A 136,488-nucleotide genomic window follows, 5' to 3' on the forward strand; every position below is an offset into this window, starting at 1 on the left:
GAGGGTGTGAAGAACACTCATTGTGTCAGTAATATCTTCTTCTGGCCACTGCTTTTTATGAGTGAGATAAATTGTATAAACATATAAACACTGCTCCCTGTCTTAACTACTTCTCCAGACATGAACCAAGCAGTCAATGTACTGCCTTCAACAGGATAAGGCTAGAGATAAAAATGAAGCAGACCCCAAAATTGCTTTCATTAGCCCAGAAACCCCAAATCCTCAAAAAACTTCTGTTAGAAAAGTCAGTATTAACTAGGTTGCAAGTTTTTCTCCTCAGCTGAACTCACTGTTCACCTTAATTTTTTTTCATTGGCATTTATATTAAAAATAGCAATAAATAAAGAAATAATGCAGTTCCTTTGAATCCTGTTTCTGACATGAGACAGACAACATTATGCTTGCCAAATGAGCAGGTTTCTGATGTTTTTTTTCTTTGTTCAGGGCTCTGAAACACTCTTGATCCCTGGAGCAGTGATAAGAGACTCCACATTCTTACTTTTTGTTGTGTAGACTTTTGACAGCTTGCAGAGAAGGCAGTTACAATGAAAAGCATGTGTCAGTGCACTGAGCATCTCTCTCCATTGTACTGTCTTGAACGAGTCATTTCAGTTCTTCATGCTGTGGTGTACCGATTTGTACAAAGGACAGAATCATACTGTGTTGTTATACAGGCACAAATATTTCTGGCTTCAAGCCTTCCCTTATGTCACAAATTTCACTCAACAACAGCCAAGTACTTCAATAAAGGCCAGCTTAAGTATTGAAAAGGAAAAACACATTCACTCTGTGTTTGAGATGTAAATACAGAGAAGTGTTAAATTCTCTTCAGGTGGAGAGGAAGATTATCTCCCTCTGCTCTGTCTAGATGCTTAGCATTTTTCAAGGTTTTGTCCAGTAGTAGCATGAAAACTGTAAATACAATTCAGCATCATGCACACATTTTCTCTGCTTTGCAGCTGAATATTACATACAGTGGAATCGGTGTCCTCCATAATGGCAGACTGTAACAGAATGAACCATGGTTTCATGTATATTCATTCTTCTCTCTTCCTTGGTATTCGAATCAGCATGCTGAAAGTACAGGTTCTCCCTGCACTGTGGGACTTTTGCTAATATATTAGCACTTACAGAGTCACAACAGTAATTCTTTTCCCTCCATACCTCTTTTACAGGTAACCATCTCCAGCCAAACATATTCAAAACAAAAACAAATTCTGCCCTAAAATTCTCTAAAGCCATTCTGCATGGCTTTGGCAGTATGGCCATAAGGTGGGCTTGGCAGTATGCCAGGTATGGAGGCTAAAACTCTAGGATACTTTGGACCAAGTAGATTTTCTGTTCACAAGAAGCTAACATATCTGGCAGTGCAAGGACCTGAATGTTGATATGGCCAGACTCTCACCACATACGTAAACTATTCTCACTGTTGTCAGAGGAAATTGTTACTAAACACTTGTTATTAAAAGCCCTAGCAAAGTGTTTGCAACATGATTGTCCATTGAGCTTGCAAGTACATGGAATGGCCATCATTTGCACATTCTGTAGAATGGCCAATGTGAAGGGCAAAGTTTCAAAGTAATAAGCATTGAGGCTCACTTATATACTCCCTATTTCTTAAAATAAAAAACAGAATTGGCAGATGGATGGATATGATGGCAAGCTGCAATCTTGCCCACACACAAATTAGATCCCTTACCCTGTTCAGTGCAGGCTCCAGGCTCAGTCAGAAAGGGGAATACTGAGATGCTTTGCAGTGCCCTCAGCTTAACTGTGGCCACACTCAGCCTCCTGCTGCATATATAAACCAAATACAGCCACACACTGTACTCTATGGGCAAAGGTATAGTCAGCAGGTCAAGGGAAGTGGTTTTTCTGCTGTAGTCAGCAATTGTGCAGCTGCATCTGAAATACTGCGGTTTCACTTTTGACCCCCAGCACAACAGTGACAAGGACAAATCAGCAAGCTCAGCAGCAGGTTACTGCAATGGTTAAAGATCTGGAGCACCTGATGTACAAAATGATGCTGAAGGAACTGTTTAGCTTGGAGAAGGCTGCAGGGTGGACCTAGTAAGTCTTCTGTTTCTGAAAAGGAGTTTACAGAGAAGATGGAACTAGACTCTCCTCTGAGTTGCACAGTGAAAGGGCAAGAGAGGATGCAAGCTGCAAAAAGGGAAACTCCTATCACATAGGAGGAAAAAAACCCAGTGAGAGTAACTTGAACAGGCTGTCCAGAGAAATTGTGTAATCTCCATCCTTGGAGATACTTGGAACAGTTAAACACAGCCCTGAACAAACTCCATCTACCTTCAAAGCTAGCTCTGCTTTGAGGAGGAATCTGAACTAGATAACCTTTGAATGGCTCTTCCAAACTGTGTTTTTCGATAAGTCTCTAAGTGTTTACCATGAAACACATGTCTAACAGTCATTTGTCTATTTACTTGCAAAGCAACTTTGTGGTACAGTATGAATGTCAATGCACAGAGACTGAGCAGAACCTCAAGGGCAAGATCCTTCATGTGACTCAAGAAAAAAGTGTTAGTCCTTGACAGATACTAAACCTCTACGAGTCAGCCATAATTATAACCTAATGTTACCTGAGCTACTATGCAAAATGTCTGAAGTAACAGCAGGAGTCCTTAAAATTAACTAGGACAGGACTGAAGACAAAAAGAAAAGCTTTTCAGAACACTCAGGTTTTACAGGCAGACAAATTTACAGGCAGGGAGCAGCAAGACATGGGGCCATTCCCTAAGGGAAGGCCAGCTGGGAGCTGAGGGTGACTGCCTGTCCAGCAGTACCCTTACTAACCAGGGCCCCACAGTGCTGGTAACAGGGTACAAGGGCAGTCCAGACATAGTGAGGACGTGAATCAGGTCCATGGTCCATCCAGGGACCATCAGGACATTAAGGACAGAGAGCGTACTCGAGACAAGGCTGTAGCAAAGGTCCAAGATCCATCCAGAAGGCAGGAACAGAGACATGGCTGGGCACAGGCCCATCCACAGTACAGCTGGGACCAGGACTGGATGCCCAGACCTGAGCTGAAATGGAGCCCCAGGCAGTGGTGGGGGTGGAGGCTCCAGGTAAGGCTGGTCAGGGCCATTAAAGCCTATTAGTGTTCCCAGAGCCCTCACAAATTCATGCTTTGAAGGTACATCTTGTCTAAAGCTATGTAGCCCCAGTCTGTAATTACCAAATCATGTTAAGGGAAGAAAAAATGCTTGGTGACTGAAGACCATTTTCCACAATGCAGCAAAAGGTGAAATATATTTCTTATCAACAGAAAAGTAACAACAAAGTGTGATCCCATTAAATAAACTTTCCTACCACTTAGTAATAAATCAAACCATTTCAGATAAATTTGACAAGATTCCTAAATTTCTTAGTATCATGCCTTCTACATTTATAATGGTATCTTACAGCTCAGACATATTCACTATACTATTAGAAACTGATTGACATCTCGACTTTTTTCTCCATTCCAGCTTGTGCATTGTGGTCACACTTCCAAGAGAAATTGAAAATGCTATCTGGGCCAGATTCATTTCAGCAAAGTACACATATGATAAATTTGACCAGCTGTCACAGATTTCTCACTTTATTTTAGAATAACTTCAACAATGTTAAATAAGTTTTCCCAGAAATTGGAAATGCTCCATCAATTGCTATACTTAATACAAATAGATTAAATGTGGAGTACCAGCTCTGGCACTAGTTAGAAATGTGACTCTTACTGTATCCCTTATGTCAAAAGAACATTTCACATAGTGTAGCAGCATCATTCCTTGTGGTAGGAAGTTCCTCCTGCCCTCCATACTATATATAGATTTTCATAATCATATGGTACCTAAATCTGGTCTTCCAACATGCAAAGCACCTTCACTTTTTATTGACATCCCCGAAATTTGTGCATTCTATGAATTTCCATGAAACAGCCCCAAACCACTATCTTTAGGGATGGTTCCTAGATGTTACAAAATCAGTGATAGCGTCCTCCCAAGACATCCTGAAAAATGAAAATTTGTTAGTTTGAGTCTATGCAGAACTTTTGCTATGAAAATAAAGCAATGCTCCCCACCATGAGACAAAGATATCGTCAGTAAGAGTGAGCATATGAGTAATGAGCCAGGAACTGCTTGAATTCTCTGCTGGCATTTTAGCAGCAGCGTTTGTATCATGTCCTTTTAGCAAAGCTCACAAACTGAACCAATTCTTCTATGCTCTAGCAAATAGGAAAACTAGCTTGTAATTTCCTAGCTACTTAGAGCTCCACTCTGCTGATTACTGTTATTATTGTTGTTACTGTCCCACAGAGCTGTATGGCATACCACCATTTTTCATCTTGAAGGTAGGTATGCTACTGATCAGGGGAGGGGAGAAGTCTGAGTTCACAGTGGGCACCAGTGGTCCCACTGAGTTTCTTCAGGTACCAGAAAGCACACTGGTTCCAGAGTGTCTGCCTGTCACAACTGCACAAGACTGTTCATCAGCTGTCTGAGGTATCTTGCCTCTGTGTCAGGCAGGAGCATGTTGATAACAAGCCAGTGTAGCAGAGTTTCCAGTCCCACTATGGATCCCAGCAGTCAGCTGAAACTGCACCAGAAGCCCTCGCTCCACTGGGAACATTGCTGCAGCTGCTGCTGCTTTTCCTTCTGGGTTTCCAATACATAAACATGACACTCATTCACTAAAAGAAAGTTCACAGCAGTTCAATTAAAAGTTAGCTTTTAATTGTGAAGTTTCTTAACAACTGAAATCAACATCTTTTGTACAAAAGATATACAACATCTTTTGTACAAAGCATGTTTCACTCATGCTTCCTTTGGGCCCCTGTTTTTTCTCAGTGTTAGCACATTATCATTCTGTTGTACTGATATGCTGGAATCCTGATATCTGCATTTATTTGAAAGAATTTTGCAGTTTCCTAAGATCAGAACCCAAAGCAAATGGCCAGTACCTAGGGAATGACTCACCCTCCACTCTAACCTCCTTTCAACAAGTCCCTGAAAAGTGACATTTGCCCTTCTCTATGGGGATAGCTGCCTTTCCAGTATCCAGCCACTTTCCCCTGCAGCCAAAGCTTGGAGTTATTCTTTGAATCCTTCCCTACAAAAGAAACACAATTATCTCAATGCCCATGTCACTTCTGAGTTTCTCTCCTGGTTCCTTAGCAATCACTCTATCAAATTTAAGTTTTTGCCAGTACCATAAAAATCTCTGCTTATCCGTTGGAGAATTTTGTGCTCTTAGCATCAGGGACTGTCTGGAAAGCACAGGTCTACAAAAATGAGGCAAATGCATTATTATTCCTAAGAGTTTCATAGAATCACAGCAACTACAAAAGACCTTAAGTTCCTCCACAGTACACCAAAGCAGGATCATCTGTACCTGGATTATTCCCCGTAGACATTTCTCTAACTTGTTCTTAAAGTTCTTCAAAGACAGAGATGCCATGACCTTCCCCAGGCAGCTTTTTCATCCCTTTACTATTCGTACTGTTAGAAAACTTCCATGGTATCTAACCTGAATTTTCTGAATTTAAGCCCTTGCGTCTCATTGCATACATATTTCACAGACATAGAGAAATTATTTCCTTGATCTTCACTGAAGACCTTTACTTATTTGAAGTTTGACACTCCTTTCCCTGTCTTTTTTCCCTGATAATCCCCTCTTCTTTCATCAAAACAACCCTTGCTTATTCAGTCTTTCCTTGTAGGTCATGTTTTCCAGACCTCTGGTCCTTTTTTGTGGATCTCCTTCTGAAATTCTCCTTTTCTTCTTCCACAAACTGGAAGCCTCTACTTCTGCAAAAACCTCACTAACGCTGTGTAAAGACAGGATTACTTCATATGTCTTACAAGCTGTATTTCTCTACATCTGAGCATCTTCATCTCAGTGAGGTGTATTAAGTATGTAGGTATCATCTGTGTGTACAAGGAAGCAGTAGAATAAAAATAACACAGAGGAATAACACTTCCATTGGTTCTCCATTATTAGCTCTTTCTTAGCGTCAGGTTTGTCTAGCATTTCATTCCATCATTTGAATTATGAAAGAAAAACACAGAGTGAAGCCTTGGACAAATTCCAGTAATGATGACACAAATTTTAGCACTCAATATTAATACAATTGTCAGAGGCTATTCTAAAGTCAATACTGAGGAGTCACAGAGAGCACTGAGTTTCAAAGACGCATCCATAACTGGAATTTTTAGCTAAAAAACATATGGAACTTGAGTTTTAAAGGTGCCTGTTCTCTTCTGGCTATGTGAGAACTACATGCTAGAAGTTCTGCTGGGAAAGTACTAAGTCATAGAATCACAGAATGGTTTGGGTTGGAAGGGACCTTAAAGATCATCTAGTTCCAACTCCCCTGCCATGGGCAGGGACACCTTCCCCTAGACCAGGTTGCTCAAAGCCACTCCAACCTGGCCTTGAACACTTCCAGGGAGGGGGCATTCACAACTTCTCTGGGCAACCTGTTCCAGTGTCTCACCGTCCTCATCATAAAAATTTCTTCCTTACATCCAATCTAAATCTACTCTCAGTTGAAAACCTTTGCCCCTTGTCCTGTCACTACAGTCCCCTTGAAGTATTGAAAGGCCACAATAAGATCTCCCTGAAGCCTTCCCTCCTCCAGGTTGAACAGCCCCAACTCTCTCAGCCTTTCTTCCCAGCAGAGGTGTTCCGGCCCTCTGATCAATTTTGTGGCCCTCCTCTGGACCTGTTCAAGCAAGTCCATGTCTTTCTCATACCAGAGGCCCCAGAACTGGACACAGCACTGCAGGTGGGGTCTCAGGAAGGTGGAGTAGAGGGGGAAAATCACCTCCCTTGACCTGCTGGCCACAATCTCTAGAGCTCCAAATGAAATTTAGTGGAATCCACACCTGGCTTAGGCCCTTTGTGCCAGTTCATAAGAAAGGGAGTTACCTGAACACATTATTTCTATGTGACTAGAAAAATAAGCCCTAAGGATCTGGTAGACCAAAAGAAATACTGCTAATGGGACTAAATAACCAACAGTAACAAAAGAAATTTTGGCAGCAGTTGAATACAATTTGCAAAACGAATGCTACAAAAAGACATGTCCTCTATTATTTTTGCCAACCTTTTAATTAAAAAAAGTGAGTCATACTTCATGTAACTGTGCTTCCTAATATTACTGACTCACTGGATTTAGTGAGCAGGCAAAGAAACCCATTATCTGAAAAGTTCACAGGCTTTCACACTTTGGTTTAAGGCCCATGGGCTAGACCTCTTAAAGGAGACTGGAACATAAATATCATTTGATAGCAGCTTCTGAAAATGGGAACCCACTTTTTAAATTCATAATCTGTATGCAGAGAGATAAATATTTATAAAGGGTATTTAAATACAATTGCCTATAACTCATCAGCAGGACTCCATCAGGGTAGACATTTATGAAAATCTCCCTTTTTCTGGAGACGGATCCTTGATTGAGGGCCACAGGGATGTAGTACCAGGGATCCACAGCACAGTACCATCTCCTAAGCATAAGCATAACTATTTTTTAAATACTTGGCAGGAGTCACTCTTTTCTTTAAAAACAAGGCCAAAGTAGGAAGGGTCCAGGAAGCAGGAAACCTAAATTAAATTCCTTCCTGGTAGAGTGCTGTAGGAAGGAGGCTGCACTGCCTACTATTCCCTGTTAAAGTTGTGCCATTATTCAGCAAAGAGGACACTGATGAAATCACAGGATGAAAAACCAAGACAGCAGGAACATAGCTCATGCATATTTATATACATGAGTAGGCAGAAATGTAAGCCAGAAGATATATAACGCATATGATACATAATGTAATATTTCTAGCAAGGTGTACAGCCTAGTGATTAAAGTACTTAGATCTAAAAACGTCCTCAGAGTCCAACTTCCAAGCAACCAAGCAGAGTTCACTCAGTGACATTCCTACATGCAGTGGAGAACTAGTGCTAGCAGGAAGGACTTAAACCCAGGACTCACACTTGCTTATTCCAAGAGCCTTAATCACTGACTAAAGAACATGTCCATGATTATGTGGCTAAGAAAACCATTTCCAATTCTTGGGAGCAAGCTACTCTCCATGGACAAAAATTTTAAAAATAGGTATTTTTAGTTAGTTTCACACAGAAGCATTAATGTAGCTTGAGCCTATGTTTCTCAACAATAAACCATCCCAAAAGCTAATTCAAGAGATTTCCATGTCATATTGACTTTTCATCAAAGGTGGAGGACATGTCTTTTTGTATGCTGGAATCACGGGAGAGTTATCATGTTGTATATAGCTACACGGTATCTTTCTGTTCTTTTGCGGACCTTGCAGCTAACTGTCATCCACAAATGTAAGTCCATCCCTCAAGTTATTCATGAAAACATTCAAAATACCAAACCTAAAACAGAATTTGTGGAACTTTGATTTAGACTTAAAGCTGAGCATTGGGGAAAGTCCTATATTCTGCTGTGCAGGGAAAAGTAAGTGCTTTTTTTCTCACTGAGTGAAAGGTGGCTTTGACAGAAACCATTGCATGCCCTTCACAAAGAGACCTCTTTCACTGATCAACTAATGTGGGGGTTTTTTGCAGGATATTGAAGTTTGATGATCATTTGATGATATAGTATCTGTCTCTCGATGTGAAAATAACAGTACTGGATATACTTTTTTTTAGAATTATAAGACAGTCAGTTTCTCTTAAACTATTATATTCATAACTGGAATGCAAAACATGTTCTGATATACATCTGTCTGCCCCCACATATTTTCAAGAAAAAACTTATGTCAGGTAAAAATAATAGCATATCCATTGCAAAGTTATTTTTCATTTTAATTTTTATTTCCTGTTATAAAATTATTTTTTAAAAATTTTCTGATTGAAAATTGAATTTTTGATTGAAAATTGAATTATTGAAAAATAAATTATAAGCTAATGTGCAATCACCAGATATATCAGTTACAACATAAGTAACTCACTAAAATACTGAAATTGCGAGAGTACAGGTTAGAGGAATAAAAATTGATTACAGGAAAGGATATTTATTGTGAAGGAACTGGATTGAGACTCAAGAATTAAGAATTTTGAACTTGTTTCTGTTACTATCTTGATGTAGCTTTCAGCAAGTCACTTCATGTTTTCTAGTTACATTCATTGATGAAATGGGAAGAATAGTATTTCCTTACTTTACAGGAGTGTTAATAACGATATGCATGTTGGTGAAAAAGGCTATTATGGTACTGAGTGATGTGGAAAATTCTTCAACTAATTAAAAGAGAATTTGCATTTATTTTCTTCCTTTCAATTAATGTTTAATAGCTGAGTTGTCAGCAACAGAATATTTGTCAATAAGTGAGATAATGACCTAGCAACCAGAGACTTAGAGAAACAGTTTAAATTCCACATTCTGTCTCTGCATTTGCATACTCAATACTTTATAGTAGCTTGACCAAGAAAAAGTGACTGATATGAACAAAGCAAAAGTTGTTTTAGTGAAGTTCTTTTCTGCTTCTGAAGAAAGCATTACCTCTTCTGAACACTGAATTTGCAGGAAGAGCAGACCTGACATGGAATTTATTTGTCTGAGCTAACTTGACAACGGGCAGGCAGTTAAAGTATGTTTTGCTACCTACAGTGTCTGTGCCGCTGCATGTGAGTCAGGTGTAACGGAGCTCTACTTGTCAAAGGCTGTAATAGAACAAGTTGCAGTGCAGGAAGCAGACACATAAAGCCACCAACAAGAAGCTGGAACTATAACCCCATAACCCCATTGCAAAGGGGTACTCCTCAGCTGGAACTCAGTGACACCCTTTGGGAAGACAAAATACAGAAAAGTGAAGGTAAAGATGAAAGATGGTGTGAAGAACCTTTATCCTTAGCTAGGTCTGAACTACTCTGTAATGAATGAAGTTCTTAACATCCATCAGAGCATCCAAAAGATGCTGAAGCTAATGATTTCCTTATTTCACAGCCTTCAGTAGACAAGATACCACGTAGCTGTATATATTGTGAGACTGCACCTTTTACTCCAGAAATACCCTCTTCCCCTACCCTCTACCAGCATTTATAGAAGGTTCTGCATTGAATATCACTTGCTTTTGTTTCTTTTTTTTTTTTTTTTTTTTTAATTTTTGAAAAAAGGTAGAAGGTATTGACCAGAACTGGGATTTCGCAGTTCCTGAATTTATATACAAGCACATTCGGATGGGATTGTTCCCTTGCACATATGATTTCAGAAATTAAATGAGTGATATTTAATGGCTTAATGGGTAATTGTGAAAAGTTTGGTTGATAATCTGCTCCACAACTATATAAAATCTCCACATGGTGTGAATTTACCTCTCATTTTCATGTACCACTGTCACATAAAGAAACCAAAACAAAACAGCAAAATATGAAATTTGTCACTAATAATGCAGGACTTGCATTATCCTGTGTTCAAATGTCTCAGAACTAGGTAAGAAAAAAATGCAGTTCTCAACCCCCTCACAGATATACTAACAGAAGTAAAAATTTTTGTTAATTTGAGATTTCATTTAAAAGTCAAGAGAAAAACCCAGAGTTTATACAAGGAAATGGAATCAAGATTATGACAGTAGACATTGTAAAATTTAAGACTGGTAATTGATACATTCCACAGTCAATGTTATTTGTGTTATCCTATTTTTTTCTACACTTTTCTCTAAAGTATAAACTGACAGATTTTCACTGTGACCTGTACAAATCAAACTCACCAGAGACTTCACTCCTCAACCATCTCTTATTCTAAGAAATACTGCTTGGTTTTTTGCTTTCCTCATCTTTATTCATAACGGTAGGAAGCCTTTAGCAAACAGGTGGGTCCTGCAGTCCACTCCAAATGAAATTTCACCATGGTTGTGTCTAATCTCTTTGGGCTTCTCTGTTTCAATCAAATCACAAGGAGATTTAGAAAATGCTCTGAAAATACTTTACTACATGCTGACAGTTACAATAAGCAATAGTTCAGCAGTGCAAACAACATGAAAAAAACATGTCCCCATGTTTTTGCGACATACTTGAGGCTGTAAGAGCAAGGAAGGGACTAAAGCTTCTTTTAAAGGAGATTTAAGATTTTTCCTTAATGGGTGCATGAAGATGAAACCATAGATTGAGCATCAGAGCAATCCTGTTTATCAGAGTGTATGATAAAAATCCTGCAATAATCAAGTTACTTTAGTGCTGGGACTCTCATGGAAAAGAGTGCTAGTCATAGCAAGTGTTGCCTACAGCAAGAAAACCAGTACCAACAGAGTGACATATCTGCTTCCACATCGTGTGGATAGCATTATTGAACTCTCTTGTGTATCTGATTTAGTACTATGTTTAATTACATAGCACCTACAGTTCTTCCCGAGCTGTGCTGAGGATCAAATCAAGGCAGAATGCTGAAGGAGACTCTTATCTGTAGCAGTCTTATTTCCTGAGGGAATAAGAAGGTCTCTAGTGAATGAGGCAGGGTACTTGTGGAATAAAAAAGCTGATCTCAAACTTAATGCAACTGAATCTTTTGCTTACCCTTTTTGCTTCCAGCCTCCCAGCAATTGTTTCTGTCTTTGTTTCTTCCACAGAGTTACTGTATGATGTCAGGCTCCCTCTTAGCTAAGTATTTTACAGATTATCACTATGTTCTTGTTTTCTGTCTTTCTTAAGAGCTGGAGGCTTGACAAAAGTGCTAAATGCCCCTTTGTCCCATCCCAAGCCAATCAATTTGGAAGATCTGCCTCAAAGGCATGAGAACTTTATACCTTTTCAGAAAAAAAAAGGCTGTCAGTATGTTTTAACTTGAGAAGACAACTTTATTCCTCTTCTACTTCATTCTTAGCAAAAATTTCCTTTGTTTTCATTGAACATTTCCAAACAAAAATCAGGACGAGGCTGACACTCAACATTTAGGCTATGACTATATTAGTAAACACTCCAGAGACAGTTCTCTAGCACTGAGTAGTCAAGCATTACAATATGGTTTACAGACATACCATTAAATTTTCTTACACCCCGAAACAGAATGGTCACAGCCTGACTGTCTCCTTGGCTTGTACTGACCAAACTATGCCCAGGCATCAAATGGGAAAAAATTTTGCCAGGACCCAGGCTAACAATTAACAGCATAGGCAGTCAAGTGCCCTGGCTGTATTTAGCCTGATGGTGTAAACACAGTTTCCACGTTTCAGCTTGGATGGGTACAAGGAGTAACACTACAAACAACTCAGAATAGCATCTGATTGTGGAAGTATGATACATCTGTCATAACAGGCAGTGATGCAAGTACTGATCATCCTGCCCTAAGGTACTTGTTCTTTGTGGGTCTTTTTCAAATGGCATTTTCATACTTTCTTCATGAAGTTGCCATATAAGTTTTATAGCTTTTAATTGAAGTACTCTAGGATCAGGTAATTAATTTTTTCTATTTCATTCAGGTTTTTTTTAAAAAGGCAACATATGAATTTATATTAGTAAACTAGTTTGAAGTCTGCTTCATGACAATGTCATCTGAAGTGCTGTGGATGATTTACATTGATTCTGCATTTATAGTTCAATACCAGTATAATTAGAAGGATTTATTCCATGAAATTACAGTAAAGCTATGTTTGTATTAAGTACTTGATTAAATCTCTTTCTGAAACATTTGGTGTTTAGACATGGGAATAACAGGATAGCAGACTTAACATTGTTTAAGCATTGTAATTCCTGTGTTGCTGTTCTTAATACACAAACTGTACCAACCTACCATAATAAAAATACCACACACCTAAACAGCGCTTTTCTCTGTGAAGGATACCTAAACATTTTACAGACTATCCATTATTCTTCACTACAGATATAAAGGCTTTCTGGATTGCCTCTGGCATTTGGTTAATAGTAACAGCTGAAGTCAGTCTGAATCGGGAAATAATACCATATTACTCAAAATGGGCAACAGTTTACATATCCAGGATAAAGTTATCTGAATTAGACTCAAAGGCAGTCTCTTGAATTAGTATTTCAGCACTTCCAGAAAGGGGCATGAATTATTTCACAAGGAAAATTATTTAGGACCACACTTTTGATCAGTCATTCCTCTTCACTGGCACAATAGCCTTCCTCTCATTTCAGGGTCTCATTCACTTCTAATTCCAGGGCTACATTATCACTCTGGGCTGGATAATACTCACACCTTAAACCTGAATAAATGGCTACTGGAGCTGCACTGTTGTCTGATTCATCTGAAAGACAGCAGGATCAGACTTGCACAATCACCAGCACTATCTACAAGACTCTGGTTTCTTCTCAATGTGCTGGATGGATGTAAACAACTTTGGGTTGCTGGGAGTTGTTAATAACACAGTCTGAAGTGACTTGTAGCAGCTACAAAACAAGTTACTGAAAAAGACAGCTAATATTGAAGAATTTTTTTTTTAATTTAGAATTTAAAATTTTTAATGACAATTCCTAAAGGGTATAACATGCTTGGCACTTACATGCCCCTATGCTAACATGTTTATGGGCAAATTTCATAATATATATGGGAAGTGACGCTACTAAGAAAGTACACATGAAGGTTATTCCAGAGAAAAGGCAGCTTTAAAGCAGAATACCTATGCTAGACCAAGTCAAGCGATGGTGGTCCGTGGTAGTTTAAGTAACTTAGGACAATCAGAGAGATAACAGCTAAATGACAAAGAAAATATGACATTGTATATATGATAAATGAGAACAGTGATAACTTCAATGAGGCTAGTTATGCAGGTGGCTAAATACAAATAATTGATTAAGGAAAAACAGCATTACATATCTCTCTGTTGTGAAAGCAGACCTGGGATGCAGCATTTAATTTTAATGAAAAATCTGGGACTACGTTTATGATTTTTTTAAAAAATGACAATTAATTAAAAGTTATTTTCTGAGGACATCAAGCTAATGAACTATGGTATTTGTATGTAAACAAGCCTGTGCAGATTTTCTTGCTAAGTATCTGCATGAGCTCATGTCTGCAAGTCAAGTGAAAACCTATTAACAATACAGAAAACTCAGGTTTTTTTCCAGATGAGAGAACATGGTGGGACGTTTGTCTGAGACATCAGACACCACAACAATTAACAGCATCATTTCAGAGCTCACTGAATCTGGATGACATCTTACTTGATCCCTTTTATGCTTGATGCTTATTTGTGAGTGAGTCTGTGTGCAACATGTTATATTGTCTCTCTCTTCAAGTCATTTTAGTGTATTGTCCTCCAAAACCTATAAAGCTTCAGGCCTGATTCTTTGAGGCCTTGCACCTTTATAGCAACAAATCACTTCATGGCTCAGAGAAAATAACAGATGACACCACACTCTTGAAGACTTTTCTGTGCTAGGTCAGACACTGAAACCTCTCCAAGCCCATCTGTGCTATCTGATCTTGTCTTCTGGGAACTATGGATTACTTGAGGATTACCATCATGTCCCATACACATTGGAAATTTGCCTTCTAATCTAGAATTGCCAGGAAGCTTATCATGTTCAGAAGAAGACAGAAGAGCAAGTTATTCAGTAGAATAAGAGATATTATTTTCTGAAACTCAACTAAAATCGACACCTCAGTCAGGCAAGTGAGTTTGATTGACAAGGGAACCTCTCCCATGACATTTCTGGCCTGCTTCCTCCTCACACACCAGTGTAGCACCATTAAGTGGAGTTACTTCTGATTTACTCCAGCAAGCACCTAAAGAAGCGTGCCTTTTGATTCCAAAATCACCTGGTTTAGAAACTATGAAAAAGTAACTGAAGCAAAACGAGTTTCACAGGTGGTCCAGCTGAGGATAACTTCATAGTCAATCCTCACAAGCAATTACAGTGCTAGTAGAGTGTAAGTGAAATCGTTCGGTTTCAACTATACAATGGAAGCAGATGTTCTTCAGCACTTTTTATCCTGCAGGAGGCAATAGGGGCACAGCTCAAGAACAGATGTTGCATTTTGTCCCCACTATGCACACCTGCCCTCTCAACAGCAAACCCTCTATTCCGAATACATTGAATCTGTCCATAAAAACAGCTCTTTGAGGAACACCAGCAAAATTCCACAACATGAATGCTCTTTATCTCCTATATCCTCAGTTTGGAGTTTAACCTCCAGGATTGGTTCCTTGATGCACTGCAATATATTTGGTTCCATGATATATCTAGACAATTTGACATTAAGACAGTGTCTCAATCTTCTTGTGCCTTAACAGTTCAGGCATAAGGTGTTTGGTTTTACTTCTATTATACTTTCAGTTCATCATATTGTAAGCTTTAGTCAGATGTGCAAAAAAACTACCTGTGACACTTGCCAAAATATTTTCTCCATTTCACCGTAAATATTATAGTCCTTAGGTTGCAACACATAGCCTTAGGAAGCCAGTTATATCCTGCAGGGTTTGTAAAACGGAATATTCTCTACAAGTTGTAGAGCAACAATAAAATGCCACACACCACTATGCAACTAAAGGCCTCAAATAAGGCAGGTACATTAGTTAGCATATACTAAAATCCCACTGACTTGAAGCATTTGCATGTGTTTTATGTCAAGCATGTTTTCTGTTGAATCATTGTCCTTTGAGATGTACTAGCCTAATAGTTAATGTACCACCTACACCAAAGAAGAGGGTAGCTCATGTAGACATGTATTCAACAGGTCTGCTTTTGTTCAACAGGTCTGCTTTTGTACAGCCACAGAAAAGTTTCTGGAACATAGCTTTGCAGTGCCCAGGAGAGTTTTCCTGCTATTCTCAGACATACTAGATTCTCTTCCTTCTCCCAGTGAAAGGATTGTTTGAGGTTTACCCTGAGTCTTCTGCTCCTGCTGGCTGTGTCAGGAAAGGCAAATACGCAGAATCTGTCTTATATGCAGATACATTATCCACCAGACAGGGACAATAAAATTGTTCATATCTAAAAGGGACAGAAAATAAGCAGGTATTATCACTCAGAATCAAATGGAGATATGTTCTGAAATACAAAGGCTCACATTAGGATTTTTTTTTCTCTCTCTGTGCACTGTTGCCACCAAGAAGATTACAATATCTTATAAATACCTCCTAAGGATGGAAAAGAAAGGCATTGTCAGGAAGTGTACATAACTGAAAAGTCATTTTTACAGGCTTTGGAAACTACATTTTGAAAAACAATAATAATAGGATTTTTTTAGATAAAAGCAAACCCAAGGACAGTTCTGGGAAGGCAGGGTTGACACACCACTTGTTTTGTTGGATTTAGATTGTGAATGCTTTGAATATGAATAAATGCTTATAAGAGTTAAGAATGATTATTGCTGCACATTGATAAAGAAGTCCCTTCCTTCTCAACAGTACTAATCGCATCTGCAGTGCTGAGACTCATAAAGCATTACTGTTGGCTTTTAGGATGATTCATAGGCCTATTTTAACAGAGAGAGGTATCTTAGCATAGCATTGGGACTCAGCAGTTCCTCCCTTCTGATCTGGGCTCTGATACAAAATCTTCTTTATAGCCTTGAGCAGTTCACTTAATCTTTATGCCTCATACTCCACATCTGTGAAATATGAAGTTGCCATATTCACCTAACAGTAAAGAAAGGTCATTGTTTCTCTCCTCCAAAAATATTTCCCTTAGGACATACCTCACCTCAGAGTCACACGAAAACTGAAAGTTATCCTGTGGATTTTGAACCTTTGAGACTGGGTTAAAAGTTTGTCTGTGCTTGATGTTACAGAATTTCTCTCCACAGAAGCATCTACTGGCAAGCTCAGAACCTGAATCCTGGATACACACACTATCTGACCATAGCACAGACATGAATATAGATAATGTGGATGCTTAGTGAGCTTCTGCTTGCAGGTGGAAGGAAAATGCCACTTAAAAGACAATATAGATGCAGCTCTTGCAGTTGGGAGGATGACTTCAGTGCCGTGTTCCAAATCTCTACTCTACTGTATGATTTTGTACCAAAAAAAAGCAGGTAATTCTCTGACCCCCCGAAAGATCTCTTTGTAGTCTTCTGTTGTGAAGCCATGAGTACTGCTGTGGTTTTAGTCCTGCAGAAAACTCTGCAGCATGCTAGTTCAGTCAATGCCCATGTTGTTTTACAGGAAACTAATCCATAGCACAGAAGAATATTCTACAAAAGAAATAGGATAATTTTTCCTTTCAAAATAGTTGCAGTATTATAAGGATAGCACCACAGTCCAGAAGAATTTTCTACAAAAGAAATGGAGATTTTTTTCTTTCAAAATGGTAGCAATATTAAAAGGATATATTTATGAGTAGTCTAGGGATTTTACTCTGCATTTTGTTAGTCCTTAAGTAGCGCATTCATCTATTCTTTAAAGGTCCAGTGTTCCCATTTACTGTAGAAATTGTATTATGGTATCACAGAACTAATGACTCATCAGCACTCGGTATGTTGACAGTTATGGGATGCTCCGTAAACAACACCATTGGGAACCTGATAAGTTCAAGTGAGAGTGACTGGATATGGCTGGGATGGAGATATTTATCCTAAAAATCACCACAATGAGAAAGAATATTCAGAAAAATTATCGTAAACCAATGAGCAGTGAGGATTAGGGAAGTTTCCCTGAGCAACTGGGAAGCCCTATATGGGTATACCCATGCTGTCTCCCCAACATGGTATCTCAAGTACATCAGGAAAGAAAAAGGAACTGCCAGCATCAAAAATTCACATCCTTCTGTTCCTCTGCACTGGCTAATGACACCAACCAAATCAAAACATTTAGATCGTTGTGAAAGGAGAAGCGCAGCTGCAATCTCTCCACCCAAACTAATGCCACAATTTCATCTCTATGCAGTCTTTCAGTCTTTTTTTTTTTCTTTTAATTAAGTGAGTCATACAGCATAGTGTCCCTACTACTCTGTTGCAGAGCTGGAAATGAAAATTTGATTCGTAGATTCTACAAATGTATTTGATTGTAAAATAAAACTGCTCTCAAGCTCTATGCATACACTGATTTGTTTAGGAAGTTGGGTAGCAAAGGAGTGGAGCCTTTGACCTTCAGACCCTCTGTAATCATCCAGTCAGTAAAAGCTACTTTTAGCCTTTTTTTAGATAGATGAACATCTAATATTCTTCCATGGAAGGGCAGATTCTAACTCAGAGAAACTATAAGCTTTTCTATTAGATTTAGATCAGTTTCTCTAGGTTTTATATCTTGATAGCAGAAACATATGGTACTCTAAACATGCTTTATTTTTTTTCTAATTTCATGCAAAAACTATGCTAAAAATAATCTCTGTGATTCTCCATTCAATTCCTTGAGTAATGTTTATTTTTACTAGTTGAGAATCCACTATTTCTAATGTATACTGTTGCCATCTAGTGTCAAAAACCCAGCGGTGTAAAGTCCTATTTTCCATTTTTATGAGGTTATGCACATATTTGTATGTCTCCACTAATCTTTAAATGAGTTTGATTCTCTTCTGTATCCATTCTTCTCACCTTATCAACCATCTGTGATAAAGGCCATCCAGTTTCTACCATGTCTACTGCATAACTTCTCCAAGGTCAGCCAGAGGGAATCAGTGCTTTGGTTTCAATTCCATTGGGCCACGTAGTCATGATACAGCAGTTGGGAACTATGGTGGGAACTGAAATTGTTCTCCAAAAGCTGGGAGGAATATGGGATGTCCTTCAGGAAAATGAAAGGTCATCACAGAGGGAGTGAATCTCACCTAACTAGAGATATTTACAATGTAGACATTTACCTTCTAGGCTCCCTCTCCAGTCATTGGAAAGACAGAGGCACTCTCAGGGGACAATTCATGTCATCCAAAAGTAGAAGTGTAAAACAGGTCAAATTACTGATGTGCCTTAGAAATGCCTGTATCACCCCGCCTCGAGTATACAGCCAGCATCAGGGAGCAAGCTCAGGTGGAGATATCTAAACTAGAGATGGCTAAATTCAGATGAGATGAATCCTACCTTAACTCACTCTCATGAGGTCTGGAAAGAATTTACTAACTGTCCAAATTTGGACTTGAGCCTGTCATTTAAATAGCCCTGTTCTGAATATTCCTCATGAGTGGTAATGAGATTTTCAAGTTATGTGCTCACTGAGGGCATCTAGTATCCTCTAAATCTTTTCTAATCATTTCAAGAGAGGTCTACAGAACACTGGAGGAGGAAGGACAATTTGATTACATAATTGATTAAAGTGAGGATACAGCAAAGCTGCCAAGACAATCCCTTTAGACTTGGAACCCCAAAGCACAATAAAACCCAATAATTCATCATAATAGCAAGTAACTGGAGAATAGGGATCCAGTTGTGGCATTTTCCTGTAATATTTAGAAAGTCAGCAGAAAGGTTTTGCTTTTTGTTTTTAAGACAACATTTTTCATAGAACTGAATCTATGTTAAAAGAGAAATTTTGGCTTACCCCAGTCCACTGGAGTCTTGCCACTGATTTCAGTGAGATCAGGACTGCATTCTTAGTGCTACTGCTGCCTACTCTATCAAGTAGCTAAAACTTACGGAGCACAGTGATACATGAAGGAGCATATGAGATGAAAGTTAAGCCAAAAGAGAGAGTGCCTTGGAAAGAGTAAGATTCAAGAAATGTGCAACTTTTTCCTCTTTTTCCTATCAAGTGTTCCTGTCTGACTATTAAATGTACACTCACAGGTCTCATAATTCCTGTGACTCTCCCCACATGTTTAAATTTCTGTTAACAGCTAGCTCTGCTTCCATATGGCACAGCAGTGGCACTTACTTGCTGTGATTAACTCTAAGCATTGGCTGAGAAGGTAAATGAAAAGGCATGCTTTCTGCTGAAGCAATTTGTCAGTGAAGTACTGCAAGCCATATGTTTCTCTCTCTTCTTCCAAATATTTGTGCTGATGTTGCTAGAAGGCGATTTCATCCAAGGAAAGGGAGATACATGATAGATTGTGCTGTGATTGATAGACTAGTGAAAGTATATAGCACTTGCTTAATGCATTTTCATCCTCTGAACTCAGTGCTTTATAGCCACTGAACTGCTGCTGCCACTAGAATTCATCAGAATATTCCACCACCAGAATGGCCAGTTTGTGGGGCCCATTACATTATTGCAGTGTTGGAAGCTGTGAAGGTTTTGCTAACATCTATCTCCTGATGGACTTCATGCTCAAAGTGTGTACATACTACATAAAATTGTAAAAAAGAAAAAAAGATCAGATCATTACATTAAATGGACAGCTTCAAGTAAGGGTAACTAGTTTCAAAATGTTTTTAATTCAGTAACTTTTCTGACATGAAAATAAATTCTCCAGATTGGCACAGACTTATTTGAAAAATCCTGTCTTTATCTCTTTTTGCCTGTAATTAACCTGTTCCCTCTCTTTCCACCACACATATCAGCCAGGATACAATAAAAGGTGAGGATAAGGATGTGCTGGTCTTAGGTAAGGGGGATAAAAACCATACAGAGCACTCTGTCACCTGTCTCATTTCTCCTTCTTCACCCACAGGAACCACCAAGTTCTGCCAACTTCTGGATTTGTGTTACCAGCAAATGTGCAGGCAGTTCAACTCCCTTAGCACTGAAGAAGGCTGCTAGACCAGAACATTCCAAGCACAAGGCTTTGAACCAGGTCTCAGGAAAATCACGCCACATTGCTAGCCATGTTGACTCATCAGTTAGGGCATAATTATGGGTGGAAACTGCCTTCAGCATCCTCATGAGAAAGGCACTGGACTTAAGCGTTGTCAGTGCTAATTTACTTTCTGTGATCCCATGAAAAGTACTAAAAGCTGAATGGTCTATAAGTGCAGCTGCTGCAAGAGCCATGGGATGTGACTGAGGCTGCACTGCAAAATAGATGGGAGCTATTTTAAAAGTACATAGCCTAAATCTCATACCCATATCCACAAGCATTGGGCTCTATAACCTGAGGGTTCCATGGATTCTGGGTGCAGATATTTTGGCAAATAGCTTTTCCAGTGTGACACTACCATGATGTTATGGAATAACATAGCCTGTATTCAAGAGATGATGCTGCTGTTGTGTAAGAAGTTAAGTAGAAGCTGCATCTTGGGGCCAGTCTTCACCGTGCCAAACTCTGACTGAAGTTACTGAGCCCAGTTCATCTCACAGATGTAATCTCTGCAGCACCAGTTTATTCCAGTTACTGTCATGGGTTTAACACTCCCTAAGCCAGGTAGTTTCCATAACAAGCATTGGAAGTGACTACCAAATAATGGTAGTTACAACCAGATGAAACTTCATCTGTCACTACAGAAACTCAACCTAGTCCAGCTTTAACAGTTGAAAAATAATTTTCCCCTGACCCTCTACTATGCCAAATACATTTTGTACAGATCCCAACTTTGGAGCTGAAAGATCTAGTATCTAAATTATAAATTACTTCTTCCCTCATATTTTTTATTTAATTAAATGAATAAGATATAACCATGCTATAAAATAGAGACACAAAAATAGTACATGGCATGCATTTACATCTTAGAACTGTCAGCAAATTTAATCAGGAAATTATCTCCTTAATATAAATGAATACAGGAAAGTGATTAACTGTTTTTAATTTAGCAACAAAAAATTGTAATATCTTTCAGACAGGTAAATCAGAGTGATGTGCTAACTCTAATGATCAATAGATAACTGCTGCATCCTCCCAAAGTTGAAGAATTAATATAAAGATAGATGTTAACAGCAACAATCAACTATTAGTACAATCATAAATATGTTCTTTTAAGTGTATTGGTTTAAATGTGATGAAGATCCCATAGAACAGAATTCTATGACCTAGATAAAATTCTATCTATCTATCTAATTTTATCTAGGTAATATTCTATTACCTAGATAAAATTCCTTTCAGTTTCAGTAACTTTCACAAATGGTGACATCACAGAACCAGACCTTTATAACAATCATAGAATATAAAGATCTGACTGGGCCATCCTTAAACAAGTTAGCTAGATCTTTAAACAAACTTGCTACATCTTTACTGTACTTTGCAGAGTGCTCCAAATTCCAGTTCATCCCAAAGACCTACTGCTAGTGATTAGGAGTGACTGCTAACCTCCCCCATTACATGAATTCTTCAGCTTTGGGAAGGTGAAACAATTACATATGGACCATTAGAGATAGCACATATTTCTGATTTACATACTACCCTCACGTGCAGCCTGCATTCTGGTTGTTTTCTATGAAGGATCCTTAGGAGTTCTCCTTCAGGTTGCTTTTTGCGAGAGGAGGTGGAACATCCAGAGCCTCCGTAGTGCCAGTTCCACACAGCAGGTGATGTGTTCTGTGGGATGTTTTAAGCACTGTACACATCCAAAGTTTCCTTTGGGGGATACTAGTGGCATACACCAGAGAGATCAGAGATTCCTGTTATGTCACATCAGATGTAAAAGAACGCCATTTTGCCCTAAAATTAATTTTCCAGATGTTTAATATGACAATGTGAATGCAGTCATTAGGTACCATTCTGTATTCTCAAAGGGCCCGCAGGATGATCTAGATACTAAACACCGTATCTTAAAAAGAGCAGAGAATGACAACAGTCTGGGGAGAAAATACTGATGCAGGGAAGCCTTTTTCTCAGGTCAGAACTGGGAAGAACAAAAACCTCCACAGAACCCAGAAACCAATTGAAAGGAGATGGGCCACCAGCCCACAGCTGTCTGCTCTGTGTGTGCAAGTCCTTTGGTTTTTTAATGAGCAGCGTGCGACATAGACTCTCTGAAACCTAGAAAGTCAAGGTAGGAAGAAAGAAGCAGAAGAAAGGGAAGAAAAAAAATGAGAATCAAGGAAATGTGGTTCCTGTTCCATTCTCAGAGTTTTAAAGACATTTATTTATCCTTTGGGTACAGATAGGCAATCATTGCTGCAGTAAATGTTATGTTCATTTAACTAGGGTGCTTGCAGGAGAAAAATATGTGATTCTTGCCTCTAGATGGTGGGATAACTGTACACCTAGCTATGCAATGTCAGTCTAAATAGCATTCCCAATGCTATCAGCAAGACTATTCACATTGTTTATTGGTATTTGCCAGCATAAATTTCCAACTTGAAAGGCACATTGCTCACTTCCTGCTGTTTCTCTAGTCTAAGATGGGTGTTAATGAGTCAGTTTTATCTTAATAGGTTTTAAAAATGATTTAATTCTTTGCATATTGCTTTTGTTCAAATAATGGATGAAATCTACGTGTCTTCCAGCCCTATGTGCTTCTGAAAATGACTATGTTTAGTTTAATTATAATCCTCCTTTTTCTATCAAAATATGCCAGGAAAAAGAATTTTGCTACACATAAGGCCATTAGCTGTTTCCTAAAAATTCCTATCTATTTCCATAGATTTTCTATTTAAGATATCTACAAAATCATACCCAAAGTTTCCAATAAACATGTGAAGAAATGTACACTCAGATTTAATAGTTCTAAACCTTACTGAGAACTGGATAAATGGACTGCCAAGGAGTCCTGCTCTGCATAGTGGAGTAGTCCCAAGAGCTATGCAGAAATCCATTGGTGACTCTGAATAAAATGCTGCTTTTTTTCTTCCTTCTTACAAGGCAAAAAAAAGCAAAAAAAATAAAACCACCAAGAAAACAAACCTGAAATTTGCACAGATCTTTCATGACTGTTTTTAGTACTAGATTGGCACTGAATTTAACTATAAAGTTTAGAACTGTAGTTGCACATATACAGTTGCTTTTCTTCTGTATGAACAAGTCTGATTCATTTCCTGTGAAATAAAGCTCAAAATCCTCCTTGACTCCCTTGGGGCTTGGATGGCACTTAAGGAAGGCTGTCATACAAAGTGGTGCTCATATTAATACAGTAAGCAAAGAACAAATAACCAAATGCAGGAAGTTCAACCCACAAAGCTTTACCGGACAAACTCACGATAACAATAAAAAGCTAGCATTTCACATTCTTCAGTAGGCAATGTGAATTTAGGGATTGTAATTACATGGTGAGCAAGACTATGAATAAGGATCATAAAAGTATATTGTGCTTCTATTTCACAAAATATATTACTTTTTAAGACCTTTTCTGTTTAGTGCTTCCAAAGGGAACTCTTTACAACCACAGATCACATAGGATTACTAATTATGAGGTCTACTAACGATGAGGTATAGAATTACTGATCATGTACTAATCTCTGGTAGACTTTCAAGTAGTTAAATTAACTATAAATATATAATACAGAGAACATATATTATAGAGCAACCTCTACAATAGTCAACCTTCAGGTTTTGGTATCACTCATTAGAATCACTTATCTCCACATCTTTCCAAGAAAGGATAAAACTATTCTGAACGCCATCACTCTAATACCTTAACAACTAAAGGCTTTGTCAGCTTGCTGGCTGTTTCATCTCTGGGTCAGACTGATAATCCATTGGTGCCACTCTCCTTCAGCAGCACTGCAAATTACTCTATTAAAAACAAACAGCATTATGTTATTTACAACCACAATTTAATTCTCAAAAAAAGCCTAACAGGCAGGCTTACATGTGCACAAAGACTAGATAAAAACACTAATTTCCAGCCGCTGTGAGGAGGTGGTACATTTTAAATACGAGAGTGGCTCCCTCTAGCTGTGAGGAGGTGGTGCATTTATAGATAAGAGTGACTCCCTCTGGCCAAAGTCCTGAACAGCCAGAGCTCAATGAACAATGGCTTTGGAGAGAAAGCCATCATAACTCAAAACCTCCTGAAAAAGGAGAGAGTGAAAATGTGAGGTTTCAAAGTCGTTACAGAACACCTGAAAGGGATGAAAGCATAAACTGCATCTATCCATCTATCTGTCACTATTAATGGCAGCCATAACACACCTCAAAAAAAGTAGCCATTAAAACCCAATCTCATACACAAATGTCTACGATAACTCACTGCCCCAAAGCTGCTAAAACATCACTTCTTGTCAAAAAGTCACACAATTTTGTTCTTGGTTTGAATCTTAGAATGAGGTAATAAACATAACCTATGGTACTAACTACGTTTGTAATAAAAAATGAGCATCAGGGCAAAGCCTGCATCCCGCAGAAGCAGACACACACACCAGCAGAATTTAAAATGTTCCAGTGTTCATCATGTGATTATGCCAAAACCCTAATTCTGCTACTTACCTCTACAGAAATAATTATTTTTATTTCAGCCTCTCCCCTTCTTCCATGTGCCTCTACCTCTTCCATCCTCTTCCCCTCCTTTACACTGTCAAAATTTTAAGAAGACGTGGAAACTGAAAACTACCAAAACCTCAAGACATTAAGCCATTCAGTTCAACATGCAAAATTTACCGGAGAAAAAATTTCCAGTAAGAATGGAAGATTTTCTAGTTCTGAAAAATAATATCGGTATATTATCAAAGTAGTTGAAGTAAAAAATTTACTAGCTTGTTTTAGAAATTACTCTGGAATCTGCTATGTCAGTGGAAAGACACACTGACTTTAAAGGTCTTCAACTGGATTTTTTATTGTACAAGACCCTTTCTCTTTCCTCACTATTCATCTGCAGCTCACTTCCAAAAGCAAACCTGAAACAGGATATATAGAAAGCTAGAACTGCATTTCTTTGACACCACTGAGCTAAAGTGAAGTAACTGAGTGTATGTGTAAACTAAGAACACATTTATTTTTATGTTGAAATAGTGTAAGTTAGGACTCTGCATCTCATGTAGATGAAACACTTAGAATAAAATGTGTTTGTTGGCTTCCATTAAAATTTTTGATAAATCAGAGGGCTTGGTTCTGTTTTCACACTACCATAAACAAGACAACATAAGTTAACTAACACTATTATTTAAGGGTGCTTCACCTGTATAAGAAAAAGGTAAGTAAAGTTCAGTATTGTTTTTCTTCAAATTGCTTTCTTTGTTATTTCCTGAATGGTCAGGTTTATCCGAATAATGTTACTGTTAAATAAGATACAGCTTTTGCTGTTGAGATAAAGACAGTTAGTGATAGCAATAGTAATTTAGTTCGGTTTTATGTAATTCCATTAAGCAGTGGTTATATCACAGGCATAGCTAGATGGAATAGAAGTACACTATTGGCAGACATTTTATTTATGAGTACACATACAAAAGAAGGTCCGTAAGGAATTTAATTCTGTTTTTCAGACCCCATCTCCAAGGTAATTTTTAATTCTTAGCATATCTTTCCACGTTCTTAGAGATCCCACCAGTTTCCTACCATCTACCAATTTACCATGCATGCACTCTATTCCATATTCAAGATCAACAAAGAGATCGTGTTAGTTCCAGATTTTTCCACGAGAAGTTAAATTTTCAAATTATAATTTCTTGTTTCTAGTTTTAATTTTTTTTTTATTTAGACACTGTATTTGCTCTTCTACGGTTCTGCTGTACTTCTCCAATCCTCTGTATGTTTTCTACATAACGGCTAGTATCGTTAAGATTGCTTACAAAGTAACCTGATTTATCAGGTCCAGCCAAACTGATGAGCATCTAGTTTCTCTAAATACTCTCTAGCTGTCTTTCTCTTTCTCTGGAAATCCCTATTTTTGTCTACCTCTGTCTTCCTCTGGAAACCTACCCTTTGCAGCTAGCCATCTACTTTAGCTGAGCATTTTAGTAAACACCAAAGCATATCACTTTGCAGAACAGCAGACTAATAGCTTAATACTTTTCTTAGCCTTCACGGTACCTCTAGGAGTTTTCATTCAGTTCCCTTCAGTCAGATTCAACTACTTCATATAGCCCCCTTCATATACTGATTAAGCTTCTCTTTAAAATTAATTAGATTTCTTTGTTCCAATTCTTCCTATGGGAAAAGCTGAGAGAAAGAAGAGAGGAAAAGGAGAGAGAATCTCTCTCCTGTAACAGTTAGATATCTGCTCATTTATAGATTAATTTTATATCTATTTTAATTATTACAACATTGTCTTCAATTTTGATCCATTTTCTCCTTGAGCTGTATGTCCCTAGCTTTTGCTGCAGTCTTTTTTGCTGTCTCTTATGAACAAATTTGAAACCACTGATCCAAAACAATTTATTGGTTGTATGGATGCATACAAATACAGTGAAAACAGCTGGTAATTTACCAATCCAGGAAGTCTGCTTCTAAAAATTGTTTTTTTCTGATTAAAGGTTTCAAGTAGAAGATTAGAAAATGTCTCACCATCCTTCATTAGCATAAAAACAATGAACCTCACTTTTATGAGTAATTTCTTACTGATTTCTATAGCTTGAACTGCCATGAAATTCCACCCCATACAGCAAATTCCTAAACTGGTTTATTTCCTTTCTTAGTTATCTCTCTCTTATATAGGCAAAGCTCATATTTTTTGAAAAATGAAAATTTCTTTTCCAAAACTTAGTTTTGACCTCACATTTCTCCCACTGCAAATGAGTTAGTTGCAGTATCCAATCTGCCATTGATCAAACAGTGTAATTTCTGTGGTGTCCCAGTGCTTTCAATTAAAGATTTGTCTCAAGATATGGTACATGCTGTTTTTCAGATTGTTTCTCTGGAGTTTAACTAAAATCATGTTTTTCACTGCAACACTGAAACTTCTTTTATTTCTCCCTTAATGTTATTTCCCAGCAAACTGTTACCATTTTTTTTCCTAGAATAATTACTAGTTTTCAAGATTCTTTACCCTACCCTACATAGTGTTTCTTCCAACCAAGATAAATTTGTTTTTACATTCAACAGGGAATTATTATATAATAAAACATCTTTTATATTAAAATTCTACATCCAGCATTGGTTTGTGAATCTGCTGAAAATAATTACATCCCTGAATGTAATTGTTAATGACCTACCATATACCCTTGAATTTATTTTTTCACAAAGATCATATGTTTCTTTTCATAAAGGCTCTTCATTCCCCATGTTCTTTGGGGAGCAATTTTTCTGATTACATTACATCCCTGCGGACTGGGGAGCCGAGAGGGATCCCAGGGCCAGCAAGGCAGGGGCCTCGCCAGCCAGGGCCTGTCTGCATGAGGCAAGCAGATGAGGGCAGGCTCACAGATGGTGGCCAGGTTCAACCAAGAGTCCAGATCATCAGGCAAGTGGTGAGGCAGGTCACAGGTCAAGCTGGGAAGTCAGCCGGCAGGTCTAGGTGGGGGCCCAGCTCAGGAGGTTACATGGTGTCGTGGTTTAACACCAGCCAGCAACGAAGCACCACAGCGCTGTGGGGAGCCTGTCTCCACTGTTCCCAGGAGGAAGGGGGCTGCCCTGGGCTGCACCACCTCTGAGCTGGTCCCGAGCCTCCAGGAAGCACGGTGCTCCCTTATGCATCTATAGTTATCCTAACAGACTTAAATATTTATCTTCTCATAACTTCGGGAGAGTAATAAACATAATGAAGGAAGAGCTGCAGCATTACCTCTTGTTTTGGCAGTGCCGATGATAAAGATTTAGAAAAAAATTACGCCAACCACAAAAGAAACTTCTGAAGAACTGTGTAATACACTGTAAATGACACAATAAGTAATATTTAGGACAATGAGACTTTTGTCCAAGATTTGGTTTTCTTTACAGGTTGGAAGCTGTCCTGAAAAATGAAACTATAAGCAACGGACTCCTTGGAAAAATGACAACTGCTTGGAATATATGTTCTTTTCCAGTTTTGTTTTATCTATAAAATACTATTACTTCTGTCTTCATTAGTGTCATGAGCTCCCTTCTGCTGTCTAATGATTTTATTGCTGCTGCATTACTTTCCTGTTCCTTTTTGTTAGCATTAAATGTTGCTAAGTAACTGAATCAGGCTGCGGTATTATTTGGCATGACTATTCTGTCCTTTGAAATATGTATAGAGATTACTCAGCAAAATGAAAATTATTCTCCCAAGGGAAAGAAGGCCATTTGCATCTACCACAACCCTCATTTACAGATGATTTCTAAGAAAAGTGAAAAGGAATCCTATAAATGTGATGCATATTTCCAAACCAGGTAGTTCAGGAAATACAAATGTTGATGAAAAATTGCTTCACCTTCTCCATGAGGTTATCCTAAGTCACCCTAAATAACACCGTTTATTTTGCTTTTAATCATATCTCTCAGCTCTTACAAAAGTAACTTAAAAGTAAAATAGCTTGGCTTTCCATCAGTGCAAGCTCATTTAGAAAATTCACCTTTGCTGTGGCTCATTAAATAGAAATCATAATTTAAGTAATTTAATAGGAAAGAAATGGGCAAGATGGAATTTGCCAACTTATTTAGGTCTTCTAATTTCGTGTTAACGTGGCAATCATTTTTAGTGTCTCATCTGTACTACTCACATGGACCTGCTATCAACAATAAGGGTAACCATCCCAACTGCAAAGCAGGAGAGTGGGTTTAATACAATCTTCACTTTACATCCCTCCAAAATAATCAAAAGCAGTAACAGTCACACTGCTGACCAGTTTGTTCAATTTCCACTGCGAAGGTTTAAACTGCTTTAGTATTAAATAAAAAATAATAGAGAAGGTCTAGATGAGGACTGTGACAGCAGAATAGAAAAACAGAATTTTATGAATAATGTCTGAAATGGAATAGTGTCAATCATTATTAAATTACTCAAGAATTGTTTGAGCTGCTCAGTGTTGATTAGAATAGTGTTAAAAGTTTCCACATTCCATTATGTTATTTTAATGTTTCAAATCCCCCAAAAGTGAACAACATATTTTCTTTTGTATATTTTTAACAGAGACATGCACTACACATAAAAAATATTCAAAAATAAATTTCTCAGTCTTAGAACCCAACTCCCCCAGATGAATTTTTTATAGGTAGGAGCTTAGACTCTCAAGATAGCAACTATTCTTTCCATGGGAAATATCTCTAAATTTGCTCATTTGAAAATTTATCAGCTTTTGTTAAAAAAAAATAAAGGCAGATGGACAGATATCATAAATACTAAATAGCAAAAAGACTTCTGTTAAGGAGTACAGAGAGCTAAAATTACACTTGTAATAGAGATGATGGCTCAACACTAACTATGGGCAATAATCACTTTACATCTGCTTGTTGAATTAGCACAAGATTTTTAGACATTTGGAATGAAACCACATAGTCTTATAACAAATGGCTCTGTAAGTAAAAAAAAAGAAAAGAAATCCACATTGTTGCAGCTCCCTCTAATGTATAATTAATATAAATATGTTGAAGCCAGCAGGTAAAATACTATAATAGCTGGATATGAGCAGCAGTGAATATTCAGGAAAGAGAGCTGTCATGGAAAACCCAATTACTTATGTACCTCAGCTATTAATGACTTCATAAAATTTGTAGCACAAGTCAAAAACTGAGACTGCCCAAGCTGGGAAGGCGCACTTGTCCTTGCCCTTCTAGATCCTATACCATAAAACAGAAAAAAGTTACAAGAAACCTATCACTTCCTCTGCTTCCTCCTTTCACACTGTATCCTTCCTAAGGTGTGAGGCATTCACCCAGGGTACCAGTCACCCGATGGTCTTGATAATTAAGGGAGTGTGGTGGGTTGACCTTGGCTGGCTGCCCAGTGCCCACCCATCTGCTCTCTCACTCCCCCTCCTCAGCAGGACAGGGGGAGAAAATAAGATGAAAGAGCTCTTGGGTCCAGATAAGGACAGGGTGATAACTCACCAATTACCATCATAGGTAAAACAGACTCAACTTGGGGAAGATTAATTTAATTTACTGTGAATTAAAAATAGGGTATTATTAAAATACTATAGTGAGAAACAAAAACAAAACTAAAACCACCTTCTCCCCAGCCCCCTTTTCTTCCTTGACTCACCTCTACTGTTTTGTTCTCCACTCTTCTGTCACCTCCTCCCCTCCACATGTGCTGCAGGGGGATGGGGAACAGGGGTTGGGGCTAGTTCATAACGCTTTGTCTCTGCCACTCCTTCCTCCCCACACTCTTCCCCTGCTCCAGCAAGGAGTCTCTCTCACAGGATACAGTCCTTCATGAACTGCTCCAATGTGAGTCCTTCCCACAAGGCTGCACTTCTTCAAGAAATAAGCTCCAGCTTACTGTCTCTCAGTGTTTTAGTGCTGCCTAGTCCTCAGGTAAATGCAAAAGTACTACATCATGTTTTCTGGACTGCATCACTTTTGGATTACATGTTTCACTCATGATGCTCTACTAGTTAAATGCCACCTGCCCTCAAAGATCAACCTCACCTGAACTGTGAGGTAACTGTGTAATTGTTGTATATTCACATGCCACAGGATACCTCAAGAGACAGAGAGAAAATATAGAATGAACCTAGAGACAAAAGGATTTTTGCCACATTATGAAGGAACTTTCTAGATCTAGAACCAAAAGAGTAAGAAAGACTCTTTCATGGGCTGGGCAAGGAGCATTACAAGTTCCTGGCAGAGTAGTGTGGTTGAGACATACATTTATGACAGAATCATTCAGTGAATGTGGGGATAACTGCAGGTAGACTCAACTGTCCTGCTAGATGTGTTTGGTTGAAGGCTGCCCACAGCAGCCACTGATGTCAGCAAGAATCTGGACAAGTTGAGGAAATAAGACGGGGGGCTAGCAAGGCTAAAACCATTATGAGAGAGCGTGCTCCCCACAAAAAGTTCCAGACCAGCATAAACCATCAACATCAACTCACATCCTTTGTCAATGTGAGGCTGGGAAACTCTTTTCAATCATGGTGTTCTCCAGTGTGACAATCAGGCTGGCAGACAGTGTGGCCCACAGCCTTCGACCATGCAAAGGCAGCATGTTTGCCATGGCTGTTTTTGTGTCAGGACTAGAGGGTCTTGAAAAAGACTAGGGTATTGTCTTTTTTTCTCTCTTCCTAAAAAAGAGAGGAATCCTACCTCTAAAGACAGTAGTTTAATTACTAAAAGTGACATACTGAGAACATAATCCCAGATCAGAAAGACCTACTCATGTAACTTCTTCAAGCCCAAAGACTGAAAAGAAGCCCTTCTAAGATATCCAAGCCTATGCTGAATTCTGTGCTTTCATAGCACCGGATTTATTTCATAAGATCATAACCTCCAGTCTGATATGGAGAAGAGCTGCAAAAGGATTAGCAAATGCTTCCAGGTAGGAATGAGTTGCAGCAATTGCAGTATTGTCAATCCCAAACATTCAAATAATTGAAAGTTCAACCCCTCGTTCTACAGCACAAAATATTTAGGACTGATTATGATGTTTTAAAACACAATTTTATTTTTAGCTCGACTTTCTCTTTTTGATATCTTTGTCCACATTTATATGGGGGAAAATCAGTGATTTTTAAGTGAAAGCTGAAGTGTTTATACAATCATACATTCATTCATGACTCAAAGCTTTAAGAAATAAGGAGCTCCATAAGGTTGGTTTCCTACAGACTTCTGCTTTCACCCAAATTCTTCTTTTACAAAAATAAGCCTAGTGGAGCTCCGACCCTCCTCATGCACCTCTAAGCCACCAAAAGGAACCTTTCCTGCCTAGGGAGGATGCACACAAGCGGTGCAGCTGGCCAAGGTGGTGGCTGACCCCCACTCGCCAGCCGCCCCCAGGCACCGGCATTCCTCCTGCTCTCCCCAAGGCAGCCCTGAAGCGGCACAGCCCTCCAGCCGCCTGTTTTCATACAACCTACGGGAACTTGATTATCTCCGAGACAGCCGCTTCTGCTTCGAGTCCGGCTGAGACCTGTCAGCAGGTTTAGGAACCGAAGCGAAGGACGGGCAGGCACCAGAACCTGCTCTTCCCCGAGGGCCCTACCGGAGCTAACAACACTCCCTGGCCGACCCCACGACGACTGGCACGCTGCGCACGGACACCTGCGCTTGCGTTAAAAACACCCACCCAGCGCCAGGCCTGAGGCCGCGCAGGGGGCGCGCAGGGGCACACATCGCCTTGCTGGCGGCCGCCGCTCAGCCCCGCTCGCGCCACACGCCCCGCCCCCGGCCGACCAAAACATTGACACGTGCGCCTCGCTCCCGCATCACGTGACGTGCCCGCCCCGCGCCTGCCGGTGACGCCACCGCCCCCTTCCGCCAATGGGGAAGGGCGCTGCCGGGTAGCAACAAGCGCGGCGGCTGCCGGCCAATCAGCGGGGTGGGGGGCGCAGCCCCGTGGTACTTCCGTCAATAGCCCCGCGGCCCGGGCCGAGTGCGCGAGGGGGTGTTGGGCCGGTCGCGCGCGCTCGCGCGCTGTGGGGAGCGGCGCTGCCGTGAGGTGAGGGGGGGGACCCGGCTGGGAGCGGGGTGGCCGGGCCGGGGCGGGTCCGGGTGTACAAGTGAGGCGGGGAGGGGTGCTGGGACTGTGTAGGTGAGCCTCACGGGCCCGGGGGCTTGGGGCTGAGCGTGGGCAGAACGGGCAGGTATGGCTTGAGGGGCTTGGGACTGGGTCTGAGGAGCGTGCGGAGCTGGCGTAGTTCGGGACGAGGTGTTTGGGTCAGGATGGGCAGGTGGGTCTGGAGAAGGGGCTGGAGCTAGGAATGAGGGGTAGCATGGAGGGGGCTGGAGGGGGAGCTGTCCGGAGCCTGTCTGGAGGAGTGGGGTGTTGGGATATCAGTAAGCCCCATAAGGATGGGAGAAGTGCGAGAAGCAAGAGCTGGGACAGTAGCAGGCTGGAGGGAAGAAGCTGGAGTAGGCAGTTCGGTTGGAGAGGAGGAGCATGTGTGCCTGTTGGGAACCGAGAACTGCATGGCTGGTGTGCACTGAAATTGTTATATGGGGAAATAACAATCAGAATGGGGTGGGCAAGAGAAGAGCCGAGGAGTTGATGAATCATGGTCTTGTGGAAGTTTGAGATTTGATTTGAGACAGTCACTTGATATGAAAAAGCATGGGGTGGGATGAAGTCTGTAAGCAGACTCTGACCTCTGAGTCACAGAGGTTGACTGGGCTAACTCCTAGAAGAAGGTAGTCACCTGCCTGTAGTGATAGTGTAAAGGAGCAGTTTCTGTTGAAAGTTCAGCTGCTGAAGAGATATTGTCAGCATGCTAAAGGAAGAGATGGGTGTGCTGTTGGATTGTTAGGAAATGGAACCTTACCTGTTCCCATCATGTTGGCAACTGTCTTGCTACTGAATAATAAGAATGGTTTGGGTCATAATGACAGGTTCTTAAGTACAGGAATACATAGAACAGATCTCCAGTAGAGTGACAGAGTAATAGGATGACTTGCTGCAGTTGTGAATGGCTTTGCAGTGATTTTTGCTCATGTGGTGAGTTACCTACCTCATAAAAAGCAAACTCCCTTACAAGTGCAAGTATGGCTGGAGTAGTTACTGTATTCTCAACCTGTACTAAGATGGCATACGCAGTCCTCCTCTTTTGTGCTTCTCTCCAGTGATTCTTGTTTCCTCAGTCCTTTTTCCCCCCTCTCCTGAGGAAAAGGTGCATGATGCAAAGTGAAGAGCTCTTTTTCTTATTTGCTTTTAAGAAAAAGTTAAATGCAATCAATGGCTTGTCTTAAACTCCTGCTGTCAGCTAATGACCACATTTCTTTCTCAGTCCTTTTTTGCTTTAAAGAACCCTGTCCCACTGTATTTTCCCCAAAATCCATGTCTTAGGAGCTCATACTTTAGAAGTTTTAACAAGTAAACAGCTGCTTGCTATTACTGAAGGTACACTACATAAAGAATCCTGGAACTCCTGAAAGCAAGCTTTGGTCTGGAAGCCACGGGGATGCTTTAGTGCAATACTGTACTGGGAAGCAAAGTCTGAGTGGAGGCAGAGCAAAAGCATGAGTTTTCTTACCTGTGTTGTGGTTTAACCCCAGTCAGCAACACAGCTGCTTGCTCACTCCACCCTAGTGGGATGGGGGAGAGAATTAAGAGTAAAAGTGAGAAAACCTGTGGGTTGAGATAAAGACAGACTGTTCAGTAGGTAAAGCAAAAGCTGCACACAAGCAAAGCAAAACAAGGAATTCATTCGCCACTTCCCATCAGCAGGCAGGTGTTCAGCCATCTCCGGAAAAGCAGGGATCCATTGTGTGTAATGGTGAGTTGGGAGGACAAATGCCATCTCTCTGAACATCCCCCCCTTCCTCCTTCTTTCCCCAGCTTTATATGCTGAGCATATGGTCTGGGACATCTCTTTGGTCAGTTGGGGTCAGCTGTCCTGGCTGTGTCCCCTCCCAACTCCTTGTGCACCCCCAGCCTACTCGCTGGTGGGGTGGGGTGAGAAGCAGAAGAGGCCTCCGTGCTGTGTAAGCACTGCTCCGCAGTAACTAAAACATCCCTGTATTATCAACACTTTTCAGGACAAATCCAAAACAGCCCTGTATTAGATACTATGAAGAAAACAATAGCAGCCAAAGCCAGCACAGCCTGTCCAGGCATTCATACTCTATGATCACTTTTCATATGAAAGACATACATAGGAGAGATGTTTATGATACAGTGTAGCTTCTTAAAATTTGGTCACTTACTGCTGAACAGTGATCAAATCTACACTTCAGTACTACAGGAATTGAGAAGCAATGGGATTTTTTTTTCCTAGTTGCATATTACTATGGTTCATATTACTCCTAGGAAGCAGTAAAAAGATTGGAAAAGCAGATAGGCTTGAATAGAGTTTGTGGCTGGAGGAAAGGATGTGGTAAACTTTGGAAAAGATTCCTGTTAGGTGAGGAGGAAGGCTGAATTATGAGTAGAAAGGGGACTTCAGTCAATGCTGAGGGCTAGACAATGCACTTCATTTTGTGTGGTGTGCAGTTTTTTAATTAAAAAAACCTTGGCTCACTCAACTTGTATGTCTTCAGGCTTTTTATGCGCCTGCCTTCTGTTCTAACTAGTGTATTGGGCAGATGCTGGTCAAGAGTGCAAGTGGATAAATAAATTCATAGTAGTGTTTGACTGATGTGGCCTAATATTTTTTCAAATTGAAAATATAGTAGAAAATGCATACTTGTTGGCAACAAAGCTGTTGGTGTTATGTATTAACATATGTTTCAACTATGGTAATTCTATTTTCCCTGTATGGCTTGCATGTGAAATCTGTAGTTAAAATAGAGAGCAACGTATATGCATGATGAATGGGAAGAAGAGGGCAAAAGATAGCAAGGTCAGAGTCTTCAAAGTGTAGAAGGTGGCTTTGTTCAAATTCTTACTTAATGTGTCAGAAGTGAATCTTCCTTTTGAAAAAGGTTAGCAGAACACTGTTTGAATGATACACTTGTGATGACTTACATCTGTTTGTAGGAATTTCAGGAGACATTTCACAACTATGTTGCAGTCTCCATTTGTCCTGGTATCCAGTTAATAGCCTAGCACAGGAGGTGACCCTCAACAACAACTGAAAAAATATTTGGGAAAATGAAAATTGCTTTACTGAAATATGACTATAAATTGTAGCACAAACTTGGAATTTATAAGCCTTAGGAAAAATAAAAGCCACACTGATTTTGTGACATGTCAAACTCTTTTAACAACCATTTATTAGTCAGGTCTCAAAATCAGTACTCTATTTGATCATGGCAGAGCAGATTACACAGGATACAATTTTGCTCGTTTTGGTATCATCCCTTTCCTGGACTACCATGATTCTTTTCTAAAGAAAATATAGTTCTCTAAAGAACTAGGAAACCCACCTTGATCTAATAAATGTTGAAAGACAAGAAAAATGAAGTTGCAGAATCAAAAATATACTTAAACCACTGATTCAGTTTCTTAAAAGGATGCTCTACAGAGAACTTTCTTTCCACAAAATAATCATTATATTTTTAAGGTTAAAGAGAAAACTGAAATAATTACAAGAAGTTTTGCAACTTTGCTTGATAATTAAATAACACACAAACAATCTTCTTGCTGCTTATAGTGAAATCATGCCATTTTTGGGCCAAGACTGGAGATCCCCTGGATGGAGATGGGTTAAAACAGAAGATGGATGGAAACGATGTGAACTCTTTAGTCCTGCACTTGAGGATGGGAATAATCAGCTGAATGATATCAGTCACGCTGTGTAAGTTTAAAAAAACCCAAAGTGATTCTGCATGAGTTAATAGCAGGTGGGAAGGCAAAGATTGACTTAATTTCCATTCAGACTGAGAGTGTTTGTGGTAGGTGATATGCGTGTGCTAAAGTATGCAAATGCAACCATGTGTTTTGTTCAGTTAGGCAGACAGGAGCCCTCTATGGAAATTGTCTTTTGTCACTGCTTTGTGAGTTGCTTGTTTTAGGCAGACAGATCCCATCTTATGTTGTATGTCTTTATTTTAAAAATAAGCAAACAAAAATGTCAAGTACTAGTTAAAGATAACAGTGATATTTATAAATTGCGAGTGCAACAGGCATATTGAAATGTTATCTGGATGTGAATGAAGCCTTTCTGCGGATTGGGTGTTGGGTCAGGAGTGTTCATGGCAGTCGTGTAATGCCTTTGTTCCAAATACACAATTAATGGTAGTTTTATGGTGATTCTTGAACACAATATATGAATGTATGTGCTCCTGTAGAACAGGTGAGAAAGATATTGGTTAAATAACCTAATACTTGTGGCAGATGCTCACAGACTGATGTGATATAGCTTTGTCAAAACAAATTTCTGCTTGATTTCTCCATGAAAAAGTAATTCTCGGGGATAGCATTCTTGGTCATAAATTCCAGCATAATGTGCTCATAATGAGAAAAGGGAACATTCAGTGTGTTGTTGTTAGTCCAGTAAATGATACAGTAACTGATCTGATTTAGAGGGAATTTACTGGCAAGTCAGGACTTGCTGTAGTCATACACCTGTGTTTTCTAAATTTGAGAAATAAACCTCAAGAGAGTTATCAAGCAGTGAAGAATTATTATTAAGACTATCTTGACCTGCTGTGTTCTTCATGCCTTTTTTCTTTTGGTGTTCCTCTGTCACTGATCTTATTTGGGCTTTTTTTCCACACAGTCTGGCCACTGTGGATACAAAAGACTATGCTTGTCTGGAAGAGTGTTCAGTAAGCCTCCAACATAAAGTTGCCTTAAATACCTTTGAAAAAAAATCTGTTCTTCCCTCTTTCATATATTTTTAATAATACAGTTGATGAAAGGAAATCACATTTAATTTTGATAGCCATTTGCACAGTTACTGAATAATTATATCTTGTAGGTGTCTGTAATGAATATTGTTTGGCAAGTATGACATAAATGATAATTGTCTTTGTGAATATCATTAAGACTTTTGCTCTTCTGATCCTAATTTTATACATATATATGTATGTGTATCTGTGTTTTCTCTGAAGAGCAAGGTGAGGTATTTCTATTGCTTTTTCAAGCAAAAATACTAGATTTTTTTTTCCTTAGTCTTGAAAGAACTTAGTACTGAACTCCTCTGGGGTTGTCTTGCTAGAAACGGATTTAAATCAACTTTTTGGAAAGATATGACTATTACAGTTCAGGACTAAAATAGGCACATTAATTTGAAGGGACTGGCTGTGAAATGTTCTTGGGGGGGAGAAAAGTTTTCATGAAATCTGAGGTGTTTCATGATTTGGGTTTATTGGGCTAGCTTGCCAATTGGTCAGAATCCCAAACTCAGGGACCAACCTAGTCCGTAGCAGATGGCCTCATCTGTAGTGATTCCCCAGTTTCCCATCTTCATCTTACACATCTCCTACTTAGTGAAGCCAAACCACGCCATATTCTGTGCCCCTATTTTTTTTCTTAATTCTGGTTCTGTCTATTCAGTTAAAAATGTATATAGTCCAAACTTAGACTACAGAATTCAAGTTTGTGCTTTTTGGCAAAGTAGCACTACTTGCGAATAACTTCACTACACCTTCAATCTATGGATCTATGAGTTAACCTTTGCTGCAAAAAAGCAATTAATGTCTATTTGCACAATATATGGAACAATTCAAGGTGGAAAGGACCTCTGGGAGTCATCTGGTCCAAACACAGACTCAAAGCAGGGTCAGCTGAGGTGTTGTGTAGGGCCTTGCCCAGTTGGGCTTTGTGCATTTCCAGGAATGGAAATTCCCCTCTGGGTTCCTGTTCTAAGTTCTATTACCCTCAATGTGATTTTTTTTTTTGTTTGTTTGTGTGTCATGTCATGTCCCCCTTTAGCACTTGACTTATTACTGCCCACCTCCTCGAACCTTACAGCCTAGCTCTATCTTATTTGTACCCTCATATTAGATATTAAGAGTAATCAGATTTCCCTCCACTGCCACCTCTTAACAGTGAACAAGCTCAGTTCTCTTGCTGTCATGCATCATGTGCTCCAGTACCTAATCACCTCGGTAATTCCCCACTGGAATGTTTTTATTGAATTGGACAGACCCAAATTAGACAAAGTACTCCAGATGCAGTTTCTCATGCCAAATAAAAGGGGATGATTACTTCTTTCAGTCTGCAGGATACACTTTCGTTAACTGAGACCAGGGTGCACTGCTGACCTGTGTTCACCTTGTTTTCCGCAAGACTCGGGGCTCCTTTTCTGCAAAACTGCTTCCTATCCAATCTGTACCCAGCATACACTCAGGCATGGGGTTCTTTTATTCCATGCGCAGGGCTTCATATTTAAGTACAGCAGTGTATTGTGTCTTGCTGGCTGGTTCTCTGTACCATCTTAAGCTGTTTGGAAGCAATTATCTGTGTATGTTGAATAGACAGCTCAGTTCAGGATATCTGTTAACATGATGTAGCACTGAGTAAGAAGGAGGCTTGATAAAATGCTTGCTTCCTTGTGGAAGAAGCATATAGTAAACAATACATAAATACTTCTCTTTTTAAACTGCTCTGTGAATAGGGACGATGGTGTATGCTAGTCTGGCTGTCCTAATACAGTTTTATTTGTTTTCACCTATTAAATATTTTTCACCAAAAATATTCTGTAGAAATCTATGCTAAAGGTAATACCCGAGTATTGTATTCCAGGGAGCACTTAGAGCAGTTTTCTTTTAAAAAGAAATAAATTCAATCTATGTAGTTGATTGAAACCCACTTGAAGTTTACTTGTATTGTCTTCTGTGAGAGAAAGTATGGATAGAGTTACTTGCAAAAATTTTATCCATCACAAATATTTTCTTTTCAGAAATTAAAAAGATCTAATCACAGACTGTTTCAGAAATAAACCTTCAAGACATGTAAATAACTTAAATTGAAGAATGTTTTTATTAAAATACAACTTTTTACCTTATTCAATTAGTCATCCAGTGCCTTAGTGAATCCAGTTGATGGAAAAAATGATGGACCTAATGATAACCACACTTGAACAAACAATCACTTGTTCAGGAACAATTTAAATGATTTGGCATGATGTTTGAATAGTTGCACTTTATATTAGTTCCATTTATGGAAACTGAGCTAGGAAAAAATGAGACCTTCAGTTCTGTAGCTCTTATTTGGATAACTAATATTAGTATATAAGTGAAGAATGCCTTGTATTCAAGGTGTACAGTAGCAGGAAATGTGGTTGAGGCAGTGCTCATACAAGCTCTGTGGGCTAAATGCTGACCATGACTACCTGCAATTCGCACCTATAAATTCTAGTACAGATGTCCAGGGACATAGCACTGTGTCCTTGAAGCGTGGTGGGGGAGGGAACAGCACTGCCTTACAGTAATTGTATGTAAATAACTCTCAGTAGCCTGCAATTTAGGAGTAAAGCTGTCTTATGCTTGCCTTTTCAGCTAAAAGAAAGAATCAGACTAACCTAATAAGACTTTCATGATGGTGATAGTCCTTTTTTTGTGTTAGGCTCATATGAACTACTTGTGCTGGCAGGGTAGTCATTAAGAGTCTGCAGTGTCTCTTGTCTAATTCTGTAAATGAGATACAGCGTTCACAAAAGTGTTTCTGGCACTGGATAGAAGTCCTCCGATTTGAATCTAGTCTTAGATGGTTTTGGCATTTGACAAATATATTGTAGCATTATTTGGTGCAGGCACTTACCTCAGGATTTTCCATGCATGGTCAACCTGTAAATGGCTTTGAGTCTCTTCTGAAACACTCAAGTGTGTCTCTATAGGTATCTGCATGACTTGAGGGCACTCCTTCCACCATGAGAAAAGGAGCAAGGGGATGAGGAGGAATAGTTGGGAGTTCAGATAGCCCTGTTAAGTTTTCCAGCATTTTAAGTGTCATACCCAAGAGGTTATTTAAATATTGCTGTGAAATTACTTTTTTGGAAAAGCTGAAATTCTTGCATACTTTATGTAGGGTATTGTAGTTCTAGGGACACCAGGTCCTTTGCTTTTAGAAGCTTTAACTTTAGAATAATTTTTTATGAAGTGCATCATCAAGACAAGAAAGTAAGAATAGCTGTAAATTGGCAGCATTATGTGTGTATTTAAATCCTTCCAGGTGCACTCAGGTATCATGTGCAGTATTATAGTAAAAACATAAAGTCTTCTATTATACCATATGGCATGTGCAGCACTTGATTTGGTTTCTTGTATCTTAGCTTGGCGTTGGGGGGTGGGGGTTGATTTTGGAAATGGTAGAATGGCTTTGTGGAGCATCAAGCAGCTTTCCAGATTTCTGGAAGGAAGGCTAACTGGGGAAGTGCCTGTATTTCTGTCCCATTCTTCTGGTGTCTGTGGGCCCTTTTGGTTTTTTTTTCTCAGTAAGAGACTTAAAGTTTCTCAAGAAGAATGGTGATGGTTACAGATAAGTAGGGAGAGACTCTCCACGTGAAGTGAGTCAGAACATGTGGAAATAGAGCCCCATCTGAGAAGATCCTCAGGGCTAACAGTGAAATTCATCTTTTATCTAAAATGACATGAATTCCAGGAATGTCACACATGAATCTGAATGTCAGACAAAGGTGTTTCAAACAGCCCTCTTCATCTTCACAATGCCTTGTATTAATTGACTGTCCCTAAGCTGCCTTGCTTGTTTATCTGATGCTTGAGGAAGTATATATTATTGGGGGGCGGCGGTGGACTTTAAATCACTTCAGGTATGTTTCTGGTCTAAACTGCTTTCGAAGGACACTTCCCTGTCAGGAACAAAAGAAGGAACCTGGCCAGATTGACCTTCCTCTTCTAAAGCAGGCCTTCAGGAATGCCAGCTCCCCTCCTCTCCCCACTGCCCTGCCCAGTGGGAATGGCCGTGTTTCTGGTGTGCCTGAATCGTATTGCAGAGTATCAGGCCATACCTCTCTAGTCTAGTATCTGTTGTTAGGATGATAAAGCTAGGTCTGGGAGCTTTGGGCTCTGCTTCTGATTCTGCAGCAACTTTTCAGATTCAGCAGTAACTTCTCATGTGACATGGTGATGCAGTCAATATGCTAAAAAACATTGAATTAATAATTTTAGTGAGCTTAAAAAGATATTTCCTTTATGATAGCTTTGGGAAAAAAAACCCAACCCCTGATGGATTGGAATGTTACATAATAAAAATAACTTGTCAGTGTTGACGTTACACTTTTGTCAGTTACCAGTTCCTTTTCTCCAAACTCTTTTGCTGTTTGACCAGATATGATATTTGGCAATGTTGCATAGAATATGGAAGTTGTTGAGTCTTTATCCTCTGCTTTAAAAATGGTAAGATGTGAACTAAGGCCCTCACCTTGGATTGAGCTCTATCTGAACGCAGAGGTAGGTTTTTTTCAGTATTTAAACCGAAGATGAAAACAACTTCCTATTTCTGAGTTTTCTCAACTTGTGTATCTTTAAGCTGAGCTAGCACTTACTGATTAGAGCAATTAAAAAACCAAAGCTTTTTTACAGTGTTGTTTAGTCATCCTCCTTAACAGATGTTCAAGCCTGAAAATTTTAACTGTATAAGCTAGTAGCAATAGACTAATATAATTTGATTTTTGCCACTTAATGCCCAAATACAGGTTATTTTTGAATAAACTGGTGTCCTTCAGTTGCTAGTACAATTTGAAGTTCAAACTGACATTGATAGAGTCATCTGGCAAATTTGGATTAACAAATAGTAATGAATAAGGGGAATTTTGTGTACAGCTTTCTTGTCAAAGAATAATAATGGTGAGGAAATAAAATAGTCCTGAAGTTAAACTTCAGTACCACATCTCCTTAGTTACTCTGGTTATCTGTGCAAGACTGTGGCCTTCATATGAAGTATTTTCCTTCTCTGTGCTAGAAAAATGAACACCCATTCTTATCTGTATTGCTGGTCCTTATAATTATCTGCAAAAATGGAAACCAAAACTTTATGAAACTGTAGACCTTATGTAGCACAGTCAGTTTTTAAATGCGTATGAATTTTAGAAAGGTTAGTTTATCCAACAAAACTTTTAAAATAGTTTCTTTTTATGTATATATTTTTTATATATGTATATACACACACATACTCTATCTATATATACCCTATATATATAATTACTCCATGTAGTCCTCAGTGTTAGTTACTGTCAGAAGTGACATAGGTATAGTTGAGTCTCTCTGGAGAGAGAGGGGGGTAGACCACGTGGTTCTTGATGCTGTATAAATCATTGTTAAAACACTGCTGTGACACCTACGTTATGTACAGTGTTGTGATTCAGGCATTTCTTAAAAGAAGGATTTTCTTTGCCCCAAAGTTGACAGTAGTAAGAGAGATGTCTTTATTTGCTGGCTTTCTGCCTATGCAAGCGTGTGTGGTAATTCTGCACTGAGTGTTACCTGTGTGCACAGTTTTTCAAGGCTTGGTCCATTTCAATTGAATTTTTGTACACCAGAGCTTTGCAGACAGGCAGTTGTCCAGCTATAGTACTGTTTCCTTTCCTCTTCCTAAATGTCAGTAATGACTTGCAGGATACCTGTTAGGAAGATACTTTTGCGTGTTTAATCACTTTGACAAAAATTCAGCCCCGCTGGGAAGAAAAGAACAAGACAGCTTCTCTCAAGGTATGTGTTGCTATAGACCATCAGGTAGAGCAACATCATTAAAAATATGATTATTTTTTTCCAGCTGTCAGACTTTAATGCAGAGAATTATAAGCTGTATGCATCTTAAATATTTGTTCACTGCTGCTCTAATTAGATGTGTTTATTTCAGCATCTTAACTGGTGATGAAGAGGATGAAGAAATATACAGTACTGAAGATTGTGAGTTTGCAGCCAAGAAAAGGAAAAAAGATCATTTTAGGAATAACACAGATTCGCAATGTAAGGCTGTTGGGGTTTTTTTTAAATTTATTTTAGAAGACTTATAGGCTTAGCAAAATTTTGTAATAGCCATTCATTTATAATTCGCCTTTAGAGTAGCTTTCTGAGTTATGTATACTTCTGTTGGCTACAAATTCTGGTGTCAGAAGTGATACATCTTAATTGAACTGTGGCATTGATCATCTATTGGATGATTTTTAATTTTTTTTTTCCAAAGATCCAAAGGTAATTCATTTAAGAATAGTAATTCCTGAATAATAAATTTCTTCTGGTACTAACCACTGTTTTGTTTTGTGGACTAGTTTTAGATTAAATTCATCTGATGCTTATAGAAGCTGCTGCTTACTAAAGCAGTTGTTTTATTTTTGCTTAATTCAACTTCTGATCAGTGATAACTCCAGAATCAGTTCATAAATACATTTTGTCATAGTATTTATAGCTCTTGGTAATGACCTTATCAGTATTTAATTTCTTGAAGAAGGTCCATTTTTAAAAAAAAAAAATATGAAAGCCATTTGTCAGTTCTCATTTTTAAAAGATCACCTGTACTTTGGACTGCAAATGTGTATGACAGCAAGTAAGCATACTGAAGTAGAGATTTGGTAGAGTAAGTGAAAAAAGGTAAGTTGATGAGAAACTTTTTGGCATTTCTAATGCTTTGATCTTGAAATGATCTCCATTATTTGTATATTCCCAAAAATGTAACGGAGATGGTCTTGCAAAAAGTAGCAAGCTTCCCCAGGTTTGTCTCAGCTTAAAGTATTTCAAAAGGTTCAAGTGGCTATCTGTAAGAGCATGCTTTCATTTGACAACATACTAGACTGCTGAAAGCTGAAGGTCTGCTGAATTGCCTTTGTTCGTCTTGTATAATTGACTTTCCTGCAGTATTCTGCAACTAGTTGAACCAAGTGGATGTGGAGCAGGCACCTTCACAGCATAAAATAAGTTGGAGGGGTAGAGTGGTCAGGAATGAAAAGGTTGATTATTTCTGTACGTTCCTGTGTTAAGTGCCAAAGAGCCTGCTGGATTAAAAAAGACAAGGGGTTTTGTAGGAGAAATCGACTGTTGTTGGTACACAGTTGACAAAAGTTGTGCTATGTCTGCCAATTGTGTGCCAACCCTTGTGTTTGATTTATAAAATTATTTAACGCTTCCTTTATTTTTTTGAAGTACATAACTGCTGAAAATTTGTAGTCATCCTTTTCACCCTTTTTAAACTTCCTTCATTAAAACTGTTCTACCATCTCTCCTATCTTATGAAGCATTTTATTGAGGATGGTCTGTTTTGTTCAGTTTCTTTCTAGAAGGCATTACCTAAAGTGGAAGCCTAAAAATGCTTATATTTTGATTTTATTTTAGGTTTTTATCGTGAAAAGTGGATTTATGTTCATAAAGAAAGCACCAGGGAAGTAAGTCCTGCATGCTGTGGGTCAATTCCCGCAATCTTTATGCTCCTTAATTGACAAATAGTATATGTAAAAAAAAAAAATGTATTTGTGCCATTGTGGTCTTAGAGGTTATTTTCAACTCTCTCTTCATTGGCAACATAGTACATGTGCACATGGTGAGGCAAAGCCAGCTAGCAAAGTGATGTTTACATGGGTCATTGTGGCAGAGATGTGGGAACTTGTACTGCTTCTCCAAGCCCATCTGTACTTTGTGTCTTTGAACTAAAATTGAAAGTATCTGCAAAACCAGAGTAATGTCCCCAAAGAAGGTGTCTGCAGGCAGCTATCTGATATTTTGGAATCTTGGTGTAAATTTGAATGTAAGTAAAACTTCAGTGTCAAACTTTACAAAGAGGACCTTTGTATTCCACAAAGTCCAGAAGCTTTCAGTTTGGGATACAAACTGTAACATGCAACTGTAAAAGGAACATGAAAGATCTTGGAATGACCACTTGGAAAGCCAAGAGTTAAAATACGTCCATTGTATGTAGAGATAAACTGCCTTGAAGTTCGAGTTTCATTCCTGTATTGATTCCTATGGTTATCTGAGATGAGTGGAACTTGAGCACTTCTAAGGATGTCTGTCATCCACACAGTAACGCCAGCCAGGACAGACAGAAGGAGGTGAGTGTGATGATCCTAGCCATGCAGGCAAGAGTTGGCTTTGCGTTTTAGAGCCAAGAGAGACCATAATGAGCTCTGTACTCCCTGAGCATGGTGTTGTGGAGAGAGCTTACATAGAAGAGACCCTGGAAAACTTCACCTTGCAGGCCAGTGACCTGGAGGCTGCCCTCTACATCTGAAGGGTATTACAAAGCCTTTCACCAGATTCATAGCCCTCTTTCCCAATTTTATCTTCATCTGTGGTAGATGTAGTTACTTACCTTGGTCTGCAAAAGTCTCGAGCATGCTCTTTCCTTCTGTGCTATCTTAAGTTTAGGGTAAGGAGGAAAGGGGGATAACAGACTGTCATCAGTCATTATGGTGTTTTGGATGATAAGGTTGTTAAGCTGAGTTTTCAAACTACATTCTGGCTGAAACAGAAATTGCCTAAAATCACGCATTGCTGTCCTTCATAACCGGTATGTTGGGATTATTTTTTTTCACCCTACTTGTGCAGAAGTTGGTGTACTAGTGATGTGTGATTATTTGCTTGGGTTTCTTGTGCATTCAGAGAGTGGACAAAGCATTCTGGTGTACAAATTAGCTTATACTTGTCACTGCTTGGGTCTTCTAATGATTGACCATTCACCTTTCCTGGGTGGTTTTTTTAACATAAAAAACAAAACCAGGATGGTTACAATTAATCACTAATATTTTTCAAGTAATTCCTTGTATAAATTAAAATGCTTAGAGTAAAAGTTAAGTAGCAGAATGAAAAAGTAGGAAGGAATAAGTATACTTGAAAAAAAAATTCAGAGCAACAATTGCAGATATTCTAAAACATAATTTACAGAGGCTCTAGTTTTTCATACAGGTTATAATCTTACTTGATTTCAAAATGGCTGTCTCGCAACTAGGAAACTTTTCCCAAACTGGATACTGAATTTTAGGGCAAAGTGACAAGAGTAGGAAAGTCTTGATACGAAACATGTGAAACATGCTGTGGGAGAGCACTGAAAATAAAGAAAACCAAACCAAGTGCAGATATATAGCTGAAATGAAGTAGGAGATGCTCTTGAGTAGTTTTGTCATGATGGGAACAGTAGTGCTGAAGTTTCATAAAAATGTGCTTCCAGCTGTTCAAGGAAATGTACCTCTCATCAAAAGGCCATGCTTAAATACATTAATAACTGTTTAGCCAGAGAATAGCCACAAATATTTACATTTCAACAAAAGTTTTGTTGTCTGTAAGGGTTAATTCACTGCTGTTAGCCAACAAGTTGTGCATATTGTGAAGCATTCAGCAGGCTTGGATCTTGGGTATATTAACTGGATGAGCAAGCAAGCAGTACAATCCTGAATTCAGTTATTAAGCAGTAGGCAGTAATTACCACCACTCTGCAGTGAATAGTTAACTGTCTCCTGTCCCACTGGGGTACATCCAAGGTAAGCTTTCTTTGGGTTGCAAAAAGGAACATTAAGTTGTACTGCCATCACATAATTCACCAAAAAAGTCCATCTAGGAATGAACTTCAAATCATTATTTATCCCCCTCCCTCCCTGGGCTGATAAGCTGTACTAGCACACCGCTCTGCAAGTACCTCTTGCACCAGTTGTAAGGTTTTTCTAGCCTCGTTACATTTGCTCCAAGGCTCTTATGTGGCTTTGTGGCTTTGGATTTAGTCAGCTTATGTGATTCTATATTATTTTGGGCTGCTAGTACCATCTTAAGTAGTTCCGCAACAGCCTCTGAAACTTCTATTTTCACCTGAAGACATCTGTGCAAAAGTACCAAAAGATAATGCAATTGCCTTTGCTCTTGGTACCTAACAAAAAATGTACCTAAACTTCTAGCACCCAGAACATAAATTCTAGATGTTGAGACCATTTGATCTTCCAATCCCCGGATCAAGTAGCTGTGTTCTTATCCTCAAATGTGAACATAAACTCAGTCAGTTAATGCTTATGGCTGTAAGCTCAGACTGCTGTACAAACAAGCTCTACCTTGTGCTGAGGCAAATGGGGACTCTGATAGCCATGAGAGAGCGACAGCATTGTGGCCATGCAATAGTGGAGTAGATTCCCGGGACACTCACATACCCATGATGACAGATTGCACAGTTAGTGTGAATTTAAAGGCCTTGGTGTCGAGTAATATTGCCTACGTATCTGTTAGTTCCAAATAGCGTATCTGGTGTCATTTGTTCTACAAGAAATTAAATAAATCTTCAGTCCAGTTATATTTCCAGGGAGCATGGTATACATAAACACCAGTTGCATGGCAGAGTGCTTTTCTGAATATTTTCCTCAATTTTATCTTTGTTTCTTTTCATTTAAAGTGTGTTTACTTTTCTTCTCAGAGACATGGCTATTGCACTTTGGGAGAAGCTTTTAACCGCTTAGACTTTTCGAGTGCAATTCAGGACATCAGAAGGTTCAATTATGTGGTCAAAGTAAGCTCTTTATTTTATATGCATATTTTAAAAATGCATTTGCTGATGTGCCTGTGTGTACAAAAGAAATAATTTTGCACTGAACAGCTGATGATTTGTGACTATAAATATCCTGTTCATATGTAATTTGTACTGCATGAAGCAACTTTAAATTGAGTATTTTTTCTTTGATGAAAACTCATTATATTGCTCTATGAAAGCCTATAACTTGAGGAGGATGGTGGTGGCCAGTATGCTATGTATTTACAGGGAAACACTGATGGTAGTTTCAGTAGTTGTTCATCAGTCTGGGTAGTGAACTCTCTATAAAGGCAAAATAATTCCTATACAACCAAAAATAGCAAAGTGTAATACATCTTAAATGTACTTTACTACATCTTAAATGTGCTTAAAATAGCAATTTCCGGAAGAATAATTGATGTGTAAATGTTCTGCAGTTTCTGTTTCTTCTGTAGCTTAAGAGTCCTGTGATTCATAGCACACTTTTTTAATCTAGAACAAGATACATATATTTACCTTTGTAAACATCCCTTAAAACTTGAGACTCTGGCTTTTTCAGTCTTCCTTTTTTTTGTCTTCTAGAAATGAGTTTTATTGCAAGTCATCTTTTATGAATAATACAGTGACATGATGTTTCTAGAAACAATTATGATATACTAATCTCATGATTCCTTGGAAGGTCCCTTTCTCACTACGTTAGCTTCTTTGGGTCAGGTCTAGTCTTAGGTTGAGACTTAAGTGCATGGAACCTTTAAATTCTGGATAACGGTGCTATCTGCCTGTTTTCCAAAACTATGTCACTTGTACTTTAGGGAGCCACATAGTGTTATGCCTTAATTTCCTCAATGCCTGACCAGCTGCCCACTTGGAAATACCTGTTCTGGGAGATACTGATCTTTCTCTAGCCCCAAGTTTTTTTTTTGTCATCTAACCTGAGGTAGTAAACCACTTGTCCTAACTCCTAGAGAAGCTCAAAATGTGAGACACATCAGGGCTAGAGTTCCGTGCAGTGGTGAGGCTGTTCACAAATGATATAGTGGTTAAAATGCATTCAGAACTTGAAAAGACACAAATCAAAATTCCCATACCTATCTGCTGTATACAAGTTCTCACTTCCCTGAAGTTTCTAATAGTGGAGATGTTCTATGTAGATCTCATTTAATGCAGTGCAGCAGTTCCTATTTCTTCTCCTCTAAGAATTATTCCTAGTTATGCATGAACAAAATGATGATTACTTTTATGTGTTGTTCTGCTTCTTGCATTTAAGATAGCAGGATACAAATCAAGAAGAGATTTTTTTAAATATCAAGCCCTACTGGATGGTTATTTGATCCCAGACCACCAAGATGATCCATTTTTATTCTCCAACTAACTAAAAACCTCCCAATCATTATTAAAAATGAGTATAGATGTCTGCTCAGGACCCTTTTAGGGTGGGCAGTGGTGGGAGGAGGTAGGATCAGCTGTTCTCCTGTACTTGTTTGTGCTGTAGTATAATGATCATTTCTTAGCTGTTAAATGTCTGATACATTGAGTTTGATATAGATGGTCTTTTTTCAGAATGTTTCCTTTTGAATAAACAGTTGATCCATTCAAAGTTATAATCTCTAGTAGACAACATAAGCCATGGCTATGCATGTATTGGTAAGACTGAACTCATGTGCCAGATCCTTGTACTTGTGCACCTGCTAAAATTCTCTTAATCTGTGCACATTAACCGTCACTGAAATTGGAATCTTCATTAAAATCAGCCAGGAGGAAGTTGTTTCTTTGATTTGATCTTTAGTCTGACTGACATAACTGAATTTGTTTAAATTAATCAAGAGAAATGTACATACATTGGCAAACTGCCAGAGACCTCTGAATTACTAATCAAACTAAAAGGCTTTGAAAATGCCAAGAAAGAGATCCTGATATCTAGTCTCAAAAACTGTATAAATAGATTTCTTGTATTTAAATACATCAGTAGAATTATTTCCTCCTTTCATAGTACATAATGTTTTGTCAGGGATCATGCAGAGAAGCCAGAAGGAACATTATCAGGGAGCAAACAGGTGTATTCACTCTTCCTCCAAAGGAAAATTAATGTTGAGTTTAGTATCAAATCAATGTTTTAGAAATAATTTTTGGCAGGTGTAGTCTTTGTTCACCCTCTGTGCCAATAGCTGATGCTGTCCTACAAAGCGTGGCTCGGCAGGTTGGCATTTCAAGCACTCTGTAGTGGATATGGGTTTCGATTCCCTGCTCTTCCTTTCCGATGTATTGAGAACACTTGTTCTGAACTCTGTGTTACAAATCACAATTGTCAGGCTTGGTGCCACACTTCTAAGCATTGCAATACAGTCATAACACCAAAGTCTCTCTTCTTTTTCATACTAAGAGACCATTTCTTGTTGAAGAGGCAATGGTCCTCATCAGCTACAAAACTGAATCTAAAATGTGAAAGCAAAGGTGTTAGAATGGAGCAAGGGCTGCTTCTAGTAGCTATAGCTTGGCATTCGTGCATGGCAAGAACTTAAACTATTCTGGTTACTTTCCCTAGATCACTTCCACTGTTCTTGCCACTCTTCTGTTCACAGTGGTTCCAGTGAGGAATGTGTGGACAGCTAGGAGATCCTTACAATATAGTTAAGGGAAAGTTACTAATACAGTATGTGTACTGTTGATTATTGGATTACTGTGGTTTCTTCTACCAGGGACCTGAATGTGGGAGTAATACAGATTTTTTTTTTTTTCTTCGTCCAGTTTAGGTAAAATATGGCATTTCCTCTCCATGAGCAGAAAGTAGTGCGCTAAGTCCATCACACCTTGGTTTGACCAGTATGATACTTTCACTCAGAAATTGAAAGTCTGATAATTGGTATCAGTTCAGAGTGGTGTTCCTGGCCACCAAATCTGTCAGGGAGTTCAGGACCCAGTCACATCAAAGACCACATTTCTATTTGTAAGCCTCTAAAACAGACTCCCTCCATTGTTTCATTACAGCTTATAAAGACCATACGTCATGTGCTCTATCAGAGATAAACACTAGCGTTTGTACAGTATTTTGAATATACACATCTCAGAGTTGTTCATGGGATGCCAGTGGGAATGGCTAAAGATTTCTGTGTTTGTCTTGTTTGTTTTCTGAACTCTGTAGTGATGTTTTCATGAAATATGGTTAGAGTGCTTTAGGCTATTCTAGGTGAATGTATGTACTGAAAGTGTACATTTGAAACCATCCTTTAATTCTGTCATTCTTCTGAGTTTTAATTCTTTGTCCTAGCTTTTGCAGTTAATTGCAAAATCCCAGTTAACTTCACTGAGTGGTGCAGCACAGAAGAACTACTTCAACATTTTGGACAAAATTGTGCGGAAGGGTAAGACTTAAGGTTTTGTAATCTGCTTGTTTAGATTTAATCACTGTGATTAGGTATCAGTTGGTGGGGTTTTTTGGTTAGCTTTATTACTGTTTTTACATTGTAAGACAAAGAATAGCATATTTAATTAGTGAAAGGTTTCATGCTTCCCATCTCACAGCTGCAATAAGTTGTTTTCTCTTGATTATTGAATCATGTCTGTTGAAACAAATTGGTGAAGTTAAATGACAATCAGAATCTATTCAGAAACTATTGGTTACTATTAAATTACACTTTTTTTTAGATTAGTTACATGTTTGGTTTTCAGTTTCTATGATGTACATAACTGCTTTTCTTTATTGTTTTTTTTTTTAAAAAGCTCTTACATAATATTGGGAAAAAAATTCTGGTAACCACACTAGACACGTAATACTATCAGCTTTGAAGAGAAGAGATTGGATTTATAACTAGTTGTTCAACATTAAGTTTATTAAATGCATAGCATGAAATGTTACATCAAATTTGCCTGTGAAGTTGTTAATTATTGATCTTGCACTTATAGAACAGCACTAATGAATCTCATGGTGGGAATTAGGGCAGCTATTTGAACACAAACAGTCGAGTTGTAATTAGTTGATCTAAAAAAGTGTTGATTAGCTTGAGCTAACTGTATTAGCTTGGTTAACTCGGTTAACAAACCAAATACAACTTTGTTTTTGTTTTTCAGTCATGGAAGACCAATATAATCCACGATTAATCAAAGATCTTCTACAGGATCTGAGTTCTACTCTCCGTATACTGATTAGGGGAGTGGGAAAATCTGTGTTGGTAGGGAACATCAATATTTGGATTTGCCGATTAGAAACTATTCTTCTGTGGCAACAACAACTGAAAAACCTTCAGATGAACAAGGTATATTATTAAATGATGCTAAAAAAGTAATTGGGGGAGGGGAATTATATCGAACGTTGATTTGATTTGTAAGTGAACAAAGTTTCAAATACATCTTAAAACAGTTTTACTTGGAATCAACTTAACTTTCTAATGTTTTAATAGCTCTTTTCTAATGAGGGCTTCTACAGTGCCTGTACTGCTGGTTTGTAGTAGAGATGTCTTAGATGTAGTTGTTTTTCTCACCCAAATAAATTGCAAAATGTTGGTCTCTCGATTGTTAGGTAGAGATGGAAAAAATACCAGTTTTTAATTTCAAAGCAAATGTTCCACTACTGAAGAAATAAAAATCTAAAAGGAATTTTAGAGGTGGATCAAGAAAACAGAAGTAAAATATTCAAGTAGCAATTTTACAGCTTTATTCATTAGCATAGTTGCTTTTTTGTAAGAGAAGGATAATGACTTCAGCATCTGGATTCTGATCATGCGACTTTGTTCAAAGCATGTGGTATGCACTGTTCCAGGCTTTTATAGTGGAAACTTCTGATAAGCAGGCAATTTTTTCAACCTGTCTGGGTTACTCCTGGAAGAAGAGATGCTACAAGACACTGCTCACAGTAAAGTCATACAACTGTTTCATCTGTTTGCTTTCAGCTATGAAATTTTGAAATTGTTCTTGCTGTGTGTGCCAGGTATCTGAATAAAACAGCTTACTTTGGGTTCCCCATTTCTCCTTTCCATTCCAGTCTCAGCAGTTTTCATATGCCAAACAACCACAGCATAGGCAGTTTTGAGGCACTGCAGTTGCTGCGTTTCTTTCCAGTGTGCCACTTCTATTTGAGCAGTTGAAATAACTGATGAGAAATCTTGCATCTCTAATGCTCACATATTCCTGAACAGAATGACAGTCCCAGAGATGTTTATAACAGATGACACTATGGAAAGTCTAGGCTATAAGTGAGATGAATGGTTGTGAAATAAACTGACATAAGCGAGAGCCTGCCTGTGTGCAGCTGCTGTGCTGCCAGTGCCTTGTGACTGGGCAGCTCTGCTGGGTGGGGCCGGCAGCTGCCCACACTCCCTCCCTTGCCAGCAGGGACACTGCTTCCAGCTGTGCCAGGCTTTGTGCCACCAGGCAGTATAGGCTCCAGATTCTGTCATGTATGTACCCTGTTAAAGTTCAGCAGAGGTGTATACTCTCAACAAGAACTTTCTCAGTGCTCTGATCTGTCACCCCCTGCAGAATTGCTTACTTACATATCAGGGGAACTATCTTCAGACTTCAAAAATGGACCTACTCTTTTCTGCCTCTGACTATCATAATGTTTTCATTCTGTGTTTTGGCTCCTCAGTCCTGTATTCTAATTGTCTTAAGGCAGATTGACACATGCTCTGTTTCTTAATAAAAATTGAGAAACTGTAGTTATCGTACAAATTGTAAATAATTGGTTCATACCTTTATTATAGTTAGGGTTTTGGAACAGTTCTCGCACAAGTGAAATTGAATAATATTGTAGTTTTCAAGACTGTACAGTATTATTTTCTAGGACAGAAGTGTTTTAAAATTATTTGAAATAATTTAGGATATGTTTATTTTAACAGTAGGAAAGCTGTAAGTTACAAAGCTACAGTCTGTGGCTCCTTCTGTACCTGTAGTCATTTAAGTTTTCAACAACAGCAGTTAGAGAATAATGGTAGCCAAGAAATCAGTGTCACAGAATTAACCATAGATATTACTCAACGGTTTTGTACAAACTAAACTAAGACCTGAGAAACCTCTAAAGTAAGAATCTTACTTGTACCTTATGCTGTCAAGTTTTTGTAGTTAAAAGTCTTCAACTCTTATTTTCAGCAAGTCAACAATGGTCTTACGCTTAGCGATCTCCCTGTCCATATGCTGAATAACATCTTATACAGATTCTCTGATGGCTGGGACATTATTACTCTGGGTCAAGTGACCCCAACTTTGTACATGCTCAGTGAAGACAGACAGTTGTGGAAAAAACTCTGCCAGTACCATTTTGCAGAAAAGCAGGTAATACTCTATCATTTGCATAACTGTGGCCCTTATCTTTGCAGTTTGGTATACTAGTAATGAAATGTGACTGTACCCTTTTTGAGATAAAAATATGACAGTGTGCAGTAATAGTGAAAATGTTCTCTTTTGGGGGCTTGATTTGTACTAAAAATTGTACTTAGCACTGTCTGTGAGTTTAGGGTAACTATCAGGCCCTTTCTTTGCATTATTTTAAAAAGTCTACTGTAAGATTATTTTTTTTAAACTACACAATCCCCAACAAGTGTGGCAGAGGATACCTCTAAGGTGTTTCTAATTTTAGTACCTAAAGCAGAAGTTGTTTTACTAACCAAGGTAGGCAGACAGATTGCTCAAAACTTTCAGGCTACATGAACAGTTTGGTGAAACCAAAACTGGATTTTTGCAAAAAAAAAGAATAGAACAAATGCTTGATACTTTGCAATTAAGAACAAAAAGAGAACTGGTACTTTTCTGTCAGTTCCTCATAAAAAGCATTAAAGTAATCTAGGAATGCCTCCAGAACTGTCTTCGTTTTCTGACAGCAATATATGCTGTGACAAAATCAGACTAGGTGAAAATAAAGCTATGAAAATAGAAGTTACTTCATCAGAAGTGGAGGAAGAACTTTAAAAACCTAGTACATTCCAGACTGCAGGAAGTGAAAATATGCATTCTTACATCTGATGGGTTGAAGTGGTACCATTTGGTTGATGACTACCAGATTAAGTATTATTATAACAGGAGAGGTAAAAGTGAAGATCGATTAACTCATGTGCAGTTGACCCAAATAAGAATTTTGGTGAGATGAAAGGCTTTAGAATGAACTTCATGGAGAATGTAGACAGATAACAAGGAAACTGAAAAACCATCTTTCAGAAGCAGCATGGAAGAGTGCAAGGTGAAGTTACGATGATAAGAAGTTTAAGCTTAATGTAGCAGTTGGGTGGATTTTGAGGCTAGATGAGGTAAGCTTTACTGAACAGTGACAAAACTGGTTGGAGGAGAAGCTGTTATACCAAGGTAATGCTGGGAAAAAGATAACTTAAGCATTTCATTAGAATTAGCTAGCCCTGTGCCTTATAAAGGACACTTCTACACAGTGTTTCCAATACATTTCTAAATGTTCACGTTCAATTTCTTATTAGATTATTAATAATAGAAATCTAATGATTTTATTTATTTTCCAGTCTCAAATTCTGCTTTTTCTGTTTAAAAGTGTACTACCTTAATAAGCTACAGAATCATGTTGTTCTTCCTATCCTCTGCAGTATATTTGTTGAACCATTGAAACAACCACAAAAACATACTTGATATCTGAAGAGCACTTTTGGAAAAAAACGAGAACTCTGCACAGGGAGACTGTTATGAAATGAAGTGAATTGTAGCCGAAATCAGGAAGGCGGTGCTCTTCTCCCCATCTAGGAGTTGTCTTCTGAACAAAGAAAGCCCTTAATGTATTGGCATTAATCCACACAGAATGGAACACAAGCCTTTTACAAATACATACTTAATAAACCTTGGCTGTGTCTTAAACCAGGGAGAAATAGCCATTGTGTATCAGCTAATCTTTACATGCAGATTACGTCCTAGAGTACATTAGTCACTGATTATTGCTATCCTTCTAGAAAGATCATAAGTAAATGTGATAAATAATCACGTAATACTTTTTAAATGAAAGAAAAAGCATTATTTAAATCCATTGTTACTGTCTTAACAGAAAACACTATTTGTAATGTACAATCATTTTTTTAATCCCATTCCTGAGTGGGTTTTTTAAAAGTGTAAAATTACTTGCTGCTCTAAATATTGTTTTCATTATATGGTTCTTGACTATAACTAGAATCATTTCAAGACAGTAGAGTTAGATCAGCTGTGTATGGTGTATTTGCCAAGGAAAAGTAGACACCCTCCTATTTTTAGTGTTTAACCTTCCATTTTTTTTGTGGCTAGATCTCTCTCTCACTGCTTTGCAGAGGTGTATGATGTCAGTTTATTGACTTCAAAGAATTCCAGTTACAAAACTTAGTTTAACTACCTTTTTTTTTTTCCCCAGTCTTTTACCTGATTTGACTAGTTCTTTAACAATTTTAAAGGAAGACATTAATTTTATGTCCAGTTTTGTAGGCATTTGATTCCATCAGAGAAAGGTCACATTGACTGGAAGCTGATGTACTTTGCACTTCAGAAATATTACCCAATAAAGGAACAGTATGGGGACACCTTGCACTTCTGTCGACACTGTAGTATTCTGTTTTGGAAGGTAAGAGCTTTGAAATAGATAATCAGAAATAAGTTCAAACAGCTATTGGTGATCATCTGAAAGGAAAAATATTAAGATCATCGTGTCAGCTTTCTCATGTGAAATGTGATTGGACAACTAATATCTAACTTTTAAATACTATATAAAACTTCCCTATAAAATCAGTATTAAACTGCAAAGTTGTTTGTTATCTAGTATTCTTATCTCTTGATATATGATAACGTCAATACTTAGAATTTCAAGGAAAAGTGCCATGTTGCACTCTTGTGTTGTCTTGTATCTACTTAATCTTATGCAGAGTTGTTAGGAACTTGTATGAAGTTAGCCATTTTATGGCATGGCAATCAATACATCTCTAATGAGAACTTATTACTATAGTATTCCTACCACTTTGGTGTAAAACTCTGTATTTTTAGTCTTGCTTCTGTCCCCTATGAAGCTTGGAGGAATGTTTGGAACTTCATTCAAAATGCATTTTACATTGATTTTGATGTTTATCATGAAGCATACGCTGTTTTACAGGATTATTTTAATTTCTGTAGGACATTTTCATGTTTAACTTGTGTGTGAACGCATGGTCCTGCTTTTACTTCGTGTTGCACCATAATGTAGCCTTCTAGTTAGTGAGACTTCTTTAATTTTGTAGCTCAAAGACTGGATATGGATAGTGCTAAGTGGACAGCAAAGAGTGGGAAATGTTTTGAGAAATTTTGGAAAATATGAATATTCTAATTCACAGAAATGACTTGCTCTTGTGTAGTTCTGTGACTTTAAGCGGATTTGCATGCCAGTGTGAGGCTTTTTTATTTTCCATAGAAAAAAACCTAGTCTGTTTAACCGAATAAGCTAGCTTTCATACAAGTAGGATGTTGCTGAATGATCTTACCTTGAAGTTGAGTATTCTTGATATCACAGGAGCCCTTCCAGGTACTAATGTTTTGCTAAATTAATAGTAGGAAAGCAGGTAGTCAGAACTGGCTTCTGCTGTGAAAAGCCTGGGCATTTGCTGAAGAACCTTTGTCAAGAATGACTAAGAACGCTTCATTACAGTGGAATAAGTCTTTATCATGTTGCCCAATATGTAGGGTAAAGTTTTCTCTTTTGAAAGTGGAAATTTTAAAGGTAAGCACACAGTGTGCATGCAGATGGGCTTTTTTGGTATCAGATTTGTTTGGATTGTCTGGCTTTACTATCTAAAGGGTTAATGCTTACTACAGTAAATTTTTCTCATTCTGATCTTGGTATAAATGAAAGTATAGCACTTTAATATGAGGAATGACTAAAATGTGTTTGGAATTAAATGTTTAACTTTGGAGACTGTGTGTGACAGAGGCAGTGAACCTGTGCAGGCAGATGTCTTGTTACCTTGACTACTCCAATCTATTACTGGTATAATAGCATTCATTTTGTGGTTTTATGTTTTTAGTGAAACACAACACAGTAAGTTCTAAAGACACTTTGTTTGGATTGATGAGCAGTACCTACTAGGTCACCATTCCAGTGCTGACTGCCTCATCCTGGAGATTAGGGCAGGTCTTAAGAGTGACAGTGTGGTTATAGAGTAATGGTGTGCTTCAGCACTAAAATTCTGGAGCAGTTGTTTGGGCTTAGCAGTTGTAACAAGAGCAGAGGCAGCAGGTTGAGGGAAGTGATTATCCCTTTTCACTTGGCACTCATTAGACTGCATCTGGGGTACTGCATCCAACTGGGGGTCCCCAGTACAAAAAAGATACTGATAAACTGGATGGAGTTCAGGTGAGAGCCAAATAATCAGGGAGGCTTGAGGACTTCTCCTGTGAGGAGAGGCTGGAGAAGGTGGTTTCAGAGGAACCTAAGAACCTGCTGTGCGGACAGCCAAGCAAGGGAATAGTTTGACCATAGAGGTTGTGCAGTTTCCATCCTTGGGTGTTTTCAAGACCTGAGCAGATAAAGCACAGAGCAACCTGGCCTGATCTCAGTTTACTTTGCTTTGAGTGGAAGGCTGGACTAGAGACCTCCTGAGGTGCCTCCCAACCGGATTATTCTGTGAGCCTGCATTGCAGTTTTCCTTCTCTAGGTCTTGGAGTCTAAGCCATGTCCCCATCTTAAAAGAAACGTTTGATCAGGCTGAAACAGATTGTTAAACGAATTGATTTCTGTACTACTGGCACCCTTATTGGCAGGCACGCTAAGAGGTTAATCATTGGTCTCTCAGGGCAATCTGAGTAAAGTAGTGCTAGTCGGCACTAAACTGGAGAGGAAAATAGTTCTGCTTCTTCAGGCACTTGTATCTATATCCTTTCCCAAGTTTTCTAAAGAGAGATGGGAAGCAAAGCAGGGGGCAGCAGGACAGGAGGTCCTTTATTAGTTCTAGAAAAATTCTGTGCTAGGCAAAAATATTTCTTAATCAGAGTTTTTATCAGACTTCGACAATTCAAGCTTCAATATCATACTTGATTAGACAGATTATTACATTTTATACATATATATAGGAGTGGTTGACATGTAATTGTATCTATAATGTACAGATTTTTGTTCTCAGCCAAAGCTTTTACTCTGCCTAATTCCATTGGGCATATAGCAAAAAAAACCCCAAAACAAAATCCAAAAACCAATGTTAAAAGAGAAATCACAGTTACTTTACAGAAGAAAAAGAGCAAGTGTTTGAATCTTGAAACAAATGGAAGCACTGGATTCTTCAGATAGTTTATAATATGTAAAAATTCAGTTTTTTCTTTTAATGGTACAATTCAAAAACCAGGCAGCTTTTGCTTTCAAGGGCATTCAGAAGAACTTCAGGCAGTGAGCTGAACACTTCTTGGTACTGCACTTTTTTTTCCTCCTCTTATCTAAGAACAAAGCAAAACACTTGAATAGTTGCAGAGGAAGAAGTACTTAAATGATCAAGGCATAAAGAAGACTAGCAGAGGTTAATTTCTTTTAATATAGCTGTCTTAAAGCTAGTAAGGAATGTGACTGCTCTCCATAAATTCTTCACGGAGACTGGGAAGGGAAGAATAAAGGTGAGACTGCTTAGGGAAATCATTTAAGCTAAGGGACATCCTTTATGCAAATAAGTTGTGGAAACTAGTTGTTGGTAAACTTATGCTGAGTTAGGAGTTTCTTAAGAACCAAAGCAGTGAGGTTCTGCAATAGCCACAAAGCACAGGCCTAGCTAGTGATGAGGAGAATTTTCATTGGTTTATGAAATTGATAATGTAATTGTTGGCAACATGAGAGGGCTGCCTCATCCCATGAGAGGGAAGTTCTTTCAGTCCTGCATTTTGTGTCCCTTTTAAAGAAGGCCTTGCAAAAGAAGGGGCTGATGGTTACTTTATTGAATTAGCAAACAGCTGAAGTAGGGGATATAACTCTTCACTTTTCAGTATGCTATAATAATCTTAGTGTTACTTTTAACAAGTCTTTAAGAGCTTTTCAGGAAGCAGCATTTGTATTCCTGTGTTCAAAACCTGTGACCATAATAATGTTAAATACAATAAGGAGACTCCTAAATTCATTATAGAAAGTACACTGATATAATAGAACATCTTGTACCCTCCTGTGTTAAAGGAAGGAATGATCATAAGAAACTCTCCATATTGAATTACTATCTTTCAGAAGTGATTTCTTGGTAAAGGATTTGTCCATGATGAAATTGAGAAAAATACGTAATTTCAGTAGTGTATAAGTAATGGCAGACTAATTACTGATGCTTCTGAACGCTTTTTGTGTACACTATTTCTTCTGTTCCACTAGGCAACATTGCAATTGTGGGCAGTTTCTTAGCTCACTCAGTAGCACATTTCAGTTATTCCAGGTATGGCCACAGAAATTGAAATACTTTTTCTTCTTTCAGTATCCAGGGATTTATGTAAAATAGTGTAACTGTTTTGCACAAGTGATATGCTTCACACTTGGTTTTAGTCATTTTGGGGCTTGTGCTGGTTTTGGTTCTCCAGCTGCGTGTGATTTGCCACAAGAATAAAAGACTTTTTTTCTAAATGGCATATGAACCTTAGCTTCAATAAACCTTAACTCTACTTCTTTTACTTTACGGCTCTCCTTCCTGCTTCCTTCTTCATGGTCTCAAAGGACTACCACCTTGCTTTGTTACTCAAGGTATTTCCTATGTGTCTCATGTTTTCATTGCTGACTGTTCTGTAATGTCAAAGTGAATAACATGTTCATTTCTAATTGTTTGGTGTTCTTTTTTTGATTTTCATTTCCCCACATCAGTTTAGCAGCAGGAATACTTTGTTTCTTGGTTCTGTATTAAATAAGGTAGCAATGACTTTCCATCTCAGTTTTTTATTATTGCCATATTCTCTGTTAATGCCATTTAAACTAGGGAGCATAATTCAGCTTCTAATGAACATAGGTGTGTGGTGTCAGTGAGGTCAGCCAGATTTTGCTAAGAAATAGGTTTCTCTGCACTTGGTGTTATAAACTGTTTCTGCACTCCCTGATGTATTCAATTCAGTATTTAACTCTGAGTAACATGAATCTCAGATAACTTTAATGCAAATGTACTAAAATTGATTTTACTCCATTTGAAATGCTGTAGTCATACATACTTTTATGAAAGAGTCTCTCTGAAAAGAAATTCCCAAAACAGGCTGTATATGACTTGGGAGCAGGGGCAGGCAATTATAGTGTTGCTTTCTGAATGAAGAAATGGTAGAAATAATTACACAGAGAAGGACTGTAGCTCCAAAGTTGTTATGGGAGCTTCTTAATGTCCAGTTATGATAAAATTTGAGGAGGAAAACAACTGCATTTGCCAGTAAACACTCCTCCTGGTGAATTCTCTTTTTAATTTAAAAGAATTCTGTTTTAACTTTAAGTAGATACATTGAAAATCAATATGATTTGAACACTCTTTATTAAATGTAATTTCAAGGGAAATACATTTTTCTTGGAAGGAGGAAGACTCATGATTACAGGAAAGTTATGACTCTTTTCAGCCCTCATCACTCTTTTTCCACTGTAAAATTGCTGTTTCTTTTGGTTTTAATAACTAAAAATACCAAGAACTGATCTTATTGAGATTTTTATTGGACCTGTAATTCCTGAGTGAGGAGAGCTTTCAAAAGCATTTTTATGACGTGCAGAGCAAAGCAGATAGCATGTTACAAATTCTGTCCAAAATATTTAGGAGTATAAGTAAGCATTAAAAGGGGATAAACCCTAGCTTCTTTCCCAGAATCCCAATTCTGATGGTGTCTTTTCCTGGAAACTAGGAAAGTAATGACATGACATTGACACAGCAGTGGGTGGAGAAGATGATAGTTCATTAGCAACTACCTTTGAGAGGGTTTTCTGCTGTGCTGTATTTCTTCCTTGCAGATGTCATCTCAAGATGGTGTTAAGTTTAAACACTTCTGGTCTTAATCTTCTGTTCGTTCTCATCTGCAGCTTCCCCAGACAGGCAGTTCTACCTGGGGTCTAATCTATTTGTTTTTTTCTCCTTTTTGTTTGTTTTTCCTTCTGTGTCATGAATGTAACTGGTTCTCAGGTGATGTTAAAAGCATTTATTAAAAAAAGTGGGAAGAGGTGATACCACATGATGTTTTCATGTAGTCATCTATGGACTTCATGAAAAATACAGATAATAAACCAGTAGAGTAACAATTTTAATTGGAAAAGCTGAGTAGTATTTAGAATGTGTTTCACCTAGTGCACTTTGGTGTTGCAAAGACTTTGGATGGGAAGGTAGCATCTTTGACAGCACTTTACTTATGTAAATTTCCAAGTGAGAAAAAAATTCACTTACAGGTTCTTTGCTTTATTAACTGAATTGCATGTAACTTTATTTCCTATGGAAACAAAGGAAATGAAGACTGCAGTGGTCTGTGATCTACTTACCATGTATTTACTCTAGTTTTCTTGCCCCACATGGTGCATTCATCAACACTGGTGGAAAAGGGAGGGAAACCCCTTAAAACCTGGGGAGGACAGTTTCTGAGCCTTACAATGTTGTTGATCAAGGTGTTTAACCTCTCCACTGAACTGTCTGGGACTTTCTTCTCATTACACCTCTAGAATTTTCTTCCTTTAGAGGGTTCTAATAAGGTGGAATGGCGAACTTTTCATTTGAAGAGGAATTTGAATCTTAAATAACCAGACAATTGTGCCGAGTTCAAGTTTCTGTAATAAAGCACTGCAGGCCTAGTGAATTTGTAATGATAAAGCCTTTCCACCCTGTCTGTCTTCTATATTCTTAACTTGCCAGGGTGCTATCTTCTGTTTTAAGGCAATCCTTTCAGGTGGGGAAAATGTAGGAGTGAACAAGCAGAAAAAGATGTTGGGGGGGAAACAAGCAAGGTAGAAAAACTTTTTACTGGGAATTCAAACATGCTGTTCAGGTTTTTCTTGGGAAGTGTCTGCTGCCCTTCACTTTGAAAGCAAGGAGCTCATTTTTCCCCCCCTGAACTAGTAGCTGATTTCAGACTTCATTAAACAGATAACTTAGGTCCAACAAAGCAGTTGCTTTTTTTTTTTTAATTACACTTACCAAAAAATAATGGCTAAGGTATATGAAACTTTTTTCAAGAGTGCTGACTCAAGTTCTGGTTTTGGTAGGAGAAGGGTGGTTGTTTTTCTGAAATCTGAACTACTTGTGCTACCACAGTCAAACTGGAAAGGCCTATTTTCTTAAAAACTTAGTCTAAAAAGTTAAAGAAAAAAATGGTGAATTCTTAAAAAGAGCAAGTTCCTATCATTTTGTTTACAGTGGAAGTAGTTGCATGTGCCTATATGTGAATTTTTGCCTTTTTAAATTGGGGATAGAGGGAGATTGTGGATATGGAAAGAGAACTTACTTTTTTTCCCTTCATTTTGCAGGATACAGGACACCCCTGCACAGCCAGTGATCCAAACACCTGTCTCATGCCAGTATCTCCTCAGCATTTCATTGATCTTTTCAAATTTTGAGATGTTCAGTAGCTGTTCTGCTGTGTTTGTGGCCATTTTTGTGAAGAGTCAGGCAGGATATGTTATGCTTTTTGTGCAATATATTTAAGTGTAATGTTTTCTTGTATTTTTAAAAAAAAGATACAGGGGAGATTATCAGACAGGTTTATTTGGCGTATTGTTCTTGCGCAGAAAAGAGCTGAGGAGAAGGAGACACATTAAGAAAACTTCTTTGTCAGGAAATCTGCAGTGGACTTCTTTTCAAGTCCAAGAAAGACCATTTTCATCTCAACTTCTAATCCATTCTTTTGACGCCTTAATAGTTGGTTAAAATTATGTGGGGGCATTCTGAAAACTTCATGGAAGAGTTAGACTAGTCTTACAGGGACCAAAGAAGGGGTTTTTTGTTAATCCTTCTTCCTTTAAGCCACTGTTTTGAAAACACCTCCATGTAATTTGCACTATTACAAAGAATAGGCTGATATTCTCTTCAACTCTTAATAGAACAGTTACCAAGGTGGCATTAATCATTGTGAGCTAGTGAATAAAATAATAGCTGTGGTTATATCTGTTGAACCGATGAATGAAGGAAATCAACCAATCTTTGTACATAAATTATGCAAAAATATTTATTTTTCTTAAAGACTTTATTAAACACAATAACCTATCTCAGCACATCCTGTATAACTCAAGAGACAGATCTGGGGCTACTGGAAAGTGATTTTTTTGTTGTTGTTTTTTAAATGGTAGCTACAGCCTTCATCTATACTGTTTGGTTTGTCTACAAATGCAACTGCATTAATTCATCTAAGAGGAAGACACTATTGAAATTTAATGACAGTGGAGTTGCTTGTTTCTGGACTGGTACAGTGGCAGGACATTTTACTACCAACTGAGGTTCCAACTTGACAATTCTTTACAAGCTACGGGAAACGCTGAAAGTCAGTGTGAGCTGAAGCACCTTCTGCCAAGTTAATCAGATGATGAATTCTCCAGGAAGCTACTTTCTTCTATCCTGTAGAACACAATTAATTGCTTGGCTTAGGCAGGTAAAGGAAAAATTAGAGAAATTTTGGGTTTGTCAGTGAAATTTAACAAATAATATGTAATGTACAGAAAAAATAAATCATGTACTATATTCTGCACTTGTTCTGAATCTAGTTTTGTATAGTGTAATAAATCATGGTTTTATCTATTATTCCTAGAAGTCTCTTGTGCATAGGGATGAATCAAATTGAATTTTAAGAGATCTTTCTATAACCTGTTCTCTATAGTAATTGGTAATGGTATGAGAAGCATACAAGCAGTCCATGTGACATTGCTTTTCAGTAATTGGTTGTATTACCACTCTTTTTAATAGGATAGCAGGACTGTTAATAGGCTGCACAAGAGGGGGAGAATATTTTTTCAGGAGATAAGTTAAAACAAATAAAGCTAAATTTCAGTGATATACCACCGTTATCCTTTGAATTTGCTGATAGGTGCATTTTTCAATACAGGGTTTTGTGGGTTTTTTTCTTTCAATTAAGGTGTCTGCTACTGGCTATGGTAATGATCAGGTGTGGAGACAGTGACATCCATTCTTATTCCTGTTGCTTCAGAACACTGCTGCAAGCCTCAGTTTCCCAGGCCAAGCACTGCTCTAGCCACTGGATTTGTTAAGGAATCAGAAGCTCTTCTTTAACAATGATTTGCACCCTGTTTACTTAATGTGATAGTTGCAGATCTGTTTTCCTGTCTGTGTGACCCAGGTAACCTTGACAGTGGCTGGTGATGGCTGGCATCCATTCATCACTCCTTTAACATGGTTACAGTTCTGCTACCCTTCATGAAACTGCCTGTGAATACCTACATCGATGGTGCCTGCTTTCTTTTTGGGAGTTTTAAAGAAAGGTTCTGAAGTCAGCATTTGGTTTAATACTGTGCTGAGCTCTTCACCCATCATGAAGGTCTCTGATCAGGGACTGCAAGCTCTTAAGGGACACATCATTACCTAGGAAGCTGCCCAATACTGAAGATGCAAATAATGTGAGAATCGGGGAAAGGTATTAAGAGAGCTGAGAGGGACCTTCCCTAGCCTCTAAATTGAGGAAGGAAAGAAATTACTTAAAATGGCTTGTAAGAAGTTAAAAAGATTTGAGAAATCAGTATATGTAATAACTAATTTTCAGTTCTTAAAAATGTCAGGTGACAGGAGTCAGGATTCATCTTCCTGTCACCACTTTCTTGTTTTTTCTTCTGTAGTAAAAAGCCTCAGACAGGCCCAAGAAGAGATAGGTTCTGGGACATTTTCCTGTGTAGGCCATTCAGAATAACAAAGCTCTCCCCCTGTTCTGAAGTGGCAATAGCTAAGACAAGAAGCAGGACTCTAGCTTGTAGCCCTGTTCTCCAGAGGCTTCATTCTACAATTACAGAAGGTTGAGGGTAGAAGGGACCTCAAGCAGGGTTCTCTCTACTGCCAGAAGTCCAGGACTGTGTCCAGATGGCTTCTGAATATCTGCAAGGATTGAGACTCCACAACCTCTCTGGGTAACTCCTGCCAGCACTTGGTCACACTCACAGTACCAAAGTGGTTCCTGATGTTCAGGGAGAACCTCCTGTGTTTCAGTTTGTGCCCACTGCCGCTGCTTCTGTCACTGGGCACCACTGACAAGAGCCTGGCTCCATCCTCTTTCCACCCTCCCTGCAGGTATTTATAGACATTGATGAGATCCCCCTGAACCCTCTCTTCTCCAGGCTGAACAGTCCCAGCTCTCTCAGCCTTTCCTCACAGGAGAGGTGCTCCAGTCCCTGCATGCTCCCCAGGGCCCTTTGCTGGGCTCCCTCCAGTAAGTCTTATGCCTGTCTCATACCAGGGTGTGGCCTCACTGGTGGAGAGGCAGGATCACCCCCTCCGCCTGCTGCAGCCCAGGACACCATTAACCTTACCTGTGGCAAGGGCACACTGTTTGGCTCATGGTCAGTACCCCCAGATCCAAAAGCCAGTAAGGTAACTTTTAAACCTTTCTTCCAGGTTAAGAAAAAAAAAAAGGGGGTGGGGGTGGGGGGGGAGAGAAGGGACATTTGCATGCATGCCCTGAGAAGCATTTCAGTGCAGGGCTATTATGATTTTTTTTAAATCTTAAAGACTTTGAGTGCAGAATCACACTCTCATGAGCAGTGTTATAAGTGTTTAACACTTGGCAAAACTCAGCTTTGAGAGTAGTTCCACAAGCCAGTTAAATATTTAGTGAATATGTTTCTTTGACTAGGCAAATAACAGAGCTTGATTAGAAGTGACTACCTGGTGTGAAGTCATCAGATGCATAAGATCAATCTTGATTGTGTCATCTAAGCAAAAAGATAAGGCAGTGATTTTGAGAGTAAGGTTTGTGTCATACTGTGGTGGGGTTTTTTTAAATCTCTGCCTGAGATGAAAAGGGGAGAAGATTCCACCTTCAGGATAGCAATCTTGTTAATACCTCACCTTGTAGTGAAGAATGTATTTTGTCAATCTGAATTAATCTCATTGCCCTTTATACCAGCACTTACTCATGTAACGTAAAGTGTTGTAACCCATGGGTAGGGTTATGCCTGAAAGTAAAGCCTCTGCTCTTCAGCCTCCTGGGTGCTGGCCGTCATATGCAAAGGCAGGCAGGTGCTCTCTCCTATAGCAGAAAGCATGCCTTGAACTGTGCACTAAATCTCTTCAGGTTTCTTTTGCTCCCCAGCTTTTATCCCAAGACCTGGATCTGTTTATATATAGATTTTGCAGTGACAATGATAGGAAACAATGTTCCAACTGTAGCCCCTACATGATCACTTACGTGATCACTTCATACACTTACAAGTGTAGACAATCTCAGGTGATTTTCATTTTATTGAATTCTAGTCCTGAAAAATAACACTGATTCAAAGGCATTCAAGACATTCTCTGCCACAGTCCACAAGAAGCTTGAAATTACAGTTTTGAAAAACAGGCTCTTCCTTCCCCCTCCCCAACACCTGCTCCACCCCAGTCATTATCTCCAAAACCTGAGACTCCAGACCTGTTGTATTACACTGTCCCAACAGTTTTGTTCTCCTGTCTCTGGGAAAATACACTCTGACTGTAAAGACAGTAGACATGGACCTGTTCAGAGAGCACTGAGTGAGCCCTTCTCTTTGGATGTCAGCAGGACTGTGGTTCTTATCTGGAAAAAGAGGAGCAGAACCCTGCTCTTTGCCTTTCCCTGGCTTCCCGTCCCTGGAAAATGCATAAACTCGCTTTTGGAGAACAAACTGAAATGCAGGGAAACAACCTAGCTCAAACAAAGAGATATCCACTAGAAATAGGACTGAAAGACTAGTGGCATTTTGTGGTCTAGAATTCAGAAGCAATGCAGGCTCACAGAAAGGAGAGGGTGGGATGGAGAATAGTAGCACAACGTTTTGGATTTGCCTGGTACACGGATTAGCATCTCTACAGCTCCATCATTGGCAAAGAAGTGTATTAGCTAAATTGTCCTATATATGATGTGAGTCAATAATAAGCATGAAAGTAATTCATACACTTGTAGAGAAAGGAGGCAATGAATAAGATGAAAGTTTATTAATTTTGTGTTTATGCTATTGCTGTCAACCTCTTAAGTCTTGCCATGTATATGTACATATAGTGAGACAGAGCATACATATTTAAGCCTTATCATTTGAAGTTTCTCAGAAGCTGATTTCATCAAAAACCTTCAAACTTCACAAAATTGGTTATAGATACTTTAACATCTGATAGTTAGAAGTCCCATAAGCCAAATTTAACAAACCAAGTACTTCACAGCTTCTTAAGAAGACATGGGGAAAGTGCCTAAGAAGTCACCTGCAATGGCCAGAGAGAAGCAGGACACTCAGTCCAGCAGCATAGTGAAAATTCCCTCAGGTGCTTAACTTTTGACCAGAGAGAGAGAATGAGACTTACCTCCAGCAAGGTCAAGGCTGGATGAATCATCTGGGAGCTTGTCACCTGCACTCCTACTTTGAAAAGCTGAGGAGAGCTCACCTCTTGAGAGGTCCCATTTCACTCCAAAACATCACAGTTGCAACACGAATTCTGGGGACTCTCTGTCCTGACAGCTACATTTGAGACTGTGTTGTGTCCCATGTCACATTCACCCTCCTCACCCCTGTGCTGTGGCAGGCATTGATGCAGTTGCAGAGTCAGCCAGTCAGTTCAAGTTGCTGATCCAACCATAATGAGAAATTATTATTTCTAGGGATAATTTTCATGGAACCCTTCTTCCTCAGTCTTTTCAGCTGAACCTACTCCGCTCCCATATAATAATTAATTTTCTCTAGCCCTCAGTCAATATTTAATCATGGGGCTAGATGTTCAGGTACTCACGTAAGAAAAAAGGGTGAAAAGCATCACGGCCAAGCGCAGGCAGCAGCTGCCTAGCTCTGTGGCCTCGCATGACCGAGCGCACACACCCCAGCACCTGTCGCTAGGGGAGGGGAGGACAGTCCGACCTCCTGTTTTCCCAGTAACTGGTCCTGATGAAGAGGAATTTTTTCCTGCCATATGCTGGGTGTCAGAGGAAGGCTAGACCCTTAATATCCAATTAAAGTTGGCAATTCAATACAAAGATACCAACATTAAATAAAGCAAACTATCAAATGTTTGGAAACAAATTACAGTTCAGAATATTGAAGTATCAGCTAATTATGCTATTCATTTGCACTGTTTCTGTGCTTTCAGCTGGAAGGCTGAGGTCCAACCCCTTGAAAGACACTGGAACATAATTCCCAGCTCCCACAAAGTTCACTAGGAGCTTGTAATGTCTGTACCCAAGGTCATGACAGATAAGTGGATTCAGAACATGGCAGAGGTGAGAGTGCCACTAAAGCTGGGTTTCTTTTCTCTTGATTCCCATGGGCTGTACAACACAGACCTGTCCCACTGCCTTTCAGACTTGCCGGTAACACTTACTTCCCACAGGTTGTTTATGTGTACATTCTTCTACAAACATGAATAAAACATGTTCAGCTTTATATCTGTTGCACTTTATGGGTTCTTAGTCATCGTGCCTTCAGCTGAAAGCCTTTCTAACAATTTGCAAGAAATACACAAACACCCGCCACTTAATTCTAAATTTATTTAATTTTTATATGTTCTTTCCACTTGAATACTGTTTTTCTATGGTATTCATAACAAAATAATAATGGAAGAATAATTAATTTGCTGAAGTCAGTTGTCATTCCCACACAATGCTCGGATTATGGAACAAAGTTCTGCATGTTTGGAGCACCTCTCCCCCATGTTTCAGTTCCCTTATTCTCTCAGACACAGCAGTTACTTTTAGACTTTTTCCTACTGAAGACTTTTAAAGCTGTAAACCTGTAGTCCCCTCCCTTTAAAACTTGGCTTATTTATAAAAGGAATACTTTGGCAGTATTTTCATAAGTCACTAAAACTAGATATGCTTGACTATAATGCAACAGCTCTGGCAGTAGCATGCCCCAGCCTGTAACTGTTTTTCCTTATTCAGCTGCACAGTGCATGGCCTGATCCTGTGCCTTCATCTGCAACCCTTCCCCTCTTCTTACACTGAAGCAGGACTGTGTTTAAACAGTCACTGGTCAAAAGTGAGACCACCACTAACCAGGATGGTGTCGCTCCACTCCCTAGTTAGCCACCTTACATTAAATGCAACAACTTTAACAAGTGGGGTGGAGAGCACCCCAACCCAAAACGCCAGCAGCTGGTGCACTCCCAGCAGGCCTGCGAACAAGCCTCTGCCCTGATAGAGGCTGTGTGAGGCCCTCAACCCATTGCAGGTACATGCATCGTAGCCACAGGAAGAGACTCCAGGCACTTCAGTGCCACCTCAGGCACTTCTGCCAAGGCTCGCACACACATACTTTTGAGAATCTGGCCCCACCAGTAAGTCTGTGAGGACCCTTCGTGCAGCTTCTGATTGCTCAAAACAGCGTGTCTGGGGCAGAAGGTGGAAGTCAGGTGCAGAGCACTCAAACCACCGTCTCATGCATTCCAAACAGGCAAATTCCAAGTGATTCTTCATAAATTTCCAGATTCACAGGCTTAGAGGCAACAAAACAGAATAAAAAAGTAAAAATTAACCTCTATCAGATAATTCATCCACTCAGAGGGAAAAAAAAAATACCCTGACACTTAAGGAGAATCATCAGGGATCTCAGGGAAGAGATCAGGAAACTCTCAGAGATCTGAGGAATCTGGTAAGAGAGCAGAGAAGGGGAAGAGGCTGAAAGTACAGTATTTGAAGAAGCAGAATACTGGATGGAGCTGTTTAGTTCAGCAAAAACTTCAGTGCTTTAATCCCACCACCAAAGTTCTTGCTGCAAGATGACCATATGCCTTCTACTAATCCTACATTTAAAGGTACAGTCTTCTGCCACCTGCACTCACCTTCTACATTTTTGATCAATTAAGTCTGATTTACAGGCACGGTAGTATGGAATAGATCTGGAGAGGTGCTTGCCGTGAGTTACGGTGCACCAATGTAAAGGTATCCAAACCCCTCATTTTGTACCAGTGCACAGGGGACGTGCTTTCCAACTGCTCATCACAGACAAAAATCCTGTTCTTGAACAGGATAACCAAGAACACTAGAAAAGGACTAGCCATGTGTTAGTTCTGGTTCTCTAATGCTAACCCCCTGGCCTAATAGTAAATATTAATACTACCACCCGCCCCCAGGAACATTCTCAGATGTTCTGGACTTCTTCTCTTTACACTGTGCTTCACTCCTCAATGCCAGAACATCTGCTCCTTCACTTGTCTCAAAACCCTCCCCCTTGTCCCCAGTGCAGCCAGTTCTCACCGCACAGGTCAGGAGCTCAGATCTTTCACCGTGGGTTAAGCGGCCCGCAGGCCATCCACCCCGGCCACAACGGTTTGCTTCAACACCCGCGTGCTCTCTTGCAGCAGCAGCGTGACACCCACGCTACGCAGACAGGTTAATGCACTTCAGGAGATATGCCAGTTTATAAAATGAAAAAAAGAGCAAGTATATATTTCATTAAGTCTCTAATTTTCAAAATAACCCTATGTGCAGCATTACTGTATCTGTAGTATGACTTCTGGGAATCTTGTGCTCCATCCTATCAAACAATAGTTTACTTCCTAATGGGAAGTGATGCTTGACTTGTTTTCCTTTATTTGTCCTGTTGGTTGCCAAGTTTCTGTCCAAATGCTCAAAAGATAAACTGTTTACAGGCACTAAACTGAAGGCAAGTCTGTCTAAAAGTGGGTGTCTGTCACGAGAGAAACAGCAAAGATTAGGTCTTTATGTAATCAGAGATGATGTCTGCGCATATGTGACCCGAAAAAAAGCTACTAGAGGACAAGTACAAAAATAAAACAAAGCAAAGAATAATTAATATTCATTATCTGTCACATAAGAAAGCTTTAGCAGGAAAACAAACAACCAAATACAGTACTTGGACTCTGGATACATGAGTCTCCCTTCCTTTCTCCAGCACAGACACATGCACCACAGTATTTTCTCCATCCCTCCAATACCAGGAGCATTCAGCAGCGTAATCTTGTGGAGAATCGCAAGACTCCTGGACAAATAAGATGCTCCAGACAACAACATTTGGGGGTTTCAAGGAAAGGGGTACAAGATAAGGCAGGCCAGAAGACATTGCTAACTTAAAGGAATGGTTCTGTATCAAATCTGAGCTGGTTTACTATACAACCTCAAAAAATTAAACCACCCAATTCTCTGAAAAATTATTAAAAAACTCAACTGTTCAGTTATGTCTTCTCAGTACAAGGGGGTTAGAGCAACCAGAAAGCAAAATATCACGATTATTTTCAGTAGTGGACAAACTAGTCTTACAAAATACAACTGTGCATTTTTCTCTCCAGAGAGTAATGCTTTTTCTTTCCCAATAGCAAACTCACAGTTCAAAGTATGTTATTAAGCTTTCACTAGTGTTATTTGGGTCTCAAGAGCACAAAAATTTAAGTGCTAGACAAGCTTTTACCAGATTATTATGGACTTGAAAAGAATATAGTCACTTAATAGAATATAGTTTCTTGCATCTTTTAGTAAATACTGGACACAGAATAGGAAAATTTTCTTCCCAAATACAGAGCAGGTATTTCTTTATTCAGTACCAGTGATAAAATTTGGTAAATATCATATGAAAAAAAATCTTCTCCTTACACTTTGTTTACTATTAGATATTTCATATAATTTTCTATTATTTATATCCCTATTTTTTGTTTGTTTTCATACTCACTTACTTTGTAAGTACAGAAGAAGCATTTTTTTCTGCTATTACGCTGGTTGCACTTAAAATAAATGCAACTTTCTCCTTTCAATTTCTAAACTGGGTTCTTAGCCTATCTTGTCTGATTCCCTGTCTTGTATGGTACAGACATGCTACAAGAAATTTTTGAGAGACAGGCAGACATCTAATGATACACATACTATGACCAGTGACTAAGCCTTTTAGGAAATTGCTTCTTCTTCATATTGCTGGTTTTATTTCCCAGACTCAAACTAGCAGGCACTCAGGAAAAAAAATAAAAATCAGTAAGAACAGTTTTGATATGCAAGAAACAGCTAAACAAGATGAAAATTCATGTTCTTTTCAGAGATAGGACCTACAGTTTTGTCATCTGACATTCATATACATTAACAAGCATTTCAAAAAGTTTTGGAAATTTGAGACAGATGCCAGGCCAAATTCAGCTGGGCTGTGGGAACAGCTATGCTCAAAATCTGGCAGGGTCCTTTGGCAGGGCCCTGCACTCCATCTCACCTGCCCAGATGTGCTCCTGACCCACCTGGGTACAGTCAGATGCATCTCGATATAGGGGCTTTTTTCCCCTAAGAATCTAACTTGTATGAATAACATTTTCTGCTTCAGCTAGTTCACACACACTGATAAACGTTTTGCCTAAATGTTCCCTGCTAAGTCTCTTTAGACAACAACAAAGCCAGCAGTCTGGAGTGGAAGAACGAGAAGCTGACAATGCGCTGCCTTCTATTGCTGATCTACCGGTAACAGCGGCTGCATCCCACTTTTGTCACAGTCCAGGACGTGCAGGTCTCACCTCGTTATGGGGCCAGTGTATGCAAAAGTATTCCTGGTCCTCCAGTTTACATGTAGCTGGTGAAATCTTTAGGGAAAGAATGCTGCTCTGCCCAAGCTTTCGTAACAGCCAATAAATTTTTTTTAAAAAATGTTTAAACCAATAAATACCAGTAAAACAAAATATTTGCAGTTTGTCAAAACCAATGAATTCTTCCCACTATGAAAGCAATGGGTGATGCTTTAAATCTAGGATGCTGCAGCTTCTGAGACGGCATGATTCACTGAGTTTGGACAGACACAGCTATTACTTTCTTGGCTGTATTCTACAATGATGCAAGTAACGTCCACGCAGATGGAAACAAATTCACATGTCAAATAAAACGGGACCAAAAAATATCAAAGAATAAGGCATTTCAGTTCAAACTAAATCTTTATTCATATGGAAAATACTACTTTTCTTTTTGCAAATGATGCTAATAAATAAAAATACTCAGAAGGAACTTTGCTTAGAGTTAAGTGACTAGTTACAGCCACATGAAGCTTTTAATTCCCGTTAAAACCACGCCAACAATCATGCAGATTGGCTACGAGAAAGCAATATAAACTATATTTTATTTTGTGCAATCTTATCATACAATCTTAATGCTACCTTCTTCTAAACCATTTCACATAGACTGAAATGCAATTTCAAAACAAATATTAAGGGACATATTCTACACTTATTCCACATATGGAGCTGTGTATAGCTTAAGCCCATAAATGTATAATGTAGTTAAGCATCTAAAGAAGGTAAAAGAAAAGAAGACCCCATTCTGAAAATTCAGACAAGTTTATAAACATAAGAGAAGAAAAGCTCACACCAGTGAGTTCTCAAAAGACAAATACATTATTAAAGCATAACAATAAATTATATTAAATTTAATAATGTTCATCCTTAGAATGGTTATTTCTGAGGAAATACCACTTTAAAAACACACCAAAACCTTCATCACTAAGAGTTAAACTGTAAGTTTACATATCTCAATTTCCCACTTGGATGCAATTTTGTTTTGTAATAGGCTTCAACTTCATGAACATATTCTTTATCATACATTTAAAAACAAATTGAAAAATGTTGCGGTTAAGCTGTGCATCAAACACATCATCAAGGTGAGAAACAGGCACTTGACAGTATAATGTGCAAGGCAAAACCTTTACTGGTCACAGTATAAATAGTGTCTTCAGGAGAGAAATTAAAAGTTCTCTGCCCATCTTTGAGAGCAAAATATTGAGGGCTACTAGCAGATCTTTTCCTGTTCTTCCAGGTCAGCACCAACAACCAAACTAAATACTAGCTCATGCCTTAGAGGGTATTCCATAAACTATAAAATGCAGCATACTTTACCCAAGAACACTAATTCTTTCCTATAATTAACCTCAGCATACGTACTTGCCAGAGGCAAATACAGAGTTTACTCACAGACTAAATGATGCGATACAAATGCTAACCCTTTCTCCTCTATTAGTATTTTTTTTAATATATAAAATGCCAATTTTACAAATATATTTGCCAGTTACAAGATCCTGTTTTGTAGCACAAAACACTGGTGTTCGTTTATATAAACTTGAGAACAATGTCTTCTAACATCCTATTAATACCAGAAAAAAAACCAAAACCAACACCATTTTGCTACAGTTTCCCTCCAGGCTCATCTCAACAGGAATCTCCAAAAAATAGCTGTGCAAGAACTGTCAGAAAACTATACATGAATTGGAAGAGAGAGGAGAAAGAGTGAGCTAAGAAAGGAGTAATGTGGCAGTAACAGAAACAAAGTACAAGCTTAGAAGAAAATTGCATGCATCCCTTTTCATCAGCATAAGCTTCTTGCAAAAACATGTTTACAAGACATCCATTATCTAAAGGTATAAGCTTTCTTGTAAAAATGCTGATTATCTCTGAAATAACAACTTGATCTTCTGACTGTACTGGCCATATTGCTAGGCAGTCAACAAGTTTTCAGTTCTGCTGTACCAGTTTAACAATCAGGAGAGAAAAGGCCTACTGTTCATTTCTTACGAAACTTTTGGTTTGATTTTTTTCCATGAATGTTAAAGTAGTATTTATATAAACAAAATGGAAACCAACTTTGGATCTGACATCAGCCGCACTGCTAATGAGAGACAATATGCTAGAAAGAGGCACTTTTAGTATATTCTTATATACATCTCAAATCTCAAGATTAAACACTTCACCTTCTTTTACCAAAAAATTAAAATATCAGTAGCTAATAAGACGGAGCTTTATAACAAAAATGCTTCAGAAGTTGTGTGCATGCACATACTTGCAATGGCTCAGTTACTCAGTTACCCTGCAAATGCCAGAGTATAATTCAATCACTACTTATGGGGCAGGGGGGGAGGAACAACACAGTACAAAACAAAAAAAGTTGTTTGTAGAACAAGGATCAGCTATTGTAAAAATGAGAACATATACCCTTCCATAAGAGCCAACTTATCCCTAGATTCAGGACTACAGATACTGAATATCGAGATGTTCTTATACTCTACTCACTGCTGCTTTCCAAATTTTCAATCATTTTTATTTTTGGCATAACATGCATCTTAAAAACTGAACAGCTTAGCTTTGTCAAACAACGTACAATATAAAAAAACCAAGCCTCTGGAAGACCCATTTGACCTGACTATTGGTGAATATATCCTGTGATGGAAGGAATTACATTAGAATAGTATTTTCCCATTTCATACACAGTATAGCACATTGTGACAGGTGAGCATCTTGGGTGCACAAGCTGAAGCATACGCTGAGGCTGAAGATTTGGAAAACAGTCTAAGTATAAGCATTCTCCCTGCAAGCAACAGATGAGTATTCTTAGTTCAAATGGGACAGCATCAAAACTAAAATTTTGAATCGCCCTCAAATACCAGAAAAAAAAACCAACAAATGGACCTCAAGCTAGTGGAAGTTCCTACATAAGGCAGTCAAATTTACAACCAGTGTATACATTCACTAAGGAATTACATTTTTTTGGTAAAACCAACAATCCAACATACTGCAGAGTCTGAATGTGAAATATAGGCACAAAATAGATTCTCTACTTTTTTTTCAGTGTGGAAAACATAGCTATTTAACAATGTAATAAGAAAATTTACTATCAGGTGAGCAAAAATTTGTAACAATCTGAATAAAACAAAGTACTGTATAAAGGTGCAATATTGAGCAGATTTGATTTTGGTTTAAACATACGAGTAAATCATGGAACCCTTCTCTTCTCATATATAAAGTATTTCACCTTACCAATATCATTCTAGTTCTTCCCAGTTGTCAGTAAGGTTACCTTTGCTTTGACGTCTAATACTAACCAGCTTTCCAGCTGATTTGATACTCCACCTGGAACTGTTTCCTGAGCTGGCCAGGTTTGTATATTTTGTGGAGCCTTTGGTTTCATCTTCCCAGCCTGACCAGGCTGTATAGTCACTTAAAGTAGTTGCTGCATCACTGGCAGAGTCAGCAGCGGTAATCTGCGGCGGTTCCCATCCCTCAATCTCATCTGGTTTCCTAGACTGGACATTCTGCTTTATCACCAAACTGTCCCAAAAACCTGTCTTCTTTTCAGACTTCATCTCTTCCTTTAGCTTTAGGTTTGTTCTAGAAAATAACAATGATGAGGTGATTAACATCTTCATTTAACAATGCATGTAATAGTTACTAATAAACATTCATTTAATTTATCATGTTTATTGTAAGGAATGCTAGTTAGTCGTCAGCCTACAACAGCACATCCATTACTATCAACTTCAGGAAAAACACCCTTGTACACATGTAAACCTAAACACAGTAGAATCTTGCAGTGATAAATCAGAAGTGGACTAGGTATGGCCACTGCCTGTTATTAAAGAACTTACACATTTCCCCACACCACCCCCAGTGAATGACTAGAATTGCCTTTGGAAATGTATGTAGTATTTTAGAACAACTTAGGACTTAAACCAAAAAATCACAGAAAACAAACCCAGAGGTAGGATAGTAGAAGAAATATGAAAATGTTTTGTCTACCAACAGCTTTAATGATCACTCACTACGTTTCTCAGTTTCATATACTTGTTATCACCTTTCCAGTTAAAACTTATACCCTAAAGTATACGATGTACACAGTATTAGGACTTCAAAGATACCAGCATTTTTTTCATAAAGATCTGCACAATATTTTGAAAACAGCTGTTCTGTATTTCTGGTAAGAACCCCCAAAATTCCCCTAGCAAAACCAAGACAAGACAACCTCTGTTGTAATTTCTCTCTCAAAGAGACATTTGAAAGGCTACTCTATTATATTTCTTATCCCATTAAGAACATTCAACCTATATTTTTCATATTTGCAGTGTGGAGTATTTAAAATACAGAATGTCAAACGTTTATGGTAAGTTTATATACAGGGTTATGTATGTAATCAAATAACGAACCACCAGAAAAGGCCAAATACCAGTGGTGAAACACACAAGCTTCAGGGTTCACTGAGCTAAGTAGCAAGTTGAAAACATTATCTCCTAGTAGCACACAAACTCCCTAGTCACAAATAAAGCCACCGTTGAAGTTTAAGTATTTCTATTAAAAAAGCTTTTTTCCATTAATGAAAGCTTGACACCATCATATTTAAATAGAAGCAACTGAACCAATACCTTTAAAATTACTTTTCCTTTACTGAATTTTGAATGTATGATTATTTAGAATTTTCATCTTGCTAAAGCCAGTCACAGACTCCGAACACTCTTCTCATATTTCGTGAGTTGCATTTTTCTTTAAAAGTAAAGTACAAATTGTGGTATACAGTTATAGGAAAATACCCCCAAACTTAAAATACAGGCAGTTTTCATAGTAATATTAAAATAGCTTTCCAAAGTTGTGGTAACTCCATTTTCATACTTCTGATCTCTTCACTGGGTTACTTGACTCTTATATTCAGCATCAACTGCAAAGGATCCTTAAAGCAACCTAGCATCTTAATAACACCCACAACATTGTACAGGGACAGTCGCTGGCAACTTCTGGGAAATTTTATTGAACAGGCTCAAATGGAAATGGAAATATATGTATTTATATTCTAAGCTGTTTAAATATATATATACACACACATGCACTCACCCTGCACACATACACATTTGCATACTGAAATACATATATTTCAAAGAAAACTGGACACAAAACATACTACAGCAAGTCTTATCAAAGCTAATATTTGGCTGGAACAGCTGTACTGATACGTGGCACATTTCGTCCTGTTTGTAACCAAGGTAGCTGGATAGCACATGTAGGTAAAGCCTACATATACGTGTAACAGCAAAATAGTCTGTCCTGGGAAGAGACAGAGAAAACAGCAGTTTTCAGAAAACAGCTCTAACAGTCTGGGCAGCAGAACCATTCTGAGTAAACACCTCAGCTCTCAGGGAAGATCTGCAGATCCTGATATAGGTACTCCACTTAACCTCTTTAGGTGTAGACAAGACATCAAAAGAGAAAGTAAAACATGTAAAAAAAGGAATTTGTAAACTGAACCATAATTATCCCCTAAGAGGAAAGGGGGAGGGTGGGAATGACCCTTTTACTGAGAAAACTTTACTCCTTTTCTATAGTAAAAAAATATTATGCAGCTAAAGTCCCTTTTCTTCCAGACAGACCTAAAAAGGTTATCAACAATATCCGTCCTTTCCTAATACAGCATGCCTTATTCATTGTAAGCTTAACATATACATAAGTTTGAAATGCACATAAACCTTTCTCTGTGATTTAACTTCCAGGAGTTGAACACTACTGCTTCTCTGTCTACTATCACTACTTTGCACAGCTATTTTCCATTCCAGTTTTTGTGTACTTTAATAGCAGATAGACCAACTGGTTTTACTTACCCTTTGGATTTTGGAGACTTGCACCCTGCTAGCAATTGCTGTTCATCATCTTTATTGAACATAGACGTCACTTCCTTCCAACCCCGAAAACTTGCACCTTGAACCTATGCAGAGAAGTAAACATCCTCATAAATGTGAATTACAGACTTACAAGCACAGAGTATGACTGCCAGTGCTGACTCTGGGTGGCTGATAGGCAACAAAAGGCCTACCTCTTGTGTGCTGTGCAGCTGGGAGTGCAGCAGCTCCATCAGCCTGCAGAGGATGGACACTTTTTGAAAAAGAGCAGGTTGGGTTCCTGCAGCAAGAGCTCTTTCCTGCTGAGCAAAGAGTACAAAACCTTGCCAGTTAGCAGAGGCTGGCAAGTGACGTCAGTGAGTACAAATGGGCCTGGATGCTCTTCTGCAGGCAGGTGCTGCTGGCTCCATTTTAGTGTATCACAGTAAGAAGGGAGTCCAGTCAGCTTAGGAAACAGTTCAAGGGGCTTCAGTAGTCAGAAATTAAATGAACAGTCATTGCTAGAAGGGGCCACAACAGACAGGACAGCCAGTTGAATTATGAAACTCTTAAGATCTAACCTGCTTTGCATTCACTGTTCCTATTTTTAACTCATCAAAACCTACTTCTGGCCCTGCAAGCAAAAAGGCTAAGAGTATTGGCTCACCAGTGAAATGTAACACATGGCACTGGTGCACTATAGTGTGCTCTTTAAATTTACTGCGACCATTAAACATGTAGAATAAATTATTTTTTCAACATTATTAAAGGTTTGATTTCTTCTCTCCCAAAGCAAAAACAAAAAAAAGGTATTGGCTGGTTTTATTTTGATAGCATGGTAAGGGACTAACAGAAATGCACGTGTGCCAAGCACATAGTAACAAAGTTGCTGTTCTTCCTCGCAGGGTCTAGCAAGAATGGCAAAGTGACAGTCTAACAGTGTTACTCGATTACATTAAAAAATACAATGATACATTACGAAATATAATAAACAATCAAACCAAAATTGTAGTTAACACAAGTGAAGGCTAATTCATCACCTATTATACTGTTTTATCCTTTCTGTAGAACTCATCGTTGCCAATTAGTATCAATTTGACATTTAGATTTTAATTGATTACAGTTTATAATTGCTATGTCCATGTAGGCCTTAAAACATGTTAAACATCACCTAGAAATTGAGCCCAAACACAACATAGGGAAAATACTGGTAATGCCATCTCCTCACCTTTCAGAAACCCACAACTTCTACCATTTACAGGAGTAAAACAGCACCCTTATTATTGCACATTAGCCACGAAGTATTTCCATCTTTTGTTCTCCCATTTCACTACGTCCTACACCTTCACTTCTCATTCACCTTCCCTCAGCTACTCTGACTCAGGTCCATTTTAGGATCCACTTCTGGAGGAAGGTCTAACCTAGACTCACTTTCACTTTGGTTAGATACAAACATGGATCCAGCTTTGGGCAAAGTTCTGGAGAACTCTGAAGAGGGAAGGCTGAGCAAGCCCAGAGCAATTTCCAGATCTCACTCATGGGCCATGGACAGACTGGGTACATGAGAGCCAGGTTCACCACAGCCCAGGCCTCCGCAAATGCTTTGCCCACCTCTTCCTAAACCCATGCCTAATCTTACTATAAACCACAGCATTCCTCATGGCTTCACAAGAAAAGCAACGGTTTCTATATATATTTTTTCCACTATGCGAATAAAGTGAGTATAGATTATAATAAGCAAACCCTCATGTTTAATTTAAACATACGCTTTCTATTTTTAATTATGTTAAAAATATGTAGACAGCTAACTTCCATTTTGTATCCCTGCGACAGACTCACCATACCCATCTCAGAAGACTGGTACTATCAATAGTATAAAACAAAACCAAACAAGCTGCAAATGATACCTTAAAACAGATACCTTGCTATACAAAATCCTTGTGTTTAAACTATCAGCCTCTGCAAGTAGTACTTAATATTTAGTGCTTCTGTGGTGTAAATAATGGTTTAAAACCTCAATTTTAGTCTATAAAGGCCTAATCCTGTTACCCGTTTCTGTTGCTCAGTTAAATTGTGTAACAAGTTTAACATGAGGATTTGTTACTCCAATTTGGCTTCCTCTCACTGCAAAGTACTTCATCCACAATAAACTTTCAAAAAAAGGAAGAATCTCCAAGAAGTTAGCTGCTGAAGGAAGTAGTCTGTTTAAAGAAAGAAAAAAGGAAAAAAAAAAAAGGGCGGGGGGGGAAGGGGAGAAACTCTAGAAAGCACTTAGCTTTTCGTATGTTAAAAAAATCCTTCATCTTCTGTTATCTTACTCAAACTCTAGTATTTCAGGCCTTTTTGGGAAGGAAACTTTGCTACCACAGCCAAACCCACAGCTAAAAGCAACATGTAACAACTCTTACTGCCTTAATGCTATACACCTTTAAACTGGAAAAAGACCCAAAGATACCTCAGTGATCTAATTTTTATATATATATATATATATGCTTGCCTTTCTTCACTAATGATGCTTCATTAAGCCACAGCCACATAATAAATCTGCAGATTGGAAAAAAAACAACAAACCACCTTGTTACTGGTTTTCAGATAACAATACAGAGAACTAGCTTAACTTAAATTATATGTGCCTTTAAAGAACAGCACTGATGAAAGACTATTTGGAGATAAGCATTTATACACACACGTTCAATGTAAAAAAGAATATACCTACCCATACACCTTCTTTTGATCTAGAACATCTCACATACTTCACCGATACAACTACAACCTTTGCTGCATTGGTTTGGATACCCAAGCAATCCTCTAGCCAAAAAAACCCCAACAAACCTCACCACCCCAAAACAATTTCATAATAAAATCCTGTTAATATCTAGCCACAAGTTTTGCATATTTTTAACTTTAGGTATTTTTAAATTTAATTTTATTAAGCCCAGTTCTAATTTACAGATACCTTTGAGAATGATGATTAGCAAAGTCCTATTCAACGTCAAGCAGATAGCGTGTGCAAGTCTCCAGATTAAAATTCTCTGCACTCTTCCTACCTGTATGTAAATCAGTACCTATGTACACATTGTGCCACTCCTTCAATATTTTCATAAACAAGTACTTCCACAATGGATACATGGCATTTGGTAGGTACATACAAGGGTAATAACCATGTAGCAGATTCCGATTTATTCTTCTCTCAACTAGTCCTTAGGGCAAATGTACACTAAACCTTTAAGACATACTTCCACCACTTATTTGCAATTTCCAAAGGAAACACTGCCAGGATAATCTACATAAGAGCACCAACGTCCAAATAGACCATATTTTGCTAATATGTGATAAAGCTTGCTGCACAAAGCCTACTGCTATTAAATGGACTAGGCTGAAAGAAACACCCTAAGTGCAAGAGTAAAACCAGAATCTCCGCCTACCATGCTTAAGCCTCCTCTTCTACACCTGCCTGCACCAGCGCTGATTTTCTGAAGCATCTTTTCACTCAACTGAAAAGGAGTGAACAGCTCACTCTTGACAGTCTTTTCAGTGGTACCATACTTAAGAATATAAACCTTAGCAAAGGAGGAGGTCAAATACTTATTTCGCACTTCCAGAAGCTTTTTTTCTAACTACTGAACTGTTTAAGACACCAATCTTTCTTTCTGACTACAGCTGTCATGTAACTGTCACATATTAACAAAAAAATCCCTCAAAACAGCCTGCTACATTCCTGTATTTCCTTCCAGTGTTATTTAAAGACTTTTAACCTACAGACAAGTACCACCACCAATGCAGCTGGAACAGGTACAGCTCAGGAAGGAGATTCTGAAGTCACCATTCTCTGAAACCATCAGTTTGACATACAGCAGCTGCAAAGCCAAAAAATGCTGGGAACCATCACAAAAAAGATTAGACAAATTCAGACAGCAAATCCATAAATGGATACCCTCTATTTAGAGGGATACACCCTCTAGTATCTCAAACCAGTGATTTTTGATGTTAGGGGAAGAAGCTCTAGACACTGGCCAAGCTATGCTCTCCCTGAACAGCATCTCCTGTTGTTGCAGTCAAAACAGACTGCCAGACTAGACGGGCTTGTCTGAATCAGCTAGGAGTTTTGTACATTCTTACAGAGCATGTGGAGAAAGATCCAGATCCCAGAACAATCAGCTTCTTCCTTGCAATGGATGTCACAGGAAGGCCAATAAGAAGAGATGACACTTTGTTAAGCTGACTCCTCACCACACCAGAGTTGTTTTATGTAAAAAGACTGAAGTATGTGAAGTATGAAAATACAGTACTGACACGGTCATAAAGTATCAGTCCACTTGCAGAAGTTCTGTAATTCATTTTTATGATGTAACTGTCTACACAAAAGCTCAAAAGTACTACTCCTAAAATTTTAAAAAAAGTCACATACACAACTGACTAGTCTGTATCCTCAAACCTTTAAAATATTTTTCCATGTGTCAGTGAAAAAAGAAATAATCCAGCATCCAAAGTTCACAATCACAGAGCTGGAAGGGACCTTTGGAGACCACCTAAATCCAATCACACTGCTCAAAGCAGGGTCAGCTTGAGCAGACTGACAAGGATCATGTACAGCTGGGTTGTGAACACCTCCACACCTGGAGAATCCACAACCTCTCTGGGCAACCTGTTCCAAAAAAAACGTTTCTTCTCATGTTTCTTCTATTTCAATTTGTGCTCACTGCCTCTTGCCCATTCACTGAGCACCACTGAGAAGAGTCAGACCCCATCTTCTTTACACCCTCCCTGCTGCTGGTATACATGCAGAAACCTTTCTTGTTGCTCTTTATTTTCCTCACCAGATTTAACTCTATGTGGGCTTCATCTTTCCTAACCTCATCCCTGCATACTCAGAGAGCATCTCTATATTCCCCCCAGGACACTTGACTCTGCTTTCACCTCCTGTATGCTTCCTTTTTATGTTTGAGGTTTCTCAGGAACATCTTGTTCAGGCAGACAGGCCTCCTGCCACATGTTTCTTTCTCTGCTTGATGGGTCAAGCCATTCTTGAGCTTGGAGGAGGTGATCTTTGACAAATCAAAGCTGACTGATACCACTAGAACAGAGCCAGGTGTACTATCAAAACTCCAGGTTAAAAATAAAAAAAAAAAAAAAAAACAAACAAACCCCTGAACAAGTGAAATGCCTATAAGGGACTGCTAAGAAATGAGAGCACTATAAAGAAGGACTAGAATTGTAACATCGGATGTTAGAAAGTCAAAACCTTTAGAGGACCAGGTTGGATGCTGCAGTTTACTATTTTTCAGAGATTCCAATGAGAAACAAAGCAGAAACTTCTCTAGATGCCATTTCACTATTCTGTGACGTATCACTACAGACTCTCATACCAGTTTGACTATGAGAGCATAGAGTATGCCTATCAGAACAGCCATTAATAAAGTTTCTCCTGTATCTTCCATTTCAGATTGTGAAAATCTGTGCAGCACAATGCTCTGTGAAATCACCTAAAAGGATCAGTAGAAGTGAAATTACACATACGTTCATCAACTGGCAGACTACTGAAAAGCCATCATCGTCTGTCCCAATAGGCATCTAAAAAGCTCAAGCCCAGAGCACAGATTCTTCCCCTTCGGTAGAGGAAAATCCAGCTTATTAAGTACTCTTTCTCCACTATGAGAAAGCTGCCATTTAATTAGTGTATCTTCTGAAACTGGGAGTACCAGCAGTCAATTCTAGAACATCATGTAAAGGATGCAGTCTGTATTGCTAGTCAAACTGTCTGCTGTTTCTCCTCCTCGCTCCCTTCCCCTCTGCTTTGCTGATGCTTCAGTATCAGTGCCCATCTGTCAGACAGGTTCCCCGAGAGAAGTCTCACAAGATGGCAGATCTGGTTTATCAGACACTGCTGCTGAAAAGGGTCAATCCAGTCCATTGCCTGCTCACATTAACACTGCCTGCCTTACACTATGGTTTTGTACCTGTGTGATGCTGTGCAAAACCAATTCAACTCACTAAGCCTGCAGAAATGTAACTCATTCATTTTTTGCATTCTTTTGGGTTAGTGATAAGAATAAGCTCATTCAAAGATGTCAGACAGTCACCAAAGAATGTGGAAGCTAGGGGCAACAGCACATTTTTTGAAGCAGCAACTACTGTATCAGCTCAGGTACCCTCTGAAAGTTGCAGTCATCTGTCCACTTTCTTCCACACATGCAGCTTTGTACATACAGTATGGCTTCCCCAAACTCACCCCCTAAGCTTCACTCTGTAAACTCAACCTTTACAGTAAGAGTTTTCTGCTTTGTTACCTGCATCATTCAAGTGAATCAACTGTATGCAAATTGTGTATGTTGACTACAATTTTTGTTTCTTTCTTTAGATAAAACAGGGAACAAATGTCTACTGACAGTTAACTTTATAAAGTGTCCCAGAAAGGAATAGCTCCTCTTAAATTGGAGTCTCTTACAACATTTAAACGTTTTGTTACCAAAAATGACAAATTCTGATGACTTACATGACTCTCAGCTTCCCATACTGGGTGAACAACTGAAGAGTCTACTGGGAAACAGTAAAGCATCACTAAGAAGACTTTTCAGTTAATTTTACTGTCAGAGGTACATAGTTCATCATCAGAGCTCTGCTAGTGGGCAAGAAGGTTCATGAAAAATAAGACTAAAAGGCAACAAACAAGAAATACTGACAGCTGGGTATAAATTAAATAAGTAGATCAGTCCTAAAAGCAAATTAAAAAACTACATTGCACAAAAAAGTATATAGCTATAGATAAGCATATACTAAAGATGAAGACTACGTATAAATTTACCTGAAAAGTTAAATCCATCCATCAGATGGATGTGGTTAATATACATGAACAACTTATTATGGGAGAAAAAAAAATAAAAATCACAGAATTCAATCAAGTCAAAGTTTAACAGCAAGGATTTGGGACACTATCTTAGAGGTATCAGACAAAGAGTTTACATTTCAAAGCAAGAGATTCAAGATTGTTCAAATATTACTCTGACTCTAAAATGGTACTGCTTTATAAGTGGATACCAGTACTTCCAATATATTCCGGTCAGACTTTTCTACTTCCCGACTGCCCGGCCAGCAGGACTCTGGAGCACAGAAGTCATTCTCTGCGGGCTACAAGAAGCCACATGACAAGAGTCTTAGCAACCAAAAAGAGCAATTACAGGGGATTCTTGCTGTATACCTGCAGTGAGAATCAGCATGTTCAATGTCACTGTGTACTTTAGCAGCTAATCCCTAAAAAGTCACTGCTCAGCATGTATGAAATGAGATTTTCAGAAATTTATATTTTGGCCAAGTTTTAGCAGACCTTCAGAAGTATTTTCACAGAGGATTGACAACTGCTAAATCAAAACTCTCCAGCAAAGTAGAGGCACTCCACAAAACACTTGCAGAAATTTTTTATAAATATAAACAGAACAGCATTTTCCTCTCAACCTTGACTGAGAAGAAACAATTGTTTGTTCTACAGCTTCCCTCCCTCCTCCCCCTGAAAAAAATGAACCTAAAATAAAAAGCTAGAGACGGAATTTTCCATACAAGTACCTTACAGTTCTATAAAGTTACAACTAAGTGTTTTATAATTAAAAAAATGCCAATCAGCTTTAATTAAAGAAGCATTGTACCCACATTATAGGAAACCTATTCATAACATGTAAGTACTCAACAGAAAGTGAAAAAAACAACCCCCTCCAAATTTGTCTTACAGATTTCTCAACTCAACCAACTGCTGTTGTGCAGACCAACAGTTACTCTATTCTGTGATGCACGTGAGCCAAAATGCCAGGATTCGGCCCTACTAGAATGTCCCATCATCTCCAATTTCATTATTAACATGAATTATTTTGTTTCTCAAAACTTTGCATATTTTCAAAGCTGGCCTAGTAACAACTGTAGATGAAGTCTCTGATGTACTTCTAACTCAGAAGCTCAGCATGTAGATGAGACCCCGAAGATCAGCTTTGCAGAGGCCAAAGGGCCAGGTGCAGCATGAACAGATTCCAGATTTCTGCATTTCGCAGAGCACCACTAGAGGGTTCACAGTTCCCCACTTTGAGATGTCACCAGGCTTTTTAACCAGCTACACCTGCCTTTCAGGAACACTGTGAAGAGGGAACTAGAAAAATTCAGCACTGCAGTTAGCCTGTCCTCACTGCTAAGTGGGCAGCTTCCTGCATGAGCAAAAACCAAGACCATTTTCCAACCTCCATCTCCAACCATTAGGACTAGCTCCCACTTCTGCACCTCCAAATGTAGGTCAAAGGCCTTCCTCTGCAAATAGGCATCAGGACTGTCTTAAAACTCAGGCTTTAAGAGAATGTGAAGGCTGTCTCCCTAAAGGGCAGACATATCCTTCATCCACTGCCCCTTTCTTCAAGAACTTCATTGTTCTTCACCAGACGGCTTCAATATGGAAACTGTTTTATTCATGATAAAAAGGCCACACATGTAATTCATCAGCCTTTTATTAGCATATTAAAGATTTTGGAACTTCTGGAATATCACTGTACCGACAGCTTCTCAGACGACAGGACAACCAACTAAAATCACAGAATCATAGAATACCAGGTTGGAAGGGACCTCAAGGTTCAACCTTTCTTGGCAAAAGCACAGTCTAAAGTGCACAGTCTAAAAATACAGAAGTGCTTTCAGAAACAACAATAAAGAAAGAGAAGATGAGAAGGATAAGGTGCTTTTTTGTGAATACATTTTTAAGACAAGAGGGTTTTACTTTAAAACACAAAAATACTGCAGCTCAGTGGTTTGCTGGTGACCTTTTTTTTTTAAGTCAAAACACACACTTAGCAAGCCTTCCTGAATCACTAAGGGGCAAAAGAGTTTCAATATAAAAGAGATTAGTTTTTAAGATTCTTTTCCTAAACATTCATCATCTAGCATAAAATAAACAGAAATTTACATTTTCATAAAAAAGAATAAATTTCTTCTAAAAAGTAGAAAAAAGTATAGTACAATGTGACTTCTATTTTCAGTAAAAATCATGCTGCATCTGAAGTAGAACAAAAAGAAGTAACAGAGACAGATGTTCAGTTTATACATATTAATGTAAAGTATTCTATTGCACTAATGAACCTATTTTTAAATGCTTTCCTCTATACCTATGGAATTTCAAAACAAGCTCTAGCATATCATAACAACTTCCAGTTCTTTCATCTTCTACTAATGTATTTTAAGAACATTAAAAAAGATTCTTGGACACATATCAAGGTAAAAAAATTTAACTTGTATGCCTACTTTTCTTTTCTGAAAGATATGAGATAAAGTCCTTAACCTCTTGTGGTCAGAGAGCCGGTTGAGCTATATATAATGGAATAAATAACCCAAATCCCTTCTACTTTTCATGTTTTCATTGACAGTTACAGCTAGAATTTAGTGCTTCCTTCGAGTTCACTTCAGTTATTCCCGTGGCTTCTTATTTTTATTTTGTATTTTAATATAATGTGGAAAAAAAAAAGATACCTTCCCCTCCCCATTAATGAAAGGAAATAAGGCATCTTTCTAATACTGCACTGCTGATATTAACTCATTGAGAACCCCATGACCAAGGATCATAATTATAAAATCATCAATGAAGTACATAAATATCCTCCTTAATCAGTCTGTACATGAAAAACAGGTAACTTCCTAACATATATTGATTGAAATATATATAAAATATTACACTTCCAAAGAACAGGTATTTACCTTTGTTGCAAGTTGTGACACTGAAGATGAAACTTCATCATGAAGAAACTGGTCTTTATTCTCAAAAAAAGGATAAAGATAAAAAAAGGCCCATAGTCAGTTTTCATTTGACAATTAGCAGTGACACATTTTAGTGTATTCATAAATGCTTTTATTCTATTCAGCCCATCATAAAATTGACAAAATGAAATCACAATGCAAAACTAAGCGAATACCACTAAAATAAGAAATGTGAACAAAACTGCACTTAGAATGAAGAATGCTGCATCAGATATAAACACCAAAATCAAACCCTTACAAAAAAAAAAAAAACCCAAAGAGAGATCAAGAAAATCCTTGCATCATTTTAGTACAATTAAAATTAAAAATTTTATTTGAATCTTAATAATTGTGTCTGTATTTTTTGGGTCTACATTGGTTTTCTGAATACCATACTAGATGTGGTCTATGCACTGTCTGTAGGCTGGGGGGAGAGGAATGTCCCAAGATTATTTCCTCCTTCACATTAAAAAGCATTACATTTCTTATGTCAAGGACAGACTTTTGCCCCATTCCTTTCCCCTCCATTTGTAACTAGAGTTCTGAAGAAAAACAAAGAGTACTGAAGATGTTACTGAAGGTAATTCAGTAGGGTAGCATTTCTGTCCATCTCTTGAAGTAAGCTGGTGTCTTAGTATGCTCAGGCCATCCTGTTGCTATCAACGTTCTCTTCAAGACAGGACAAGATCAGTGCTGGGAGTACCTTAGAGGCCAAAGATAGATATAGAAAGTGGGGCCTAGTGTACAGGAATTCTGTAGTTTTAACTTTCTTCAGTCTGCATTTCAATGAAAAAAATGTTTTTTTTTCCTCTACCTATAACTCCAAATACAAACAGTCTTCAAGTACAAAACAAGAACAGCTACCTGTAACTGAAATTATTTAACTCCAATTCCAAGAAAAAACAAAATTACAACAGAATGGTTTATGGAAAGTGTCTCTGAAGTGGCAGTTTCACATAATCCCCTGTATTCACTTCGGTCCATTTTTTGCTTACGTCAGCCACTTATTGTTCAAAAATTGAATTTATCAACTTCCTTTTCAACTGAAGTAAGTGCTAGGGAGTGGAGATGCTCTTTGCTCCGTAAGTTTTATTTTTGTTTTAGGGTAACTCCATGTGCACATATCCCAAGATACACAAAACACACAGTATCCCAGCTCCTACGCATTACCAAAGACCTCTTTCACTTTGCTAACAGCATCAGAGAGAGGTGAGAAAGCTGGCATGAGATGTTAGGTATTTCTAGTCATATGGGGGCCCAGATGCATCAGCTTCATTTTGAGAGACAAGTTTCAAATCCCATGCATTTTTTTTTTGTTATAGTTGTTTTTTATAAATATTTTTAATATATTTATATTTGCATACTAATGTTTCCATTTACTTTATAGGCAATACTTTATATTATACAAGGGACAAGGATGGAGTTCAGAGCATTTCTAGAACCAGCATGAAGACCATCAGACCACAGTTCAATAGTAACTGTACGTGGAAATACAGTGATTTGTAGATAGATAGCTTTACTTGTTGGGGCAGAACACAAAGTCAGGAACTTCTATTATCATCCCAAATGAGAATATTACTTCCTGTGGATCTTAACAAGTGATTTACCTTCCGGATTTCAGTTAGCCGTCTTTAACACAAGAGGGTATTATTCTAGATGGTGTATGAAAAATGACAAGGTTAAGATTTGTGTAGTACTCTAAAATGAAATTCAATTACTTTTTCCCTTTTTCTTTTTTTCCCTTTCTTCCCTTTTAATAGAATCACTGGCAAGGTTTTAAATGGAAATGCCACACACATACCATTTCAGAAGTTCCCTTGTTTTTCCTCAATACTCTTAACTCTCAAACTTTTGGATGAGGTTTCAAAGCCTTAGACTTGATGGCATCTATGCTTGGACACAGGGTAAGAGCTAGAGAATACTTCATCTGATTTGTCCAAATTTTACCAAAAAGAAAAACAAACAAAAAACAAGAACTAGAAAAGCCTCAAGGGGAAATATGGTAAGAGAAGAGATTATCTCAGACATCCAGAGCTGGCAGAACTACCAGTTTCAACAACCAACAATACTGTCTCCAGAACCAACAAGACACTGTTAGTACCTTCCAAAGAAATAACACTCATTTTATCATTTTAATTCTTCCAGCTCTCCAAATATCTTAAGAAGGATAATAAAAATACGAAAATGCATAAAGAGACTTCATGCTCTACTACAGAGAAAAGATGGAAGCATGAAGGCATACAGCATCTAGCAAGCCAGAGCACAAGGAAGCAAGAGTGCGAAGCAGCCTTCACAGTTCAAGCTTTTAGGGGAAAACCGAGATGCAGTGAGCACCTCATGTGGCTAGGGAGTCAGCACAACAAAATGTGAATACCATTGCTGATAAAAGACGTTATTCACAATAAACAGTAGACAAAAAGGGTGTTTATTTGCTTCCTTAAAAGTGTGACTGTTTCTGTGTTAATACAGCGCTACTACTCACGGACATACAAGGTGCTACCTCATAAGGAATGAGACAGTAGTTTGCAGTAACTGTGGTCATGCCGCGGAGGCTGATGGTAGGAAGACAACACAAAGTTAAAAGATACAAAATACAAAGATTAAAAGATATGAAACCCTCGGGAAAGCAACTGGTGAGAATTCAGTACCTAAAATACATTTTTTGGGGTGGAAGACCTATCAAGCATCCATAGTATCTTTTCAAGATACACTGCCTAAGAAAAGGAGACTTGGACCACTGTGCTTATGATGTCCAGCCATACATACATCCCACGTGCTCACAGTAACTCTTGATTGAAACTGGCCAGTGCGTTTGGATTCATCAGTCTCAAGGAGACAAGATTTCAAAATATTCTGTGGAAAAGCCATTGCTAGGGAAAGCAGACACAAGCAGACTAATGCCCCACATCAGGAAGGGAGCATGAAGGAGCACATGTGGGTGTTCAGTGCCAGCCATGGCCCACATTGCAGGGAGGAAACTGTGCACTGTGCAGTAGGGATGGGTTGTGTATTGAGGAAAAAAAAAAAAAAAAGGCAGAGGGAAAGAAGAGAGGGAGGGAGTGGAAGTGGACCAGTGCCACCACTGGGAAGAGCTGTAGAGAAAAGACAAGAAGTGGTATACAAGCCATCTTCACTTATCACCCACAGAATAATTTGCAGTTTTTAGTGATACACATTAGTACACCCTCTTCTGATATTTATTCTCTACTTTTGTTACTGTTCAGAGATGAGAGAGCCTACAATTTGGTTTTTCAAATTTTCTTTAGGGGACGATCTACTGTACAGCTACATGTAAAGAGTGAAGATGAGCTTTCGTTATCATGCTCCGTAACACATGCTGATACTGAACACTTACAAATTATTTCAGTGTATTTTTATCTGGGCGGTTTACAGTTACAACAATTCATTTTTTACTTCAATTTAAAAGACAAATGCGGACCATATTATAGTATTTAGTAACTGATAGGTGACTGAATGCTAACGCTAGTGAGAAATGCTGATCAGCAACTTGAATAGCCTTCCAGTTCTGGCAGGGGAAGGTTGGTATGCACAGTGTGTTTTCATAAGGAAACAAGTGCCCTTTTGTTGGACATACTGCAAACCGTAAGGTACTCAAGGGATTAATTCAACTAACACACAAACCTTTTTGTACAGAGATCAAAATTGTAATCTACTTCCCTCAGCTTCCTTTGTGGTAAAGTAATTAATTAGTCTCTTTAGATCATTCACTTTCATAGTTCAGGCCAAGATGAATAACACTGGACATCAAAGAGTTAAGGCAAATAATAGCATCACCTGACCCTGCATGCCCTTCTTTTGCTCTAGTACATAAAATGGTGTATTATCGATTTTCTCTACCAGTTGTGGAACCTTCCTATCGTACACACTAGCTGTCAAAGCTGAGCGCATGTAAGAGTAAACAAGTTATTATTAAGAGTAGGACCTTTTGGTGCAAATTCTCACCCTTCTACTGACCTATTACTTCCCCTCTGCTTATCATCACATCTCATCAAGGACTGAGCGTAATTTGAAGTCTAGGTTATCATGCCTGTAAGTGCAAATTAGATTATGAACCACAAATGTAAGTGGAAAAAAACCCAAAACAAACACCACCTCAAGAGATACACTCCAGGGTAGAATTTAACACAATTCCCAGTATTCCACAAACCCCACTAAATAATTTAGTGATGGGATAGGGGAAAGTTAAAAAAAAATTTTTTTAAAAATCATTCAGGAAATCACAAACCTGAAAGTTAACCTCTGAAGTTGGAAAGATTCCCAAAACACTGATTACAAACCAAACAGTTGAACAATTGTATATACACAGCCTGACCAGAAACAGCACAGATTTGGAAGAGAAGATCACACTGACAGATCACCATCTTAAAATACAGCTAACAAAACAAACCGATTCCTTAGGTTTGAGTAGGGTCTTGCTATAACGTCAAATGAAACAAGACTAAAGCAGATTATTACCAGCAGAAGTAGGGAGGTGATAGTCCCCCTGTACTCTGCACCGGTGAGGCCACACCTTGAGTATTGTGCCCAGTTCTGGGCACCTCAATACGAGAGAGATATCGAGGTGCTGGAGCGAGTGCAGAGGAGGGCAATGAAGCTGGTGAAGGGCCTGGAGAACAAATCCCATGAGGAGTGATTGAAGGAGCTGGGACTGTTCAGTTTGAGGAAGAGAAGGCTGAGGGGAGACCTCATCACTCTCTACACCTACCTGAAAGGACACTGTGGAGAGATTGGTGCTGGTCTCTTCTCACAGGTAATTAGTGACAGAACAAGGGGGAATGGCTTTAAACTCCAACAGGGGAGGTTTAGACTGGACATTAGGAAAAAATTTTTCACAGAAAGAGTGGTCAGAGAGTGGAATAGGCTGCCCAGGGAGGTGGTGGAGTCACCATCCCTGGATGTGTTTAAGGGTCGTTTAGATGAGATGTTGGAGGATATGGTGTAGGGGAGAACTTTGTAGAGTAGGGCTGATGATGGAGTAGGGCTCGATCCCAAGGGTCTTTTCCAACCTGAATGATTCTATGATTAATGCAAAAGTCACTCTGCTTATCTAATTTTAGAACTGAATCAAAAACAATGCAAAATGTACTCAAACATAGGTAAGAAGAAAGTTATCAGCAGAAGATCAGTGGTATTGGGCCTCATTTTCTTTGCTGCACCTATAATATACACCAGAAAAATTCAGTGTGTGGATATATGCTTTCTGAGTCAGGAAACTGTTAAGACAAGTGATCAAATGTAAATAGGCACTGAAACAACTACACTATTTTCAACATATTCTTTTAACACGGCTGAAAAATAAAGCTGAACTGTACCTGAACACTCATACAAAACTGAACATGCCCTTTAAGGAAAAACGAGGTTTGCAATTTTAACAAATAAAGGATGCTTTACTCAGTCATACATAGCTTTCTTCTGGGACACGAGGCTATGTGTTCAGCAGACATAACTCCCATGCTGAACCATGAATCGTCTCTGTTCCTTTCTGGCAGAGGTAGCCAAGATTGAGGTTAAGATCATTTCATTAGTCTTGTCCATATTTCATCTACTGCGAGATCTCAGTCTTCCATTTGTATGTCCCTAAAGCAAGTGAGTGAACCAAACTAGCCATCTGGGCAGATGGTGTAAGTTGAAAATTTCCTATTAATATCTCCAATGAAAAATATTAACCTAGGCATTCTTGAAGTCTGTTCATGCTCAAGAGTAATTCAGTATTTTAAACTCATTTTTCTCTTCTATAAAAAAATACTTTTCCACTCCAGAATGCTCACGACACTTAGAAGAACATCTGTATTATCACAATACACTATTTTAAATGCCACTGCATCTAAATAGTGACAGTGACTCCTATCCTGCAAGTTTCCTCTGCCAGTCTTTGGCAAAACTTGAAAATACTTTGTCCAAAAAGAAAAGGAAAATGTAAAATTTAAGTATGTTAAAGAATTGTACTTTTATCTTGGGATATATTTAATAGACAATACTGATCTTGAAACATTCTCCTAAAATACAATTCATCAGACCATTTCTAGAGGAACTTATTTCACTCCACTATTAAAAAGTCCAGATGACTATTTCAGATAGACAACCCACCCAATGTATTTAAAAATGCTTCCATCTTCTAGGCCCCAGTCTTTCATAACTACCTATTATTTACCAGACCAACCGAAAGATGAAAAACAGTTTTCCTATGCTCTCAGCTTTCAAATTATTAATACTGAATAAATTAAAATTAAGATGATGCTCTTTCCTTCAGCATCCACAGCTCTCAAGAACTTGTTTAGCATTTTCACAAACTCTGTTTCATTCAACCACTTCAGTTACTGCTTCACATTCCATTACATTTTAAAATAGAGTATCTAAATTATTTCCATATTTTTACTGTCAATTGATATAAATGGCCAAACGAACTGGAGAAAATTAATTTCAGAATGTAAGTATTTACATAAGAATGTTTTTGTAGTCCTGCATTTTCTTGGCATTACAAAGAGAAACGTCAGAACACCAGATTCCTATGCTCTCTGTTTTTACATCAATACATGAGGTTATTCTATTAATTGTTCACATTATTGTGCATCTGTAGTAAGTGGTTATAATACATCTTACTCAGACTTTGCTTCTCTGAAATATTTTTGGAAGAATGTTATTAAAGATGCAACACCTTAAAAATATTAAAAAAGCTCAGCTCATTAAGAATTTAGTTTTGCCCAATTTATAATATCTCAAATATGCTTCAAGAAATGGAAACAGCTGTATTAAGATCAAAATACCATCAGTGTCAAAGCTGAAACAAATAATCAATTTTACTTCAATTGCTTCAACGATTCAAATATTCCAGTGAAGTTTTCAATTTTGATGAAATTTCTGACTGAAAATCTGTCAATTATTTTTAACAACTTATCCATACTAGAAGTTTTTTCCGATCCAGAAAACAAACCAATGGATGCTAATTCAAAAGACAGTAGCTGACATACAATTTCTATTCAGTCGTGGTGTTTGCAATTAAATTATGTATCTTTAAGAAAGCTCTTGCATGAGTAGTGGCAATACTTTTGTAGTATAGTTTCTGCAAAACAGGTTGAACGCATTATTTTTGGTTATAGTGTTCACCAGCACATGCACTGCTTCCTTCTGACACGTGGCTTTTATCAGCACTTGTGGTGTTCACACAGACCCGTCCTGGAGCTCCTCACAAAGAACCAGTGGCAAAACTTGTTGGAAATGTACCTCTGACGATGACAGAACTCAAAAGATAGTCTACCTGGTAAAGTGTTCAGTAACTTCTAATAACTCCACTTATGTTATGGATGTCCCCACACAATCTGGCAAACAGTTTCTATAAAAGTTGAGGAAAAAAATTATAAGCCTATTTTTCCAGTGAAAAATTAGTTAGATTAAAATGATTAATTCTTTCTTAAAAAGCAATGTATTTCAGTTTGTATATTAATGGTAGCAAGGCCAGCACTGCTAGGAGAGTATGGCTCCAGAAACGTTGCAAAACCCCATAAAGATACAACAAATAACTTACGGAAAGTGCATCTCAAGCAGTGATGTGGTGGAGAAGATAGTGAGTTTGTGAATCAGTGAAAGGGGGGTAATTCTGTGTTAGGTTGGAGGGGAGGAAGACAGACAAGTCTGCTGGCAAACGGAGGCTATCAGAGCCGATAAAGCAGAACTGGCTCAAGGAAAGATACAACAAGTGATAAAAATGACAAACCAGGGAGAGGAAGGGGATGTACCAAGAAAAACCTTGAAAGCAAGGACAGAGATCTGAATGTAAATGTCCTGAAACAAAGGAGGTCAGCTGAAGAAATGGAAACCTAAGGATGAGGAGGACTTAAATGTTATGCCACAAGCAACAACATTAATATCAGCAATGGCATTTGCAGGGACTATGGGATGGGGAAACTCAGCGTAGATATTAGAAGCTGCAGAGGAAGTAATCACCATCAGTGTGGGAAGTGAGGGTCTGCACAAGAATGTCAGCCGTCTAGACAGAAAGAAAAAAAAAAATAATTAAAAAAAAGCAGATCTGGACTTCATGGAGGAAACAGCAGTAAAGTAGTGGACACAAATTCTCTTTTGCACAATAGATAAAAACCACTGACAACCTTCAGCTTACAGGCTTGACTTAAAGATAGATACTGATGTTGTCTACAGTGGGAGACCAACCAGACAGTATGTGCTTTGTAGGACTTCTAACAGTCAGAATAGACCAACAGAGAGGGGGGAAGAGGTGAGAAGCAGATCTGATCCAGGTCAACTGTGTAAAGACGACAGTATAAATCAGAAAATGAAGCACCTCAGCAATGACAGGGATTAAAGAAAAAAAGAAAGCCTAAAGCCCCAAAAGACACTGTCAGCTCTGCAGAGCTCCAGGAAGACTGTGAGAAAGAAACAGGACCCGCTCAAGAAGCTGCTGAAAGATGAATGTAACAAGGAGGAGGAAAAGCAAGAAAGGCAGGCCAAGGAAGGGCTCAGGAAAGTCTTTGCTGTCAGTCCCACAATCTAATGTTCAAGAATGATGACAGAATACAGGTGATGGATTTTAGCCAGAAAAATGTCACTGAAATGTCACAAGAACTCTGATGAAAGGAAAAAAACAGGCTAGCAGAGAGGAGAAGGTACGAAGGAATTATAAGAGTACTGCAGGCAAAGTCTGAGACACACTGAAATGATCAGAAAGTGAAGGAAAGGCATTAGCTGGATTAACACTGACTGCTTTATTTTTTAATTAAAAAATACCCTTATTCAACATATTAGTAGAACATAAGAAATGCTGCTCAGCTCCCACCCATTCCTGCAGGGCCTGCCTGAGTTCAACTCATTCCAAGATGAAAGCCAGTATTAAAACTGCACCAGAGACTTAAACATCTTCATTAAAAAAGATAACTAAAATTCTGTATAGCCAACTTTAAAACATCCAGTGAGCAAGTCTAAACAAAATTGAGCATAAAACGTGTTTTTGCACATATTCTCTTTGAACATAACACAAAAATACCATTGGGGAGAACAGATCAAGGCTGCGGATCTGAAATATTTTTACATGAAAGATAAAGCTTCAGAAGATAATATAGGTCAGCCTGACACCCATCCAGTACCCTAATATATAGATGTATTTTAAAGTCAAGCGCCATTTTATGTCAGTTATATGCGATATTGACATAGCATTGACATCTCTGGGGACTGATTAGATGATAGTGGGATTGAATCAAGGAGAACTTAGCACAACTGCCAAAACATTGCCTTCTAGAAGTCAAAACCCAACATTTTTCCCTTTCCAAAAATGTAACTACAGTTGGACACATAACAACTATATTACAAACTGAATGCAAGTTTGGCATGCATCACTGTACATTTCTAGCATATTTTGAGAGACACACAAAAAGCACGTTAATTTCATTTTACACATGTGTACGTACTGTTTAGGTTTGTTGTTGCCTTCATGTATTAATTGTAACTTCAGCCAATAAAGCACCTTCATTGCATAAATTAAAAAAAATTATGCTTCAAAGCATAAATTAAAATTAACTTCTAAGATTCAGTCTAAAACTGTCTGGTCTAAAAAAAATATACAATAATCCAGACATTTATTTACACGAGTACTGTTTCAAAATTTACTTGTCTTTCTTATCTCAGGAAACAGCTTACTATTTTAAGTAAGTGTTAACAATTCAAAGTACTTGAACGTATGCAGAAACTTCTGCTAAGAAGTGGCCAGAGGCTGACAATTCCCTCCCATTGCAATTTTCATGTTCTAAAATTTGTTTTTGTTCTCCCCTGGAACAAAATCAAACCATTCTGTATTCCACAAAACCAGAACTGTCAAAAGTTCTCTTTTTAGATCAGACTGTTTTTCTATTTAAGAACTACAAACTTTACAAATTCAAATGTCTGCTTGTTTAAGCCCAGCTCAGGCTTCCGTATCTAAACAGGATGATTAAAATTTCTGTAGAGTAACAAATGTTTTTTGGGTTTTCATTTAAACTTATAGTAGCCTAATTCTTTGTTGCTGTCTGCTACTGCAATGTCCTAATTATTAGGTTGCACAGTGAGAACTCCTTCACTCTTTCTCAGCTTTGAAGAAACAACATATAGCACCAACATTTCATTACACTGGAACGCTTTCAACCTGGTCTGTTTTAGTGACACAGATGTGACTAGCAATTTCTTTTCTTTGAAGTAAAGTTTCAGCATTATTTATAGCATGAATGGTAGAAGCTTAAGGATTTTCTTTCCGCTTGCCCATTAAAAATGAAAATAAAGACAAAAGATAGTTGGGGAAAATAACATATCATAAATCAAAGTCAAAATGTGATGACGACGATTCATCTTCTCTTTTACCAAATGACGTATCAGAAAAGAGCCTTGAGGAAATTAAATGTAACGCTGGGCTTTCTTAATTTACTAAAAAGCACTCCAACAAATTATCTGGATTTTGGCCCCCAAGACAGAAAATCAGGGAGGTCTTGCATTCTCTTCTTCTTGATGAGGTAATCCTTGATTCACAGCTTAAGCAGGCTGTACCGTTACAACTTAAACAGAGCAGAGGCTGAGGAAGACCAAGACTTTCTCATGCACAGCTAAGGTACCAAGAGGACTGCCCCCGTAACTCCTCCAAGCTCTGGTGGTGCTACTGTCCTCTAAAGTCAGGAGTTTGGGCGATGCAGGTCATGATGCAGCAGTAGCAAAGTACAGGTCATCACCAAATCCCCCTATGCATTACTGGATTTCACTCCCTGGCAATCATATTATTGGGAACAAAACCAAGTTCTGACAAAACATCAAAAATGTCAAAAACTAAAAGCAAGGCCCTCAAACTCTATCAGCTATAACAACCTGAATGAGCATGTTCAGTTACCTCACGCTTTCTCCTTGACACCTGTCTAAGCCGTGTTCTAGACATACTGTACCTATGGCTGACGTAGAAGCTGCCTTTGATAGATCATGAAAATTACAATGTTAATCAGGTGGTCATAATTTTCCATATAGTCTGTCCTTCCTTAAAGTGTACATAAACTCTAAAACAACTACACATAAATGTTTTTTTGGGGGTTGGTTTGTTTTTTCTCCGGTTGCCAAATCATCTTGATTTTAAGAGGCAAAAGCCTGTGGTCTTCACTCCAACTTCTGTGCCACGCTATGCTACTGCCTTGCTAGCTTTTCTGAATCCTTTATCTTCAAGAATATTCCATTTAGTGCCTTAGAATAATTTCTTTTTCCCCTGCCACCTCCAACACCAAAAAAGCATCTTTTATTCCAGTGCCATTGGTAATAAGCATTGTGGGAGTTGGAAAGGAATTTTCTTAAAATTGATGAAAATGGTAAACCATTTGCACCAGAAATCACTGTCCTCACCATTATTTATACCTTGAGACCACCACTAATGGAACAGAAGCTCAGCATAGTAAAGACAATTGGAGAGGGCAAAAAACCCACCAAATAAACGAAAAAAACCCTGCCAACCTCTGTTCGTAAAGTAGAGGATTGGGAGAACTGTCAGGACAGAAGTCTGAAGAACCATCTTCTGACTAGGAGGCTAAGGTCAGGAGCCTCAGAGGGGGTTTGGAGCATTTGTGGTAGAGAAGAGAAGCAGTGAATAGTCAGTAGCATTTACTGGAAGCTTTCAGTGACCTTTGGTGTTCAAGGAGGGTTTCTGAAGGTAAGCAAGTCTAGGAGGGCTGTGGATAGAACAAGCCAGCAGCTTAGTGAAAACAGCAGAAGTTTCCAAGCACCTGAGGACAGGAACTGTAGGAGGGAGAGGTTAGATGTTGTATGAGACTTTGTGGGAGATACTTCAGGTCACCTGGGGTCACTCCCCCTTCATCCCCTGCAGGGTGTCTCCAAAATGAGTATCTGTTCTTCCTCTCCCACAGAAGATCCTATTCATCCATATTAATCTTCACAGCTGCTGTCAAACAAGTAGCAAGAGCTAAGGCTCTTCTCTTCACTATGCAGGGGAAAGGACAAGGCAAGGCTCAACTGGGGAGCAGACTGGGGATTTTGGCCGCTGGACGATGGAGGAAATAACTGCTGCAGTTGCGAGTACTGCTACTACTTTCTTCAGCAGGAGCCATGCATGTTGACAACCTACAGCAGTTAACCAGAAACTCAAGCAGAAGGTAGATTATCAAGATACACTCTAGCTCTTCCAGCAAGGTAGGCAAGACAGCCATAGGGCAGGAAGTTGGGTGGGTTTTTGTACCTTCTTTCAAATACAAACCTCACCTGTCTGCAGCCCTGGGCAACTGCTTGCTTTAGATATGCAGGTCTCCTGCAACATCTCATACAACATCTAAAGATACTCTGTGGTCACAGCAGATCAGTTCAGCAACAAAGCCATATCGGCCAGCGTAACAGGCTTCTGAACTGGATCGATGCCTAATTGTTATCAAGTTTTTGAAAGCAAGTCAACAAACATTCTTTTAGCTGTTTTGCCCGATGCTCAACTGATACCCTTCCCTTCAGGTTGCAGTTGTTAGGCGACCAGTACTTTGAGGTCACTGCTGGTGTTTAACTCATCATTTAATAATAAAAGCTTTCAAACAAGATTGTGGCTATTTAGTAACAGCCGACTACCATTATTGAAACTATAGAAAAAGCAGTCCTGCCAAAACGTCAGTGCTCTACACAGACGCGCACATCCGCAAATGAAGATTACGTTCTTACAAATCACTGTTTATTGTGCTTAACGGATGGGTTGCAGTGCCCCTGCCCAGGGCTGGGAGAGAAAGTACCCTGCGGTATGAAGCCACTGGAATGAAGGACAGCAAGTCCCAGCAATGCCGGAGGCCGGCGGCTGGAGGAAAACAAGGGAGGACAGACCGGCCAGCACCCCGAAAAACTGGGTGACAGCTGCACGCCCCGCGCAAACACCCCCTTCTCCGACCACGGCCAGCCTGCCGGCACATCCAGGGGCGAGAAAAGTGATTACTCATGCCGCCGGAGAGGAGGGGAGCGGGAGCAGGGCGCGGGGCCGAGCCTCACGACCCCTCCCCGGGCCCCGCGGGGCTTCCCCGCCGCCCGCCGCCGGGCTCCGCGCGCCTACCTGGGGGGCCGCGAAGGCAGCGGCGGCGCAGGCGGCGGCCGGCGGCGGGCCGCGGGGACGCGTCTCCTCCTCCTCGGGCGAGTCGTCCAGCAGAACTTTGCTGCTCTTGTTGAGCTTCCACATGGCGGGCGCGGGGGTGGCGGCTCCCGCCTCTCTTCGTCCCGGCAGCGAGAGGGCCGAGGCGGGAGCGGGAGCTGCCTCCGCAGCCCCGGCCGGGGCGGCTGGGCTCGGCTGGGCTGGGCAGGGCTCCACTCGGCAGGGCTGTCACCCCGCCGGGGGCTCCCGGGGCGGGAGGGAGGAGCGCTGCCTGGCGGTGCCGGGAGCCCGCCCCCCGCGACCGCCTCGCCTCGCCTCGCCCGCCGGCCTGCTGGCGGCCCCGGCCCGCTGCCCCGGCCCCGCGGCCCCGCCGCCCCGCCTGGCGGCTGAAGCAGCCGGCTGTGAGGCGGGTCCCGCCCGCGGCGGCGGGAAGGCGGGCAGGGGGCGGGGGCGACGCTTCCCCGCTGCGCGGCTCCTCACCTGCCGCCGCTCCCCGCCGGAGCCGCCGCCGCCCGCAGCCGCCGCGCCGCCGCTGCCATGTTTGCGGGGGCGGGGGCACGAGGCGGGGGGGGGGGGGGGGGGGGGGGGGGCTTTCTCGTCACCACGGCAACCGGCGCGGCGCCGGCCGCGCTCTGACAGCGCCGGCCGCCGCCCGCCCGGCCGGGCCCCGGGGCGAGGGTCGGCCCTCCCGCACGGCCGGCGGGAGCTGGCGGTACCCCCGGCCTCGCCCCGCGGGGAAAGGGCCCCCACAGCCTTCTGCCGGCACCGGAGGGGCCCCCAGCGACAAGGCCCCTCCGAGGGCCCGGCCAGGTCCCTCAGAAGAGGGGCCGGCGGGTGTTGGGGCGGGTGCGGGCGGTGCTGCCCAGGCAGTCTGGGCAACGCGGGGCACTTCGAGGTGGAGTCGGGCCTGTCCGTGGCGCCGGGGGGAACGGACCGGCATCACCTCAGGTGGTCCCGGGGTACCCACCCACCCGTGTACCCGCCGGCCCCTCTCCCCCACGGCCCAGCCGGGGTGCTGCCCCTCGGAAGGGCAGATCCCGCCGCACGCCTTCCCCTTCCCGCCTCCCTCGGCCCGCCGAGCCCTGCAGCCTGGCGCGTCCGGCTGCAGCCCAGTGAGTGCCAGTAGCTCCCGGTTCGATGGCTGAATGATCCAGATTTAACCCCGTGCGTACCAGCTGGCATGCTTGATAGTTCTTAGTTTCAAACAGACATGCTACCATACTTTTCCATAAAAATCCCCACCCAGGCACTCATTTATCCATTATTTTGGATTGTGAATTAGATGTCCAAAGAACCATGAAAGTATCCTAAAAAGCCATTTTGGGTTGTTCTTCTTGCTTAACATTACTGTGATTTCTCTCGTGAAAGGCCGTAACCCTCAAGGATCCCTCATGGAAGACTTGCAAGTCTTGCTTTGACCGCCTGATCTCTTTGGGGGCCAAGCAGCAGCAATTAGGCAGCAGCAATGCTTTGCTGAGGGTGTTTTTGGCTGCAATGTGCTCCTACCTGCTTAGCCAGAAAAGGGCTCACCCTGGGGCTTGAACGGCAGCTCCCGCGGCCGGTCGCTCCATGTGCTGCCCATGCGTAGCGTAAGGAGAGTTGCTTTAACTCCCCATCAGCGGCGTATGAACACCCACAGAGTCAAGGTTTACAAATCAATGAAAAACCACACTTTTTCTGTCATAAAACATCTTTATCCGTAAGAGCTAACTTCAGAGGCATCATGTTTTTAACTATAATCTCACTTTTGTACTAAGAATTTCTGTAATGATTTAGGAATGCCGTGTAGCTAACTATAATTTATTACCTAACTGCACAAAAGACACATTCACTTCACTTGAACCTGAAATCACAGAATTTATACCAGTGCAGTTTTAGCCCTCTTGTCTTGAAAATGAACTTCGCAAAATGATATTGATGTGCAATAAAGCAAGTATACAAGTGTTTGAAGGACTGGAAAAGCCTTAAGTTTTACAATAAATTTCCAAACAAAATCTTCATCTCATTTCAATCCCTTCTTTTGCAGGACTAGAAGCTACTAAGAAGCAAAGCACAGAATTCCCTTTCACATCTTGCGTTAATATTAACCAAATCTCAAGAGGGCAGGAGACAAAACACATTCTCAGTTATTAAAGACAGATCAGGTTTATCATGGGTTTCCTCTAGAAGGCCAGGTCAATTTATAACCAGCTCTTTAACCTCTCACGCCTTCAAGTTTATAAACAAAAATATTCAGTAGGCAGAGCTGGATGTTTCTAATTTTCATTGATGCATCTTCGGGTAGCTTTAAGTAGTAAACAACCATTTCATTTGATTTGAGTTCTGTATTTAGACCCTTGAAAAGATCGAATAAGTTATTTATCACCATGTGACCCTATTTTAAACCAGTGCCTTCCTTATGCTATTTTTCTTACAGTTATCTGAAACAGCAGCTCTACCATTAGGCTTAAATCCTGCAAATACTCATGATCCTGCTCAGTTTTGGTCTCATGAAGAAATCCACACAGCATTCCCAATACACACAAATAGAGTTAACTACACGTCTTTGGTCTTTTTTAGTTTTATTGAGGTGTTGGGTTTTTTTTTTTTCCTTAGGTTTTCTCTTAAAATTTTGGACTTTGGTGGGAAATCCTGGCTTTACTTCGGTCACTGAAAATCAATCCAACTGGACTTCAGAGAGGTGAGAATTTCAGTCCAGATTTTCTGTTTTTCTTGAAGACCCCAAGGCATGGTTGAGCACTATCTATTTTTTCTTCTAAAAAGAATATTATTTTCTGCTGATCTGTTCTACAGACTTTGTGCTTACAAATGTATTATTTCCTTTTAAAATTAATTATAAGCATCTAATCAAAAGATTCTTCAGAGTGAGAAGCTGACATTCACATCCTGGAACTGGCTAGGATGAAAAAGAATACAAAACACTGAAATACAATGTTTCTTCCTCCAAACAACTACATTGTCATGTTTCCCTAAGTTGTATGCAGGGGAAGGCTGTGAAATCCTGTTGGAGAAGCTTCTTTCATGGTATTTAAAATGTTATGAACATCTTTATAAATATCATTATGAGGAAAAATTGATGATTTTGCTTTTGTACACTGGTCCTGTCTCCCTTAAGGGACACGCACAAACAAAGCAGGGAAAAAAAAGTGAGAGAAGTAACAGAAAATGCAGCCTTTTTCTCTGACTCCCATGGAAGACTGAGCTGTTTTGAAAGCAAAGCCAGACAACATGGTTTTAGCAGCCATGATCTGGCAAAACATTACACTACTGAAAAACTTGTTTCTCCTTTGCTGTTTTACTCCAGGCTCTCACCCAGGGGAGAAAGGGGTGGAGAGTCCTTTGGCAGACTAAACCAGGCTGTCAGAAGACTGAAAGCAAAAATGCAAAAGGTGGGAAAGAGCAGTAAAGAGCTGATCCCCTGTGTCACAGTAAGTAACTGTATGACTCTTGGTGGCTTTAGCGTACTCCATGCTGTAGGCCCTTTGGATATCGCCATGCTCTCAGGTACATGCACAATGGTTTCAGGTACTGTATCTATCCCGATAGCTCTCAGGGTTTGCCTTTCAAATCCCCATTGCTATTCATGGCCTCTCATCACCCTTCACTTGTCAGACTAACCTTGATGTGGCTGCCAGTTCTGAAAAGTTTGCAAGCCGTGCAGAGTGAACACAGCTGCAGTGCTGCTGCAGAAGCAAAAAGAATCCCAGGGACAGTGAGCCACGTTGTGTTGAAGGCCACACATCCACCACTGCTGCTGCTACCACCGGCAACCTTCTCAGCTGCACTTGGCACTCAGAGTGTTTAACCAAGCTGTTGGAGACTATTGCCAGCAAGATGAGGTTCACCACTTCCCAGCTGTGTTAGGCACGCACCACGAGCATTAGAGAGACATCCTTCTCCTGCAGTGGCCCACTGTTAGACATTTTATGGTGAAAACTGTCTTCACGGCACTGTGCCAGAACATAGCACAGGTGCTAGAGTATCGGTATATCCTTTCCTGGATTCCTACCCCCTTTTAGAAGCAAGTGTTTTTCTCTTTCTGGAAGCTGATAGTGCCTAGACTGGAATTCATCTCATGAAATTTTAAATGCCTAGATGTCTAATCTCAGTTATTCTCCCTTTCTAATTGGTGAAGACAAATACTGTGTGTTTTTGCCTTTTTCATCTTAGCTTTCTTAGGTGTTTATAGGCATCTAGCTAAAACTGTACCAAAGTTCGCAAAAATAAGCAATGCCAGCGCTACATCTTCCAAACTGCAGAAGGGGAGGAAGTTTCAGCAACTAGCAAGAACAGAGTCCAGGGACAGCAAGACTTTCTAGTTCGTGTTTTCCCCCATACTTTCTAGCAGTTCCCTAGCAATACTTTAAGCTAAAACATATGTAATATGTATGAGAGAATACATATTGTGTGATACGATACTCAACTTTTATGAATATGAATTCTGGATGATTACAGTACGTGAGTTCTGCAAGTCATCACAATGTCCAAGCTCATTCAAATAAAATACTTATATTTCAGTCTTCTATACACATGCATTTATTACAGAAAAGCTGGTTTAGAGCAATTTGAAGAAGGTTGCATTTTACTTTTTTGGAACTTAAGTGTAATTCCCAACTAAAGCAAATTGTAAAACATAGCAGTTTTAGGAGCCAGAAGACACCCCCAAATGGTCTAACCTTATTTTCTAAACTTTTATATGACTATTTTAAGCCTTACCAATAGAAAAGTGAGGTCCAGCCCTGTAAAGGGAAGGAAATCTTTTGTCTCTAGCCAAACTCCATTCCTATTGATAACAAAACCAATTTGATTTAAAATACTGACATGTATAGGAAAGCTGTTTGTGGCTTGGCATATAACTTAGTCAGTGTGGCACTTTGTCCAAAGAAAATGTGTGAAAGAGAAAAGCAAAATACTTCTGGAAAATACACTTATTAAAAAAACTTGACAGCTGGTTGAATCAACTGGAAGTCAGTTCAAGAAATACCAAGAGTCTTAGAGGAAGCAGATTTAGTGTGTGCAAATGCATGCTAAATTAATTTATACTCTGTCATTGCGATTTATTATAGAGATTTTATGTCCCCAGGGATGACATAGCAAAAATAGAAGGCCAGAACTGATGACAAAGACTGTTAGACATGGAAAAATACTCTTACAAAGATAGATTAATACTATGCTCTAAACCAGAAATAAATAAGAGGAAACGGAATAAGCATACACAGAAAAAGACTGGAAAGGTAGAGACACCTAATAGAATTGCCTCTTCTCATTAGATATAAACAAGGAGGCATCCATTTAGTTGAAAGGTAATGCATCTATAACTGAAAAAGGAAATAGATATTTTTCAACTGTGTAATTGCACACTGTGTGAACTCATTTCCAAAGAATGTCATTGAAGCAGGATTCAAGAAACAGGAAGTTTACGAGGATAACAAGAACATCAGGTAACACAAGTAAAACCAAAAAAGCTAATATGATGTATAAGGCTCAGATTTCAGGGAATATGCTAATTTCCACAAGCTAGATGTTAATAACAAAGCTTTATGAGAATATATTCCATTATTTCCTACTGCAGGATTTCTTGCTGTAATGTAAGTCAAATTGGCAGTGACCTCTACTGGAAATATAATATTATATAAAGCATATCACTGCCTAACCTCTCTGGTCTTACATTTCTGTTATTTTCTACAAGTCTTTTTCAACAATTTTTCCTAGGCACAAAAGGGTTAAAATAAAATGACCTGAAACAGTGCTGTTCTCTCCAATACATACATTGGATAGACATGGACTCAGAAGATTGCAAGTGCTAAAATGTCATTGTCTTCAGGAAACAAATGTCATAATCTGAGGTGGGTGCAGTTCTCCATTTTTTGAGGTATGTTGTATGCTGTATTATGTTGGTCAGAAACATTTTTTCAAGAAATCTAGTGCTTTTACAATTTTGAGTTACCAAAAGCTAATGAAAATGAAAAATTCCAAGACTAACTTTTGAATATTGAAACCACAGGGTACAGTGCTCATGAGAGAGATTGCCCAGACTCACTCAAGAATAGTAAATGTAATCAAACATGCATCATCCTCTAGACTACTCGGTGATCTGCTTTGCAGGAGAAGTAGTAACGAGTTAAACCTAAAGAAACCTCCCCAGCATTTTATTTAAAACAACTGTAAAACTTTGCTTGGAAATTCAGGTCATCTTTGCCTGGTGAACTGATGATCTCAGCCTGAAATATTCTCATGGATATATCAGCGTTCCAAACAGGCAAAGCTCTTTTAGTGCAGATGGGGCCTTCTGTTTTGTAGTTCCACTGTTATCTGAGCAAAACAAATTCTATTGGGGAAAAAAAAGGGGACTGATTTGCCTACACACAGCTATCTACCAGTGCAGCTGCTCTGGCCATGAATGGCATCTCTGCATTACAGGGATGCCAGGCTATAGCAGAGATGGCCTCAGTTTTCTTTGGAGACCCAATTCACCTGCAGATTTGGTCCAAATTTACAGCACAAGGACTCAGGATTGCGAAGCTCACCTCCATGTTCTATCCTTCCTCAGAATATTGTGAAGTCATTTCTCACAAAAAATATCTGAAAAAACAGACAGAAGAAAGTGATTGGCAAAGAAAAATACTCCAGAAACATTCCAGTTCAATGCTTCTTTTGCTGGATGACATCAGCAGTGGAAAGATAGCAAAGGAAACTACTCAGTGTGGAAGGCGAATCTCAAGGCACCGGCATATGACTCTCCTGGGGCCAATTATTCTGCAAGTATTTCTCAGTGGTGCAGTGAGCACATAAGCTCTCACTAGACCATGCAGAAAGGAGCTAAAAGGTTTTAATTAAGTCCTGTTTAAATCATGTTAACCCATTGAAACCACCTTTTAGAACCAGGTGCTACCCAACGGTAGCCAAATTTTCAAGCAGAAAGGGCTGGAGCTAAAAAGAAATACAAGGAGAACAAAATGAACCTCGTGAAGTTCAACAGGGCCAAGTGCAAGGTCCTGTCCATGGGTCAGGGCAAACCCAAGGACAGATACAGGCTGGGCAACGAGTGGATTGAGAGCAGCTGGGCGGAGAAGGACTGGGGGTGTTGGCTTATGAGAAGTTCTACATGACCCAGCAGTGTGTGCTCGCAGCCCAGAAAGCCAACTGTATCCTGGGCTGCATCAAGAGAAGAGTGGCCAGCAGGTTGAGGGAGGGGATTCTCCCACTCTACTCTGCTCTCGTGAGACCCCACCTGCAGTACTGTGTCCAGCTCTGGGGCCCCAGCATAAGGACATGGACCTGTTGGAGCAAGTCCACGGGAGGGCCATGAAGATGATCAGGGGGCTGGAGCACCTCCCCTTATGACGACAGGCTGAGAGAGTTGGGGTTGTTCAGCCTGGAGAAGAGAAGGCTCCGGGGAGACCTTATAGCGGCCTTCCAGTACTTAAAGGGGGCTACAGGAAAGATGGGGAGGGACTCTTTATCAGGGAGGATAATGATAGGACAGTGGTTTTAAACTGAAAGAGGGTAGATTTAGATTAGATGTGAGGAAGAAGTTCTTCATTGTGAGGGTGGTGAGACACTGGAACAGGTTGCTCATAGAAGTTGTGGCTGTCCCCTCCCTGGAAGTGTTCAAGGCCAGGTTGGACGGGGCTTTGAGCAACCTGGTCTAGTGGAAGGTGTCCCTGCCCATGGCAGGGGGGTTGGATCTTTATGGTCCCTTCCAACCCAAACCGTTCTATGATTCTATGAAAAAGTGGTTCCAGGGGACAAGAAAAGTTAAAGGGAAGGTGTGTGAGTGTCACAGACTCAAAAATAGATTGAGGGACACTGGAGGAGGGCAGCCCCCAACACCATCAATTGCTCCTGGAATGTGCCCAGAGAAGCAATGGATGCTGCCCACCAGTGCTCTCTTCGTTGACATGAGGAGATGAGGGACTGGAAGCAGCTGATGCTGTTGGCAGGGTCCCCTCCATCGAGTTTGGTTCTCCTGGTGGCATGAAAGGCTACTTTGGTCATGTCCGGGAGGACACTGATGAATAGGTCCTGTGTTTACTCCCCATTGTGTTACAAACATCTCAAGTGATCATTAATGAAAATGTTTTGGAAGAATAAATATTCTTTAATCTAGGCAAGACTGAAATACTGTTGTGCAGTGAGAAAACCTACTTTTTTTATATGTCGTGTGTGATTTAAGGCAGAATTTTGTTTATTTGTAACTTCGACTCTTTCCCGACATTTAAAATGTTCCTTATTTGCTATATTAATAATAATGGGCTTTAGATGTGAGAAAACTAACTACATATTTCCTTTGTAGTGCAGCTTCAGTGCAATGATCTGAAAGTACTCACTTATATGTTAGTGAATTAATCCTGGCAATGTATTTCTCAGCCAACATCTTCATAGCTGGAAACTGTATCTTATCTTTTTTGCCTCTTTTTCAAAGTTTGCTGATACTGGAATCAAATAACAAATCATGATTAATAATAAAGTGGTATATATTCTGGAAGCCAAAATACACAGATTTTTCTAGCAAGCTTTGTGAAATCCGTTACTAAGCAAGAAGCAATTTCCTGACTTTGCATTCTTGCTGTTTATCCACTAGACCACTTTCTTTTCTAGTACCACATCTACACTAGCAAGTATTGTTGCAGAACTGTCAACAAGTAGTGATGGATTTTATATATACAAATACGTTTTTTCGAGATCAAAAACTCAAATTATTCTCATCTGAGTGATACAACCTCCCCAAAGCCACAGAAGCTTTTATCCAGCCTATAGCAGAACAGGAGCATACATGTTGCCTCATTTATGTTTTTCCTAACAATCTTCCAGTTCCACAAAGCCCTGTTCCCTCAAAGCAATTGTCCTGTTGCAGTTTTGATTTCTATTGCTATAGGATCAATGTGATATGAAACCTTCATATTTGAGAAATACTTCTCATTTTCTCCACTGCTAGCCCAGATTGCAGGCAGGCAGACTTGCAGACATTGCTTCACAAACTGAGAAGACACATGCTTCTGTCTGGAGAGAAAGAAAGAGTATGAATCTCCTCAACTCGGAGAGAAGGGAATGTGTAAGGCTATTTATGGTGCCACTGTAGGAATAGCCACATTTATGAGCGAAACAGAAGAGATGCAAACCCAAGGAATGAGAAGCAATATTGCTAAAAGACAAACGTCCTTCTGGAACTGTAAAGGGATACTTGCTTTAGTATGGCTGAATCAGGCCAAAAGTCCATTTGCCCCAGCATCCTGTCTCTGACAATGGTGTTTAAGAAAAGAAACAAGGCACAGAGCAAGTTCAGGGTGATACTTCCCCTGGCATATCCTGCCAGCATCAGCTTCCTATTCTAGAGGCCAGCATCTTTGGTTTAATAAAACCTGATGGACTTTTCTTCATGAGTTTTCACTACGGATTCAACTTCTTACAGTGATGCATAAAAAGTATTTCTTTTTTTTTTTTTTTTTTTTTTTAACAAAAAAACCCCCACATAGAGAACTTTGCTTTTAAGCAACAGAACAAAAGTTAGGAATGTTAATAGCACGATGGGAAAGATAATGTGGGACAAGGTTACCCCAAAAAATCTAGTCATAGTCCTATTGGTGGAACAATGCCATGCTCTGCAAAACGTCCCCCTGTATATGGCCGCAGGACAGCCCTCTAGTTACCACCCACCTCTGCACACAGCCAGCGTGCACAGCACTCGGGTATGCATTTGCTCTAGCAAAGACCTTCAGAGGATGGTGGAATTTATAGTAATTTAACTTTCTATTGCTGGCAAAGGATAAAGGTCTAGGCCAAACTACTAAGCATCTCAAGTCTTATTGTCATTATAAGATACAGACACATAATCTCTTGCCCTTTTAAACATTCAGCAATCTATAATCTGTGAATATGAGAATGCCAGTGGAATATGGAATCCAGAATCTGAGAAATATGCTTAGTTACTAATTTAGAGAACTATAGAATTATACATAATATAGAAGCATACTATGGAGGCATAGAATTTTAGTTAAATAAAAGAATGCAATCAAATGCACTGGGAAATTAAAAGTTTGAAAGGAATTGGAAAAAGTAACAATAATACCAGCTAAGAAACAAAACTGAGCCAATTGTATGACAGATGGGGTTAGAATTATGGCTCTTGAAATTATACCCATATATTTTCCATAGAATTCTGTAGCATAAGACTTGTTATTCATGGAAGTTGAAAATTCAGAATAATTTTAAAGCATGTTATTGTCACCTCAGTAAAGCAGTATATGAATCTCTTATTCAGAATGAAGCATTCTGCAATTAAGAATTTTGCTTACTATGCTTTGGAAGTCTTTAAAAAGTAGATTAAATTATATTTGCTCCTCATATATATAGCCTTACTATTGAATTGACCTTGATTTCACTTTGTTTACTTTGCTTCTGAAGTATGCAAAATTAAATTAAAAGTGCTTTAATTCTGAACCAGCATCCAGAATTAAAGGGAGTTTTGTTAATACACTTCAAAGTCGCCCCTGTAGTTAATTCAGATCATTTTGCTGAATGCTCCTACATAATCAAGGCTAGTGTGACATGCAAATATGGGAAACTTTGCTGTAGCCTTGGATAATGACAGAGTAAGGAAGAGATCTGTAAATATTTCTACAGAAGTCATTACTCAGTTTTGATTATTAATTAGTTTTCTAATAAAGTATGCAGGAGTCAGTGGCATTTGCCCAAATCTGCCTAGAGTATTTGCCATTCCTATTCATTTTCTTTAGCATGAAAAAAATATGTTCCCATGTACAGGCTAATGATGCAAGACAAAGTTGCTTTTTTTTTCTATGCTTAGACCAACTTGCTGAAATCTTGGCCTTGTTGACATGGTTGAAAAAAGTTTTCACTGACTTTAGCAGAGGTGTATTTTAATTCAAAATAACTTGATACAGAAGAGAGAGAAAAAAATGCATATGCACAGTGTAGGAGTAGCAATGCAATCTAAACAGGTATTTTAGCAGATTAGCTCTTGGTAAAACTTTTCTCTATGGATAGATCAAGATATTTGTAATTTGAGGTTTCCTAATCTGCCAATAAAAATACTAATAATCCACCCAACAGGTTTTATTCTCTCTTATGCCTTTGAGATTGATATTAAAAATGAGATTTTGTTTACCCAGCTAAATTTCGTGAGAAAGATTCACTTCAGTTTGAAAACCTAGTTAAAGGAGTGATTTTGTTTCCTCATAGCAGTAACACTAGATACATGAAAGATAACATGAAAGGAGACCCTGCATTTGCCCTGTTTCTTCTGGCAGAGACTTACCTAAAACATTTCTGAATGAATGCTTGAAATGAAGGTTGTAGATTTTAGTGGATGTTGGGCAAGGCTCTTAAACTCTCTTTTGGTAGAATTCAGATTATTTGATTTTTTTTGACCTGAACAGTTCAAATGACTCTCCAACTTCAAAAAAACAAAGAAGCTTGTCCAAACACTGAGGTACCTCTCACTTGATGACAAGATGAGCTCCAAAACTGGAGCTCCAGCCCTCTGAAAACACTGGTCTAGTCTTCAGGGGAGGTTTGGGTTTCCTGTAGAGTGCTGTAGACATAAAAAGTAGTCAGGATTAGAGTTTGAAGCAGAAGCATCTCCTAATCATGATATTTTTGTTAAAGTTAGTCCTTGGAGACCAGCTCATACAAGCAATTCTACCAGTTTTCTACATACTTTATCCAATTGTGTAGATAATCTGAATTTAGGAAAACTAGATGGCAGTTCACCTGGCTGAGTCTTTGCAGATATGCTTGTCTCTAACCTCACCTTCACTGACAATAGTTCTTTCAGCATTTAATTATTCTGAAACCAGAACTCAAATACAAAGTGCTCCCAAAATTATCAGGTTTTCAACAGTCGCTGCTTGTCGCTGTTCTCAATACACTAGCATGTAAATCCAGTGTGGATCACCAAGGAAATTGGCAGCTTGCTACCTTACAATTTTCTTAGTATATCTCCAGTGAGACATAAATCTACAATAATCTAGATTTTCCACTTTTTCACAGCACTTAAAATTTTAGCTCCACGTAAATTTTTCCCCAGCTATTCACTAGTAATATGCTCAGTCATACTTGACAGAAAGGTCTACTGTAAAGCAGATACAGGTGAGATGATAGTTACTTTCTAAAAGCTTATAGTGCTTTGTGTGTGTTACGCTTAGCGTAGGTCAGGTAACAGAGACTACGTCCCTTATGTTTGGGAGTAAGGGAATATAAAGCTTGCTTCAGCCACAAGGGGTTTATTCCAATCTAGGAATTCAGTTTAGGCTAAAGCTGGAGAGATTCATACCGTCTGAGAATTTGCTTATGCTTTAAGAAGCTTACTTTGATTTAGAGAGTTCAGAGATTTTAGCAAAGGGTTCAATTAAAAGAGTTTATCTTCTGTGGGTAAATTTGCATACCAGTACTTATTTCTCATAAGATTTTTGTAACTTAAATTTGCATAGTTTTTATTTAGATTTAAATTAATGTAATTTAATTTTTTTTCATAGCTTTCCCATCCTTTATTTCATCCACTGTTGATGAGTTTACATGTTTACATATTACAGTTATACTGTAAAATCACTAGCTTCTTTGAAATTCCACTGTATCCTCCTCCTGTCTTTAGTAGTCTCAATATGTACTTTGCATAAATCTTTTTGCTTTTACTATAATTATAATTTACTATCTAGTGTAGTTTTGCATTTGTTCAGGAATTTATGTCTATTGCTAGCAACAAAAAGCAAAAAAAGCTACCACTTACTTTGGACTGAGAAATTTGTATGCTTCAGGAAAGGTGAAGATTGGTATCAAAGCTAGTAAGCTTACATTGCCTATGAGGACAAATGTTTAGATTTACAAATGCCATTGCAAATAATTCCCCTTTGTCTGTTGTGTTGTTGTATAGTGCTGTGATCTCATAATCCTGCTTCTGCAAAAGTATTTTTAAATCTTCATGTTAGATTTAACAATTGGCCCGTTGATCTTGAAGGTAAGCAGCCGTTATGCGTGTGTACAAAGTCAGTCATCCTGCATTTTGCTCTTAAGAAATACCTAGTAAATAAAGTTCCTTTTGAATTTCAAAGCAAATAACATCTGGTTTAGTCATCCTGTGCAAGGTTTCTGGATGAGTTCAGCAGCATAGGAGCCTGTAGTTGATCAGTTTGCCACTGCCTTTAAAGGCAAATCTTGAACTGTTTCAGATGGTGTAGGATAACTCAGCTATCAAGCCACCAAATTAATCAATTTATATATGATCGATTTTAACGCTTGTCTTCTGGTTTTTTTGCAAAGAAAGGCTCGACATCTTAATACAGTATTGCACCACATCTTTCTTGTGTAAGCTGATGAAAACCCAGCAGTGAGGTCATTTCAGTGGGAAAGCACATCCTATTAACTTAGATTGGGAGCTGAGTACCTCTTGTCCAACTAAATCCTAGTTTGCAATTCAGAAAGACTGCTTTCCAGCAGGAAACTCCCTAAGCATGGGGCCTGCAAGTTCCCTGTACTGCGGCATTCCTGGGTTTAGCAGCACCCAGTTGAGGGGAGATGGGAGTCTGGTGCCTGCCTTACCTACTCTGCAGCCTGGTGTTAAGAAGGAAACCATCTTATTTCTGCTAAGCTTTCTCAGGTTTTGGTTGCTAGCTTGCAGTAAGTCTTTTCAGTCTGCACAGATGCAGCAAGGGCGATGCCATCTGATGGGTGACTCAACATGGAGACCTAGTGGTGGTACATCAGTTCCCAGTTTGCTCAATGACCAGTGTGCTCATCTTAACCCACTGCCAGTATTCCTCATGCTACTGAAGAGAGCCCCCAACAGACCTGAGCCCACAGACATGAGGAATTCCTTCCATGTCTCTTCTATAAACCTTTGGCTGCTGCCTAACAGAGTTCATGCTGCCTTTGTCTTCACCACCACTGCAAGAAAGAATAAGAATTTTTTAGGGGATATGTACTTAAATATATAATATGTTACATATTTTTCTTTAATTACTTGAGACTTGTGTTCTGCAGAGATGTGGAAGCATAATTTTATTGTGTCATTTTTGAAAACTTGGCCATAATATATTATCTCTGACAATAAGTATGGCGATAACTAGGGGAGCAAAACAAACGTTCACCTAATTACATAAAAGTCTAAAGAAACTGCTAGTCATACGTTTATGCAGAGATTTTCTCTATTAAATGAGGCCACAGGGAAATGCCTGAGTAAACAAATGAATTACACTAGCATATGAATCAATAGATCTAGTCAATAAAAATACCCATCCTAGTGCTGACTCCCTCTATGAAAAAAGTTACTTTTCTCCTGAGGGTCTGTGGAAAAATTAATATAATATTAATAAAACCTAGCTTTTGACTTTCAGTACAATCTCAAGCAGGGGTTATAATGCTCACAGAGACCTCATGCCTAAATGATATTTGGGCTTTTTGTTTATTTGGGTTTCTTTCTTCTTTTCTGAAGGCAGGAGAAGTTAATAATGTTGCACAGTCTTAGATGAGAAGCACCATGTCTAAACTGTGCAAACGTATCTGGAGAGTGACTTAGAAGGTGAATACTCTTATCCACCCAGGGTAGGTGCATTTCTAACAGGTTATTGTGCTTACTAGAGATGTAAATTATGACGAATTACACTGTAGAAATGCAATATAGTCTAAATGAATATTGGTTCCTTGTGGTCCCACATCCCATGTGATGTCCATGTGGGGGAGTTCCTTGTTATTCCAGTAGAATTACATTTCTCCAGGAACACTGGCCTTTCGCTGCAGGCAGACATTGCTCCTGAAGCAACATTAGTTAGATCAGCACTGGAAAATGTCTCGATTGCAGGGTAAATGCCCATTTTTACCATTTTAACTAGTAAAAACCAGTAGCTTTGCCAGTAAATTTTCTTACATTGATAAAAAGATACACAGCAGCTTAGTCAAATGTATTGGTTAATAGGACAGAGTACCATCCGTAGCACCAACTTGTAGTACCCCAGTAAGACACTTCAGTTTCACTTCCTACTCTAATTCTGCAACTGCAAGATAATGAAGGAGAGCTGTTGTTGCAGCGGTCTATTTCAGCCTCAGAATGAACAAAACTACTGGCCATAGTAAAAGAAAAGAGGTCACATTTTCTGTTTAATGGAACATTTATTCATTTTTTATGCATTTTTAAAAATGATTGTTAGTGTGATATTGTGATATAAATCTGTATGCTGTTAAATTTAAAATAATCTATAAGAAATCTGTCATGCTCATTACTATCACCCTTTTTGTTATCTGCTATCTTGTAATTCCCATCTATGAATGTTTAAGACATCTATGAGTAAGTAATGTTATAAAATGCATAAATATTCCAAGTAAATAGTTTTGTACTGTGTCTTACTGTAGTATTCATCTGCTAGAAAATGAACGTGAGTGTTTGACCTTTGGTATGGAAAAATGACTTACAGTGCCTTAAAAAATATAATTTCTGACAGAATGAAGATGCTCTTCATCACAGAGAGACACTGGTATTCAAAACTTTCTTGCTGATATTTTAGATTTTTATGTGATCAGTAATGCTTCTTTGTAAGTAATAATGTAAGAAAGGAACACTTTAAGATAACACTGCACTTATGTCTCAACCATAAGCCTGAGAGCACAGTGAGTATGCTATGCCATCAGAAATACTGGAGTCCTTTGTGATTATTTAGTCCAAGCAGAAAACAAATGCTTTTGTAGCATTTGCTCTTCAGCTAATGAACATCTTGTGTGGCTGGAGGTGTTCCATGAAACATGACCCTACAGTAGTTATTTCTGTTGCCCATTGCAGTGGTCAGTAGCTATTTCATAGTATCACAGAATCATAGAATCATTTAGGTTGGAAAAGACCCTTAAGATCATTGAGGTCAACCGCAAACCTAACACTAACAAGTCCACCACTAAACCATGTCCCTAAGTGCCACATCTACACGTCTTTTAAATACCTCCAGGGATGGTGACTCAGCCACTACCCTGGTCAGCTTGTTCCCATGTTGACAACCCTTTCAGTGAAGAAATTTTTCCTAATATCCAGTCTAAACCTCCCCTGGTGCAACTTGAGGCCATTTCCTCTTGTCCTATCGCTTGTTACTAGGGAAAAGAGACTGACACCCACCTCGCTATAACCTCCTTTCAGGTAGTTTTAGAGAGCAGTAAGGTCTCCCCTGAGCCTCCTTTTCCCCAGGCTAAACAAAACCAGTTCCCTCAGCTGCTCCTCGTAAGACTTGTGCTCTAAATGTTTCATTTTAAGCTATTGTATAGAAACTTAAAGCTTATGACTTAGCACTGCTGGTGGCTACCAGGATGCTACCGGGCTGCTGCAACATAACATTTGAGTCCTTTAGGGAGGCTTGCAAGTTGTGGCCTGAAGCTATTACGTTGTGGATGAAAACTGCATTGAAGCTTAGTGAGTTCTTATTGAGCTGGCATTGCTGAAAAGATTTTGGTTGATAATAATTTAACGTATGGTATAGTAACACAGAAAAAATATGTGCGAGTGTCATTAAGGTTATGACATTAACTGTAGAAAGGAAAAAAGGTGGAAAGGTAAATTTTATATTCAGTCAAAAATTGCTGTGTATGGTGTACAATGTGATGTACAAAGTGGCCAGCATTATGCACGGAGCTAAAAGAGTTGTTATATCCAAATACAGTGTAACAGAGCAAGGTAGAAATGTCAGGTTTGTAGATACTAGAGCTTTGTCTGGCTCCATTTTTCCTTAAATATTGATCTGGGTATGGAATGGCATGGGGCTATAGGGAAAAAAAAATCATTAAAAAAACCCACACAGGTGAGCCGTTCTTCTATATATATTTTTCTATGGAATCACTCAATTAGTAAAAACACATTTTTCTGGTGATAAAAGCTACTTCATTAGTCTTTTTTTTCCCCCCCTCCTTGCAAATACTGGAAGGATGGAGAATCTGGCTTTTCTAAAGGTCTGCTGGGCTAGGTCTGCAAAGCAGAGCTCCTGACCTCCAAGATTTTGTAGTGGACCTGAGCTGCTCATCCCAAAGTGTGCACCAGGCTCACCTTCCCTGCACTGTGTTTCCACTGAAAGCATCCCCAAATCTGCAGGCTGCAAGGCAGTTACAACATGGCCCAGGCAAGTTCCCTGCAATGTTCCCCTGGGTATGAGTACACCTGGCAGGACATCCAGACACAGCCTTCCAGAGACAGAGCAGAAGTGCAAGATGAGGGGGAAGGGCAAAAAGAGGCTGAAAAAAATGAGGGCAATTGAAATCAAAGCTAGAGAAAAGCAGCACAATCAGATCCTCGGTATTATAAAGCACCTCATTCTGCTCCCTTACAAAGCTGGAGCAAGAGAAAGATCAAAATCTAATAAAATCTAGAATACTTGCCTTAGTCCTGGGAAAAGGGAAGAAAGCAGATAAAATAAACATCAGAGAATTAAAAGTTCAGATGACAAAAAGAGAATATGAAGTGTTTATATATTTGTTATTTCTGCAGTTACTTATTTTCTGTTTAAATTTGGTTTTGTTTTGTGACTCTTACCAAGTGTCAGTTCATTCACTTGCAGAACTGGTATACTACTTAACTAGCAGAAGCCCTGCCCTCCAAATATAAATAGGTGAGTTACATTCATTCCTTGGCTCAGTGTTTCAGAAGTGCTTTTTGAGATTCCTAAGTAACAGGCACAGGACAGCTATAAAATATATTATTATTACTCTGAGCTTTGGTGAGGTCATGTATTAAGGACCTGACATAACGGAAATAATGACAGTGACCCACTTCAATCAAATTCTGTATTTCTCATGTGGGAAGAGTTTTGACTGAGAACTTGCAGGGTTTATCCATAAATGTGAGCACAAGGGAAGACTGTGTTAGCATATTTAAGGAGGGGAAAAAGCATGCTGAATATCTTGAGATCTAGATACTATTTAAAAAAAAAAAATAATCCATGCTTAGACACCTAAAGGGGATGGAATTTAAAGCTGCTGAACAATTCCAGATGTCACCATCTTCAAAGGATGTGAAGAATACTGCAGCCCCTTAGCATCAGGAAAGAACTGGCTTGATACTTAACTATGGATTCAAGTAACCTCAGACATTCAGTTTTGAAGATGCTGTCTGAAACATCTGGGTATCTGAAACACCACCACCCTCTCCCCCCCCAGATCCTCTATTAGTAGCAGTTAACCTTTTCTAAACCTTCGAAGATCTATGGGACAGCTTTCAGTAAATAGTGGTAAAACCATGAGGAAAACAGGTTTCTTCTTTGCTATGTGGTGAAATAACTCCCTAAATGTCATTCTTCTGGATCAACAGTTGGCAACACTCTGGCAGGAATACTAACTGCCAACGTAAAAATGTTGGGACAGAGTCAGCAGACCCAGCACACTGTAAATGCTGAAGCTTGTGGAAAGAAATGCAGCGTGGGAGTAACCTTTTACTCCCTTCTACATACTTGTAGGCGCTTTCTGCCCTTTTGCATAGTTGTAAGCGGTTGAACGTAAAGTGAAGCACTGTCAGAGGAGCAATGTTGGAGCAATGCTGGAAGCAAGGCAGAGCAGGTGACTCCATTTGCTTAGCTGTCAAATAGTTTAAAAAGTACCTTTAGCCATAGTGTGTGAGGTGGGCGTTAAATGCGATCTGTTTGTGCTGCCCAGAGTATGGCTGAGTGAGGATGCTCATTGATTAATACTGCAAGGTGAGGATTTTCTGCCTTAAAGAGGCCCTATGCCATCCTAACTACCGCAGAGACAGTCTGGGCTTAGGGGTGAATTCATGCTGGGTCAGGCAGAGGCGCTCAAATTAGCTTTCAGCAAATCTCGTGTACAGGAGGCATCAAGTTAGTGCAAAGATCAAAATAGACACTCCTGAGATTTATATACCAATAAATAGAAAATACCCCTCTGCCTCACAGTATGTCTGAGATTTGGTCCTTCCCTTCAAGGCTTCATAGTCTATGGAGAACAAAAGAGACAGCGAAATGCTTACTGCTTTCTGTTTATTGCCTGATAGCTGGTGTTTGAAGTGGATGACACCACGTAAGTGAGTGTTTTTTACCTCTGTACACAGACGACTGAATTAGCAGCAGTAATAATATATCACACGCATTCATTTCCTGCCGACTCAATGAGGAAATAATATGCATTTGTTGCCAATAAAATATCACAGCAAGCCAAGCCAAACGGATCACCAAATTAATCTGAACACCAGTACGATGTTTCCTTCTTGTGCGATCAGATCCCCTTGGTTTTAGCCTTTCCTTGTTTTTGTGAGGTTTGTTGGTAGAGCTTAATATCATTTCCCAAACTGCAAAAAGGTGGAAAAAAAAGAAAGTATCATGGTTTTTGTCAATATAATTTGTTGATATAATTAAGTCTTAAAAACAGCACTCCTAGCCAATATTACCATAGCACAGTGTTTTCTAGGCTCAGGTTTAGCCTTTTGTATGCAACTGAGAAGCAACAGCAGATTTGGTCACATTGACATTTCTGCTGCTCCACCTCAGGTGTTCCCACAGGGACAGGACATCTTTCCTCTTGCAGTGCCAGTCAACAGAGCAGTTCTGGTGTCTTTGAACACATGCAAAAAGGGGATTAAAACCTCTAAAGTGAGTATGTTTGGTAACATGAACCAACTAGGCATGTTCATTGCTTCCTTATATGGAGCTAGCAAAAATTTCAGTAGAGGTATATAAGTACTTCATATTTGAATTACATTAAAGCCTGAAAGAGCACCCTACTTCGGTACAAAATGTTCAGTTACATCCAGGAACAAAAGAAAATACAAGGGGGTTTTTTACAGGGTAAAAAAAAGAGTTTTCTTGCATTTTTTTGGTAAAGCTCTACAGGATATCTTCCAGGGAAAACCAAAACTGGAGTTATAGGAGTGTGCAGAACAGGGGGTATGGTTTTATAGCAAGAAGAGGAAAAGAAGAAGATACGTTCAGGGCAGACTGATAATTAGTGCTGGATAGAATACATCAGAACTAGACTTTTTGGTTTGTGGGTTTTGGGTTTTTTTTTTTAAGAAACAAAATGCTATCTGTATTTGCATTCCTGTTCTACCAGAGCTCATGAAGTCTCCCTCTACCATCAAAAACTGTCCCTGTCCCTGAAGGACCAAAGAGACTTCTTCCAGTGGAGAGGGGCAATCATACACACATGAGCTGCGGGGCTCTGGGATGATGGCTCTGACCAATCAAGACCAAGAGAGCAGTTTCTCCCCCACCCAAGTTGGTAACCTGACCACCAGCCCAGCTGGGAAGGGGTGGCGCTCTGCTCAAGGGCAGCTCCATGTGGTTTGAATAGTCAAGGTCACTGAGCTGGACTCCAAACCCCAGTGATTAAAGCCCTCACCCTGATTTGAAAGGAAGTAGTAATCATCCCATCCACTTTACAGGACTTTTTCCTTTCCCACTCCCCCACCATATATAAAAAAAAGTGCTTTTGTGACTGGGCAGATACCTTTTATTCTTCTGAAAACCGTGATTCAAAAAGCAAGCATCCACACAACATTTCCTATCCCGCATCTCCAAGACAGATTGCATGAAGCGCAATGACTGGTCGTCTTTGCAATTTCAGGCAATAATTGGGCCACATTTCAACACGTACACACACACTCAGATGTACTTTATCAAGGTTCATATTGTTTTTGTACAGTTTTATCTCCGCACTGTTACTATATTGCTCTGGTAAGTGCACTGAGTGCAAGGGAAACCCCACCCCTATGGTGGTGTTACCGTCTTGTGTTTTTCAAAATTATCACTTAGTTATGCCTCATATGAAATATGGTGTGAAATCCCTCTGAAAAGACGGATACGTGCAAGAGCAATGGACCATGGAGGAGAAAGCAGTGAGGGGAGGAGTGCCATGGTTCAGCAATGTAAGAGACGATTGAGGGTTTAAGTCTTTTTGTTAGCTGGCGTACCATCCCCCTCACTGTTTCTGATATCTGCCATCCTCAGGATCAGGTAGAGGGACTCTACCTTTGAAGAAGACCTCACTTTTATTAAACTCGTAATGAATGGGTTGTACCCTACACACTGAGATTCCCTTTTTCCAGATAATAATGGGTGCAGTAATGACAGTAGGGCAATTGGTGTCCCATAGAACTTACTAAAGAAAAAATCTGTTTTTTTTCCCCACCATCTTTAATATAGTTGAGCTTTCTGTGGATGCCTCAGATGAAAATGATTTATTATTTTAAAATTATTCTGAAGCATCTATTTTCCTTTTAGTGATCCTACATTACAGAATATGACAACATCTAAAGAAACTTTTCTGCAGGAAAGAGTCATGCAGCGACTGATGAAAAGCAGTTTTTCATCACAAAGATAACAGCGGCTGCAGTGAGTCAGACTGAAGTTCTATCTTTCTACTGGCTGGCAACAGCCAGTAGCTGTTCCTCAGGGAAAAAGTATTACAATATAGAGTGGTGTTTCTCCAAGCACACCTTCTTTTTAGCTTCCAGCAATCTCCTACTTAGTGAAACTATTAACCCTTGACAAAACGTGGCCCTTCATATGGGCCACTGCAGCAATACACGGTTACATTTCAGCTTTCCAAAAAAGTGTTTTCTTCTATCCATGCTATTCATGGTTTTAAAGACTTCCCTTCAAACCTGGCATCACTCTTGCCTCTTTCAAGGTAACAAGCCATAGTCCCTTCATATGCTTTGCCTTCCATTCTTGCTTTCTATGGCATCATCATGACCGTGGTCAGGTGCTGTCATCAGAGACACACATCATCTCCAGTAACAGGTTATGTTTCACTATGTAAGGTGGGAAAAGAAAAGAGCATGTGGTATTCAAGATGCAGCTACACTATGAATTTCTGTAACAGCATAATATTTTCTGGTTTGTTCTCTAGCTGTTTCCTAGCAAACCCCAATTTTGTGTTTCTGCCTGGTATTTCGTTACCATTATCCACAATGACTCCTGGGGCTCCATTTTATCTCCTTTTACTGCTTAACCTTTTGCATGTCTGTGCTGAGAAATTCATCAAGGAACTCACCTACCTAAATAAAAACAGCAGAACAACCTGTATTAATACACTGTTTTCTTAATTAGTGCCCTAGTCTGGCTTATGGCATGTACCTACAGACGCTGGTGGTGCCCTCAGAATTATTGCATCTGGGACCCGCAGCTTCAGCACATTCTCCCACCACACTTAGCAGCTGCCTGTCACTGATATCAGCCTTACCTACTGTCAACAAACAATCCTATCTTCTTCACTTCGAGCTCCAAATGTTTAGCTAGATTTTGGTCAGATTTGCTCAGGAGCTCCTGAGATGCTTCTTGTTTGACTGGGAATCAGTCAGGCCTTGCTGGGAGCACATGCTACAGGGCTGCTCAGAGAGCAGGGCTGGACTGAAGCCACCCACCCCCTTGCATGGGGCCGGTGTCGGCTCACCTGCCCAAATGACACCCCAGCACCACCGTGTGACATCAGCCATTTAGTGGGTTGGTTCTGCCTGCTTGCACTCAGGGTTGCAAGGGTGCTATTGGACTCCTACTGAGGCAAGAGAGGTACAATTTATAGAAGAACATGTAGAAAAACAAAAATTCCCAGAAATATCTTCCAGAACAATGGAAATATGGGAAAATTAGAAATATCTGAAGTAGCTACATAATGAAATTAGATATTGTGTAGGTCAAAAAACCCCTTCTATACATCTTTAAGAAATAAGTATATTTTTATTTTGGGTTATGACAAATACACTTTGTATTGCATTAATAGCTATGAGGAATGTAAAGTTACTTACATATATTCTGTACTTGTTAACATATGTCTGCAATAATAGGAAAATAATAGAAACACTAAAAATAAGGTATGGCTGTTGACTCACTAGCAAAAAGGAAAGCTATAATTGTATATGTAAATAGGTTGCAATGCAATACAGGGGAAAAATTGTATTTCTATAGAGGAAGGTAGGAAAATAAATATGCAAATGTTTTATACTTTCATTTATACATTCATTATACTGTAAAAAAACTCAAATAATTATCTCACTGTTCAGTCCGAGAAAAAATGTTTCACATGAAAGTTTTATTTCAATTTTTCTTCAGATCTCTGTGGCACGTGAGGAAAGATAATAGGAATGGGGAAAGAAAAGCAATTTTTCTCTTAGAACTTACCTCTTTTTCCAGACTCACAGATCTGATTGGGACACCCCTGCCCTTGGTGTTCTTTCAAAAAAAAAAAAAAAAAAAGAATGTCTAAAACATTAAGACAGTTTTCAAGTGAATAGTGAGGAGAAGATCCCAGACTGAATTTTTGCCTTACAAAAAGGGATACAGAAGAGTTATTTATATGTAAGGTATTATAGGGCAAATGAGAAGCAGAAATTAAAATGTATATTTTCACTATATTAAGTATGTATTCAGTATGTATTTGGGCTTCCTCTATAAAAATAACTTCAGGTCTGCCAAAAACATGAGAGAGAGGAGATCAGGCTAAAATATCCTGGCAGAACTAATGGACATAGGCCCCTTCAGCATCATGCATACTCAGATATGCGAGCTGGGAGATGTGTGTTCAAGGACAGGATCTGTTTCTCTGCAAGAAACACCCCCCACCAAACCCCTCCAGGAGCTCCACGAAGCACTGGTAGCAGCAGCTTTCCCTGCTCCACCCTAGATTTGACAGCACTTTGCATTTTGGCGATTCAAATCTTGGCCACCCTGATGCTGCTGGAAGACCTCAGATTGCCTGCTCTCAGGGCTCCTCAGTGCTTGGAAAGTCTCTGAAATAGTTATTCCAGAACATTATTTGGGCATGCATCCTCTCTGGATGCTCCTATTTCAGAATAGGAGTGCTTTTTTGGACTGACTGTAATCCATACTCAGAGATAATTCAGAAACAGCATGGCTCTACAGAGACTTAAACCAAAATAGCTATTCAAAAATAATTATTCTGGAATAATAATTACAGCTCGCATTTCTGCATCAGAAACAGTTATTCAGGAATGCCTCTTCCAGTGTATTTCCACGTGGAGGTGAGCACTGAGTGTTCTACCACCTATGTTTTCCTCAATCAGGTGAAGAAAAATCCTTTTGCTGAAGTCCTGGGAAATAGAATGAAAACCCTTTAAAACAAAATACTGCTCTATACTGCAGTTATTTTGACAATAGATCAATCAAAGGTATAACACTTTATTTCTGGGGATTCTGTTGCGTCATTGAGTTACTCATTGCCTTAAACTTAACTAAAGATGATTCATGGGCAATTAAAAGATGACAAGGAAGAGAAATGCCATTTAGGATGCTGAAATAATACATCAGTTTATTTCTTTGCCATTGTTATTCAGATTGGGTTTTATAGGTACTGACAACAGGTGCTAGACCCTGGTACTCAAGAGGTAATCTCAAGATGTGTACTCGGGTCTCAAGATCTCATTTAAACCAAAATTACTTGATTGTTCAAACGCGCTGGTGTGAGCCAGAAGGCTTGTCAGGTGGGGAAACTCAGGCAGCAGGTAGGCGTTGGCAACCAGCAAGGCAGCAAGGATACAACCAGTTTAAACCACACTGCACAGCTCTTGTCCGCATGCTTAGGAATGATTTGCTGAATTTCTACAACTGTCTCCAGGCAGTGCAAAGCGGACAGAGTTGGCTCTGTGCCCTTGTGCCTGAAGGATGCTGCCCGGGGGGCCCTTTGTAGCTTTTGTTTTCCATGTTTGCCCCATGCAGCGCCACAGTGAGATGCCAACTGGAACAGAAACACTGCTGGACCGAAGGAGTCAACCAGTTGTTTGTTGTATATATTCCAGTAAGGACCACTATCAATTTAATAATTTTCTAGTAATAAAATGTAAAGACGGGTGTCAGAAAGCATGGAAGAAAAGGCATTGGTGCTGTCAGCTTAAGGTACTTTGGCAGCTACTCTTTCTCCATAGGACAAATCAGAGCAGCCGTCGAGCTGAGGTGCTCTGAAGTGCTCTCTAGAAGAGACTTTCTATTGCCTATAAAGGAAGATCACCTAGCTCTCAAGCAAGCACCCTTACAACGTGTGGTGTTAACAGCTCTCCAGAAATTTAGGTCTGTAATAAAATTGTAGCATACAGCAACAATGGGAAGGGTGAACTTTCCCTAAATCTACACTCAAGAACAAAAAGGTAAGATGCTACGCCTGTCAAAAGACAGATGTCAGGCTGTCGGGACTCTCACAGTTATTGCTAGAAGGCCAATGGGTAATAAACAACCATACAGTCAGTCTATTAATTTCTCTACCAGAGCTGGCCAAAAATAGGCCACTGCTATTTGTAGCAGAGAGATAAATACAGAATGAGTACCGAGGAATAAATTGCTGTTGTGAATTATGAGTTAATGGGTGTTCAAAATGTATTAATTATAGATATGAAATAATTATGCAAATTATATTCCTTAATCCAATTACTTATTTAGTAGAAATGCTTATACACTATCTTTACAGAGTGACTGTGGTGGCAAAGACGGTCCTGTTGATGTATAACCTGTAAGCATGAGAAGTAAGCAAATTCTGTTATAAATGGCTGTTATAAATGTCTTCCAGGAACCTCAGAGCTTTTCCTAATGTTAAATAACATCTTAAGGTGGTCCTCAGAAATATAGGGATGGGCAATCTGTGGCGCAGAACTGTGCAAGGGAAGTAAGACACAGTGTTTTCCTCCTCTCAGGTTTCACGTACCAGTTTCACTGCTGGTGGCAGTGCTTGGCTTAATGCATTCCCATCCTCATCATCCCAGCCTAAGCTATCCATTGTCCCCAGTCTTGCTGTGCTCCTCAGATGTGTCTGGACAATTGCTCATAGGACCACTTCCACACAGGAGATCAACCCAAATTTTTTTTAAAGTGTATTAAATAACTTTTTTTTTTTTTTAATTACACAGTTCCCTCAGTGGGAATACATGGTGGCAGGAGCAAGCAGCAGCAGCAGCAAAGGGGCTGGGAACAGTCTAAGTCCCCCAGCTGGTGCAGAGGTGGTGCAGAGGATCTGTTCTCTCTGCATGAGAGACTCATTGAGTCTTCCCATTAGCACACAAAGACGGCAGCCCTTCTCTGAACGCACTGCTGAAGCATTGTTTCGCAGGAGGTTGGGTGAAATCCAGCAATATATCTTTGTTTTTCAAGCTGGTCACATACAATTCTCACTGGGTTTTATGGTTATGCTGGCTGCTCTCTCTTCAGACTAAATGAGCAAACAATTAAATATCCCACTGCTCAGTCAGACCTAAAACAATGGTAGTGGTTGCCAAGGACTAGACTGAACGTAAACACTAACACTGGGAATTAATTAGTTCAGGGCTTATATGTGTATGTGCCTATAGAACAAGCAGAATTTCAGCAGAAAGCCATGCAGGCAGGAAAAGTCACGTTTGTAAGTCAGAAAGAAAACCAGAAGACCACTTTCTGGGCAGAATGTTATTCGAAGGCCAGGTTTGGAAATGTGAAAAGGGAAATTGGCTATGTATGATCTTCGTGCTTATGAGAATGTTATTTGCCAATAAACATAATCGTATCCAAGAAATAGCTGCCTGTCATCATTTTCTCTGTTGAGAAGGGTGCATAAGTTGCTGCACACAGGGCAAATGCTTGCAATCAAAAGAATGAAAGTATGATATCTGATCTGTTGCATTTGAGGACTCTACTTTGGTATTTCAACATAGCCCATTAACTTCAAATCTGAAAACTTTGATATCCTGGCTATGAGCTTTGCTGAAGCTGTCTATAGTCCTGCTGAAGCCTGACAGCACTGACAGAGCCCTCACTGCAGCCCAGGCCAAGGCAGAGACTTACTAATCACTCAGCTGTGTCCAGCAGAAAATCAAACTCTTGTTTTGCTGAGAGCTGCAGTGGTGAAGAATCTTTTGCTGCTACGTGGCACTTTTAGCTGTATTTCTTGCTTGTTGAAATGAAACCATAGTTCGTACAAAAAGCTTTCGTATGAAACTGGGAAGATGTAAACTGAAAATAGGGTAATTTCACTGTCTTACCAGATATCCTGCCAGCACCTGTAGCACATGAACTGTGTGCATATAGAAGCTAATGGGAATTAAAGGGTAGGTAGCAGAGGACTTTAACTGGCTATAAGAGGCAGGACCCCCCCCCGCCCCCCAAGGACAAGAGAAGAATCATCCATCAAGATCCCATCTCCTCACCAAGAGGAATGACACCCAGTCTGTGGCTTGTTTTATCCAGGAGTAGATGTGTTAATCATCAATGTGAGATACCAAACCACTAACAGGTTACTATATTTTGCTATCCTTGTATGCAAAGGATGCTCATTAGCAAAGACTTCAAGTGTCCTTGCCTCTATCATCCAAAGCCATCTTGATTTCATAAAATGACAGCTCTCCTTGCAATGATTTCTTTCCTGCAGGACTAGCCTGAGATTAATTACTAGTTCTAAATGTATCAAGTAATAAACAGGTTTTAGTGGGTTAAATAGCTGCTGGTAGCTACCGTTCCTCAGTTTCAGAATGGTACAGGTGCCTGAGTGTTTTCTGGAGCAAGTGACCACGGATTATTTTTAATGTAAGATATTAACATTAAGTAGTAATGATGGCTGAATTGGTTTTGCTGAAATCTAATGAACACAGAGGATGTGTTTTAATGAAAAAAATCAGCAGTAAATCCTAAAGTAATCCCTGGAACAAGTATTACCATACAGAGGCTTTCCTCTTCTCTTTCATATTCCCAAATCAAACTATATTTTTCTAATTTTCCTCCCTTCTTTTTCCCAATTCCTATTCTATTTCATCTCTATCACTGTCATTCCTGCTTAAAACTTTCTTCTTCTTTGCACATTTCTTTTCAACAAAGGGGAAGGAAATCCTGTGGTCCTTCATTTTACAGCTCCTTCGTTGTGAAATCAGAAGGAGAAAATAGAGCAGAGAAGGAAATAGACGCACACTTACATTTCTGCTAACTACTGTTGTCACTGACATTTATATTTGTTTGATTTACACACATTGTAATTAATACAAATAGTAAAGGGGAAATCTCAGCAGTGAAGCTACGAAAGTTTACAAGTTGCTTTCACATGTTTATTGCTTTGCTAGAACCCAGACCCCCTAATCAGCTTCACAGATTCCTTGCATTCATAACACCCTGCTGACAACAAAATGTAAATGAACTGTGGCAATGGAAGAGGTAAAATCTATAAAGAAGATCCCAGTGTTAACATATGTCTGTGTTCCTGGTGTCAGGAAAGAAAAAAGCAGTAATAGAAGCTTCAGATGAGTAGTATTTCTGCAAGTGAAAACAATCTTACTGATCAAAAATTGTATGAGGCTATATCCGAGGAACATGTCCCACAGTTACTAATTGTGGAATACAGTACCCAGCAGTATCAACCACTCAAGTGAGTGGAAATGATTGCTCAAAAAAAAAAAAAAAGAAAGAAAAAGAGAATGTGTAAAGTTAGTCACAAAAACCCCAATATTTTCACTTGAGGAAAAAAATATCAAAGCATCAAACAATATAAAGAATATTACTGTATCAAATAGGAGTCTAGAAGAGATTTCCTACTCCCCCCAGTACGACCTGGGAGCTGTAAGGGCGATACACCCACAATATAAGGAAGACGACACTTCACTACCTGACATTTCGCTTCTGCAATTAAAAATGGGAATTCTTTTTCCTTTTACCCCAAGAAAGATGGGATTCAGAAAAACCTGGGTATTTTTTGTAGTTTTTAATCTAAATGACTTTTTTCCCCCCCCTATCTGCAGCTCATGGCAAACTCGGTATTTTTGTGTCTCTACACAACACACTGGATCTTCAGAGCGTGCTGTGTGCCACAGGGAAGACAATCCTACTTTCACCTAGTTTGCAGGTTAAAGGTAGATCTTGCCCCGAATTATACGCTACACTCCTTCTGTGAGCTGGCCCCACTATGAGTTGGTTGTGGGTGGAATCCACCCACGGAAACTTGATTTTCTAGCCCAGAGGTGACCTCTCTTCAGCCAGCATCTGTAGGAATCAAACCAAGCCTGTTGGATAAACTGCAGGGCTTCCAGGCAAGCGAGCACACACAAGTTGGCCAGGCTGCACCTACATATGCTGTGCTGTGTTGTCAATTAAACACTCAAAAAGAACATGTGCATTTTATCAATTCCATGCAAGTCATTAGACTTTTCTCTGCCCTTACCAGTTCATACCACAATCAGAAATTCTGGAATAAGTAAACACTCCTCAATCACTTCCAGCTGTAAGAAATGGGTCTCAGAAGGATATGATCATCTATTCCAAGTTCTTGAGCCCTGAGCAACAAGTTTAATTTGTCACACGTCACATTAGATTGCAAGGCAGTCCAGGCTGCTATACAGAATTCTACAATAGGAGGAATTTATATGTATTCAAATAAAAACATCTTCAGTCTACCCTGCAGTCAAGGAAGGCAATGCCTATTTATCATAGTCTCCTGATACTGGTTCAAAAGGCCATTGCATTACAGACAAAAATATAGATATAGTCTGCTTTCCCATCACCACAAGTCAACAGTGATGACAGGCCCACTGACAGACAATTTGAGTGTTTTAAGCACTCCATCCTCAAACCAATATTTCACCGGTTCAGTATACCTATTGCATTGATAGAAGGAAGTATCCAGAGCTTATTCAAGGACACTTTACAGTGTTGAGCCTTTTGTTCAAAAAGCAGTCCCAGCACAGGCTGTCTTAAAGCAGTTTTCCCATCATGTCGGACCAGTAGTTGAAGACTACGTCTTTTCACTGACCTTCTTTCTCCCCAAAGGCATATGTGCAATCAGGGAGATGTAGCCAATCTGATCTTCATAGCTCTTTGTTAGAGGAGGTGGCACTGGTTAACACAGCTCTTCTAGGTGTCTGATCTAACCTGTGCATCACTCCTGCACTCTAAAGGAACTGTGCTGCACAAGAAGGGTTAGGGTCCATCCAGATCATCCAGACCATCCAGATCTGATGGTCTTCCAGTAGACAGCCCAGTGTTGGCTCAGGGGAGAGCACCTACAGAAATCTTCCGCAGAAAGAGACCTGTTGCAAGGTTGGAACTATGGCTGGAAATATCTCCGACTGGAAGAGATTTTCAGCCTTGTCCATTTAACACCAATTTGACTTGGGGAGGTTTCACATGTCAAATATCCTGTGTTATGTTCTGATCTTGGAATTTTCTTGGGGTTTATACAGGTCTATAGTTGCAGGTATTTTAGCAAATTACCTTCCAGCGTGATACTCCTTTATGGAGTGCCACAACTAAAATAACAGAGTGCAGGCCAAAACACTGGGCCACATAGGAAGGCTTAAGCAGGAATTAATTTAGGTAGAACAGTATTTGGATCTAATCCCAAATGCAGGAGCTCGGGTATTTAATTGTAGCACAGCTGTTCATGTCGATGTGCCAGAAGCAAAAAACATTCAAGGAGGCTGGGAGAGCATGGACAGTATGACATCAGAGGGTAGCACAAGGAAGAGAGGAGATGTTTAGTCCTACTGTAATCAGAAAAATAAGAATTTGTAATGGTCACAGCACCTAATTTAGCTACCAAATTACACTCCTGCGCTGTCGCTTTTTCCTTCTCTGCAAAAGTCAAGGAAAGGGACACCTCATGTACATAGCATACATCCCCCCTCTTGTGTCTGCTTGCTGGAAACAAGAAGGACATCACCAAAGATGTTCCAAATTCACATCACAGCAACAGCAAGGCCTGGCTGAATACTTCAGCCCAAGGCAATCACAACAATATTGTTTAAGGCACTGAGATAGAAGTGCTTCCCTGCAGATCAGACTGCACTACTGAAAGATGGATTTCACTTGTCATCCTCAAGGGAACTAGTCCTCATCCACACCAATGTAACTGAGGACATCGACACATCAGGGATTAACAAACTACTTTCATTCGACTGCTTAACAGTAATTGCCCAAATACATTTCTCTTACCAACAGGAAATACAAGGTAGCTCCAGATAGGTTGCTAGCTTTCTGCTGAGAGTTAGACAATCTTGTATTTTCCATGGAGTAAAATTTTACAGATTAACAGTTGCTGCCGTAGCTAACACATAGTAAATTCAGAGGACACCATGCCTACAGGTCCATACTCCTGAGAGCAGCATCAAGCTCAACGGCATGAGGAAATAATAGGAATAGGTTATTCAATAATTAAATTTAATTAGGATTCCCATCAGAGTGAAACAAAGGAAATAAACAACTAATAATCTTATGTTAAGTAATCAGAAAAATTAAGTTTGCATTTGTTTATATATTTAGAAAACCTTTGCAGCTGTGTCAAGTGAGGAGGTTATGCTCTCTTCCCTGAACTAGTTAATTTAAGAAAAGCCATGCCTTGAAAGACTTCTTTACTAGGTAGATTAAGAAATTGCTGATGAACCCAGGCGGCTTTTTGATGCAACTGTTTCCCTGATGAGGACAGGAATTACAGAGCATATAGCAATGTCTGTTCTGGGGGTTCCCAGCTTCCTTCCCTGCCAGAGCGTGCCTGAAAAATTGCTTTTATTTCCTCGTCTTGAGTCATACTCTAGTTCCTGTTTTGACTTTGGTTTCTCTAGGCTCTGTGTGCTGGTGTTTTTTTCCTGTTTCCCTTCAGAAAGCAGCAGCTCACAGGCTCCTTCCACCTGCGCCTGACCTGCCTGTGCCTTGGCATTGTGGGCTCATGATGAGGGTGCTCTGGTTTCTGTCCCACCAGCCCGTAAAATGCCTTTGCTGTGTCTCACACTACTTTAAACACAAGAGAGCTGCAGCTTTAGCATGTCAGGATGTCGGGGGCAGGGGATTTCTGTCTTTACTGATAGCTCCAAATCTCCATCACGTGGCAGTTCACTTGCATTTCTGATTACAGCATTAGCAAGAAAATAGGCTTCCATTTTGTGTTTTCATACAAAGATATAAAAAAAAAAAGTCAGATGTTCATATAGGGATGTGTGTGCATGTGTACACGTCTTCTAGGAGCTGTGTATCAGAGCTATTGTTGATGTCCTGAGGTTCTGGATAAATAGCGCATGGATGGTACACAGGAGGGGGATCCAAAAACCCCGTGACCTTTGAGCACTTGTATTCACTGTCATTTAACCTTTCTGGCTCAGTTTGGTGGCTCCTTCCTCGGCGTGCTCTGAGAAAGGATGTAATATTTGTGAAGTCCTGTGTAAAATTAAATTGCAAGTTGCTATCTGCTCTTCAGCTGCTTTTTACAGAAGCGCCGTGAAGTGAAGAAGCAGCTCTATAAGGTGAAGTAACTGGTGCTATGAGAAGCTCTAAGTTCTGTAATTATATATTACATTTATAAGAAGCTATACAGAACTGCTATAAGGTGAAGTAACAGATGAGGAAGTTACACTTGAAAGGATTTTTATCTAATGTTGGTCAGAAGAAAAAATTAATGACTGGTTTCATTACATTGAGTTACACCAACTGCATTGCTGATTTTTGTAGTAGGTATTAAATGTCCGAAAGCAAAAGTTAACCTGAGGTGAATAGTGTGAAACATAATGAGTATCACTAGTGAAAGATTATTTCCAAAGTTTTAAATGTAGGTGAACCTAATTCCTCCAGCATGATGGGAGCTTGAAGACCATGATGTTGAAGTAGAACACTTTGACAAAATCTGTTGCAAATCATTGAAAAAGTATTTTTTTATTACACAATAATACATAAAAATAAAGAGGTGTGCTTTTTGCCTCAAAATTTGGCCCTGTATCCAGGCTGCCTCTAGCTCTGTCCATCACAGACCAAAGACAGTGTTGTGGTGAGTGGCCTCTAGAGAGGCCCTGGGACCCAGGTGGCTGAGGAGGCTTCGCTCATCCCCAGTGCTCTCGTGCAGTGCGGGCAGGTGGGGAGGTTCTGTGTGTGTCATGTCGTGACAGACTGCTCGTGCCTGGGTCTTGGTCTGGTCTAGGTGACTGTCTCCTGCCTGAACACAGCAGCATAGGTGTGGGCATCAAAATGGGGGTTGCTTTGCTGAGTGGATAAGCAGGACGAGAGATCACTGAAGAAGGCAGCGAGGTGGCAGCAGGTCTCCATGCACTCCCCATGGTGGGATGGAGAAAGAGGAACAGGGGGTCTTGAGCCCATTCCTACACCCTCTTTGACATCAGGGGCTGTAGGTCAAACTCACGCAGGCTGCGGTTGTCATCCCAGTGTTTGTGATCGGCTGTGATTAGTTGGCTTGTGTTCCACTGTAGTTGCTGAAGAAGTGAAAAACTGACGTCAGGTGGTGCCGGTGGGGAAATACAGCCCCAGCTGGCTGATGGCCGGAGGGCAGGGGGCTCGGTCTGGCTGAGGGGGAGGGGGACGTGCAGAAGCACAGCTGCTGCCACTGCTGTGGAGGTGCGGGATCGGATGAGGCCCAGGGGGGATGGTGATGGGGAGCTGGCATGCGCCTTCCTCCTGCCACCCCTCTACCTGAAGGAAATGCAATCGGGCGTGCCTTAGTGGGAACACAGAAACACACAATGATGATGATGATAATAATATAGTTAAATAATTATACACCTATGCATTATAAAAATAGATTAATTAAGAATATAAAACTTATACAATCATATATAATACACACATAAATTTATATATATTTATTATATAAAGCCTATAATAATAAATATATGTATATATTATGTAAATAATATGTTTATACAATAATAGATATATGATATATCCATACATGTAGGTATGCTATAGTATATAATATATACTATATATGATATATATGTGTCTGGATAATATATGTGACGTATATACATACATAATGTTCAAATCATATATATGCAATAGAATATATTTATATTATTATATTTTATATTTCTACATTATAATCATAATTATGTATGCATATAATACACATTATATGTATTATATGTACATATTATAATAGGTGCTATTATTATTAGTAATAATATTATTATACATAAAGATATATGTATACATAAAAACCTTAGCT

The 136,488-nt window shown here is 39.3% G+C and overlaps 2 protein-coding genes across 8 annotated transcripts; one reads left to right on the forward strand and one right to left on the reverse strand.

The window, feature by feature from the left end:
• The first annotated feature begins 32,976 nt into the window (after positions 1–32,976).
• Positions 32,977–64,966, forward strand: FBXO25 (F-box protein 25). 5 transcript variants are annotated; one of them, XM_074861658.1, is made up of 11 exons: positions 32,977–33,088; positions 36,678–36,821; positions 43,790–43,899; positions 45,259–45,308; positions 48,311–48,403; positions 51,669–51,762; positions 52,469–52,653; positions 54,485–54,667; positions 56,787–56,930; positions 61,002–61,028; positions 63,753–64,966. In XM_074861658.1, the coding sequence occupies exons 2-11, from the start codon at positions 36,685–36,687 to the stop codon at positions 63,840–63,842; spliced, it is 1,113 nt and encodes a 370-aa protein (XP_074717759.1). In that variant the 5' UTR covers positions 32,977–33,088; positions 36,678–36,684; the 3' UTR covers positions 63,843–64,966. The 5 variants fall into 5 exon arrangements, with proteins under 5 accessions (XP_074717759.1, XP_074717758.1, XP_074717760.1 ...); XM_074861657.1 differs by lacking the exon at positions 32,977–33,088 and adding an exon at positions 34,063–34,081; XM_074861659.1 differs by lacking the exons at positions 32,977–33,088; positions 61,002–61,028 and adding an exon at positions 34,063–34,081.
• A 9,307-nt stretch (positions 64,967–74,273) lies between these two features.
• On the reverse strand, positions 74,274–103,074 carry TDRP (testis development related protein). 3 transcript variants are annotated; one of them, XM_074861663.1, is made up of 5 exons: positions 102,574–103,074; positions 89,472–89,531; positions 79,973–80,077; positions 79,761–79,864; positions 74,274–77,508 (listed from the first exon to the last, which is right to left on the reverse strand). In XM_074861663.1, exons 1-5 carry the CDS (start codon positions 102,694–102,696, stop codon positions 77,163–77,165), a joined length of 738 nt encoding a protein of 245 aa, XP_074717764.1. In that variant the 5' UTR covers positions 102,697–103,074; the 3' UTR covers positions 74,274–77,162. The 3 variants fall into 3 exon arrangements, with proteins under 3 accessions (XP_074717764.1, XP_074717765.1, XP_074717766.1); XM_074861664.1 differs by lacking the exon at positions 79,973–80,077; XM_074861665.1 differs by lacking the exons at positions 79,973–80,077; positions 89,472–89,531.
• Between the last annotated feature and the right edge of the window lie 33,414 nt (positions 103,075–136,488).

This window comes from Strix uralensis, chromosome 3 (assembly GCF_047716275.1).
Source record: "Strix uralensis isolate ZFMK-TIS-50842 chromosome 3, bStrUra1, whole genome shotgun sequence".
NCBI classification, from domain to species: domain Eukaryota; kingdom Metazoa; phylum Chordata; class Aves; order Strigiformes; family Strigidae; genus Strix; species Strix uralensis.

Coding starts and splice junctions, on each gene's coding strand:
- TDRP (XM_074861663.1), bottom strand. CDS start 102,696: ATGTGGAAGCTCAACAAGAGCAGCAAAGTTCTGCTGGACGACTCGCCC. Junction 89,532..102,573: donor CTGCCTTCGCGGCCCCCCAG/GTAGGCGCGCGG, acceptor CCTTTTTTTGAG/AATAAAGACCAGTTTCTTCA. Junction 77,509..79,760: donor AAGTCTCCAAAATCCAAAGG/GTAAGTAAAACC, acceptor GTTATTTTCTAG/AACAAACCTAAAGCTAAAGG.
- FBXO25 (XM_074861657.1), top strand. Junction 54,668..56,786: donor ACCATTTTGCAGAAAAGCAG/GTAATACTCTAT, acceptor TTTTATGTCCAG/TTTTGTAGGCATTTGATTCC. Junction 56,931..61,001: donor GTAGTATTCTGTTTTGGAAG/GTAAGAGCTTTG, acceptor ATGGTCTCAAAG/GACTACCACCTTGCTTTGTT.